The sequence below is a fragment of the Primulina tabacum genome, chromosome 2, assembly GCF_025594145.1.
Source record: "Primulina tabacum isolate GXHZ01 chromosome 2, ASM2559414v2, whole genome shotgun sequence".
In the NCBI taxonomy this organism is placed as follows: domain Eukaryota; kingdom Viridiplantae; phylum Streptophyta; class Magnoliopsida; order Lamiales; family Gesneriaceae; genus Primulina; species Primulina tabacum.
The window spans coordinates 7,478,109-7,612,863 of record NC_134551.1 but is presented as its reverse complement, the minus strand read 5'-3'; the positions used below and the strand labels follow the sequence as shown (position 1 = coordinate 7,612,863).

At 35.0% G+C, this 134,755-nt stretch overlaps 9 protein-coding genes and 2 long non-coding RNA genes across 15 annotated transcripts; 6 read left to right on the top strand and 5 right to left on the bottom strand.

Moving 5' to 3' along the window:
- The first annotated feature begins 42,797 nt into the window (after nucleotides 1–42,797).
- On the top strand, nucleotides 42,798–46,061 carry LOC142529001 (uncharacterized). The gene is made up of 5 exons (XM_075634346.1): nucleotides 42,798–43,067; nucleotides 43,159–43,219; nucleotides 44,971–45,072; nucleotides 45,330–45,672; nucleotides 45,837–46,061. The coding sequence occupies exons 1-5, from the start codon at nucleotides 42,924–42,926 to the stop codon at nucleotides 45,856–45,858; spliced, it is 672 nt and encodes a 223-aa protein (XP_075490461.1). The 5' UTR covers nucleotides 42,798–42,923; the 3' UTR covers nucleotides 45,859–46,061.
- Nucleotides 46,062–47,717: 1,656 nt separating this feature from the next.
- Nucleotides 47,718–52,694, bottom strand: LOC142528989 (putative WRKY transcription factor 32). Of its 2 annotated transcripts, none has more exons than XM_075634334.1 (5): nucleotides 52,297–52,694; nucleotides 52,050–52,102; nucleotides 50,070–50,770; nucleotides 49,815–49,973; nucleotides 47,718–48,329 (listed from the first exon to the last, which is right to left on the bottom strand). In XM_075634334.1, exons 1-5 carry the CDS (start codon nucleotides 52,571–52,573, stop codon nucleotides 47,996–47,998), a joined length of 1,524 nt encoding a protein of 507 aa, XP_075490449.1. In that variant the 5' UTR covers nucleotides 52,574–52,694; the 3' UTR covers nucleotides 47,718–47,995. The 2 variants fall into 2 exon arrangements, with proteins under 2 accessions (XP_075490449.1, XP_075490441.1); XM_075634326.1 differs by having other exon boundaries at nucleotides 47,718–48,341; nucleotides 52,297–52,692.
- A 5,632-nt stretch (nucleotides 52,695–58,326) lies between these two features.
- On the top strand, nucleotides 58,327–61,176 carry LOC142528982 (putative purine permease 5). The gene is made up of 2 exons (XM_075634314.1): nucleotides 58,327–58,593; nucleotides 59,921–61,176. Exons 1-2 carry the CDS (start codon nucleotides 58,569–58,571, stop codon nucleotides 60,967–60,969), a joined length of 1,074 nt encoding a protein of 357 aa, XP_075490429.1. The 5' UTR covers nucleotides 58,327–58,568; the 3' UTR covers nucleotides 60,970–61,176.
- An 811-nt stretch (nucleotides 61,177–61,987) lies between these two features.
- LOC142528967 (eukaryotic translation initiation factor 5A) lies at nucleotides 61,988–66,174 on the top strand. Of its 3 annotated transcripts, none has more exons than XM_075634301.1 (6): nucleotides 61,988–62,181; nucleotides 63,954–64,076; nucleotides 64,195–64,251; nucleotides 64,885–64,959; nucleotides 65,067–65,171; nucleotides 65,894–66,174. In XM_075634301.1, the coding sequence occupies exons 1-5, from the start codon at nucleotides 62,059–62,061 to the stop codon at nucleotides 65,169–65,171; spliced, it is 483 nt and encodes a 160-aa protein (XP_075490416.1). In that variant the 5' UTR covers nucleotides 61,988–62,058; the 3' UTR covers nucleotides 65,894–66,174. The 3 variants fall into 3 exon arrangements, with proteins under 3 accessions (XP_075490416.1, XP_075490406.1, XP_075490397.1); XM_075634291.1 differs by lacking the exon at nucleotides 65,894–66,174 and adding an exon at nucleotides 65,601–65,804; XM_075634282.1 differs by lacking the exon at nucleotides 65,894–66,174 and adding an exon at nucleotides 65,562–65,804.
- An 11,276-nt stretch (nucleotides 66,175–77,450) lies between these two features.
- LOC142537359 (uncharacterized) lies at nucleotides 77,451–78,310 on the top strand. Its single transcript, XR_012818530.1, has 3 exons — nucleotides 77,451–77,717; nucleotides 77,946–78,105; nucleotides 78,201–78,310. It is a non-coding gene; the product is annotated as an uncharacterized LOC142537359 (long non-coding RNA).
- An 845-nt stretch (nucleotides 78,311–79,155) lies between these two features.
- On the top strand, nucleotides 79,156–80,931 carry LOC142537438 (uncharacterized). The gene is made up of 3 exons (XM_075642955.1): nucleotides 79,156–79,300; nucleotides 79,402–80,606; nucleotides 80,854–80,931. Exons 1-3 carry the CDS (start codon nucleotides 79,156–79,158, stop codon nucleotides 80,929–80,931), a joined length of 1,428 nt encoding a protein of 475 aa, XP_075499070.1.
- Nucleotides 80,932–81,706: 775 nt separating this feature from the next.
- Nucleotides 81,707–82,659, bottom strand: LOC142537358 (uncharacterized). The gene is made up of 3 exons (XM_075642898.1): nucleotides 82,607–82,659; nucleotides 82,223–82,251; nucleotides 81,707–82,125 (listed from the first exon to the last, which is right to left on the bottom strand). Exons 2-3 carry the CDS (start codon nucleotides 82,223–82,225, stop codon nucleotides 81,757–81,759), a joined length of 372 nt encoding a protein of 123 aa, XP_075499013.1. The 5' UTR covers nucleotides 82,226–82,251; nucleotides 82,607–82,659; the 3' UTR covers nucleotides 81,707–81,756.
- Nucleotides 82,660–84,182: 1,523 nt separating this feature from the next.
- LOC142528960 (CBL-interacting serine/threonine-protein kinase 6-like) lies at nucleotides 84,183–86,052 on the top strand. Its single transcript, XM_075634270.1, has one exon. It carries the CDS (start codon nucleotides 84,473–84,475, stop codon nucleotides 85,760–85,762), a length of 1,290 nt encoding a protein of 429 aa, XP_075490385.1. The 5' UTR covers nucleotides 84,183–84,472; the 3' UTR covers nucleotides 85,763–86,052.
- A 6,092-nt stretch (nucleotides 86,053–92,144) lies between these two features.
- On the bottom strand, nucleotides 92,145–93,317 carry LOC142537357 (uncharacterized). Of its 2 annotated transcripts, XM_075642897.1 has the most exons (4): nucleotides 93,185–93,317; nucleotides 92,943–93,080; nucleotides 92,774–92,849; nucleotides 92,145–92,409 (listed from the first exon to the last, which is right to left on the bottom strand). In XM_075642897.1, exons 1-4 carry the CDS (start codon nucleotides 93,266–93,268, stop codon nucleotides 92,402–92,404), a joined length of 306 nt encoding a protein of 101 aa, XP_075499012.1. In that variant the 5' UTR covers nucleotides 93,269–93,317; the 3' UTR covers nucleotides 92,145–92,401. The 2 variants fall into 2 exon arrangements, with proteins under 2 accessions (XP_075499012.1, XP_075499011.1); XM_075642896.1 differs by lacking the exon at nucleotides 92,145–92,409 and having other exon boundaries at nucleotides 92,527–92,849.
- Nucleotides 93,318–107,725: 14,408 nt separating this feature from the next.
- LOC142528954 (uncharacterized) lies at nucleotides 107,726–116,026 on the bottom strand. Its single transcript, XR_012815808.1, has 4 exons — nucleotides 115,715–116,026; nucleotides 114,545–115,623; nucleotides 114,399–114,456; nucleotides 107,726–108,665 (listed from the first exon to the last, which is right to left on the bottom strand). It is a non-coding gene; the product is annotated as an uncharacterized LOC142528954 (long non-coding RNA).
- Nucleotides 116,027–130,912: 14,886 nt separating this feature from the next.
- On the bottom strand, nucleotides 130,913–134,248 carry LOC142528947 (bHLH transcription factor RHL1-like). Its single transcript, XM_075634250.1, has 7 exons — nucleotides 133,729–134,248; nucleotides 133,505–133,597; nucleotides 133,226–133,387; nucleotides 133,084–133,149; nucleotides 132,532–132,597; nucleotides 132,225–132,296; nucleotides 130,913–131,544 (listed from the first exon to the last, which is right to left on the bottom strand). The coding sequence occupies exons 1-7, from the start codon at nucleotides 134,161–134,163 to the stop codon at nucleotides 131,176–131,178; spliced, it is 1,263 nt and encodes a 420-aa protein (XP_075490365.1). The 5' UTR covers nucleotides 134,164–134,248; the 3' UTR covers nucleotides 130,913–131,175.
- Nucleotides 134,249–134,755: the final 507 nt, after the last annotated feature.

The following is a 134,755-nucleotide window of genomic DNA, read 5'->3' as shown; positions in this document are numbered from 1 at the left end:
TCTTCTTGCAACAGCTCTTTCTCTCAACAGTCGTCTCTTTTGAGTCCTAGTCGGTGGCCTAGGGAACTTTTTGTGTTGGGCCACTCTCCAAGACTCACTGAACTCTCCTTTAGCTGGAAGGACGTATCTGGGCTTTGCTCTCATGCTCTCAATCATTTTTCCTTTTGCGATTTCATATGCACGCCGCTCTCTGTCTTGATCAACTGATATTTTCCTGGTTTCCACCCTTCAGTGACTCAACTCTACGTATGTTTCTCCTGTCCGAGTATCTCTGGTACTGATCACGAGATGATTCCCCTTTGAACTTTTGATTCTCACGCTCTGGTCTTTCAAGGAAATGTTGGTTCCTCGGCCTAGTGGCCGCGGATTCGCCAACATCCCTGGTTAAACGCTGCTGAAATGTTCTTAGTCGATCGGTATTATACCTTCCAGTGACTTCATACAGTTGACCCTTCGGGATCCAGCATTTCTTGATTATTCGCTCTTTCACTGCTAAAGATCGGCTTCTTTTCTCATTGAGAAGATCCCTCAAATCTATCACATTCACATTGACCAAAGCTACTGAGGGGAAAATGATCATCATCCACCGCCATAGACTCCTGTTTATTAGGGAACTTCACGACTCCCTTGTTAATTCTGTCCTGCAAAATGTTCTTGAACGCCCAACAAGATTTAGCAGCATGATTGTAGGAGTTGTGGTACTGACAATACTCTCGTCCTTTCAACTCTTCTGTGGGTGCCATCCTGTGATCAGGTGGAAAAGTGATGAATTTTTCTTTTACCAATAAATAAAAAACTTCCTCGGTCTTTGACACATCAAATGTATACTGCATGTCTTTGGGGAGTTGGGAGTTGTTCTTTTTTTCAAGTTCTTCTGGCTTCTTTTTTAGCAGGGGAACTGTGCAAGAACCAGCTGATCGAATTTCTACCAATGCCACGTCTTCCACCTCCTGATAATAAGACCCCATAGCAGTTTTCTTCTTGTATGACTCTTCCTGTAAGGCCCGAAGTTTTTGATTACCGTAATCTGAAATGATTTGGTAATAATTGATATGATTATAGACAGAAAGAATTAGACTGGGAAAGGCGGAAGAAAATACGAATTATGTGCGATGGCAGAACACCTCGCGCATATGCGCGACAAGGAGCAACGCATATGCCGAGAGTGGCAGAAGATCTCGCGCATATGCGCGAGAAGTGGTCGCGCATATGCGCGAGCTGTGCATAAAGGGAGTGTCGAGTCCAGAATAGTTGGCGCATATGCGCGACATGGATGGGCGCATATGCGCGAGCATGGCAGAGAAGTTGGCGCATATGCGTCGGATGGAGACGCGCATATGCGCAAGTTGTAATGCACCGAGACAATAAGTCTCGCGCATATGCGCGGGGCTTGGGCGCGCATATGCGCGAGTCATGCAGAATGAAAAAATGCCACTTGCTATATATATATATATATATATATATATATATATATATATAAATCCTTCCTTCCTCAGCAATAAAAAGGGGAGAAACGAGGAAGAAAGGAAAAGCTCCAAGTTCCTTACGTGCGAGAATTTGAACGTTACGCAACATTCGTCCGTTCGATTTTAAATCTGAGTACAGCACCGAGTTCCTAGCGACGACAGCTACAACAGGACGTAAGTTTTATTGAATTCTGATATCGTTTGAAATTATGATATTGGGGGAATTGTGATTTGACTGGTATTATGTGTTTTGGGTAAACTGATCAGTATATAATTGAAGTCAGATCGAAGAATGGATTGTTTATGTAATTGTTATGATTTTCGGAAGTGATATGATTGAGATTGCGCAGATTTGAGGTTATGACCTGTTATTATTGAAGATTATGATTCGTATTGATATCGATTATGAGTTGTGGTATTATATCTGTGATGTTGAGGTTGACGGGGCTATCAAGACTGTATTGTTATGCCGTCGAAACATCAGTAGATTGATTTTGATCAGATTCAGTATTGATTGAGATTGTATTATGATATCGTTGATATGGATCAAATTATGTTTGATTTGAGTATTGATCAGAACATGTTTTGAATTGAGTTATACATTGATACAGTGTATTGGATAATGTCATTTCAGATTGATATGGACATGTGAAGGGCCTAAAACTCCTTTCTTGAAAATTTGCGGAAAATTAAAAATTTTCTTTTTAAAAGAACTCAAATGGCCTCATTCATAAAAATCACTGGTGAATCAAGTTCCATATTTCAAAATATTGCAGCGGAAGAAAAATAAAGTTTTGCCAACAACAACGATTTAAAAAAATTATCCAACGACTGATAAAAATTGTTTGTGGAATAAAATTAACAACTGCTGCTCTGAGGTCCTCGGGTGCCACTACTGCCGACCCAAGCTGGCTCACTGGTCCCCGCCCTCGGCCCTGGCCTCATCAGTACCTACAACAATCAAGTCTAGTGAGCCTAAAGACTCAGTATGCATAAATCGCAGGTAACGAGTAAAAATCTGAATTTAAAATATGCATGGGATAAAATATCCTGTCCTGAGGCATACTGAAAATAATCTGTACTAAGCAATTATAATACGTGCATAACTGAACTGGAAATCACTGTAAAAATATTTGCTCCTTGGAGCCTGTACTGAAATATCTGGTAAAATTTTATGTTGAGATTATGTTTTACGCCTGTGGCCACTGCACTAAGCTGAACTGATCGTTAACTGGCTACCGGGGAGGCTGAAACTGATCTGAGCTGGCCGGTCACTGGCGACCGGGTGGTACCATACTGAACTGATCGGTCACTGGCGACCGTATAAAATAACACTCCCACATAGTGAATGAACCACAAGCCATATCACATAAATCTCAAAAATAATCATTTTCTGTTTAATGCACGTAAAATAATTAACTGGCGTAATGAAAATTCCTGTAATTTTACAAACTGGATTGGATTGGATCGTTCCCAGGCTCGTTGCAACCTAACTGTGCCATGAAAAATATGCAATAGCTTAAACATGACCAACTATGCAATTTACGTTCAAAAGATGCGACTATGACGCCTAATGACTTCGCATTTAATCATGACTCAGAGCCAACCTGAACCGACACTGAACTGACGTATAGTCATGATTAAAATACGCTGAAAAATCATAAAATAATGTTCCTAAAATGATAGGGTCGAAATCTAGGTGAAATGGAGGCCAAAACACGAAACGCTCTTTCGAGAGTCAATTTGGCACATTGCACCGTAAATTCTCGTACGACCTCAAAAATGATCCAAATGACGAACGGTCAAAAACATGACCTTCCTAACTCAATGAGGCACTGTCCAGTCCAAGGCCATGGGCTAAAAGCCAACCAAGAACTCGAACGAGCCTCTGAACCGACACAGCAACTTGCTATAATTTCCAGCAGCTGCGACCTAGCTTGCATCGCGTCGTTTGCGAGACTTTTGGCCATTGGGGCTTTAACCACCGACCAAAGCCTCTCCACAATGTCCCAAGGAATGATTTGAACCATGGCTAAGGGCCCTAGGCCAGCCACAATTCGCCTCATTCCAGCAACCACCCGAAAGTTCTCACCGAGGGCCCTCATGCGTGCGTGTGTAGTGTTTATGCTATGATCGACGTCTTGCGTCGTTCCAGTGGCCATTTGATTGACCATGGCACGATCTAGACATCTAGGAGCATGATATGAACCGTGGCTAAGGGCCATAGGCCAACCAAGATCCACACCAAGCAACAAAAGAAACGAAACCATATGCTGAAAAATGGAAGGGCCGAATGGGGAAAGGGGCTGTTCTTGTTGATTATTTAAAAACCAATGAGCCATGGACCAAGCCACCAAAAGGGCGACTTAGTCACGTCTTAGACATGCTAGGCAAGTGATCCAACCATGGCTAAAGGCCCTTGGGGCAGCCAAGATCAGATCCTTCCTCCTTGACATCCAAACTGAATTTTCGAATCACATTTCTGCACTTATGGGGAACTTGCTGTCATTTCGGTTTTCCAGCAAGCATGGGGCTGGTTTGAATGGACCAACATGGTCCTAATGCATCCTACTACATGTATACAAGCTGCCTTGGGAGCCTGGAGTCGATCCAATACCTGAAACCATCAAAACTCAGAAAAACGTGAAGCTTGTCAAGGGAAGTCGAAAATTCTGCATGTGTTGTTTCAAAATGTTTGGACATGGATCTCGATTTTTGCTTGAATAAACATGATCATGTACTGAAAAATAAATGATAATATGACTTGATTGAGGTTTAGAAAGAATCTAGACATGCCTGGTTTCGTTTCGAAAGAAAACGAAAAGAAGAGACGAGACGGCGCGGAGGAGACGGAGTGGCTTGCTTCTCTACCTTTCTTGGCTCTCGATTTTTCTCCTTTTCTCCCTAGCTGTTATTCACGTTTTTTCTACTGAAAAGGGGTCTTATTTTCGGTGGAGGTGGAGGGGGAGTGATGATTATGAAGGTGAGGAGAAGGGTGCACAAAAATAGGATCATATCAAGACCAAGTCTTCCCAAATTTGAATTTTGAATTTTGAATTGCTATCAAATGATCTCTTGGGTGATTCTAGACTATAGTGGCCGATTTTATCATGCCAAACAAGGGTTAGGATAGTGGTCTAGTATTAATTAATTAAGGTGGAAAAATAGCTAAAAGAATTAGCATGCTAATCAACCAAGAATGGGTCAAAGGTGAGTTGGCAAGTCCTAGTTTGTTCTTCTAGGGGTGTGGCCGAAAATGCATGATAAATGGTAGGGGGAAAATTGATTATCTAGTAATTTAATAACCCTTAAAAGCCTTACTAATCCTTTAATTAATTTAGTGAACTAACCCCTTAATTAAGTAACTTAAATGAGCTCATTTCTTAATCACCTCCAAAATTAAAGTAAAATCCTCAACTAACTTAAATAATTCCTTAAACTTCTTTTTAACTTAAATGAACTTAATTGCTAGCTAAATTAACTTCTGGAAATATTTCTCAAATCTTAAATTCTATCTCAAAACTCCAACTCCAGTCCGGCCTCACTGAAATAACTGAAATGCTAAAAATCAAACTACTGAACTGAAATAATGAATAATTAACTTCAAATAAATGCATTTAAAATAATCATGCAATGAAGTCAATTAAATTTAAAAATCTAGAATTATGCATGGCTTATACGTCTACTGACTTACGGGTTCTACAATCCTTCCCCCCCTAAATAAATTTCGTCCTCGAAATTAGCACTCACCGAATAACTCAGGGTATCGACTTCTCATCTCCGGCTCAGACTCCCACGTAGCTTCCTCCTCTGAATGGTTGAGCCATTTGACTTTGACTCGCTTAACCAACTTGTTCCGAAGTTTCTTCTCCTGTCTGTCTAGGATCTGCACGGGTCTCTCCTCATAAGATAAGTTCGGAGTAAGCTGCAACGGCTCGAAATTCAGCACATGTGAAGGATTTGCCATATACTTCCTCAGCATGGAGACGTGAAAGACATTGTGTACTCCGGCCAGATTCGGCGGAAGAGCCACATGATAAGCTAGCGTCCCAACTCTGTCGAGGATCTCAAATGGTCCAATGAATCTCGGACTGAGCTTCCCTTTCTTGCCAAATCTCATGACACCCTTCATAGGTGCCACTTTCACGAAGACATGATCGCCCACTGCAAACTCTAACTCTCTCCTCCGCTGATCGGCATAACTCTTCTGTCGGCTCTGAGCAGTCCTCATCCTATCACGGATCTTGACTACTACATCTGCTGCCTGCTGAACAATCTCTGGACCCAACTCTGCTCTCTCTCCTACTTCATCCCAATGAACAGGAGATCTACACTTGCGGCCATACAGCGCTTCATACGGAGCCATACCTATAGACGACTGGAAACTGTTGTTATAGGTGAACTCTACCAATGGTAAGTTCGACTCCCAACTCCCAGAGAAATCAATGACGCAAGCACGGAGAAGATCCTCTAAGATCTGAATAACTCGCTCCGACTGTCCATCTGTCTGCGGATGGAAAGCTGTGCTAAACAGCAACTTCGTACCCAAAGTCGAATGCAAACTCTTCCAAAATGAGGAAGTGAATCTGGGATCTCTGTCGGATACGATAGAAACTGGAATACCATGGAGTCGGACTATCTCTCGGATATACAGCTCTGCATACTGAACCATGGTGAAAGTCGTCTTAATAGGCAAGAAGTGCGCTGATTTGGTAAGACGATCTACAATCACCCAGATAGCATTCGATCCTCTGGCTGACCTCGGCAATCCGGTCACAAAGTCCATGGTAATGTTCTCCCACTTCCACTCGGGAATAGGAAGAGGCTTGAGCAAACCTGCTGGTCTCTGATGCTCGGCCTTCACTAACTGGCAAGTCAGGCACTCGGATACAAAACGCCTGATGTCCTTCTTCATCCCTGGCCACCAATACAATAGCTGCAGATCTTTGTACATCTTCGTACTCCCAGGGTGAATGGAGTACGGGGACGTATGGGCCTCTGATAAGATGTCTGCTCGGATAGAATCACTGCTAGGAACCCATATCCTATCTCGGTATCTCACAATACCATCGCTGACTGAATACAAAACATTGCCCTTGGCTTCATCTCTCTTCTTCCACTGTGCCAACTGCTCATCTGCTGCCTGACCGCTGCGAATACGGTCAATAAGAGAGGACTGGATAGTCAAGGTAGATAAACGAGGAACTCTACCTCGAGGGTAAGTCTCAAGATCAAATCTCTGCATCTCGATCTGAAGAGGTTTCTGCATCGTCAAATGAGCCATCACTGCGACTTTCTTGCTCAAAGCATCCGCAACTACATTAGCTTTACCCGGGTGGTAGCTAATGTCACAATCGTAGTCTTTCACAAGCTCCAACCAACGCCTCTGACGCATGTTCAGCTCCTTCTGCGTAAAGAAATACTTGAGGCTCTTATGGTCGGTAAAGATCTGACACTTCTCTCCATACAGATAGTGCCTCCAAATCTTCAAAGCAAAAACTACGGCCGCTAACTCCAGATCATGGGTAGGGTAATTCTTCTCGTGAATTTTCAGCTGTCGAGAAGCATACGCTATCACTCTCCCATGCTGCATCAATACTGCACCTAAACCAAGCTTCGAAGCATCGGTATAAAGGACAAACTCACCAGATCCTGACGGTACAGCCAAAACGGGTGCTGAGATAAGAGCTTGCTTCAAAGTATCGAAGCTCTTCTGACACTCCTCGCTCCACACAAACTTCACATTTTTCTTTGTCAGTGCTGTGAGTGGAACGGCGATAGAGGAGAATCCTTGGATGAATTTCCTGTAATATCCCGCTAGCCCAAGAAAACTGCGGATCTCGGATGCATTCTGAGGCACAACCCAATCTCTGACTGCTACAACTTTCGCCGGGTCTACCTCAATGTCACTGCTAGAAACAATGTGGCCCAAGAACGCCACCTTCTCTAACCAGAATTCGCACTTACTGAACTTTGCGAATAGTTTATGTTTCTGCAATGTCTGCAACACTGTGGTCAGATGCCTGCTGTGCTCCTCCCGACTCTTGGAGTAGACGAGAATGTCATCTATGAACACTATCACAAATTGGTCGAGGTACGGCTGAAATACGCGATTCATGAGATCCATGAAGATCGCTGGCGCATTCGTCAGACCGAACGGCATCACAAGGAACTCGTAGTGACCATAACGAGTCCTGAAAGCTGTCTTCGAAACATCAGCACCTCTCACCCTCAACTGGTGATAACCCGAACGCAGATCTATCTTGGAGAAAATCGAAGCTCCCTGCAACTGGTCAAACAGATCCTCAATCCTCGGCAGTGGGTATTTATTCTTCACTGTAACCCTGTTCAACTCCCGGTAGTCAATGCAAAGCCTCATCGTGCCATCCTTCTTTTTCACAAATAAGACCGGCGCGCCCCATGGAGAAAAGCTCGGGCGAATGAACTCCTTGTTGAGAAGTTCCTGGATCTGCTTCTTAAGCTCTGCCATCTCTGTCGGTGCTAGACGATATGGCGCTTTGGATATCGGAGCCGTACCTGGCATAAGCTCAATGGAAAACTCCACCTCTCTCTCTGGTGGCATACCAGAGACGTCTTCGGGAAAAACGTCTAAGAAATCTCTGACAACCGGAACATCTGAGGCTGACTGGCTGGGTTCCTCGGGGACAGATAAAAAGGTTGCTAGAAATGCCCGACACCCTCTATGCATGAGCTTCCTAGCCTGAACATAAGGAATAATGCGCGGTAAAGGAAAGTACCTGTCCGGCTCAAATAAGAACTGCTCCATTCCAGGCGGTCGGACAAGAACGGATCTCCGCTGGAAGTCTATCAACACTCTGTTCCTCAATAGCCAGTCCATCCCTAGGATGATGTCAAATTCCGGCATCGGTAGCACAATCAGATCCGCATAAACAAGATTACCGTGCAGCTCAAGGTCTATATCTCGGATAACATTGGTAGCTGCCATCTCCTCGCCTGACGGCAACACTACTGAAAAGGCTGTATCTAGCCCAATGGTCTGGATCTTGAGAAAGTTTGCAAAGATCTCCAAAATAAACGAGTGAGTGGCCCCTGAATCTATCAAGGCCTTGGTAGCGGAACCAGATATAAAAATTCTCCCTGAAAGAGCGGAGCTCTAAGTTGAATCCCACTACAAGATCTAAACTTATAGACATGCAAAGGTCAAGGTTCCTCTAGCTTAATTTCCCCGAAATAAATCTGAGTAGAGCATGCAATCCTATAACAGTTCTAAGTTCAAAATCTAAATCCCGATTCCCAAAATGCTGAAATTCGAAGAATAACTTAAAGTTTAGAGGTACCTGTCAACAACATAGTCTCCGGGTTGGTTTCCGCGGCATGGAGAGCAAAAACTCTGCCTTGGGTAGGCAGATTCCTCTGAGGACACTGCAGCAACATGTGGTCTGGACTGCCACACTTAAAACACTTTCCTGAGCCAGCCATACATGCTCCAGGATGGCGACGTGAGCACCTGGGACAGACTGGGTGCTCCTGAGTCCTCGGGGCTGGGCGTCCCCGCTGCTGCTGCTGCTGCTGCTGCTGGCCTCTGTTCCTGGGCGGTCCATGAAAAGGCCTCTTATTCTGCTGCTGATGCTGATGAGGAGGAGGGCGGTGCGGTGCCTGGACAGGGCGCTTGCCCTGGCGATCCCTCTCGATATCCCGCAGATCCTGCTCTGCGGCTAAGGCCTTGGAGACGGCAATCTCATAAGTAGCAGGGTCAGATACCCTAACATCCCGGCGCAAGATCGGCCGTAAACCCACCAGGAAGTGCATCAGCTTGGCTTTGGCATCATTCGCTATCAGGGGCACAAAGTGACAGCCCCTCTCGAACTTACGGATGAACTCCGTAACCGACATATCCCCCTGTCTCAGGCTCATGAACTCAGTGGTCAGCCTGGTGCGAACCTCCTCAGCAAAATACTTGGAGTAGAAAACCTCCGTAAAGCGGGTCCAAGAAAGTGTAGCCAATGTCAGGGCTACCGAAGCTCCTTCCCACCATAAGCGGGCATCTCCAGTGAACAAGTAGGTGGCACATCGGACTCGGTCTGCGTCCCCCAGCTCCATAAAATCGAAGATAACCTCGAGGGATTTGATCCATCCCTCGGCAACCATGGGGTCAGATGTCCCAGAGAATTCCTTCGGGCGCATCTTCATGAATCGCTCATACACAGCCTCGGGCCCTGTCGGCCTGGCTGCGGCTGCGGCTACGGCTGCGGCATTGCCCCCCGCAAACTGTGCGAAGAACTGTGCCATCCCAGCTAACATCTGGGCACTCATGTCCGGTGGGGGCGGTGGAGGAGGTGGTAGGTCTCCCTCTGGTCTACGCTCCTCCCTGTCCTCTCGGCGAGGCTCCTCCTCTCTGTTGCGCTCTAAAATGCGTCTAGGGGGCATACTGTTCCAACATAACCCATACGTAACTAACATGCATAATTCCATAATTTATTTTAAATGAACTCTGAAATACTGAAAATCTGGAAGCATGCTGACAAAATAATTCATGCTTTAACTGAAATGCTGAACAAAATGCTGAACTGAAAAACTTACAGACCAAAGGCGTGGCTTCGTGAGCTTCTCGCGGTCAGTAGTAGTGAAACCCTATACAGAACCACCGCTCTGATACCAACTGTGAAGGGCCTAAAACTCCTTTCTTGAAAATTTGCGGAAAATTAAAAATTTTCTTTTTAAAAGAACTCAAATGGCCTCATTCATAAAAATCACTGGTGAATCAAGTTCCATATTTCAAAATATTGCAGCGGAAGAAAAATAAAGTTTTGCCAACAACAACGATTTAAAAAAATTATCCAACGACTGATAAAAATTGTTTGTGGAATAAAATTAACAACTGCTGCTCTGAGGTCCTCGGGTGCCACTACTGCCGACCCAAGCTGGCTCACTGGTCCCCGCCCTTGGCCCTGGCCTCATCAGTACCTACAACAATCAAGTCTAGTGAGCCTAAAGACTCAGCATGCATAAATCGCAGGTAACGAGTAAAAATCTGAATTTAAAATATGCATGGGATAAAATATCATGTCCTGAGGCATACTGAAAATAATCTGTACTAAGCAATTATAATACGTGCATAACTGAACTGGAAATCACTGTAAAAATATTTGCTCCTTGGAGCCTGTACTGAAATATCTGGTAAAATTTTCTGTTGAGATTATGCTTTACGCCTGTGGCCACTGCACTAAGCTGAACTGATCGGTAACTGGCTACCGGGGAGGCTGAAACTGATCTGAGCTGGCCGGTCACTGGCGACCGGGTGGTACCATACTGAACTGATCGGTCACTGGCGACCGTATAAAATAACACTCCCACATAGTGAATGAACCACAAGCCATATCGCATAAATCTCAAAAATAATCATTTTCTGTTTAATGCACGTAAAATAATTAACTGGCGTAATGAAAATTTCTGTAATTTTACAAACTGGATTGGATTGGATCGTTCCCAGGCTCGCTGCAACCTAACTGTGCCATGAAAAATATGCAATAGCTTAAACATGACCAACTATGCAATTTACGTTCAAAAGATGCGACTATGACGCCTAATGACTTCGCATTTAATCATGACTCAGAGCCAACCTGAACCGACACTGAACTGACGTATAGTCATGATTAAAATACGCTGAAAAATCATAAAATAATGTTCCTAAAATGATAGGGTCGAAATCTAGGTGAAATGGAGGCCAAAACACGAAACGCTCTTTCGAGAGTCAATTTGGCACATTGCACCGTAAATTCTCGTACGACCTCAAAAATGATCCAAATGACGAACGGTCAAAAAAATGACCTTCCTAACTCAATGAGGCACTGTCCAGTCCAAGGCCATGGGCTAAAAGCCAACCAAGAACTCGAACGAGCCTCTGAACCGACACAGCAACTTGCTGTAATTTCCAGCAGCTGCGACCTAGCTTGCATCGCGTCGTTTGCGAGACTTTTGGCCATTGGGGCTTTAACCACCGACCAAAGCCTCTCCACAACGTCCCAAGGAATGATTTGAACCATGGCTAAGGGCCCTAGGCCAGCCACAATTCGCCTCATTCCAGCAACCACCCGAAAGTTCTCACCGAGGGCCCTCATGCGTGCGTGTGTAGTGTTTATGCTATGATCGACGTCTTGCGTCGTTCCAGTGGCCATTTGATTGACCATGGCACGATCTAGACATCTAGGAGCATGATATGAACCGTGGCTAAGGGCCATAGGCCAACCAAGATCCACACCAAGCAACAAAAGAAACGAAACCATATGCTGAAAAATGGAAGGGCCGAATGGGGAAAGGGGCTGTTCTTGTTGATTATTTAAAAACCAATGAGCCATGGACCAAGCCACCAAAAGGGCGACTTAGTCACGTCTTAGACATGCTAGGTAAGTAATCCAACCATGGCTAAAGGCCCTTGGGGCAGCCAAGATCAGATCCTTCCTCCTTGACATCCAAACTGAATTTTCGAATCACATTTCTGCACTTATGGGGAACTTGCTGTCATTTCGGTTTTCCAGCAAGCATGGGGCTGGTTTGAATGGACCAACATGGTCCTAATGAATCCTACTACATGTATACAAGCTGCCTTGGGAGCCTGGAGTCGATCCAATACCTGAAACCATCAAAACTCAGAAAAACGTGAAGCTTGTCAAGGGAAGTCGAAAATTCTGCATGTGTTGTTTCAAAATGTTTGGACATGGATCTAGATTTTTGCTTGAATAAACATGATCATGTACTGAAAAATAAATGATAATATGACTTGATTGAGGTTTAGAAAGAATCTAGACATGCCTGGTTTCGTTTCGAAAGAAAACGAAAAGAAGAGACGAGACGGCGCGGAGGAGACGGAGTGGCTTGCTTCTCTACCTTTCTTGGCTCTCGATTTTTCTCCTTTTCTCCCTAGCTGTTATTCACGTTTTTTCTACTGAAAAGGGGTCTTATTTTCGGTGGAGGTGGAGGGGGAGTGATGATTATGAAGGTGAGGAGAAGGGTGCACAAAAATAGGATCATATCAAGACCAAGTCTTCCCAAATTTGAATTTTGAATTTTGAATTGCTATCAAATGATCTCTTGGGTGATTCTAGACTATAGTGGCCGATTTTATCATGCCAAACAAGGGTTAGGATAGTGGTCTAGTATTAATTAATTAAGGTGGAAAAATAGCTAAAAGAATTAGCATGCTAATCAACCAAGAATGGGTCAAAGGTGAGTTGGCAAGTCCTAGTTTGTTCTTCTAGGGGTGTGGCCGAAAATGCATGATAAATGGTAGGGGGAAAATTGATTATCTAGTAATTTAATAACCCTTAAAAGCCTTACTAATCCTTTAATTAATTTAGTGAACTAACCCCTTAATTAAGTAACTTAAATGAGCTCATTTCTTAATCACCTCCAAAATTAAAGTAAAATCCTCAACTAACTTAAATAATTCCTTAAACTTCTTTTTAACTTAAATGAACTTACTTGCTAGCTAAATTAACTTCTGGAAATATTTCTCAAATCTTAAATTCTATCTCAAAACTCCAACTCCAGTCCGGCCTCACTGAAATAACTGAAATGCTAAAAATCAAACTACTGAACTGAAATAATGAATAATTAACTTCAAATAAATGCATTTAAAATAATCATGCAATGAAGTCAATTAAATTTTAAAATCTAGAATTATGCATGGCTTATACGTCTACTGACTTACGGGTTCTACAGGACAGGTTTGAATTCGAGACTTCGACTTCGTCAGACCGAGAAAAGAAAGGTATAAATTGATGTTGATATGGGATTGCACAACTGGAGTTCGATTCGACTTGAGTTTCCCAAAATCATATACTTCATCTTATTGCATTGATTATTTGCAATTGATGTGATTGTCATTTTTGGTATATTGATTTATGCATTGAGTCATGGGCTGATACGCCTAGTCATAGAATATTGATCTCTTGACAGAGGTACCCGATAGTGATGGAATTGTCACTGGGCCATTGCACATTGTCATAGAGGTTTGGCCGATATGCCAGGGCTGATGTACCTAGTCTGTGGCTGATTCGCCAAGACACCGGACGTTTGGTTATATCGAAGTGGATAGAATTGGAGTTTCTTCTATTACTGATGTTCGATATGGAAAGAGCCAAAGTCCGTGAATAAGAACGTGCCACCACCCCGATCGGGATTGTAGATGGGTGTATGTTCTTATTCAAATCGGGATCCCTAGATTAGGATGAGTCGAGTCAGAGTCTAAGAGTCCCAGAGTGTGATTCAATGTTTGATATCGATTCATGTTCCTGATTGTGGTACATGTTCAGAGTAGGATTTTCAGTTTGATATATATTCATGTTCTGATTGCGATACATGTTATGAATATCTATTTCATGCTTTTATATCTGTTATATGATTGCATGTATACATGATTTATACTGGGAATGTAATTCTCACCGGAGTTATCCGGCTGTTGTCTTGTTTGTATGTGTGCATGACAACAGGTGGGACAGGATCAGGATCAGAAAGAGGATGAGAGATAAAAGTTAGCGTGGAGATCCGGGCCCAGAAGCAGAATAAGATCAGCACTGGATGTATTGATGTTGAACCTAGTTGAGATAGAGACATGTAGTACATGACTTGTACTTTTATATTGACATGTATATTAGATAGATTATTATTACGTTTCCGCATTTATATTTAAAAAGAAAAAAAAAATTAGTCTCACTTTTCTTAATTTTTATATTTGACAGTAATAATGATTAAGACATGAATTAGCGTCCGGGTCCCCACAGCAGGTGGTATCAGAGCAATAGGTCTAGAACTGTAGGTTCTTGAGACTGAGATTGAAGCTAGTGAACGGGGTAGAATGAGTTTTCTTTCCTTGCATGTGATTGCTAGCATGTGATTTATTATAATGTTGAATTACATTGTATATGCTATTATTGCATATGTGTTTACTGTTTTTGAATATACATGTTACCTGAATATCTGAGTTGATTTGGTAATGTGTATTATTTGAGAATGAATCAGGACCAATTCTTGATCAGAGGTAAGCTGATCAGGAAGGGACTGAGACGGATTTGTCTCATATGAATGTGAAATTATCTTTCCATCTCTTGCCAATTCATCACTGAATTTCTGGGGAGTGAGGCATACCAAGCAAACGCAGTCCCTGTGAGAGAATTTGGGAATAGGCACACCTTTAAATTGTTGAAGTTCTCTAAGTTGGTTATTTCTCCGCACTGGATGGTAAATCTGGCTATGTGTTCCACGCTGGACTGGCCATCCTCCCTAGAGAACAAGCTGATATCATGAACTTTATAATCCTTTGGATAGGAGTTATTCACGTCTATGTATTCCGGATAGGGTTTGTGGAATTCTGGGCGGTCTATCTGCCTCAAAGTCGGCCCATATAGCTCTTGAACAGCCTCTCTCACCATTTCTGGATCAACCACGTGAATGTTCCGAGCTGGGAGTGGGTGATGGTAATGATTTGCCCCCCGAGCTTGAAACCCTGCATTTAAACCAATATTCCCTCCTGGGAAGCCCCCATCTACTCCTTGATAATCCATGTGTGACATGTCTTCGTACGCTCCCGGTTGATACAGAGGATTTGTCACGTTGTACACCTGAGTAACAGGTTGCTTCGAGCTCCCCACTCCATGAACACGTGAATATGGCTGAGCTCTCCCTCCTAAGGTTTCTTCTCTTCTGTGAGGTGGTGTATACCTTCTTTCTGGCTGATTCGGGAGAGTGAACTCCGGGCGGCGATGATCGCCAGCCCTTGAGTTTCCAACTCCCTGGTCGAACTCATGGACTTGGTTGCTTCCCTGACCAGTCTCTTTGACAGTGGTATTTTGCTCCCCTCGGGTAGACTGATTCGGTTTACTCAGTAGAGTCTTCAAACAGTCAGACATTGCTTTAGATAATGCCAATGAGATTTCTTCAATTTTTATAGCAGTCAATTCTTCCATCATCCTGTTTGAAACTTGATCGTATGTAGGTAGGAATCTCCAGATCTACTTCTTCATCCTGTGTTTCAACAACATGTTGCTCGAGCTGTTGAACCTGAGTTCCCTCCTGATTAGTCAGAGACTCCCCGCTTTCCTGAGTAACGTTTTCTTTTCTTCTTGGCGGCATAGTGAGGTCCCACTGGACGTGCCAAAAATATGTTTGCATAATATTTGAGATTTGCGGGCGTGCCAGGTGCGAAGATGCACCAACTTGTGTGAAAACAATAAAATATAACTTCTAAATGTTCAAGCGACGTGAATTCTAAATTCGACCGTCAGTTATAGTCTCCTAAAACAAATGCAATGCCAAAATAAAGAAAACTATTGTGAATCGATGCAAATAAACCCCTAACATGATTTTGAATTTACAAAACTGTAGGAATTCATCAAAACTTCAAAAATATAAAAACTTGTTGCTGAAATCTAAAACGAGAAGACGTCAAATGCTAGAAATATATTGGAAAGCTTGAAAAACTATTGCTTGAAGATTGTAAATTTAGCAGAGAGCTTTTTGCAGATTTGTCTGTGTAGAGAGTTGTCTGTGTAGTCTGTTTGCCGATTGCCTTTTCTTTCCAGCAGCCATGCGGTTCTCCCACTCCCCCATGATCCACGTTCTTCCGTTTTTCATTCCACGATTTCTCTCCCTTCTCCCACGATTTTCTACCTCTTCAGCGCCTTGTGATCAATTTGAATCGATGGAAATTTGTCCGCCACGTTTGATAGGCTTACATAATTAAATTGGGCTTCACTAATTGAATAATTTTTAGCCCAAACAGATACTTTCGTGCATTTGATCCGTGGCATGGGCATGGGAAGGTGAATGATAGAGATTACTATAGATGGGGTTAAAATCTGATCAAACGAGTTTGGGGATGGGATGAGTCCGAGTCAACGGATCCAATAACGGGTCCGAAACAAGTATTAGCTTTGAGTGAACCACTCTGTGCCCGCCCAGTATGTATGTATGTATATATATATATATATATAAATGTACACTGTATATATTTATTATATATGTATATATAATATATGTTTACATATATTATTGTGGTATGTATATGTGTGTATATATATTAATAATAATTTATTTAAATTTTTTAATTAAATGTATAGCAGGTCAAGCGTCCAATGCAGGTGGGATCCATCGGGTTTTGAGACGGGAAGAGGATGAACAAGTCTAAAAAAAGAAGCGGGGTGGTCTCGAATTTGCCTCAACCGTCCCGTTGCTATCCCTAATGAATGATAAATTATTATAGACGATAAATTAATATATATGGATAACATAAGAATGTATAACTTTGATTATTTGTAGAATTTAAGTCAAACATATAATGAAACACTGGTGTAATATCTGGGTCTTTTAATTTAGTCTCAAGAAAAGTGATACGATTTTTTACTAATTTAATTTTTTTTTAATTTTAAAAGAGAGTTAGTTGTAGGCATGATATAATCAAACGGATGATTAAATATGTAATGAAATTCATATGACATAAATTTACATAATTCTGTATCTGAGAGATGTTTTTTCAACTCCAAAGATGTTGCACAAAATCGTCTATTATTAAAAGAGAGAAGAGTTTTTCGTGTGTGGAGCACAAAGAACATCCACTTCTTAAATAGACAAGAAAATGAAACAGTACTTCCACTATCTAAAGTACTATTACTAATAAAAAAAATGACACGTACATAATAACAGATAAGGTTACAAACACAATAATTCAAGCCTTATACATAGACAAATTATTACAATAGACTTTTAGTCACAGCTTCATCTGATTTATGAATTCAATAGTCCAAAAAGGTCATCTCCCTCTTCATAGGGGTCCTGAGCATCTTGCTCTTGATCTGTCATTTTCGTATCTTTAAAAATTTTATCTTTTCCTTTTGAGGAAGAGGTTGATGCTTGTGTAGGTAATGGTAATTGAGATTTCTCACCAAAGACTTCTGCATACATATTAGTAATAATATCTTTGTCCATATGTTAATTCTTTAAGGTAAGTGGCATGGGTTGAAGTATCTTTGTTTATATTCTTCATAGCTTCTTTAGCTGGTCCGATAGCTACGACTCCTTGTCGGTTAATGAGATCCTATCTATGTCGGCACTACCCTCATTTCAATTTCAATAGGTAAGATCTTGCCACACATACAATTTCCAAAAAAAAAATAGTGGATCCTATTTATGTATGGGCAAATCTTGGTCATCCATCCTATCATGGGGCAATGCCTACATGGGTAGGATGAAATAAACCCTCCTTGCCTATCATAAACATTTCCTTCAGCAAAGAAATCTTCTTTGACCCAACATTTTATTAAAATATTCTTAACATAAATCTTATTTCCAATTTTTCCTTATTTGGTAAGAGCAAATTTTATTTTTAATTTTTCCTTATTTTGGTCTTATAGTCCGTATTCTTTCGGTGTTTCAATTTTGTGACACAAATTAATTTTTACAAAATATCATATTCATTTAGATATTTACTTTAAAAATTCACATATTATTATCGTTATTCAAATAATAATTAAAAATTATAATACAATTTTATAACTCAACTCGATCTAATCGATTATTATGATAATTTATATATAGAACAATAATTATTTTACTCAACATAAATCTTTCATTAGTTTAAATAACGAAGCAACAAATCTGACAAAATGGGCGAGAATATCAACTGGGTTATTTGCATTGAAAATGGTCGATGGGACCAATCATGTTATTTCTCTTTTTTTGTAATATAATATAATATAATGTTCACATATTAGTTATGAAAAATATATTTCATTTATTGCTGATAATCACATCCAAATTCGAAATTACAATTCGATAGTATTGAGAGAATTGACTAGAATAGTCAAAACAGACAAGTTTGTGGGTTGTCTCGCTCTGTCCCGTTCCTTAAATAGATATGTTATGTTAACAATTTCATGATCGATCTAAATGGTCAGTTAGTCTGCCCTCTAAAATGGTGGATTGTGCACGGGTTGCGTGCCAACCAGCCTTAACCCGTCAATACAGGTTGACCCGTCCCACCAAATAAGCAGATTGAGTTGACAATATCTCGACACACTAAAATTTGTTCGACCCGCTAGCTTATTTTACAATTTTCACGTTCTGAGACCAGGGTTAATCGACACTGACATTGTTTAACAACTAGGGATGTAAACAATTCAAACCAAACCAAACAGTATCAAGTTTGAGCTTGGTTCGTTTTGGATTGTTTGATGCTCGAGCTCGATTCGAGCTTCTATTATCAGACTCGAGCTCAGTTTGTATTGAAATTACTAAGCTCGAAAAAAGCTCGAGCTCGGCTCGTTTCATTAATAGCTCGTTTATCATGTTTAACAAGCCTGGCTTGAGCTCGACTCGTTTTCGAGCTCGTAAAACATAGAATTGAGATCGAGTTTGAGCTTGATTTGAGTTTGTTAAAAATTAAATATATCTATTAAATAAATTTAAATCAGACATAAAAATATAAATCCATTCATAAATAACCAAAACGACAAAAAGAACAACTAAAAAAACATAAACTCATTATATTATTGAACATCCCAAAATAATACATCCAACATCCAGATAACAAATATCCGTCATATACTTGATATCATCATATAAATATCATTGCAATAATTTAACTCCTTTAATACTACATTCGTTGTGTTCCAAATAAATTTTATTTTTTAATCAATATAAATTCATTATATTCAATTTAATATAATATTTTAGGATAATAATTTTTAAAGTTACTCAACGTGTATAGGACTTGGTGATGTAAATATTTTGGGAGGAAAAAATAAGTTGATGTATTTCTGTTAATTTATTATGTTTTAAAGAACATTTTAGTATAATGATATGCAAGTAAGATAAAAAATGTAATTGTGACTGCGTAGTGTAAATTAATCTTTTTTTCAACTATGTTTTATGTTCAATTCATTTCATTAACATTAGTACTGATATTTTTATTTGTCAACTCAATAAATGAGCCAAGTTGGAGCTAACGAGCCACCTAAACGAGTCGAGCTCGAGCTTACAAGCCACCTAAACAAATCAAGCTCGAGCTCGCGAGCCTATTATCAAACATGCTTGCGATCTCACGAGCCTAATGTCCTTAGGCTTGAGCTTGGTTTGATTAAATTTTTGAGATCGAAATCGAGCTTGAGTTTGGCTTGATATGATTAACAAACGAACTCAAACGAGCTTTTTATCGAGCCGAGCTTCGAATAGCTCGCAAATGATTTGGTTCATTTACATCCCTATTTACAACCACACAATTGAAAACAACAAGTCTCGCAGTACAATATAAACAAAAAATCAGTTTGTAACTCATAATCAAACGTAAAATTGTCTTTACAACCAAAAGCATCGAAAACGATAAAAAAAACAATACGGAAGCGGTTACAACGAAAAAAAAACAAAAGCTAAAATAAATTAAATTCATCCATCACCAGATCCAAAACTAGTCCTAATTATGTTCACCTTCCTCTACTTGATCTTCAGGCTTTTCTAGGGAGAGAGAGTGAGGGATGAATGATATGATCGTAACTCAGTAAGTGGGGGCCGTTCGAGCATATACTTAACAAATTTACATGATTTTTGAATAAAAATATATCATGCATAACATGATTCATATCATCAACGTAATCATATATTGGCATAGACACTGATATTCATCTATTTTCAATGATTTATTGATATCAGTCCCTAAATTCTACTCCTCTAAGAGGACGAGGCCGTATAACAGTTACAATCACACCATATAAGGGCCATAACATATCTAACATTGAGATTATCACTCATATCCAGTTGAATCTTCATAGTACCAAAACATAAAACATACGATAATCGTATCAATAAAGGGATAGAAAATGAATTGTACCTGACCGATATTTTCAAAAAAAATAAACGAAAATGCATAAACGAAAATCATGCTTTATAAAACAAGTACACTTTACCTTAGATCTAGGTGAAAAAACGTGGAGGGGTGTCGTGCACTAAGATTTTTGAATCTTTCCTGAATCTAGACTACAGCAGCGTTTTGATACTCGGCAGAACTAGGAGAGCAAAATCTCGAAAATTCTTAGAGAGCACTAGGGAGAAATTTCGAAAATCTGGAGTAAATTTTCAGGTGTGATTTTCGAATGGGAGGGTCCTCCTATTTATAGGGGCTGAATGTTATCTTGATCATATATTATCATTGTGTTTAAACTTTTGATTCAAATTTTAAATATATGATAATTTATCATTCTTTATTCATTTTCTTGGATAATTTTGAAAATAATCCCCCGGCCAGGCCCAAAATTTTGAATTTCATTACTAATTTTCAGCATCCGCAAGATCTTTTATTTTACAGTATAAATAAATCTTTGCCCTTAAATTTCAAATTTTTCCCTATTTAGTTTCGAATTTTGTTGATAAATTATCCAAAAGAATAAGACTCTTGATTTTTTGAAGTCTTGGTAGGCAAAATTTTGAATTTCTCATGTCTGCATTTTCTTATTGTGTAAACTTTTGTCTGTCTACATAATTTCAAAATTTATATATAAATACATGAAAAATTCAATTTTTTTGTATTGCATTATCATCTTGCTTGATCTCTCTTTTATCTTGATCTATGTACATCAATATTATCTCAAATCTTATACATATCTTGTACCTTATTCCCAAATTCGAATTCATGGCTCAAAATTCACATGTTTATACATACTATCTCCTTATTTAATTCATTGGATATTGTCCTATTTATTTATCCAAAAATAAAAATATATGCACAATAACATCTTAAATTTCGAGCTTCATAGATATTGTACATACGATTTAATTATCTCACACAACTTTAGATAGACTTCATAATTTTAAATAAAATCTTGAGATAAATAAATAAAAATATATATTGAATAACCTAATACAACTTTAAATTACACAAAAAATATCACGGGTTTAAAATCCGTGGGTTTTACAACTATTCTAATATTGACTAATATTGTCCTCTTGTAGCACGTGATGCAAGCACACATATAAAAAGATATTTGCTGTTAAATGATATTTTGGCAAATTTATATAAAGAAAAACTGTATTAAATGATAAATTTTCCTTTCAAGTTTATGATTTTTTGTTAAGGAATCATTATTATCCAAGAGTTTTGATGATCGACAAAATCAAAATAGCATTTCACTGTATCAGGATATAGCTGCAAATTTTTTGTGTAACAGGAACCAGCTCAACTGCCTAGCTCAGCAAACCAGACAGCTTCTAAACCGGCTAAAACTAAAGGAGTCTAACCGTTTAAACAAAGGAAAGCGTGTCTCGCAACCGGTTAAAACAAGAGAAGCATGACCGCTTGAATTACAGATCGCTTATAACTCAACCGTTTGAAGTAAAAGGAGCTCGAAATTTGAAGGACTTCCAAACCGGCTGATTCGTAGACTTTAAATAATGTCATTAAGAAAGCTATTTATTGTTCACTTAATGAAAGACATTCTCTAATCGGTTCAGGACATTTAATGGTTTGCACCATTTCAAAGTCAGCTAGTTTCTACACCATTCCCGAGAATGATATGCATTTATATCGCTGTCCAAGAAAAGAAAAATCATTTATATCTTACAAAGTTCTGATGACAAAAACAGTTGCCATAAACGATAACTAAGTAGTAACTCCTCAAGGAACGGAACTCAAGGTCATGCTAGCAAAGAGAACATTAAATGCATTTCTGAGGAACATTTAATGCAGATGCAGCTGATAGTGACACAACATTCCATGGTTACATGTTTACGTTACTCACCCTCCTCCCGACCGTTGGAATATCAGCTTATAAAAGGAGTTGAGAGTATGCAAGAGCAGCAGAATGTTTTTGATAAAACTGTGCGATTATCACAAGCCTGCCTACTTTAAAGATCCGGAGCGCACTCAAAGCTTGCATACTTCATCGCTCATCAGCTCGCACTGAACAGAAAGATATATGATCATTCAAGGATCATCTTCGTGCTACCAAAAAACAGATTGTTTTGTTTACATCAGTAACCTTTTGGTTATTTGATTAAGTTGTGGTATCTGATGAACTGAGTGTTCTTAAAATTCAGAATTGTAAAAAAATGATCACTAAGAGTTCCAAAACATGTAGTGTAATAAATCCTGATTGTAGTGGGCTGTTGCAAAGAGTTTTTGTAAAGCCAAAGTTTTTAGTGGAATCCTTCCTGAAGAGGAAGAATAGGTGAACACATAGGAGTTTTCATCTCCGAACATCCATAAAAATCATGTGTCTTTACTTCTTGCGAGCACTTATTTTCATACTACATTTTGTTGATAAGTTTGTCAACATGCTAAAAAGCTATCATTAGAAACCTTGAATTGTTTTCATCACTTCACAGTGGTTCATATTTCTAACAGTTTGAGAAGAAATTTCAACCGTCTAAAAACAGTTGAAAACAAATCTTAAAAAAAATAATTTTAAAGAGTTTATTCACATCTCCTCTACACTCTTTCTCGATCCCAACATTTTTTATAATAATTTTTTTACATAAGAGTTATATGGTCATGTAAAAATCGAACTAGATAAAAATAAATAAGATTTTAATAGTTTAATTTTTTTAAATAATAGATAAGATAATTGTTGGTGCTCTACATATTTCTTAAAATAGATTTAAAAATCGAGAATTTTGTAATTTGTAAGGTATTCATGATAGTTCAAAAAATATATTGTGACGCAAAAATTAGCTACTTTAGACCCTTCTAAAGTGTTCATTTGTAGACGTTGAGTGTTTATATAGTTGAAATAATTATCTAATTATTATAATTGTTATTATTTTCAAATTAATTATTTTTTTATTAGGAGTGATATAATTATCTAAAAAATTAAAAATATAGATAAAGATATGATTTCGTTTTTAAATATAGATAAAAAAAATGTAATTCTAGGAAATTCATTAATAAAGGTATATAATTACGTAATAATTATAATTTTAGTGAGGTTTCACCAAATCAATTAAAAGTAAGGATGAAAATTCTCCACATGTTCGGAGTTGAGTGTGGAAAATCCGAAATGGAGACAGGGATCCCGATATTTTCTGGTTTGGAGATTTTTTTTAAATCTCGAAAATAGTTTGGTACATGTATGGGGATATTATCATCATCCCCGAATCCTGTCCGAAATAATAATAATAAAAATAATAATAATAATAATAATAATAATAATATTATTATTATTATTATTATTATTATTATTAATTTTTTGAAAATATTATATTGTTAAATAATATTGATATTAATAATATTATTATTATTATATATTAATATTAATTTTTTTGAAAATTTTAATACTATTATTATTATTATTGATATTATTATCCTTAACAATAATAATCGACCTCGCCCCCGTCCCATTAATATTTTTGAAACGGAGATAAAGATTTTGATCACACGGATTCGGGGATTCCTTGAACCTGAAAAAGCGGGGATCGAGACGAGTATGAGGCTGAGTATATAATTCAGGAACGTGGATGAGAAAGACAAATCTGTCCCCGCCACGTCTCGTCCCGTCCCGTTGTCATCCCTAATTAGAAGTTAGATATTATAGGGACATCAACTTTAATTATATATTAGTAAAAGATGCACACACGTTGCATGTTTTATTATTATTATTAATTAGATCAAATAATACTAAATGATTTTATTTTTAATTTAAAAGAATTGTTCGATTTAAAATGGAAGTTTTGTTTAGATTTTTTTTCTACGTAAAATATGGAGTGACTTAATGAAGTTTTTAGTAGAGTAAGAAGGGTAATTATGAAATTAAATATTTTGATGTCCTCTATGATAATTATTCAAGAGTTTCATACTTAATAATATAATATAAATATTAGTCATTAGCGCATGCAATGAACGTATGTACAATTTTTTCCTAAATAATTTAATTTATATTAAAATAAAAGTCATATCATAATTACATAAATTTTTGAGAGACTACAGTGCAATTTGAAAGGAATAATATTAAAAATAAATTATAATGATAATTTTTGAAAATAGTCTGGATAATAATTTAGCACTTTTTATTCAAATGAAAAGAAACTGTTCAAAACAGTTTAAATGAAGAATATGATTTACCTGAAATTTAGATTTATTGAATAAATGGACTATTCCTAAGATAGAATCTAAAATGATCTATAAGTTAGGACCATTTGAAAAAATTGGTTTTAAACAGATAGTTAAAACTACAGAATCATCAGTACCACTTCATAATAATGAAATGGTTATTAGATTGTTAAACAATAAAGATATTTTGCCTTATAGGAAAAATTATAGATTCATGCATATAGGTTTAATTCAAATTGCTTTTAGACCTTTAACTTTAGAAGGACAACCAGAAAGCTTTATAGCAGCTTTAAGAGATGGTAGAAATTTGAATTGGAAACAATCCTTTATGGGAATTATTCAATCTAGTCTGGCACATGGTCCAGTATATTTTGATGTTTATCCGAATTTATCTTTATCTTTGTCTGATATTAATATATTAGATTCTTTAACATTAAATGTTAAAACTCATGGTTATAATTATACTCCTGGTACAGAAGTTATATGTATCTGTTATCGTATTTATTATAAACCATTATTTACACTGAATCATATGTATAAAAGAATAGATAAAAAATTAAATGAAACTATTCTTATAGAAACTAATTTTAATATATTGAATATTACAACCCGTAGATCTATAAAATGGGAAGAAATTGCATTTCCAGAAAATTGGATAATTGAACAAGCTGTTCCTAGAAATCCTATAATAAATAGAGATTTACAACAAGTCATACAGAATAATGAATGATCTGTTCAAATACAGTTTAATAATGAACAAAGAAGATTATTGCCATATTCTATCTACACTAGATCAAGATATAGTCATTCTTTTATTTCACCATTAGATTATATGGTGGATATTCATCAAACTTCTAGAGCTTCTACTTCTCAAATAAGAGAAGAGGTAGAGTCTTCTGTACATGATACAGTAGAAGAATTAATTATAAATCAAAACAATATTGTTTATAAAAGTAACTTTCAAAAAGTTAGAGAAACTAATACAGTTTCAGAAATGAATTTTAGTATTTAATGGATAGCAAATCAAAAATTGATTTTACTAAAGGATCTATTGCTAGAGCAAAGATCAATGCAGAATTTTATTTACCCAAATGGGAATCTTTCAGAGATTGGTACTTTAAAAGTTTCTCTGAAGAAGAATTTGAGTATATTGTTTCAGAATTTTATAAATATTGTGAAAACCAGAATAAATTAATACATTTTGTTCCTTGGTTTTTTAAAACTGGACATATTCAAAAATATGTTTATCCTCCTCAACAATCTTTTATTATAGAAAAGAATAATAAAATTTTAAATTTTAATGTTTTTTCAAAATTATTTGACAATGATATGTTACAAATAACTGTTAAACATATTAATCAGATAATTGAAAAACAGAATTATACAAATTTGTATCTTACGATAATAGGAGAAGAGATAGTTTCTCTTAAGGATCGTATTGATAAAATTATTCTGGCTATTAATCAAATTAAACCAGATGTGCATATCCAAACAAAAGAAGAAGAAACTAATATTATTTCTATTGCTACTTTTTCTATTCAATCCCCTCCAGATATAAAGGATTTTAAATTTAAATCTTCTGTTTCTGATATAGAAAAATTATTAGAAGAAAAATTTAAAAATCTAAATTTAAATACTCTTAATGAAGAGTTTGATGAGAATCATTCTGATGAAGAAATTAATAAAATTAAATGGGCAGATAGACCTACCCAAAATAAATATTATTATAATAGACCTACTCCCATGGATGTTCTTATTGAAGAACAAGAATATATATTTGCTAATAGTTATAATAGGAAAAGTATTTATGAATGGAATATTGATGGTTTTCGTGATAAGCAAATTTATAATACTGCTCACAGAATGCTTATGTATAGTACAGTGTGTAAAATTTCAGGCAATACTGATAAAAATATTGCTAAGTTGATTATATCAGGATTTACTGGCCAACTTAAAGGTTGGTGGGATAATTATTTAAATCAATTTCAAAAAGAAGATATTATTAATTCTATAAAAATTGAGAATAATATTCAATCAGAAAATGTAGTCTATTCATTAATAATGACTATGATTGAACACTTTACTGGTAAATTCACTGATGATAGTGAAAAGATTCGTACTTTATTAAGTAATCTAAAATGTAAAACACTTACTGATTTTAGATAGTATAAAGATACATTTTTATCTCGTATATATGAGATACCAGATTGTAATAATAGTTTATGAAAAGCTAAATTTATAGATAGGTTTACCTTTTCTACTTGCTGAAAAAATTAGAAAAGTCTTAAGAAAAGATGAGATTAATATTCCATATGATAATTATACTTATGGAAATTTAATTAATACTTGTATAAAAGAGGGTTTAGCTCTCTGTAATGAATTAAAATTAAATAATCAAATTAAAAAACAAAATTTACTCAAGAAAAAACAATTAGGTAAATTTTGTGATCAATTTGGAATACACTTACCTAATAAAGATAAAAAGAAAATTAAAGAAAAAAATGAAACAATCTATAGAAAGAAAAGACATTTGTCTGATAGACAAAGAGATAAAAAGAAGAAAAGAAAAGAAATCCGTGATTTACGGAAAGAAGAAAAATACAAAAATAAATTAATAATTTGTAGAAAATGTAAAAAGCCAGGACATTATGCTAATCAATGTTGGGCTAAAAACAAAATTAATAATTTAGATATAGATGAAAATCTAAAAGAAACATTATTTAAAATAATAATGGATTCAAATAATAATTCTGACAGTGATACTGAGAATTCTTCAGAATCTTATATTTCAGATGAAATTATAGATAATGAATCAGAAATATCTGATTTAGATGAATGTAATAATTGTATACAAGGAAAATCTTGTTTAAATCATATATCATATAGAGGATAATAAAAATCAAAATGATGAATTTTATAAACTCATGTCTCAATTCAATGATTTAAATATTAATGTGTTAACTAACAATAATATTTTAGAATTCCTTAAAATGATTAAGGATCCAATATCAAAATCTACAATTATTGATCAAATGGAGAATACTGCTCCAACTAGCAATAATAATTATAATAACATTCTTGTTAAACAATAACAAGCTTATTCTATGAAAGAAGTTAAAAATCTTCTACAACAGAAATATAGTAAACAAAATCCAGTTACTATACAAGATTTAGTTAAAGAAATAGAAAATCTTAAAGAACAAGTAAAAATTTTACAACATAATAATAATAGTTTAAATTATCGTATTTCTATTATTGAAACTAATAATAATAATTCAGTTAATAATTCTGATAGTTTTGATAATCTTCAAGATATTTTTTTTCCTGATCCAAATAAAAAACATTTATCTATTTTAAGTATGATCATATCTCAAAAATGGTATACCAATATTACTTTATTAATTGAAAATTCTTATAAAAAGAATTTCATTGCTATGATTGATAGTGGTGCAGATTTAAATGTTATACTGGAAGGATTAATTCCTACTAAGTATTTTCATAAAACTATTCATTCTCTCTCTCATGCAGGAGGAGAACCTTTAGAGATAAATTATAAATTACCAAAAGTTTATATTTGCAAAGATAAAAACCGTATTCAAACCAGTTTTTTAATTAGCAAAAGATATTTCTAGCCAACTTATACTTGGTCTTCCTTTTATTTATCAAATTTATCCTTTAACTTATGTTGATGAAACAGGTATTACAGAAACTTTTCAAGGTAATCCTATTTCTTTTAAGTTCATAACTAAACTTGTTCATAGAATTCTTAATGAATTACAAGAAAAGATTGATAGGAAAACTTTTCAAATTAATTCTTTAAAAGAAGAAGTTAATATTTTAACTATAGATGATAAATTACAAAATCCTAAATTACAGGAAAAAATTAAACTTATTTATAATAAGTTCTCACTAAAAATATATAATGATCTTCCAAATGCTTTTTAGAATAGAAAAAAACATATTATCTCTCTTCCATATGAAGAGAATTTTGATGAAAAGAATATTCCAACCAGGGCTCGTCCTTGTCAAATGAATTCTGAATATTTAGAATTATGCAAAAATGAAATTCATTCTTTATTAGAAAAAAGCTTGATAAAACCTTCTCAATCTCCTTGGTCATGTACTGTTTTTTATGTTAGTAAACTTTCTGAACAGGAAAGATGTGTTCCAAGATTAGTCATAAATTATAAACCACTTAATAAGGTTTTAAAATGGATTAGGCATCCTATTCCTAATAAAAAAGATTTATTAGATAGATTAGTTCATGCTATCATAATTTCAAAATTTGAATTAAAATCAGGATTTTGGCAGATTCAAATAAAAGAATCTGACAGATATAAAACTGCTTTTAATGTTCCAATAGGACATTATGAATGGACAGTAATGTCATTTGGCCTTAAAAATGCCCATTCGGAATTTCAACAAATTATGAATGATATTTTTTATAATTACAGCAATTTTATAATTGTTTATATTGATGATATCTTAGTGTTTTCTAATGATATTGAAACACATTTTAAACATTTAGATATGTTTAAAAATATTGTTATTCAAAATGGTCTTGTTATATCAAAATCTAAAATGATTTTATTTCAAACTAATATTAGATTTCTTGGTCATATGATTGAGAAAGGAAAAATAATTCCTATACAAAGAAATATAGAATTTGGTTCAAAATTTCCACATATAATTACAGATAAAACTCAGTTACAGAGATTCTTAGGAAGTTTGAATTATATTTCTCCTTATATTAAAGATCTTACTAAAGATTCTGCTATCTTATATGATAGATTAAAGAAAAATCCTTTACCTTGGTCTGAAAGACATACAATAGCTGTTAGAAATATTAAGGAAAAAGTTAAAAATATTCCTTGTCTTATGTTTGCTAATACTCAATGGGATAAAATAGTTGAAACTGATGCTTCAGATATAGGTTTTGGAGGAATTCTAAAACAAAAAGATCCTCAAACAAAACAAGAATATCTTATTAGATTTTATTCTGGTAAATGGAATAATGCCCAGAAAAATTACTCCACAGTAGCAAAAGAAATCTTAGCTATTGTCAGATGTATTTTGAAATTTCAAGATGATTTATATAATCAAAAGTTTATTATAAAAACTGATTGTAAATATGCAAAATTTGTGTTTAATAAAGATTTTAAACATGATGTTTCTAAACAAATGTTTGCAAGATGGCAGACTCATTTAGCTCCTTTTGATTTTGAAATCAGAAAGGTGAAGATAATCACTTGCCAGATTTCTTAACTCGAGAATATTTATCTTAATGTTTTTATTTACAGATATGAATTCTCGAGGAAGAGGATAGTCCTCTTATAGAGGGCGAGGTGGCAGGGAAAAACCCCCTAATATCATTGCACAGCATGGTAAACAAAGGCTAATAGCCCAGAACTTATCCAGTTCATCAGCCAGTAATACTGAGCAAAATAATGAGTTATACAATGAGTTTCAAGAATTTTTGAAACAAAAATATAGAAATAATACAGATTCTCAATCTTCAGCATCATATGCTAATATCATTAAAGAAGATGATAATGATTCAGCTCTATATACAGAGACAAAACATCGTGAATTGATTCTTCTTATAGAAGAAAAAGATACCCAATGGGAAAAAACTCCATGGACTATCACGGAAAGATATTTAACCAATACATCATATGTATATGATTCTTACAAACAAAGAGGATTTTATGAAAATCTTCTGTTATCTACAAAAAGTGTTGATATAACTCACTTTTTCAGTAATACCCAGCAGAAAGAAAGTTATAACTTCTCAAAGTTCATTATCAAGAAGATAATATCTATTGAAGAATGGGTATATCTCCATTGGTTGAAAAAGAATTTTATTCTGAAAATCATAAAATGAGTTTTAAATTCAATTTTTGGGATTACATTGAGAGTTTTAATAAAACTATATTTTATGAAAATGAAAAAAGGAAACATACATGGTTTCTAAAGATTTGTGAAAATGTTTTTCATCATCCTATTCCAAATTGGTTCTTAATCTGGTGGAAGATATTTGGTCCATCTGCAAAGATTTTGCCAGAAGTTTTATAAAACCCATGAATACTTGGTTAAATGTTTCCTCAAGTATTAAAAAATCATTCTCTGAACACTGGATTGATAGGAAGACTTTATGTCTATTCTTCATGGAATTTGGAATTCTCTGGATCTGGAAATGACAACCAGAATTTGGATATACTGATGAAGGAATCCCTTGCATATGGCGAGCTAGTTCCACAAAATTTTGGGACAAATTATTACGTGATGATCCAGAAACTGGAAAGCCTTATGGCTATGAAACTCTTCATCAAATGGAGGAAAAAATTTTATTATATCAGACAGAATTTCACAACCAACAAGAAAAGGAAAAAAGCCTCTATGAGTCCATTCAAGATTCTTACTCAGAAATATTCTGAGATTTATTCAAAAGAAAAAATGATTGAGGTTTATATTGAAGAAATGAAAAAGGATCTTTTTCAGAATATTGGATGTTCTGATTCAAAGTCAGATAAATCTATGGCGTCTGAATCTAGCGAAAATCAATTCATACATTTAATGCAGATGCAGGATGCACAAGATCCAGAGGATGATACTCCTCAATTATCTCAAATAGATGACATCTTTGAAAATCTGAAGAAATCTTTAAAGGATAATATCAAAGATGATTAAAATCGTTGCAAGTGGAATCTCACTATTCAAAGTTGGTGGAATAATACATCATGGCATATCGTGACAAAAAGTGGGTGGCATATCACTTTTGCTTTTTGAATTTTGTAACCATGGTACTATTTGCTTTAATAAAGCATTTTATTATTTTTATTTAGATATGGAATCCGGGGTTTGATGTCCGGCTTTTCTATCTATTTATAGGTTACTTCTGTGTCTTTAGGAGGACACGGTCGAGTTTGCTCCCCTCTATTCTCTTGTAAAAAACCCTTCTGAAGTTTATCAATAAAAGTTTGCAGTTCTGATAACAACTTTGTAAGTTCTTACTGTTTTTATTTTCTGTTTTTATTCACTGTCTTAAATTTTTATATTTCATAAGATTAGCCTGAATGACAGGCTAAAGTATTCGTGCTAAATTATTACCTTACTATGACATGATCTATATTTATTTGTTCTTGAGATGAGATTGAGATAATAAAAGATTTATTTAAATTTTTGGAATTTAATGTAATATAAGAGTCTTTGGTTAGAACATAAGGTAAAAAGATGAACCAGAAAATGATAAACACAATGTTTGAGTTTAACCAGGAAAAATAAATTCATGGTGTAGCCCTTCAGCCTGCTCAGTCCGAGAAATGGCGTTTAAGGCATTTATGGGTGATTTTTATGAATTTATGATTCTATGGTATCTCAGTAAAATCATCTGTTATTTAATTTCTTTGGTATATCTTTTATAAATCCTTTTATGTTTTGTAAAAGTTCCAAATTAGAACCTTATATTCATTATTATTCTGAGATTTAAATTCTTCCTTTTCTTAGCTCAGTATGAGTTGAAAATGGTATATAGGCTGGAAACCAATAACTTCCATGTGCGCGAAAGCCATTAAGGAAAAGTTTGGTAAAACAATGCCACGTATCAGGTTCCTCACTTTGATCCCAAGAACCAATAACTTTCATTTAAACTGTTTTGAACAGTTTCTTAGACTATCATGCTTACATATAATAGTTTCTTTACAGTTTTTTACTATTGCACAATATTTGTTATGCAAATTTGATGTTGCGACAAAATTACTAATTTTTGTTCATGTCTCTAATTCATCAATATTTTATCTTAAAGTTCAAAATATATTATTGAATATGTATCTAATTTATAAATACCATATACCAATAAACTAACAGGTTGTGGTGCATGTGATGTTGTGTGACTCATGAAAAAATGAAAAGGATAAAAGTTATCGATTTGTTCAAATTAAAATTGAAGGCAAAAACTTATTAAGACGGTCTCACGGGCCGTATTTTGTGAGACGAATCTCTTATTTGGGTCATCCATGAAAAAATATTACTTTTTATACTAAGAATATTACTTTTTATTGTGAATATCGGTAGGATTGACCCGTCTCACAGATAAAAACTCGTAAGACCATCTCACAAGAGACCTACTCAAAATTGAAATGACATGCCAGAAGTTAGTTACTCAGGGTTTAACATTAATTAATAGTAGTACTGGTATACCGATGCACTTTGTACAATATTTTTTATAATTCATTTGATTTATAGTTAAATGAGAATCAAAATGTAATTATAATAAATAGTGAGAGATTACACTGCAATTTTGATAGAAAATAATTTTGATGAAATTGCCCATAATGGAAGGGAAAATATGGATATACATATTTTGGTGTACTTGACGATTTCTATCATGTCCTTAACTTTAATAAAATAGAATATGTAAATAAATAAATATTTTTACTTTTATCTAAATTTTGATTTTTAAATTGAACCATTTTTAAAATTAATTAAATTTAAAATATTCTATATATTTTTAGATAAAAAATATTTAGCATCATTTATTCTTCTCCCAACATAATCATACATACATCTAGGAAAGGAAGGATCTCTTTCCAAATCATAGGGCTTACATATTGATAAGAACGCAACGCTTAAGGTTGTCGCATCGACGTTGCATTTTCAAAAACCACTTCGATGGTTTTCTCCACTTCTCTATCAAAGTTCTCTGCTTTGAACAGGGACATAACTATACTTGGCCCGTCTTAGACTATAGCCAGCCCAAATTTTTTTACAAGGAATTATAGAGATTCGAGTCAATTCTAATTTTTTTTGGTAAATATATGTAGAGATTTAAGCACAGTCTAATTTTTTTAAAAAATATCACGATGCAAATAACTCATAAAAGTTAATATCTAGAATACATATTTAACTTTAACAGTGAATAAATGTATATTTTCGATATTTCAAATGGGGTTTGGTGCAAATAACTCATAAAAGTGATAAATTTATTTTATCAATTCTTTTATTTAATAGAATTTAAATTTGAAAGTACATTTAATATATATAAATATATATATATTAAGTTCAAACACACTCAACTTTAATTTCTTGATTCATCCTCTGGCAGTGAAGGTGTTTCATTTTTTTATTTTGGCGCTATCCATTCATAAAGTAAGTGGAACGCTTAAAACACTGTTGCTCGGGGAGGCGTACGTGTTACTTTCAGTCCAAAATTTCTCATTACGTTGCTTCCAACTTCACATCACCGTGCATATTTTCTGAGTAGTTAACTATGTCACGGTTGATATTGAATGGAAAAACCAATCTGCAAATTGTTAAATTGTGACAGAGAACATGCATATTTCGCTAATTTCCAGCAGTGCTCTTTAACAAACGGGCAAGACAGAAAAACATGTACGAGGGATGTAAGAAAAACGTGACACATATTAAAAGAAGTAGCGTGTACAAATTGAATTTGGCGACGGCCAAGAAAATTAAGTTACGTACACGAATCTTCTTTTAACATTCATGCTCCCAAAATTTCTCGTTGATGGTATGAGATGCCTATAAATAGAGACGATTGAGGTCCCTAAGCACACACACCTTCATAAGAACAATACACCATCTAAAGAGAGAGTGTAGTGCTTAGAAGGCTTCAACCGAGAGGAAAAGCAGAGAAATCAAAATTTTCAATGGCCGGAGGTAACACTCGATTTAAGCTTCCGCATATATTTTTTCATGTTCATGTATACGTAAAAAAAACATGATTTTGAGAAAAATCTCTAACATTTGGTATCAGAGCCATGATACATCTGCCTTGAAAATTTTGTTTCTGAAAGTTTACAAAATAGAAGTTTTGATATCATAAGAAATATACCTGAAATTTTCTTCGGAGAATTTCTTCACGTTGCTCTTCGGAGTTCTCGGATGAGATCTTGAAAATTGTATAAAATTTTTGAATTTGAAAATTAAAAGAGAAATTATTTTTTCGAGCAAAATATTTACGGATAAGAGCTAATGGTTTTTTCTGAAAAATGGAGGATGAAGAAGACGAAAGATTGCAAATAAATAATTGAGGCAAATGAATTCGGCAGTTAAGTGATGCGAATTATTCAGACAGTGCATTCAAATTGAATGAGACCCACACGTCTAGTCATTGTCCAAAATTTTCAATTCTTGTCCGTAAATGATTAATTAAAAAAATTAAATTAAATTAAATGTGGGACCCACGAAAATTGACAAAATTGTCAATTCTCGGTAATGTTTTTAATTATTATTATTATTATTTTAATAATAATAATTAATTAATAAATAATGATTAATGTGTTATTAGGTTATATGTTTAATTCGGTATACATATAACCTTTGGTTAAATAATTTGTACACATTAAAATAATTTGAAGTTCGATGCAATTTTCAATACATTTTAAGAAATTATTTTTGCATGTTAGATATTGTGTCAAGTATTATGGATATTTATTTGATGTGTACATGCAAATTTAATATTATATTTGTATTTATTTTTGAAATTTTTTAAATGCAAATTTTATTGAAAAATATTTTGGAAAACAATATTCACATTGTGTTCATATTAAACTATATTAAGTTGTTTATAATTTGAAATGAACATATCAAGTAAGATGTGAATATAATATTTCAGATATCCACAAATGAACAAATAATCCTCACTTTATCACTACTCTGATAAAAGAGAAAAACTGATGAGGAGCCCACATTTAATGTAAATGTGATCCTTACTTTATCACTACTCTGATTGAAGAAAAAAAAACTGATGGGGAATGTAATTGTTCATATTAAGTAAAAATGTGAATATAAAGTTATTTAATATGAAAAAATTTTGGCTTATAAAGATTCACATAAATGTGGATAATTAAGTTGAATAATAATTATAAGGTGTCGTAAGAAAACATGATCTGAGGGAGTTCTTCATAGATCGGTTTAAACTGCCTTGACTAGCCACTGGTCTCCCTGATGAACATTGCTTTGTCTAGGAGTTGGGTATTTAAAGCGCCTTAGCACTACCTATATTTCCTGGGAGCACTCTTGGAAAGTGTTGATTGCGAAATAATTATTATATAAAGCATTAATTAAAGCCAAAATTTTGTCCAGTGAACCATATAATTTTGAATAATTGAGGAATAGCCACAACATCCTTAATTATGAAAAATTATGCATTAAGTGGATTTGGATCACATAATGGACATCAATTGTAATTAATTATATAAACATAATAAAATTTACCTCACAGGGATTTTTATTATATTTATATAACTAATTAGGTTAAAATATTAAATTATATTTTTCTTAATTTACCCACAGGAGTTAAGGAAAATACATTTTGATAGTTTTATCATAAAGTTACAGAAAAATCTTATTGAATTAAAATTTTAGCCTACAGGCAAATTTTATGTCACTAGATTTTTAAAACATGAATTACATTGGTAAAACATGATATTGTCTCAAAATTTTAAGCATATTATATTTTGTGCAGTTATGCAACCTGCGACTTTTTCTGATATGAAATGTGACATTTCCGATCTAAAGGGCGATAATTATAAAATTTGGAAAGAAAGAATTCTTCTTCAATTGGGGTGGATGGATATTGATTATGCTATACGGAAAGACGAACCATCTGCTATTACTGAAAACAGCATTCCGGATGATGTTGATCTTTATGAAAAATGGGAGCGATCTAATTGACTCTGCGTAATGTTCATAAAGACAAAAATCTCTGCTGGTATGCGTGGTTCTGTCGATCAGCATAATAATGTCAGAGACTTATTGAAGGCTATTGATGAACAATTTCAGTCTTCAGATAAGGCACTAGCAAGTACCCTAATTATGGAATTCTCTTCATTAAGGCTCACCAGTGTGAGAGGTGTGCGAGAACACATCATGAAAATGCGGGACATAGCGGCTCGGCTCAAGACACTTGAAGTGGAAATGTCTGAGACTTTTCTTGTGCACTACATTCTATGCACTCTTCCACAACAATATGGACCCTTCAAAATTTCCTACAACACACATAAGGATAAATGGTCAATCAATGAATTAATGACCATGTATGTTCAAGAGGAAGGAAGGTTGTTAATGGAAACGAGTGATAATGTTTTTATGACTACACAAGGAAAGTACAAGAAGCAAGCCAAAGTCAAGGGAAAAGGGAAAGGAATAATTCCACCCCAACCTGACATCAAGAAAGAATCCAAGTGTTTCTTCTGTAAAAGGACGGGACACATTAAGAAGGATTGCAATAAATTTAAGGACTGGCTTGAAAAGAAAGGTATTCATACTTCATTTGTCTGTTATGAATCTAATATAGTTAATAATATTTATAACACATGGTGGATTGATTCTGGTTCTACAATCCATGTTACAAATACCTTGCAGGATATGCAAAACCTAAGGAAACCAATAGAAAATGAGCGGAGCATCTATTCAGGAAACAAGATATCTTCGCATGTAGAGGCTATTGGGACTTGCTGCCTAGTGTTGAATAGTGGTTATATTTTAAAATTGGAAAAGACTTTTTATGTTCCTAGTTTTTCTAGGAATTTAATTTCAGTTTCAAAACTTGTACCCCTTGATTATTCATTTCAGTTTTTGAATAAATCAATAAATTTGTTTTATAAATCAAATCTTATTGGAAATGGTACAATGGTTGATGGACTTTTCTCTATTTCTTTACAAAATAATAACACCACTATGCATGTTCAAGGAGGTATTAAAAGATGTGTTATAAATGAAGATTCCTCTATATTATGGCATCGGAGATTGGGACACATTTCCATAGAGAGAATTAAAAGATTAGTAAATGATGGAGTACTCAGTACTTTAGATTTTACTGATTTTGAGACTTGTGTGGACTGCATTAAGGGAAAGCAGACGAATAAGTCTAAAAAGGGTGCCAAGAGGAGTACGAAAATATTAGAAATCATACATTCAGATATTTGTTGTCCAGATATGGACATGCAAAGTCCGAAATACTTCATCTCTTTCATTGATGATTACTCACGATACATGTATATCTACATGCTTCATAACAAAAACGAAGCAGTTGAAGCCTTTAAGGTTTTTAAGGCTGAAGTGGAGAAGCAATGTGGAAAACATATTAAGATTGTGAGAACTGATAGAGGTGGAGAATATTACAGTAGATACACTGAGAATGGACAAGCACCTGGTCCGTTTGCGAAGTTTCTCCAAGAACATGGGATTGTTGCCCAATATACTATGCCTGGTTCTCCGGACCAAAATGGCGTAGCTGAGAGGAGAAACCGAACATTATTGGACATGGTGAGGAGCATGTTTAGTAGCACTAAACTTCCTAAATCCCTGTGGACTGAAGCTCTTAAGACAGCTGTGTATATATTAAATCGAGTTCCAACTAAGGTTGTCCCAAAGACGCCATTTGAGTTATTTAAAGGTTAGAAACCGAGTTTGCAACATATACGCGTTTGGGGTTGTCCTTCAGAAATAAGAGTTTACAACCTACATGAAAAGAAACTGGACCTAAGAACCATAAGTGGATATTTCATTGGGTATGTCAAAAAATCCAAAGGGTACAGATTCTATTGTCCATCTCACAACACTAGAATTGTGGAATCAAGAAATGCAAAATTTCTTGAGAATGATTTGATTAGTGGGAGTGATCATACAAATGACATAATTCTTGAGAATGATCACATTAATAAACAACCCTCTTATTCAAATGACAGATTGGTCGTTATTCACACCCCTCAAGACCAAATGGGTGTTAGACAACCAGTTACTGAAGTTCCACAAATCGCTGATGAAAATCCAGTAGATCAAGTTGTTAATGAAGAACAACAAGAAATTGTTGATCAACCAAACAACCTTAGGAGATCTACTAGAATAAGAAGATCAGCTATATCTAGTGATTATGTTGTGTATTTACAAGAATCGGACTTTAACATCGGAGCCGAAAATGATCCTGAAACGTTTTCACAAGCCATGAGTTGTAATGAGTCAAAACTATGGTTTAATGCTATGAAAGATGAGATGAATTCTATGGCAGTTAATGGAGTCTGGGATCTTGTTCAGTTGCCTGATGGTGTAAAAGCCATTGGATGTAAATGGGTCTTCAAAACAAAGAAAGACTCATTAGGCAACATTGAAAGGTATAAAACAAGACTCGTTGCTAAAGGATTCACTCAACAGGAAGGAATCGATTATAAGGAGACTTTTTCTCCTGTATCGAAGAAAGATTCTCTCCGTATCATTCTAGCATTAGTTGCACATTTTGACTTCGATTTACAACAAATGGATGTGAAAACAGTTTTTCTCAATGGAGAACTAGAGGAAGAGGTTTATACGAAACAACCTGAAGGATTCTTCTCTAGTAATGATGAGCAATTGGTTTGTAAGCTTAAGAAATCTATATATGGATTGAAACAAGCTTCCCGTCAATGGTATTTAAAATTTCATGATGTTATCTCTTCATTCGGATTCGTTGAGAACCTCATGGATCAATGTATATACCAGAAGGTCAGTGGGAGCAAGATTTGTTCCTTATTCTATATGTGGATAATATATTACTTGCAACCAATGATAAGGGTCTGTTACATGAGGTGAAACAATTCCTCTCTAAAAACTTTGATATGAAGGATATGGGCGATGCATCTTATGTCATTGGCATTAAGATACATAGAGACAGAATTCGAGGTATTATAGGTTTGTCTCAAGAAATCTATATCAACAAAGTTTTAGAGAGATATCGGATGAAATATTGTTCACCAAGTATAGCTCCCGTTGTGAAAGGCGATAAATTCAATTTGAGCCAATGCCCAAAGAATGATCTAGAGCGGGAACAAATGAAAAACATTCCTTATGCTTCTGCTGTCGGAAGCTTAATGTATGCTCAGGTTTGCACTAAACCTGACATTGCATTTATTGTTGGGATGTTGGGAAGATATCAGAGTAATCCAGGTTTGGATCAATGGAAAGCTGCAAAAAAAGTCATGAGGTACCTTCAAGGGACCAAAGATTATATGCTTATGTTCAGACGAACTGAGAATTTGAAAGTAATTGGCTACTCTGATTCAGACTACGCTGGCTGCATTGATTCACGGAAATCCACTTCAGGATATATTTTCATGCTAGCTGGTGGAGCTGTATCTTGGAGAAGTGCAAAGCAGACATTGACTGCTACTTCCACTATGGAAGCTGAATTCGTATCTTGTTTTGAGGCAACCTCACATGGTGTATGGTTGAAGAGTTTCATTTCAGGGCTTAGAGTTATGGATTCTATATCTAGGCCATTAAGAATATATTGTGACAATTCAGCTGCTGTTTTTATGGCTAAAAATAACAAAAGTGGTAGTCGAAGCAAGCACATCGACATTAAGTATTTAGCCATACGAGAACGTGTTAAAGATAAGAAGTTACTTATCGAACACATTAGCACTGAATTGATGATTGCAGATCCTTTGACTAAGGGCATGCCACCATTGAAATTTAAGGATCATACAGAAAGAATGAGACTTGGTTCCTTTATGTAATATTTGTTGTAAGAACAAATTAATGAAACTATGATGTGATATTTTCTCATATATGTTGTTGTGCACACATTCAGTGATTCGAGAAATATCAATAAAGTTGGACCTCGAATAAACATTGGGTTTATTCATTAAGTTATACAGATTTGAGAGACATAATGCATTGTAATACATGGAAGATAATATTCGTTTTAAGATGACCTATCGCCATGATTCATGTATTTTGTTTTCTCCTATAGTAAATGAGATATATGTGTCAAGTGGGAGAATGTAAGAAAAACGTGACACATATTAAAAGAAGTAGCGTGTACAAATTGAATTTGGCGACGGCCAAGAAAATTAAGTTACGTACACGAATCTTCTTTTAACATTCATGCTCCCAAAATTTCTCGTTGATGGTATGAGATGCCTATAAATAGAGACGATTGAGGTCCCTAAGCACACACACCTCATAAGAACAATACATCATCTAAAGAGAGCGTGTAGTGCTTAGAAGGCTTCAACCGAGAGAAAAAGCAGAGAAATCAAAATTTTCAATGGCCGAAGGTAACACTCAATTTAAGCTTCCGCATATATTTTTTCATGTTCATGTATACGTAAAAAAAACATGATTTTGAGAAAAATCTCTAACAAAGGATTCCTCTTCATTAGAACACAATGAGATATCCCGATAACAGTTTCCGTACCCATCCTTGCATTCTTCACCTAAGTCTATCCCTAAAAAATCTGAAGATATCTTTTTGTCTTTTTTCAAATAAACGAGGTAGTCCAAGATACCTACTAGTATTAAGAGAAACCGGCACTTGGAGATTTGTAGAGATTTTTTCCACTTCTTTTATGTACATTTACGCTAAAGAAAATTCCAGATTGGGCAAGGTTTATAGCTTCTCCTGATGCCCTTTCATATTCGTTCGAAATTTCTTTCAATGTCCAATGAACTGAACAAGAGAAATGAATCATCACTACAAGAAAAAAGGCCTACGACCGTTGTTGTAGGTCTTTTAAAACTGTTGTTAAAGCCCCTGTTGTTAAAGGGTGGGCTCAAAGACAACGGTTTATGAGAAACCGTCGCCTTCAAAATTAGCGACGGATTAAAAAAACCATCGCCTACAAATGTAGCGACGGAAAAAAGAAACCGTCGCTATAAGTATCGACAGTTTACTCATGCATTCCATCGCTACCCTTAGCGACGGTTGTATCATGATGTCCGTCGCTAATATTTTCGATAAAATAAAAAAAAATTACTTTTAAATAATTTAATAAATCTAAAAAAACTTACAATATTACTATGATAACATAATTTCTGATCTTAACTAACACTTAAAAATTTACCAAAATTAAAGGGAAAAAATTTACATTAAATCGAAACTAAAATCGTGTAAGAGATGAAAATTTTAAGTGTTGTGAAGTTGTAAAATCGTGTAAAAGAGGAAAATTTTAAGTGTTGTGAGGTGGGGGTAAGAAAAATGGATCGAAAGTGGTGGTATATATAGAAAATTTTGCGACGGTTTATTGGTTAAACAGTCGCTAATAGCGACGGTTAATGACAAAACAGTCGTTAATTATGGCGGTTTTTTCAAAATTTAAATATTGCGACGATTTACCTTATGACCGTCGCTATATTTAGAGACGGTAAAGCTATAACCGTCGCTAATAACAGTGACGGGTTTAGTAAAACCGTCGCTAAGTGAAAACATTCGACGGTTTTCCTTTACCCGTCGCTAACTTTAACATCGCTAAATATAGCGACGGTTTTTGAAAAAACCGTCGCTAAATATGGCAACAGCTACACAAACCGTTGTCGATTGTCCAAAAAACACGCTAATAGACAATAGTTCACATAACCGTTGTCATAAATGCTCAAAGACAACGGTTTGCATAAAAAAACGCTCTACGATAACGGTTTTAACTAAAACCGTTGTTAAAAAAAATTTTAACAACGGTTTTAGTTAAAACTGTTGTCGTATGTGTGTTGTTGATTTAAAAATTTCTTGTAGTGCATCGGAAAACAAAAAAGTGAGTGATACTAGGAGAGCGTTTTGCCACTTTAGCACCATGAATTTCTCTTCTTTCTCGGACTTATTTAGACGAGACGTCAATCGCTCGGCAAATAGAATAAAGAGATTTGGCGAAAGCGGATCACCTTGTCTAAGTTCACGTTGAGGTTTAATAAGTCCACTAATATATTGTTTGTAATCGAGGTTTAACAAGTCTACTAATTTTAATTTTTTGCAATTAATATTATCTAAAGGCAATATATCTTTATTATTTAATAATCTAATAACCATTTCATTATTATGAAGAGGTACCGATGATTCTGTAGTTTTAACTACTTGTTTGAAACCAATTCTTTCAAAGGTTCCTAGCTTATAAATCATTTTAAATTCTATCTTAGGAATAGTCCATTTATTCAATAAATCTAAATTTTCAGGTAAATCATATTATTCATTCAAACTGTTTTGAACAGTTTCTTTTATACCTAAAATATTCATTTGAATAAAAGTGCTAAATTATTAACCAGACTATTTCCATGGCTCTAATATCATCTGAGGCTTAGAATCAAAGTGAATCTGATACTTGGCGTTGTTTTAATATTATGTTATAATTTTTAAAAAATTTTTGTAATTAATATTTTAAATGAGAAATTTTTTTATTAAGATATTTGAATTGAAATATGTGGTCTTTTGAGTTTTTTTGTATTGTTGATAGATAATGAGAGGTTTTATAAAAATAAAATAAAATAAAAAAATCTGAATGAGTTCCAACTAGATGCTACTGTGGATGCCCTAAAACCCTAGTCGCAGTCAGCACACAGTCATAATTCACCGATTTTGCACAATTCACACGAAATCGCCGAGTGTTCTCCTTGAGAGGTTAGAAATGGTGGGGACGAATTTGAAAGCTGAATCAATGAAATTGATGGACAAGCGAACTGCGATGGAGGAGGAGATGAATATCATTATCCAACGCCTCTGTGCGCCGCCCAATGGCCCTGGATTATCCGGAAATCTTCTCGATTCCGAGGCAACATCACCTTCTTGGTCTTGTTTATTTTCTTCAATGGTTTTTGTGGAATATAAGTGTTCAAATAATTTTGGGGTTGTGACTTGTGCAGGGGTTCCCGAGGGCGGACATCGACATCCCCAATGTGAGAGCAGACCGTCGTCGACTTTCTGGTATTTTTACTTGTTTACCCTTTTGGTTGACGAATTTATTGTCGCCAATTATGGTGATTCTAATTATCATCTTTGCTTGGCATGTATTGAGTGCAAGATGCTGGCTGTTCCAACAATAGATATTCCACACCAAAGATATTATTTTTCTTGGTTTCCCTTCAGATTATTACTTTTGGACTCGTTTGGAACTTTGTATTTATACTTTAGTTTTAAGTCATATTGTCGGTTGCTTTCAGACTTACGATCAAGCGACTAAAATTTTAAGCAATCACTTTGCAGCACCTATAGGATTTAGATTGTTTTCTGGTGTTTGAGAGCAGAACTCTAGATAGGAGTTTACCTAATCCTCATACAGCAGCGAGTGTGGAAGATCTAGTTTCTAATTGTATAGAGTTCTACAAATCCTTATTATCATTTCTTGGTCCACAAACCCACCCTATGTAACTGTTTTTCTTTTCTATCTTGTTGACTAAATTATGAACCAAAATTGGTTGGTTTCCTGCTACGGTTGATTGGCATTCATGACAGTAGTGAGGTGAATCGATAGCTTGGATGATAGGCAAATAAAAGTAATTGGCAGGAGCGGCATCTAGTGCTGGGTGGTGATTGAAAACAAGTGTTGTCAGATTTATCAATTGTGATCTTTCATAAACAGAATTCAACTTGATACCTGCTTGAATAATGACAGTTACGACTGGGTGTCAAAGGATATCATCCTATCACGGTAGTACCCTAGTTAACTAGATTCGGTTTGGAAATGAAGCTCATTTCCCAAGGGCGGATCTAGAATTTCGACTCTTTGGGAGCCGCTTATAAAATACGGACAAAATATTAAAAGAGGAAAGACAAAAAATTTCATCGGTTATATTCAATTAAACATAAATAGTACGTTTTAGAAAGAAAATTTCTAACTAAAAGGAATTCGACGTTCCTTAAAATTTTCAAACTCTTCAATAATAACATCTATATAAATATTTTAAGCAATTTCTCTTTCAATAAATACCATCAATACATCCGAGAGAAAATCATCATCCATTTTGCTCCGAAACCTTGTTTTGACGATATTCATAGTTGAGAATGACCGTTCTATAGTTAGGGTAGAAACTGAAAGAATCACCAGACTCTGCACCTGATAGTCGAAAAGGTTTTTTATAGATGATAAATTTAATAGTAATAAAGTATTAAAAAAATTAAAAGTAAATCAATTATTAAAAAAAGAAAAAAAACCTAAGATTCGAACTTGGGTTTACACGTACGGAAACTCTTGCCTGCCATGGAGATACATGCTCTTTAATTTATTGTGGTCGGCCATTAATATCAGCTAAAAAAGTTTTAAAAATTTGGGGGGCCGTGGCCCTCGTGGGCCCTAATTTAAATCCGCCCTTGTCATTTCTCATCCTCAAGCCCTTCTGAGGACTTAAAATCTATACTTTTAGGCTGCTCCCCGTATACTCACCTTAATTGCTATTTTTATAAGTCATGGTTTTGTATACGCATTTATCATCTGTCTGACGATAAATTCATTGTGCTTATGAATTTGATTATTTGCAATCACGAGAGATGAACAGCTCATGTCCTACAAGATATGAGTCAGTATGAACGTGACTCTTTTTTAATCTGTAGAATGGTTTCGAGCCTGTAATATTATCCACCATGTTTGGAAACTCTTGAGAAGTGTTGCAGTGATGTTGTAAGTATCATAATTGGTTTTGCAAACTGAGTATTTGCATACTTTGTTTTTGTTGCTGCAGAGCTTCAAAATGATCACAAGGATATTACTGACAAAATAAACCAAAACATTCAACTTTTGCATTCTGCAAGACTTGAACAAACTGCTATTGTCAGGGATTCAGGTTAGTATCTTATCTTATAAGTAAATATATGTATGATTACTGTTTATATAAACTTTAAAGATTGAGTTGTGGCGGCTAACATAATTATATATTGTTTCCAACATCAAGTAATTGATGTGAATTTAATATTTTGCATGTCACTTCCGTGAGTATGCATGGAGAAATTGACTCAAATCATCAAACCCTATTTGATGTGACATATTCCTGGAGAAATTAACTCAAGTCATCATCTTAATGATCATAAGGTTCTGTTGCAGGTCCAACTGCACTAGATGCAAATGTCGGTACTTCTTTGTCCGTTAGCAATCCTATTGCCCGAGATGCTTTCAATGCCATTGATATGGACATAGCTGTAAGCAGACCCTTTGCAATGATTGATGAAATCACAGAGGCATCTCCCGCATCTGAAGATGGTTTACAGCTCGGAGATCAAATTGTGAAATTTGGAAATGTGGAAATAGGTGAGAACTTGTTGCAAAGGCTAGCTGCTGAAGTTCAGAAAAACCAAAGTCAAGGAATGCCCTTGGTGGTAATGAGGCAAGGAGCTCTCATTACCCTGACAGTGACACCAAGAGCATGGTCAGGTCGCGGACTTTTGGGGTATGCTATGATCTCCATTGTCTTGTTCCTCATTATATATCATCAATTGTAATTTAAGCTGGACGAATAGGCTCAGATACTTTTGGAAACATCTATTTTCATAATGATTATAATTTTTATTCTGAAAAAAAGTAATGACATTCAGATATGTCGAATATTTTCAGGTGTCATTTCAGAACCTTGTAGTGGAGTGTTTCAATTGCTAATGCCTCAGAGATTAAGGTTGATGTGCCAACAGAGGTAATTGATATCGACGGGGAGAACTTTTCTGTTCACCGTTGGAGAACTTGTGCACGTTTGAGATGAATTGTAATGGGTATATGTGAACTATATAATAAAACATCTTGGCGTTTAATCTTTATATATTATTCTGATGGTTGATTTGACAATTATTTTTCTTTTTTTTTTATTGGTCTAAGGATGTGGTGTAAAATGATTTCGGATTGTTGTTGCATACTTGCATGCCAAAGTTTCACATTAAGAAGTCGTGGGACATGAAGTACAAAAGTAGCTAGTGCTACATCGATTTGTGAAACATGAGATTCAATATTTTGAAGATGGATTCCCTCGAATTCTTGGTATTTTAATCTTTTCACTTTTAAAAGGAGAGTAAAATAGCAGCAAGTCAAATTTGTACTTGGAGCCACTATGGGGAAATATCGTTTTGGGGTGTGATATTTGTTTCAATCGAAATGTGATGTTTGAGCGGTTGTATGACTTAAAATATTGAAATTATATTGTTACTATTAGTTATAATCTTTGGTAAAACGGTAAGCGTTGGTCCTACAGATAGAATCAAAGTCAATGTTTATTACAAATGGTGCAATTATTGAGAGAAATATTATGGGGTTCAATAATTTGTTTTTGTTTGGTACAACAATTGAAACGTAGTGTTTGAGCTGTTATATGACTTAAAAGATTAACTTTTATAATCGATTATTTTTGTCAAAATGACAAATATTTGATAATATATCTCGTGTAATGATGAACATTGTTAATATATTTTAGTGAGATTCATTAAGAATAATTTCATATATTTGTCTCCTTAACTCAATTTTTAAAAAGATAATATTGGTATAAAAAGAATAGAATATAGTGTTATCCTATCATGCTATAACAAATTAATAAATAAGAACAAGTAGCTGATTGGGGGAAGGTTAAAGGGGAAAACACAGCAGGAGAATAGAAGTTATGAATAACAAATAAGCTAAGAGTTTTTTTTTTCCCATTGAAAACATTAATTCGCTTTTTCTTTGCTCTCCGCTTGTCAGTTTCGAATCCAACCATTTACCTTGTAAGATACTCAAAGTTTGATTAATATTAACATTTACCCACTCTGTAACTGAGAATTGTATGCGTTAGTCATGAAACAACTGATTTTAGGAAGTATCACGCACTAGCAAAATCCCTTAAATTCAAAGCTTGTGAAAAAATTACTTCGTTTTGTATGCCCTTCTCTATTTTTCACAATGCATCTTTCTCCGTGGGTATGGATTGATTCTTTTGTTAGGAATAAGAATTGAATTTGATTCTTAACCTTCATAAAAAGGCTAACCACATAGAAAGTCGGTTCAAATTTTATAAATAGTCATTGCATATTGCAAATCACAACTTATGTCAAACAAATCCGTCATCGACTGTAAGCATCATGCTTGACTCAATTCTACAAAATATTAAATTTATAAAACATTATATTATCCGTATATATATAATTTTATAATTCATATATTTTCTATCATTTCTCGAGCCCCAACAGTTTTTTAATCTCACCAGTTATATTTTATTTCGTCAAATACCCCTTTATCATTGACAAGTCTGCAACACTAAAAATTCCAACGTATGTTATACACGATTAACATAGACAAACAACACAACAAAACACAACACAACACAACACAACACAATGAGATGAAAGTAAGCGGTTTGCCTTTCCTCTTGCAACCCATCTGCTAGGTTTATTCTGCACCATCGGAAAGGAAAGCCATAGCGAGAAACACGCAAAATAAATTGCTGCACCAAATAGTAACATACTTTTCCAGGAAAACTTGACAGTAAAGATGCCCCAGCTCAACTTTCCATTTGATTCACTAGCTCCATTACAGTTTACAGATACAACAGAAACCAATGTCATCAAATTCTCCTATATAATCAAAACCTATAATTAATAGTTTTGCATGTAGAAATTACCACACCTAGCTGAACATCAACCTACGATAACAGAAGATGTAACAAGCTAGTAAAAAAGGGGAAAATAAGTTTCAAGTTAAATTAGAAAATGTAGAGATTAGGAAATGCTCGCCATTATCAAGATCTTCCAGTGGGATCAACTCGGCTTAATTTCAAACTCAATGCTCAAAAGGGTTTGTGCGGATTCCAATGTTTTCTCCCCACCAGGATTCATTGATTCATTGGTCAAATCGCTTTCTTTGTCCATTGACAGTTGGGTCTGACTCTGATATGGTTTCATTTTGATACTTTTTACATTGTCCATGGAATCACATGTATCATCAACTAGAGGAGCAGACTTTGAGCCATGGTGCTTTTTTGGTACTGGCATGTCGTGATCATGAACTCCCTTGTAGGTTATTACTACAGCACTAGTGTTATCCACAGCTTTTTCAATATGCTTTCGAACAGGACATCCAGCTGATGTACATCTGTAGTAGTTTCTGAAATTCATTAAAGAGTTGATTAAAACAAATACAGACCAACAGTGAACATTACAAGGACAATCCATATATGTCTGTTCAGTACCTATAAATACGGAAAAAAGAGGCTTAACAATTTCTTGCATATCAGAGAGTGGGGATTTAACTAAGAATAGCATAGGACCAAACACTTGCTGTTGTCCCCAAAATCATTGCCAGCAGCGACGACACAACCCAAATTTTTTTTATCTTACAGAAGTCTAAATGCTATGGACTGATTGTTGAGGCCACATATGCAACCGTACAGAAAATCTGAACAATTCATCCACCAGCTCAAGTGCCGTTTTGTCTTATGGACCTTGCAGTAGACCACGTAGCAGGAGTAAATACCGTTCCTCAACCACCAGAGTAGCTTATAAGTTCAAATTTTCTCACAAAGTCGAGGTAGTCCTTTCATTTGATGAACAGTAGGCCTCTCACTTTCCCATTCATGTAAGACTAACTCCAAATAGCCAGTGTTCTAAAAATCCCCGCCTAGGACCGCCTAGGCGCTGGGCGGCCAAAACCGCCCCGATTTTAGGCTAGTCGAAACTTCTAGGCGCCACCATATTAATCTGCCGCCTAGGCGGTCCGGGCGCCACCTGGCGCGAAAGCCGCCTAGGCGATTTTACAATTAAAAATCCGCCTAGGCGATTTTACAATTAAAAAGGAGCGGATGTTCTACTTGCTAGTGAAGCAACAATGGCACAAGGATGGATTGTTGATGGTGCAGATGAAGATGTTGAGACAAATGTTGAAGATGTAAGGGAACTTCACGTAGAAAAATTTGTATCGGATGAAGAGGAGGAAGAAGCCATGGATTTTGAGTTTGAATCCGATACAGAAGAAGTATTGGAAAAATATGGAGATGAACTAGAAGGGTTAGATGTTTAGGTTTAATATCAATATATTATGTTGGAAAAAATGTTGAACAAATTTAATTTTCATTGTACAACGGTTGTAGTAAAGTAGTAAACTGATGTGGAAGATTCATATATAAAAATTTATTAATATATATTTATTATTACAATTTTAAATTTTATAATAATATATATTTCATATACAAACATAATACTCATGAACAACTTAATGAATTTAAACTTTAAAAAAACCGCCTAGACAACCGCCTAGGCCCCGCCTAGGCGCTAGGCGGTAGGTAACCGCCCGCCTACCGCTTTTTAGAATACTGCCAAATACTGACCCCGAGCTAAAATGAGGTACCAATATTTTGTGCTAGCGGTGAATAACTGAAAACACTGTTTGGGATTTTAAATCGACCAGGTGATTCAAAAATCACATATGTTCAGGTGTGTGTGCATAACTCTTTGTCGAAGATAATATTCAAGTACTTTTGAGATTTTCAAGGGAGAAAAAAACAAATATGTCCAACCATTTTGTTGAAATTAGGATTTAAACAAATCAATGTTAGTATAACACTGGGATATAAAAGTGTACCTTGGATGGGGATTCCCCTTCACCATCTTCTGTCCATACTTGCGCCACCTATAGCCATCTCCTGATATCCCCATGTCACCAGCTGCGTGAACAACAAATTTACCTTTCTTTCCAGGTTTGGAAATAGGCCCCAATTCAGAAGTAGAACTTCTTTTCTGCCTGGAGATTAGTGTAAGGTAGTCAAATTCCTCTGAATAATGAGCAACATGATATTACTGCATTAAATCAAGAAAACACAGGTAATTACCAACTTACCTGTTTACACATCCGGGACCATCGACCTGCTCATCTTTAAAATTGATTTCCGTGGTCTCGTCAGAACCACTTGACTCTTGCTGCTTTGTTTCAGGTATCTGATCAATTATAAGCACAGTTTCTTTTGAAGATGTGGATGGAACTGGCTCACTAGGGCATCTTGCTGAATGGGTTGTATCGTTACTACAATCAATTGGCATAATTGGTTGGGCAGCCTTAATTTCTGTTATGCAATTTAGCTTTCGGGGAGGATCATGACTGTGGAGACTTCTGTAGACAGTCTCTATGACACTGTTAGATCGATCACAGCAGTCAATCTTTTTGGCGCAACAGTCAGAAAATGTGCATCTGTAATAGCTCCGAAACCCTTCTGGACTCTTCACTTGCTTTTGACCATATTTGCGCCAATTGTATCCATCAGAAGAGGCCTTCAGCATAGGAGGTGCAGCAAAAGGTTTTGGCTTGGGAGAGTTAATGTCCTGATCTCCAACCCGAGGATTCCTCTTGTTTTCAACTGGTACTACTTTCTGTTCTGCTGAAGATGGACTTCGAATATATGAACCAGACTGAGTAACATATATAGGTGACAGCTCCAGCTTTGATGAACCATCACACGGTCGTATCAGATGTTGTATTGGGACTTGAGCAGGTTGACCAGTAATACTTTCCAAGGGTTCCTCATGAATCGCTTTAACTTGGTCCTAAGGTAAAAAAAACAACGAGCTGAAATTCCAAAACAAAGTTGCAATGATATTAAGCAAGGTCAAAGACGGAATATGGAGATCGCCAGACTAGCAGGAAGACAAACAAAAAATAAATAAATTTCATCAATCTCATTATTCTTGTCCATTATGAAGCCAGGAGTGTTTAAGATGACAACACTTTTTGTCATGTCTGATGCTGCAGCAAAATCAAGTGCTTGAGAACAAATAGAAGCATGCAGATGACATACTAATTCACTACTCACTAGAGCAGCCTAAGGTCGGATTGATGCAATAAAAGTTAAAGAAATCATATGCAACTCCAATTTTATTTCCACTACCACAGGTGGTTTACTAGAACAGAATTAACTGTTTTCTAAACCAACACCTACAGTCCAAAACCTAACTTTAGATTAAATAACATGGCGGAAAAAGTTTAGCACCACAGTTGAACTAATTTTTCTTTTCTTTTTCTTCCGTGGGATATTGAAAACGTCGGGCATGACATAAAGGCAATGATGTTCAGCCGAGAAAAAAAGGTGAATTTGCAACTCTTGTCCGCAATTGATCTAATCACTAAAATAGCCAATAAATTCCACACAAAAATTTTGTTATTTTTAATCACAATTGCATATAACAATAAGTGACTTTACTATACGTAACAGGACATACAGATGACCAATTAATGCATCTCTTTCAACATTTTTCAGTTTAAGACCCATACAGGTAAATTCCACACATTGGAATTTACTACATTCAACGTTTGCACACATTTGCTGAAGCATATTTCTAGGTGCATAACTTGATTATTGGAATGCTTTTATCAATCTGGAGACAATACTACAGGTGGAAACGGCAATATAGAAGTGATGGCATATTTATTTCGAAAAAACAGTGGGGGAACAACTAATTTATGGTCATATGATAGAATTAAACAATATTTCCAAAGCACGTAATTTTTTATAGAAACTCAAGATCATAGAGTAGGCATTGCTAGTGAATGAATAAAATTAGTTTGCTTCCGCTTGTGCTTTACTTGACTTGAACCATATTAATTCAATCAAGATAACCATAAAATGCTGAATACTAAATCTTAAAACAATTTTAGGTTTCAAATATCAAATGAGCTCGGTACAAAAATGACAGTCAATAACCACGTAGCAAATACTGAAAACGAAAGCAATTTCTTTCACGCTCCTGCATCACAAGAATTTAGAACAATCAAGTTAAGTGCTATCACGGAGAGAAAACCATACAAAAGAAAAGGGGAAAAAATAACCTTCAACTCTTCGACTGACAGCAGAGGCTGCAGAGAATACTCCACAGGAACCTCTGCAATGTTTGAAATTGATCAAAATCACCACTTTTACTCGCTCACCCGTCGCACGCACACATGCACACACACACGACAGAACATACAAATTCCAGTCTATGATCGCACAAAATCTCACCTCAAATCGTTTGCATTCACTCAAGATTAAAAAAAAATCAGAAAAACCACACAAAAAGATGTATTTACGAAGTACCGGATAGGTTGTGAGTCGAATCACTATTTTGGGAACCCCTCTCGGACAACCGTACAGATGCTAGGGTTTCCAATTCAACAGCTTTAGATTCTCCGCTCTCACGAGAGGAATAGTTCTCAACGTTACAATCATTCCTATTATCTCCACTCTCTAGCCTCTGTTCATCTTCTTCTCCGGTTGCTTCACCTCGAATTTCTTCACCTTCGTTTATTGGATTCGAATTCTCGTTCTCCGCTGCGAGAGAAGCTTCAGAGCTCCGACGCGCCCCCTCCTCCATAGCTGGATTCTACACACAGTCAGTGTGTGAGTTCGTGCTTTTGTGACTGGGAAGCTGATAAATTACAGTTCTTTATTAGCAGAATCTCATCTCCTGTAGTAATCCGAGCTTCGAGTCAAATGACAAGTAATACCCCTCTGAAAACGGTATCTTACCGATGCTGAAGGGGATAGTTTCGAAAGCGTGGGCGTGAGTGGAGTGGCGTTAACATTTTTGGAGTGTCACTAGACAATAATTTCCTAACTTATTTAATGTAAAAAAATATAGAGAGTATATTATGTGAACCGGACATTTTATATTCCTGGTTTGGAGTTTTGTGTGGTTTATTTATGCCATTGTTGTTGACTCCGGTTGGCTGCCCATTCCATTTATGGATATATTTTATGAAAATATCTTGACATAAGTATTATTAGTAAACTTGAAATAAAATTTAAAATCCATTTTGCTTGGACAATAAATTTAATTTATATAAAATTTAGATGTGTTTAAATTTAATATAAGTTTATTTTAGAAAGATTGAAGATAACATGAGTTTTCTTTGAGAAAACAATGACACATTTAAGTTTGTACGTGATGCGTAAGTCTTTTGAGTGATCCTACATGTACATCGATATTTGTACATGAATTGTACAACACAAAAAATTCAATACAAACATTCAATTTATCAAAATCTCACTATATATTAAATACAAAATCTCGCGATATAATAGTTGTAAATATCGTTGTCACAAAAGCAAGTCAATAAATTTAGCGGCGCATCCCACATGTCATTCTTGAGTAGGGAGGGGTCTATAAAAGCTTTTGATTCTTATATGGACAAGCAAGCTCCGGTGCAAGCTTCTTCCTCTACCAATACTATCGAAGAAACATCGAACACAACTTCTAGTGCAAATTCAGATGCAAGTGCAAGTACAAAACCCACTCAAGCTGGAAAAATAGATAAATTGATCGAGGCGTTATCAAATTTAGTAAAGACAACGGAGGAGATAAAACAACAAATTGAATCTCTAAAGATCAGTGGTGATGACAACTGATGGATTGTAGTGAGCATGTTGTAGTATCTTGTAACCTTTTAATGGATTGTATCGAGCGCACAATATTATTTTGTAAACTTTTAATGGAATGTATTGACCGCACAATGATCATAGAGAATTGAATCCAATATTATTTTGTAACCTTTCAGATTAAGTTTAGTCCTTATGTTTTCAAAGGTTTATTTTTTTAACAGTTGAAAGTTTAAGCAAAAAGGATTTGTGCTGGAATCAAACCTTTTTGCTTATCTGACATAAATGTAAAGTCATGTTGAGCACCATTAATCCCAAGGTCTTCATCTAAGAGCCGGAGAAACCATGTCCAACTATCTTTTATTTCACGTACAACCAACGCATAACATATTGGGAATATGTTGTTATTCAGATCTAACCCCATAGCCACTAGCAATTGTCCACTATGTTATTCCTTTAAGAAGCATCCATCAACACCAATGACCCGGCGACATGCATCCTTAAATCCTTGCTTACACGCTGAAAAACAAACATATAATCTTTGGAACCTTGGCCCTTCTTCGTCTTCTGTCAACTTCAAAGCTACCGTGGCTCGAGAATATGATCTTTTAAGTTCAGCACAATATCTCCTTATTTGACGATATTGCTCCTATGGAGTCCTTTGCACCAGCATTAGTGTCTTTCTCTTGGCTACATAAGCTACCTTCCTCGAAATGTTTACGTTCAATGTCCTGCAAATCTCTTGCTTAAACTCATCGGTTCCCATTTTAGGATTTGTGGCAATTCTCCTGGAAAAATTCTTTGTCGACCACATTGAGTTGATGCTTTGCTAAATTCCTAAAAGTTCTTATTTGCCAACAACTGTCATTAGTCATCTTTGCAACATGAATAATCCAGCGGCAATAATCATTGTTGCACTTCGCCCAAAGACGAATATTATCATTCTTTACAAAATTCACTGACATTCCCCTTCTAATGCAGTGAGTTTGAATCGCAAATTTCGCTTCTTTCTTTGACCAAAAAATCATACCAAGCTTCAAGTCCGGGTTTTCAGATTCCCGCTTTGGATCAAACTTTGGATAATTTTTTACTTCCTCTTCATCAGAATCATGAATACTATCCAAATCAGTCATTGTCTACGCAACATCTTCTTCGTCACCATCATCATCCTCCTGCTCATGCACCAATAATTGCATATTATCTGTATTTACTCTCTCAAAAGAAATCGTATTATTTTCCTTCGTAGATTGCAATTCATGGTCAATGAATGCATCAAACAACATATCATCCATGACAACATCTTCATCGATGTCAAAAAATTCGTCGACAGCTTCAACTCCACTTTGTTCGTTTGGACCATCAATTGAATAGGCATCTAAGTGTTCTATATAAATTTCAACCTCATAGTTTGTTGGAATATTCTTTCGAACTTCCAACACATCCGAATCATTTTGTAGATATCTCTTTTTATTTATCGTATTCCCGATCTTGTGCCAAAACATAATAGCATCTTTATTTTTGAATCCAAGATCATCTGCAAACCCCCACAATTCAACAATTGCTAGCTTATCAAGATCAAAAAAGTCAAAATATTCAAAACTCCCCCCAATGTATTCATCATGTTCGCTTTTAGATTTAAACCTTCCATTGTAATGCATTTTAATAGTAACCAAATCTTGTTTTCCAAGTAAACCTACACAGAAAAATACAGAAAAAACAATATAATTCTTCACTGAAAAATTCATGATACAAAATTAAGTAAAATAAAGTGAAAATATAATAAATTACCATAATTTGGAGCAATCTCAATTGTCGAATTACTGCATTTAGCCATTACTTATCAACCTTGAGGTGACAGACGACACATAGAGAAAGTCACTGGCTGAAGACTTCCTTCAACTGGAAATCCATTTCAAGCAGTTAGCTTAAGTGTGAAAATAAAAAACACGCTATCAAGAATTACAGCCAACTTACATTTCAAGATTTAACGTTATCACGATTTCAAGAATTACAATCAACTTACATTCAATCTAATATCTCTATCAATGAATTCACACTACTTCGATTTCATGTGCAAATAAAAAAAAATTTACCAGGAGAAATGCGTACATACCTTGATGATAGAGAGAGATGGAGGAGGTTGGGGATTTCTGGGGATTTTTAGAGCGTAGAGAGTCTAGGAGTGTTTGGGGATTTGTCTTTTTATAAAGTGATTTGCAAATCATTCTATTCTGTTTAGTTTAACCTCAAACTAATGGAGAAATTAAATTGGGAAAACTTTTGAAACGTTTAGGACTAAATCGGCTCATTATATTCGTTTAGGACTAAATCGGGAACTACCCCAAACAATTGTGACTGAAACGAGAATTTAGCCTAGATTATTTTTTTAGCTTTGTAATGTATATTGAATCATTCTATGTCATTATTCGAGTTAGGAGATATAACCAAAATATTACAACTGATTATGTCAAATTGATTCCAACTTCAATTACGTCCAGCTTGATCTCGCGACCACCATCTTGCCTAGATAACATCCAAATCAATCGAGCTGGTATGAAATATGACTTGTAAAAATCTGAGTTGTCTATTCAACTGTTTTTGTTGATGGTTATTTCGATTACCGAGCTATGAGATATCATCGAGAAACTTCAGGTCGCTAGAAACTAAGTTCTGTTGGAATTATATTTTAGCGACCTATCACTTTTAAATTGACATCTACTAACTGCACACTTAATGAAATACGTAAACAATATACTAAGAAATCAATGCTTTCATAATCGGACTGGTGACCGAACCGATCTAATTTATAAAAACGGTTCAATCGGTCGAATTGTACAATCGAACCGTCAGACCAAAAAATTGTCATATTATATAAAAATAATATGATTTAATAAAAAAATATATTTTAAATTTAAAAGATATGAAATATGTATATAATTAATAACAAAATATTTATCAAACTTTAAAATCTAAACATATATACTTATGATATATATATATTTTTCAAACAAAAAATAAATCAAAATAAATTCTAATACTACTAAAATAAAAATCACCAAATAATTATATATATAACTAAAAATAAAATTTAAGAAATAAATTTTTATAAAATAATCAAATTCTAAAAAAATATTAAAAATGGTGAATCGGTTAGACGGATTTGGATCTTGACCAATACAAACGATTTGACTGTAAAAACAAAATTCTAAACTAGGTCTGAATCAGATTTGTGGCCGGTTCTCGGTCAAATCGGCCTGTCTGAATTTAAAAACAATTATAACAATCTTAATTATCATAAAAATCATTATTGTTAGTGTTTTTCATTCTAACATATTATAAACTAAAAGACAATGATACTTGATAAAGCAGAATAAATTATAAAATAATATTTTGTTTAACTCGTATTCTTTAATTTATTTGTACATACTTAATTGGAACTATAGAACTTTTTCTGGTTCTTTTTTCAAATTTTTTTAAATAAAAAATTTATATTTTACTTGGTGCATGTAAAACGTGGTCAAGGAAATACTATTTAAGTCATTTTTTATAATAATTTTTTGTACTATCACACACAATAGCAATTTTCACGTGTCAGACCAGCGCAAGGTTCTTTCCTCCGAAAAAAGAAAAGGTAAAAAAAAAAAGTGTGTCGGTGTTTGTCGACGTCACCAAATCATTTTATAATTATTATTAATTTTCAGCCAAGTAAAAATATTATTCTTTGATTCTTCACCAAATTGAAAATGTAATTGCTATACTCAAAATTAAATAAGTAGCCCGAAATCAAAGCTCAAATATTAAAGCCTATGAGGTGAAGAATTGAGAGGTTTGAGAAACTTGGTCAAACTTACGTAGAACGTTATGAGATTTGAAATATGATCAATGATCGTGGGAGATTAGCTTAACCTCTTGAAGGAATCTGGAACAAATGCGAAGATGATTATCAGAAGAAATATCTGCACAACTCAATGATCGACTCCTCAAAATCACAAAAAAAAAAAAAAATTGACAAAAACTTGTGTAAGACGGTCTCACGAGCTGTATTTTGTAAGACATATCTCTTATTTAGGTCATTCATGAAAAAATATTACTTTTCATATTAAGAGTATTACTTTTTATTGTGAATATCGGTAAGGTTGACCCGTCTCACAGATAAATAATCGTGAGACCATCTCACAAGAGACCTACTTAAAAAAATTTATGCAAATTTCATAAATCTTAGCTATTTTTCATTATTTATTTCATGTTTTATACATATTTTATTCTTATAAATATGTTTATTCTAGTTCATAAGAATAAAATTAATTTGATTATTGTTCATGAATTTTGCTTTCAATTTATTAATTTAATTTCTCAGTTTTTGTGGTTTATCGATGCGAGATTCATATCACTTATTTTTTAAAATAAAATTTCACATGTTTAGCACCATTTTGTAATCTTTACAAACAATAATCGTATCGTTTCCTTCAAGATTGCGTTTTAAAAAAAACAAAAAGAATTCCACAGATTCCATCTTCGTCCTCACTAATTGTTAAAAAAAATTAAAATATATGGAATTTGAAATTTTTATCCTTATGTTTTCTTTTGTTCCCACCTTGTAGGAGTTATCTTTCCCATGATGATTTGAAGAATCTCTTCTTGACCTCTACACACAAAGTATAAATATATGAAATTCAGTCAACTTTTGATTGATTAAAAGTAGATAATTTATTTTGCTATATTAAAAAAATGGTGTGATTAGTGGTCTTGATTCTTGATCGATGGAATCTGTCGCAGTTGAACAAATAAAGAATCTGATAATTTGACTAATATCCTTCGCTGGTTTGTATATGTTATTTTCATGTTCTTTTGTTTTCTTGGCAGAAATATTCTCGTCTTTTCAAGTGAAGGAAACCTGCATGGTCCGGCATTCAAGCACCATTTACCGGCTCAGTTTGGGGTGAAAATTGATATTTTGCTTCAATCGATTCAAGAAACGAGGTTTGGGATAGATGCAGCAGCCATTACTCATGTCTGGTTGGTCCCAGTTGAAATTACTGAATTTTTTCTGTCTGTGCTTGTTGAAAAAATGATTTCTTGGTTCAAATTCTCTTAGTTAGGAGTTCGAAAATGGGTTTTTTTTTATGTGTTTAGAATATCTAATTAAGTACTACGCAAAATTTATTCAAGTGTTTAGGGCACTCTGATGCTCGATTTGTGGGTTTTAATTTCTATTTTCTTGACGCTGGTGCTGTCGTATTCTGTGCTTTTTTTGGGACTTTTTGCTATCTTTATCATGGCCGAGCAAAATTTTGACTATCAAATTATCAGCACAGCACGTGTTCAAGCAATATTTTAGATTCGAGAGAATCAGTGGGTTTGACTGCACCACTTCATTGGGTGACTGATATAGTCTAATTGAAGTTTGATGCTATTGATTGAAATTTCATGATAAAGTCAAGAAGATGATAATGCATATGCATCTAATTTCAGTTTGCTTTTTGAGAAGGATTTTGATGCGGATCATATTGAAATCAAAATGAAGTACAAGGAACCCTATGTTTTTTTTTATTATTGTAAAAGTGGTAAATATCATCAGGCTTGTCATTGAGAAAACCTGATATAGATGGAAGAGCCTTTCAAGCTTGTACCCCTGCATAATTGTTCGAGTGACTGGTGTGGGATATATAGCAACGCCAGATCTCACGTTCTTGATTTATTGTTCTGAATTCAAAAGGGCATTAAATCATTCTTTTCCTTCTGAAATGTTGCCAATTTATATCGTGTTCTACTGGCTTTAATTTTGTTTTGAATAAATAAATCTTTCTGGTTATTGTATCATGTTATCTTATATTCGTTTGTTCACTTGGGTTGAGTTTCAATGTGATTGCTTGAAAGCCGACTGAACAAGTAAGTCGTAGCTATCATCAGATTTTGGCCACTCTGGTGTGAAATTATTCTTTAGTGAAGTGATTCGAACTCCTTTATTCCAAATTTACATTGTGGCACCTCCAAATGATTTTTCCTTCCAAGTATCAAAATACTGGTTTTCCGCAAGATTTTCTATGTTTGAAAGTATATTCCATTATTGTATTTGAAATTACGTAGCATAATAGCATTGAACTATCATGGAGTTTGTGTCAGGATTACACTTGACATTGAAGGTAAAAGGCATGCTTCATGACTTCATTCATTGGTAATTACTCGATGCATCGTGTTTCCGTTGTTGTTTCTCAAGTGTGATGTCTGCCTTTGCCGTCTTTCTCTCTCTTTGTTCTTGCTCAATGCAAGCTCATTCTGTCTGTCCTTTGTCTGTATAATGATGTCTTATGCTTCGCTTACTTTCACTGTCGTTTCCATTCAGAGGAAGAAATGGAGATCCCAATTGAAAAATCATGTAACGACGAGGTTCGTGCCTTTAGGGCCATGGCATGGGATATGTACAAAAGCAAACCAAACATGCATTGGATTCTTTTAGCTCTAAGCACTGCAGCAATGCTTGTGGCATTTCCTGCTTCTTCCCTTTTATCTCGTGTTTATTACACCGATGGTGGGAAGAGTAAATGGATAATTTCTTGGGTAGCCGTGGCTGGATGGCCAATTCCCGCATTGTTTTTAATTCCTTCATATTTTGTCTTAGGAGTATTCCCCACTCCTCTGGACTTCAAATTTACTTTATCTTACGTTGTCTTGGGTTTCTTGAGTGCTGCTGATAACCTCATGTACGCGTACGGGTACGCTTACTTGCCTGCGTCCACTGCCTCTCTTCTTGGATCAACATCCCTCATATTTTCTGCACTCTTCGGATATCTGCTTGTGAAGAACAAAATCAATTCCTCGACTATCAATGCTGTTGTTATCATTACTGCTGCAATGGTTATCATAGCACTTGATTCAGATTCGGATATATACGGTAACGTTACCAAGAGTCAGTATATAATGGGATTTATATGGAATATATTAGGATCTGCTTTGCACGGGTTGATATTCGCTCTATCAGAATTAGTGTTTATAAAATTGCTGGGGAGAAGATCCTTCCATGTCGTTCTCGAGCAGCAAGTGATGGTTTCTTTCTTTGCTTTCGTGTTCACTACAATTGGCCTCATAGTAAACAGGGATTTCCAAGCGATGGCATCTGAAGCAAGATCATTCAAAGGCGGTAGAAGCTCATATCTCTCGGTCCTTATATGGGGGGTCATTACTTTTCAGCTCGGGGTTCTTGGAGCCACTGCTGTGCTGTTCTTAGCTTCGACTGTGCTCGCTGGAGTACTCAATGCAATAAGGGTGCCTCTTACAAGCATTGCGGCTGTCATTCTTTTAAACGATCCGATGAGTGGTTTCAAGATTCTATCTTTAGTGATCACTTTCTGGGGATTTGCTTCTTACATATATGGAAATTATCCTCAAAAGTAAAGATTCATCTTGATTCTTGGCTAGTTGCTTGTTTATGTCTATCGAGTTGTCGCCCTTTAGGGTCTCGGCCTTGTTTAGAGTCAAGTTAGTGACACATTTTATATTAAAAATGTCATCTGTTTTGAGGTAGAGCTGTCAAGGAAATGTTTGTTATAATTGAATCTCGAATCTAATATGATATCAGATAAACGATTAATGTATGAAGTTTACATTGTGTATTTACTATATTACTATTTGTAAGTGTAACGATTTGATAAATTATGTAATTCATATATAAAATGGTTTATTTTTAAAAATTCAAATTACTAGTAATGAGGTCATTTTTTACAAATGTATTGATAAATAGCTTATAAAATTGTATTCGTATTAAAATTTCTTTGTTCACAATAATATGAACAAAGAATGAGATCAATGACAATATTTTAAAGTAAGAATCTTTTTCGTGGCTGTATTTATTTTAGATATTATATATAATTTAAATAAATTAAGTTTCTTTTAAGCTTCATGTGGAGAATGTTTACAAAAGATTTATAGATTATGAACATATGGGAAAAAAAATCAAAAAAATTGAAAATATGCAAAAACTTGTGTGAGATGGTCTCACATGTCGTATTTTGTGAGACAGATCTCTTATTTGGGTCATCCATAAAAAAATATTACTTTTTTATGCTAAGAATATTACTTTTTATTGTGAATGTCGGTAGTGTTGAGCCGTCTCACATATAAAGATTCGTGAGATCGTCTTACAAGAGACCTATTCTTGAAAATAACATTGTAAAATTGAAAATCAGAAATGAGTCATATTTTATAAATAAACTTTTGAATTTCTATTAAACACACAAAATGCTTTTTTAAATTTTAAAATCAAAAATAAAATTTTATAATGATTGCGAACAATCTCTTGGTATTTCGATGAATTCATTTAATTTTGTGAATAGTAAAATCTATATATATATGTTCAATAATATGTATTTTTTAGAAAAGGAAAAGTAGAAAACATTCGAATTTTTTTAAAAGAAAAATAAAATAAAATAAATCTATTTATTAAAAATATCGTCCAATATTCTTTGCTGACACGACGGAGAAGAGATGTCGGACGAGGAGCATCACTTCGAATCGAAGGCGGACGCAGGTGCCTCCAAAACTTACCCTCAGCAAGCTGGGACTATCCGCAAGAATGGCTACATAGTCATCAAATCCAGGCCTTGCAAGGTCAGATGCTCCCTTCTTCTTCAGTTTTCTGTTTTTGATGGATTGGACGCATATATTAAATGATTTTCGATTGTTTACGGATTTTATCCTAAGATTTTGAAATGGGTTTGTGTAGATTTCTGCAGATCTTTAAGGCTTCTGATAGGAAAGATATACGTTCTTCAGTTTTATTAGTTGTGATTGTGGTTAGATTTTGCGTTCCATCTGTTTTGTCTATTGTCTTATTTGAATCTATTTGTGTTTTTTATTCGTAATTTGTCAATTTATTGTTTACGTTGAATTGGCAGCTTTTTCCCACTTAGTTCTGGTGAGGCAGGCTCTTTGGATTATTTTTTCAGATTTTGTTTTCATTTGCGACTCACATATTTACCATCTCCCACAAACAGGAGAAGCAGACAATTTGTCCTTTGTCGAAAAAAGTTCGAATTTTTTGTTAAATTTTTTATTGTTTGGCCCCCAAGTACATCTGCTAATTTCTATTAGCTAAATTCCTCTGTAGCTTGTGTAGAAACTCATTTCTGCTTTGTGCTTGGCAGCCTAATATGAAAACATAATACTTTAATATCAAATCGCATGAGGATCAAGAATCCCTTTAACGTTAATTTATAAGCAGTTATACACGTGCACACAACCTCATATAGTTGTCTGATTCTTTCTTATTTAGCTTTTTACAAATCGTGTTGATGGATACTATATGGGTGGCTACCAAAACATAGTAATAAGTTATTTTTCGTCCTTATAAAGTCTTTGAAATCGTTCATTCTAGTCCAGAGATGCTCTTGTTTACTTGGATAGGGTTCTATGGACTCCTGACGTAAACGAAGGAGTGCGGTTCGTTCGAGATATTCCAACCTCTCTATCTATGTCTGATATATTTTTCTTTCAAGCATCTTATTCTTCTATTTGAACCCTCTTCTGTGTGCATGTATACTATGTCTCAATGTAGCATGAGGAATCTTCCCTTGGATTCCCATATGTATTATTTTAGGACCGATTTTTTCTTTCAAATTTACTAGATTGGAGAATTAGTACTACCTTGTCTTATCAGTCATCACACTTTTGGCTGGGGAAAGTTACCTTATGTACACTGGTGTGTTTGGTCCGTTAGCATTCATAAGTTGGAACTCCAATGACTTAAGAAAAATTTGCTGCTCACTGGCCATCATGGAATCACCTTCAATTGGAAAATGATAATGAAAAATAATTAGTTCGATAACTTCGATTGACAAATCACTCAATACATAAATGGTCTTGAAAAGTCATCACACGGAAATAGAAACCTTAAAATTAACTTGATATATTCATCCAGTGATCTAGGAAAAACATGGTGTGAGTTTTATAGATAATTATTTGAGTACAGTGTATTATGATCAGAAAAATATCATTTCATTTGTGTTGTTCATTTACATTGTTTTGTGAGATCTGGGTCCCAAAAAAACGATATACACATGGATAAAGTTAGTTTATAGGACCTTAAGTCATATACATCTGTTATAACAAAGTTTTCCAGTGATAGATGTCATCTTCTTGATTTTTACATTTGAACAGATATGTCACCTTTTGAATCTTAAGTAAATTTTACAATTTCTAGCTTATGGCCGTATAATTATGAATTGCAGCATATTGCTTGTTTTTGAATTTTTGTCATCCTTCTACATTATTTTTCTTAAAACCAGCTGGTTGATTTCCCATGAACTTGTTCTTCTGTTGGATCAGTTTTCTCAGAATACCTTGTTATTTTCATGTTACTTTTGTCCTTTGTACTTGAATAGGTTGTTGAAGTCTCCACCTCAAAAACTGGCAAGCACGGGCATGCCAAGTGCCACTTCGTGGCCATTGACATATTTAACGGGAAGAAGCTTGAAGATATTGTTCCGTCTTCTCACAACTGCGATGTAACACGCCACATTCTCTTCTTGTCAATTCATTGCCCAATTTTTTTTAAAAGCACCTGCCATTTATATTCTCTTATAAACAAGGTATGGCTAATGTTGTTTGGCAATGTTCTCATAGGTGCCTCATGTTAATCGTACTGATTATCAGCTGATTGACATATCTGAAGATGGTTTTGTAAGTTACCTTTCATTATGCAATTAGTATTTTTGTTATTAATTTTCACAGTTGAATGCTTCTTTGTTCCATAAAAACTGTAATATTTTGAAGAATTTGTTCTGATGACGTTGTCACTTTAAATAACTGTATCTGCATACAAAACAATTTGGTATTTGCTTGGTTATGGTTAAATTAATTTGTAAGATTTTGTTATAGAATGTAATATATGTTTTGTTTTATGTTCTGAAAGAGAATTTTCTCTGAGAACTTGTTCCAATGTCGTTGTTACTTTAAAAATATTTAGTGGTTCTAATAATATATGAGGCGGTTTAAAATTTTAAAATGTGATTGAGTTAAATTGTAGTAGAATTATAGAGTAGTTCTGGATAGAGATAAAAAAATTAAATTTGAAATTTTGAAGCAATGACTCGTGACTATGTTGGAGAGATAGAAAGTAGATGAAAATAAAGGCAGCGTTTGGTTTTATTTTTGGTGTTTTTGGAGTTTGTTTTCTGAAAATGTTTTTGAAGTTTAAGATTATGACATAATAGTAGTATTTTTGAAAAAGATCGAATATTTTTAAGAATTTTTCAAGCATTGCCTTTTTAGCCATGTTATGAACTTTTCCAATCGAATCTCTGTTTGCTGTAGGTCTCCCTTCTGACTGAAACTGGTAACACCAAAGATGATTTGAAACTTCCTACCGATGAAAATCTTCTTGGCCAGGTGAGCATAGTATAGTTAGTAAACTCTTTCTTTGGTTATCGACTAAACTGCAACTGCAGCACGACTTTTATGTACAAGTTTCTAATTTTTGGGTTATGTTTTTGCAGATCAAAAGTGGGTTCGAGGAAGGAAAGGACCTCGTGGTGTCTGTAATGTCGGCAATGGGAGAAGAGCAGATCTGTGCCCTGAAAGACATTGGTCCCAAGAATTAAGTATGTTGCTTGTCCTTGCAATATCTGCAAAACTCCTGAAAATACAGTTGTCATGGAATGATAAATTGTGTGTTTTATTTGGATTTCCGTTTGTGAAACCTTTTTTTAAACTAAGTCACATATTACTCTGGAGAAATTAGCTAGATTTTTGACACAATACATTTATACACAAGACCACGGCTTTTGCTAATTGTTTTTGTTATATTTATGACTCTATTCTAGCGTAGATTGCATGGTTGATTTTTTCTAACATATATTTGATAAAAGCAGTTTTACTGCGGTCAAGATGGAGATGCAATCTTTTTCGTTCATTCTTAGGTTCAAATTTTCCAGAGAAATTTGGATTTATTTTTATCTTTGAGTGAGCTGCCTCTGCATTCTCTCTGCTAGGTTTGCCCCTGCTTCATAATTCACTGTTGCTTGAGTTAGGGATTACCTGGAAGATTAGCTTTTAGTCATATTGCAGAATCAGTACATGGAACGTCTGCACGGAATGCAGGTTGCTTGCATGCACTTATTATGAACAGTATGTTCTTTGTTGCTTGGTTGTTTTACACCAGTATGGGAGGGGACTGGTCCATCAAGAAGAAACATAGAGCATTCAGAACTTTCTAATGCCCGCTAGTTCAATTTCATGGTGTGATATTCAGAAAGACTTCGCATGGAAATATCTAAAAATTTCACTTGTTTCCGTTGCTAAATTCTGTCTTCCGTATTTTTAGACATCACACAAGCCTTGGTGCCTACGTCTCTGTTATGTTGAATGTTAAAACAGATTCACGGTGACTCCTAAACCACTTTCATTTGCAAAGCTCGGTGACTCTTTGATCAAATAATATTCTAAACCCGTCGATAGAGGACATTCATGTAAACTTCAAAGGGTATACTAGTATGCAAGGAAAAACCTTCGCAGCTGTATGTATTATCTTGTTATATGTCGATTTCGGTGTCGGATGAGCCACATTGAACTACCCCGACGCCACCTACAAAGATTTTGTTTTTGGTGTAACAAGATGAAATTCCAGAAATAATCGTTGTAGATTGTCTCTAATTAACTAAAGCAACGCAATTTCCTAGTGTATAATATGGTAAAATTGATTATCTAATTTTGCAACAATTAATTCTCACGTTCCATGTTTTCCCTTTACTTGGAAAATTCTTCATTTCCCAATTGCATCGGCTGTCATCCATGTTTGAAGCCGTCCCTTTCACGATTTTTTTCCTTCTAATCAATATGACATGTTTCTTGAAATTTTTATAATATTCTAACCAAAGACCAAATTTTATGTAAGAAAAATTATTACATATTCTAACCCATTATTGTTGATATATGCTCTTTTGGTTTAAAAATAACTTGACAGTTTTTATTTTTTTTATTCCTTGAGTTACTTAACTAGAAAAATTTAATATTACCAAAATTTTACAACAAATAATTATTTTTCAAATTTCAAACTAATACAATTTTAGGTTATTAAAAATTGAAAATTCAAAAAAAAAAAAAACTAAATAATAATTGCACATCAATAATCATTAAACATTTCAACCAATTGATTATTATTCAAAAATCTGCAACAATAGACTTTTAGGATAAAAATTCAAACTCCAAAATTCATATACATCATAATACAATATTATTGCAACTCAAATAATCACAACTAAATATTCAATATAATTTTTGAGTGGTTGAATTTTTATCTCAAAGTTGCATAATTTCAGAACATACGACAATAAACAAATCAATGCACATTAATGAATTATGATTTGTGAGAGTTATTTTATTTTAAATTTTTAAACACGAGACTAAAAAAAATAAAAAGATAAAACTGATAAAAAAATTTGTTCTATTTTTAATATGGGCTGAAAAAAATTTAAAATTTAAAAATACTAACTTTTTTTAAAAAATAGATGGGGCTAGAGTGGGGTACCTACGTGAGTGTCATGTCAGGATCTCATCGGCGTCGCATAAAAAATACCAAAATTGTAGATAAAGAAAGATACCAACTAAAATTGAAAGTTAACCATCACAAATAGAAAAGCATGCAAAGTATATCAATATTAACAAAATGTAGGGTATGATCGATGGAACTACGTGGTGGGGAATACAATTCCACTAGCTAGGTTTCGACAAAACTTACGTTTGACAAAGAGACATCAACTGAAGGTTCCTGCCCGTATGATGATTTTAGCGTTGGCACTCCAGAAGAAAAAGGGAATTTCTTGCTGATTACAATTTAGACAAAGTTGTCTTCAAATAACTCAATATAAAAATGTAATTGATACCCCCGTAAAGACCCGGGTCATGGATTACCCGAGATAACAAATGGATTCCCAAATCAGAGTCATTATGAATGATGGATTCTTCTGAAGACCGAGCAGGTGCAAGCTCAGGCTCAACTCCCCGGGCCACCGGACGCCCGGGCTCTCGTACAAGCTCCCAGGAACTTTCTACCCGGGCAACCTCGATATGAGCACCGCACTCGAGTATACTGGCATAATAGGATGTGGGCGACTGTCCATCTCTGACACCAGGCCGATGGGTTGTACAAAATCAGATGAGTTGGATGTGACTAGTATGAGATTTGATATGTCAGAATATAGAGTGTGCTCAGCCGTCCTACTATAATTAGTATGTAGCACGGAGAACGAGGTCATCATTACTTCTCTTACTATAAATACCAGGTTCACCTTTTACATTTACATTCATTCATTCACACCAATATCACAACCATCACTTGGTTACATTGGTTCTTGGTTTGAATCATTCACTGACTTAAGCATCGGAGTGGCTACGCCGGACACCCCTCCGGCGTCCATTCACGTGGTTACCTTATTGAGTGCAGTAAATCCTCTCCGCTCGGGAAAGAAGCTTCTGGTTCAGATATCTACATTGCTCTTATTTCCTTTATCATTTTGATAGCAGATCCGGTGGAACACCCGACCCTGCTCACTCATTTCACCCGGATCGCATCATTAATTATTGTGGAATTAGTTATGAACTCATTTCTTTTCATTAAATTAGTGGAATCATTGGTGAAACAACTAAGGAGCCTGATCATTGGTCGGGTTTTAAAAGGAATATCTTTCACTCATTGCTTTAAATTCTTTGCAACTTTGTGATTTAACTGTGGAAATATATAATCATATACAATCTTGTTTTTCCCTTTTTTTTCCAATTATTAATTGTCATATTTCAGTTTTTCTATATACTACACTATATGAATTAATACATATTAAAAATTTTGTGTTAAATAATTTTTTTTATAAATATGTAAAGATTATTCTAAATTTTACGACTTTAAAATCATTATTTTATCATAATTTTATGATATGGGAGATGTGATTATTTAAAAATTAAAAATTATAGATAATGATTAAAAAATATTTTATTATGATACATTTGTTATAAATTAAATACAAACTAAATAAAATAGATAGTTTAATTTATTAAATAGAAATTAGTGTTTTATAATTTGAAAAGAGAGATACTTGTCAACTTTTCAAAAAAATACAATGACAACACTAAAGCTAGTTGTGTGGGATATCGTTTTCTCGCATTTAAGTTGCAATGAAAGTTTAAAATTTTTAATTTTGACATTCGAAAAATTCGTGGGGCGTCGTATGTTTTAACACATTCATAGGATGTTTAGATCTTTTTACCTTTGCGTATTTGATGATGACTCCGACAATTTCAGTTTTTAAGCAGATATAGAGCTTCTTGTAATTCTCTACGGACAGATTTTGCTATTTTGATCGCCTAATCAAGTACACGATCGGAGACTGAATTTCTCGCTTAGATCGCATTATAGAGATCTAAACGAACTTTGCGTCGAGATTGGATCTCCTGAATTCCAGAAATCCGGAGGCGATATGGCTATGGAAGTGGCTGTGAATTTTCCTTGTGAAAATAGGGCGGCTGAATTTTTGAAAAGAGAATGGGACAAAATTTTCTGTATAATCTGTGTAAAATTTGTTATTTCATATGACCTTCAATTAAATATTTATAAGCTTTAATTTCTGATCACATCAGTCCAGCTCATATGTACAATATGTATAGGCATATATGTAAAATTAAGGAACCATTATTTAATTTTTTTAATTAATTGTTAATCAATTAATTAACTAATTCTAGAGCCCTCTAAAATATTCTATGAGAATCATGTACATATAGTAGTCATCGCTACTAACATTATTATTTAATTATTACCTTTTAAATTTACTAAATAAATAAGTGTGAACTCATTATAACCTCGATCAACAATAAAACAGCGTCGATGTACCGATGGTACAAATCTTGTTCATATATAAAAATTTAAAATGTTGAAGATCAAAATTTATACTGATCAATTATTGACATCTGCCAATTTTGTGAACTCTTTTACCAAAATATGCAGATCCACTCTCCTCATTTAATTAACAATTATGATATGTATATATAAGATTTAATTTCACTTAAATATGATTTATGACTTGTTTATTAGCTAATGTTTTTTTTTATATTTTGGAAAAATATGTATTTTTGGTTTATTAAAAAACATATAATAATATCAAATTCAGTTACTCTAAGCTCCTCACAATTAATAAATAAGAGTACGTCATTTATGAACAGTCTCACGAATATTTATTCGTGAGACAGGGCAACCTTACCCATATTTACAATAAAAATAATATTTTTTAATAGGTGATCTAAATAAAATATACGTCTTACATGTGGTTTTGTGTAGAGATAATATAGATTGATAGTGTAAATAAAATTATGATAATAGATGAATAACCTTGTCCCGAGCATATTGTAAGGAAAATCAAGATATTTATTTTGCAATATATATAACTAGCTCATGTGGTTTTTTGTTGATGTTTCTGGTTGTTATTTGTCTTGTTTTATTAGCATGTGATGGCACAGGAGTATGACCCCGACACACCCCCCCTCCCCCTCCCCCTCCCCCTCCCCCTCCTTTCGCTTCTTGTGTTAGGGTTTTTTTGTTTTCTCCGGGGGAAACCTAACTTACTTGTGCAAACTTATTTATTTTTTAAATGTATTTATTCATTAAAAAAAAGTAGGATCATGGATATCAACTTTTGTATATTCAAAATAAATTATTTATTTTCTAAATTTTTTATTCAAAAATATATAATAAAGACGTTTCTGAAATTTGAACGTCATTCGAATCACTCATTCAATTAAGAAAAAAATAAAACTTTTCTCCATTCTTCTTCAAGTTTGTGTTTCTGACAATAAATCTTCATAACCTATTGATATACTATCATTTTTTTTTATCTTCCAAAGTAACAATTTGACTCTTTCTATATTCCCAAACGTAAGCAAAAATCACTGAGTTTGTATTATATTTTTAATGTAGCTGACCATTAAATAAAATCCTAGCTTAAAATGGCACTGAGGTGCTAATATAATTGTTGATTACTTTTTCGAAGTCTTCGGTTTAGATCCATATGAATGTCTGCAACTTCGAAAAAAAATAGCAAATCTGTAAATCAAATATCGATATTTTGACATTACCGATAGGTCATCGCCATTTTTCAGTCGGTGAGAAATCGCGACGAAACAGAAAATCGGTAAAATCTATGCTACGCCGGACGATTTTCATAACCCGGATGACCAGGTTGAAACACTCGCTTCGGTTAACAAAGTTGTGGTTTCGGTGGGCCATAGCCATTTCCAATTGCCGTTTGTCATTGGTCAGAAATGGGGCCCGCATCAATTGTTTTTTGGTAGGGGGTGTACGGAATGTCTGTGATATATACCTTTCAAAATTTACGTTTTTGATAAAAAGAAATAAAAATTATTTATTTTTCTCTCGTTTAATAGAGACGTTAACGTTGTAAATATCTTTCTTTCATTATTTTTTTTGTTCTTATTGCTTCTTTTTTTTTTAAAAAAAAATCCACTTTCGGTATGCAATTTGGATGTTTTTTTAAATTTTTGATCTTGATAATAAGAATTTGTATTTTTTATAACTTGCACGTGTATTTTATTTTTGTCTTTTTTTTAAAAAAAACCGGAGTCCGTCGATTTTCTTTTGAAATAATATTATAATAAAATAACGACACATTTTGAAGTTTTCGTCTAAAAATTCATGTCATCGTCTACGTCGACAAAAACATACAAAAAATGAAAAAAAAACAAAAATTACATGACTAAAAATGCAAATTCACATTTAACCAAAAATAAAAAAATATACAAGTTATGTAATTAAAAAACCAAATTCATTGTTAACATATAAAAAAAATTACAAATTATAATATCAAATATATAATCATCCCCGTCCACAAGTTTGCTTAAGAGGCGAAATCAAACACTAGGTGAAAAAAGAATTGCGTGAGACAGAGTTTGGCTTTGAAGAAATTTATTCTGACAAATTGGAGAGCTTTTCGAGCACGTAGCTTTTGTTGAAAGAAGCATATCTATTGTGAGACAGTTTCACGAATCTTTATGTGAGACGGGTCAATCCTACCGACGATATTCACAATAAATAATAATACTCTTATTATAAAAAATAATAACTTTTTCGGATGATCCAAATAAGAGATCCGTCTCACAAAATATGACTCGTGAGATCGTTTACACAAGTTTTTGCATGTGGAAAGACTCCTAAAAGTGAATCAAGTCGTAGAATTTTTTTTATGTATAGAGCTTATGTAATTGTAAAAAGTCATGTATAGACCTAATTAAAATATGATATATATTTCGTTAAAAAATAAAAATTCTATAATGCTGATGCCCCAAGTAATAATTAGTGAAGAATAATATGTTAACTAAAATGAAAAAAAATTGGTTATTGTTTGAATCAATAGTAAGTCTCTTTTAAGACAATCTCATCGATCTATATCAATGAGATGGGTCGACTCGATCTATACATATCATGAGAAGTAATACTTTTAACATAAAACATAATTTTTTCTCATAAATTGAATCGAATCGAATTGAATTGAAAATCTATATCATATATTTGACATGTGAATGTGAGACGATCTCATATAACAGACACCATGTGCGGCCCACTTAGTTGGTGGCATTTGAGTTTATATATGAGAACGCCAAACTTTGTACAATGATATATACTTTCTTAGTCTCAAGTATATTTCTATTATTATTTTTTATTTCTTTACTAATATACATTCATTATTAAATATTAACTAATTTTTTTTAAAAAAATCATATTAAAATATTCAGTAAATAAAGATAAAATAAAAATTCACTGTAAATTTCCTTTTTCAATACTTTTTATGACAATGAAACTCACAGTCGTTGTTATTCGAAGTACATTGGGTAAACCTCCGAACTAATTTAATAGCATGCAAACCAATCTAATCAGGTAAGTCGTGTTTAGCAAACCCTGTGCGACAGAGTTCTTATCCGATAAAATGTTGATATGAGGAATCGAATTTCTAACAATTGGTCAATTGTTTACGTACTCTACCAATTCAAAAATCTTCTCAAGAGTATTTTCAATAACTTTTTAAATTTATTTGAAAATAAACATAAATCTAAATATAAATACATCTCAAGTATGTATATTTATTTGTGTGTGTGTGGTAATGATTGGTACATAAATTGGGTGGTACACATCCAAATCACACGAGAATGCCTGCAAAGGTAACATGCCCCGATGCAGTAATTTGATTTTGTTGCACAGTATATCAAACCATAAAATATATTAAACTTTCGTAAAAAATTAGTGAACTAAATAGTGAAGAAAAATAGTAGAGCAAAGCTTAAAAAAAACGAACCGAGGCCTGTACGAAGTACATTGTCTTTAAAACATATTCATCCTCTTCTGTATGTGCTTCGAGGATCATCTTGGACGTCTGTTTCTCAAGATATAAAGGAAAAACCAACATTGACTTAGCACGAGGTACTACTACGGTGAACTGAAAACGTATATTCACTTTATCACCGAAATTTAACGGAGGCCAAATAGAAAGCTAACATTATAAAATGCAAGAGAAAGCTTGAAAGAGATAAGATTTTAATGTATTTGAAATGAGAAAATGAACACATTATTTATATGCCCCAAAATACACACCAAGAGTCATGCAAGATTAATTAACTCAATTAATCTTCTCATTAACTCAAGAATATGAAGAGCCAAAAGTCTTCAATTAACTCAAGAATGTGAAATTCAAAAGACACTTCTACAATAATAAGCCACAACTAACTCCAAAATGTGGAGAGTCAAAAGATATACCTACATTCATGAGACATAATTTTTATTCAAACTCTAAATTTGATTCAAATTTCCAACAATCCCCTACATGAATGAAAATTGATACAAATATTGGTGACAAAGTTTTACAGTTGAATCCTGCATAGGATAGGTAAATGTTACCCTTTGAACCTTTCCTTGTGGAATATATTTGCTTTACTAGCTGACCAGTAGACATGATGTCCTTGAACTGTTCTTCCGTTTATGTAAACTAAGATATACTTCACACGAGACTCTCCTTGATACTATTCAGTTATCATGATCGTGTTCGTTTCGGCCATGAACACACGTCTGGTTCTACGAGAGGGTCTAGAATTGAGCCTAATAATTCTTTCGAAGCGGCCCCACTTCTCTCTCACATAGGTGATTATATATTCTTCTCATCATAATCATTAAAAGTCGTACGCTTATCATCAACATTCATTGTTTCATAATAGAAATGGACTAGGGATAACCCCCACAGTGATATACCAAATCAGTGCGATTAGATTGTCCCATTGAACCTAGTTCTTGGGATATCCACTTAGTGTAGGTTGGGTTTTCCTTTGCACCAATTTATTCTATAGGCTTGAGCCTCATTCCCCTTGATGATTTCGCAACTAACTCTCTGTTTAATTCATTCGTTAGCGGATCCGCTATATTATCCTTTGACTTTACATAGTCAACATAGATAACTGCAGTTGTGAGTAGTTGTCTAATGGTATTATATCTACGATGTATATGCCTAGACTTACCATTATACAAATTATTTTGTGTCATTCCAATTGCAGATTGTCTATCACAATGTATGTATATAGACGGCACATGTTTTTCCTATCCTGGAACATCTTCTAAGAATTGATGGAGCCATTCAGTCTCTTCAACACATTTGTCGAGAGCTATAAACTCAGATTCCATCGTTGATCTCGCTATTACAGTCTGTTTAGAATATTTCCATGAAATTACTGCACCTCCTAAAGTGAATATAAATCCATTTTTAGATTTTGAGTTTTTCATATCAGATATCCAGTTAGCATCATTATATCCTTCAATAACAGTGATATATCTTTGTATGGTGCAGTCCAGGGTCAGGAGTGTAACTTAAATACCTTAGCAATCTGATAATTTCTTTCCAAGGTTCAACTCTTGGGTTACTTGGGCATCTACTCAATTTGCTTAAGCTAAGTCCGGTCTTGTACAACTCATTAAGTTCCAATGACTCGAGAATATTCTAATTGAGATATACTTTCACCTTGATTCTTTGATAGATGCTGATTGGTATCTATTGGGTTCTAGCTAATTCAAAGTCATCTTTATTGAATTTCTCAAAGTATTTTGTCAACATAATGTGACTGACTCAGGACCAGGCATTTGGATGTTCTATGAATTTTAATTCCAAGAATCACATCGGCTAAGCCCAAATATTTCATGTCAAATTTTGAGTTTAATAACTTCTTGGTGGATTTAATCTTCTTATCATTACCACAAATGATAAGTATGTCATCTACGTAAAGACATAAAATGACATATCCATTTTCAGTGTACTTTATGTATACACGTTTGTCACATTACCAAATTTAAATCAACTTTCTATCATGGCTTTATCAAATTTTTCGTGTCATTGTTTTGGTGCTTGTTTTAAGTTCATACAAAGACTTCACCAGTTTACAAACCTTATTTTCTTGCCCAGTTGCAGAAAATCCATCGGGTTGTTCTATGTAAATTTCTTCTTCTATATCTTCATTTAGAAAAGTTGTCTACGTCCATTTGGTGTACTTCCAGATTTCGCAAGGCGACAATCGCAAGTATCACACGAATATATGTTATTCTCGATACAGGAGAATATGTGTCAAAGTAATAACCTTTTCACGTTGATGATAACCTTTAATTACCAATCTGGCTTTATAATTATCTATGGTTCCATCTGATTTCATTTTCTATTAGAAAATCCATTTACAGTCTACTGGTTTGTTTCCCGGAGGAAGATTCACTAAGTCCCATGTATGGTTTTGTAAAATGGATTCCATTTCGAAATTGATAGCCTCTTTCCATAGAGGTCCCTCAGATGAACTCATTGCTTCCTTGAAGTTTTGAGATTCACTTTCCATCATGAAAATGATGAAATCCGGACCAAACGATTTCTCAGTCCTAGCTCTTTTGGTACGTCTAGGTTCAATATCTTGGTTAAGTTTATGTTCTTTTTCAATTGTCTCATATAATATTTTGGATGAACTTGGTTCTTCCTTAGAATTTCAAGGAAACATGTATTCAAAGAATGGAGCATTTCTTGATTCCATTATCGTATTCTAGTGAATATCAGGTATTTGAGATTCATGTACAAGAAAATGATACAAGCTACTGTTTTGAGCATATCCAACGTAAATGCGATCAACAATTTTGGGTCTTATCTTTACTTTCTTTAGAGTTGGTACATCTACCTTGGCAAGACATCCTACAGTTGCTAGTATTAGTAGGAATGACTTCTACCTTTCCATAACTCCTATGGACTTTTATCTTATTTCTTTCGAGGCACCTTATTTAAAAGATAATTTGCTGTTAGAATAGCTTCCCCCATATGTTCTGAGGTAAACCAGAATTTAATAACGATGCATTCATCATTTCTTTCAATGTGTGATTTTTTCTCTCTGCAATGCCATTTTGCTGAGGTGAGTAAGGTGCGGTGAGTAAGGTGCGATTCTTTCATGTTTGATGCCATGTTGAGCAGAAAACTCAGCAAATGGTGATTCATATTCACCTCAACTATAACTTCTTAGCATCTTAATTTTCTTGTTAAGTTGGTTTTCAAGTGAACAAATTTTTCAATTGCTTCATCCTTAATTTTAAGAAGATACGCATAAAAAAATTTCTTGCTATCGTCAACAAAAATGATAAAGTATTTATTTTCACCACGTGTTTGCACACCTTTTAAATCACATACATCATTGTGAATTAGATCAAGTGGTTCGCTATTTCTTTCAATTGTTCGAAAAGATTAATCTTTTTAGTTTTTCCTCAACACAAGTTTCACATTTGTGGTCTTTATCAATTTGGAATGCATGAATGCTTTTCATGTTAATTAGTCTATGAATTGTATCATAATTAACGTGTACGAGAAACTTCTTGGCCCCGTCCTCCTCGTTTTTTACTTTCTGTCAAGGGATTTTCACAGCTCTTTAGCCGTTTTCTTTTCGCAAAACACATTGTAGAGCGAATTAGTCAATCTGTTCAGTACATAGTTTCGGTACAAGAAATCAGAATAATTCTACGCCTCCACTGCACTGACAGATTCAACATCTCCCTCACCCTCTTTGAGTTTAGGAACATCCTCAAAGAGGAATCTGGCCAGGTTCAGCATCGTCAAGTAGAACATCTTATGATGCCATCTTTTGAAGTCCACACCAATGAATTTCTCAGGTTTTTCGTTGTGAGTAGCCGGCACAGTAACAACAGCAGCACGTGGGGCAAGTTGAGGCGTCACAGTGGCGTGAGGGACAACATAACCAGTTTCCCTCAACACGTTTGAGTATCTGTTTTAAGTTTTAAATATCTGATTATTTAAATGATGTGGAAAGCCATATCTGAAAGTAAGCACGTAATAAGTATATGTTTTAAGTTTGTTGCATAATATATCGAAGGATAAAGTATAGTAAAATTCCGTAAAAAACCAGTGAACTAAATGGTGAAAAAATATAGTAGAGCAAAGCTTAAAGTAAACCAAACCGAGGTTTGTACGAAATATAACGTCCTTAAAACAGATTCGTCCCCTCCTGTATATGATTCGAGGATCGTCTTGGACGTCTGTTTCCCAGGATACAACGGAACAACTAGCATTAATTCAGCACGAGGCACTACTACGACGAACTCAAAACGTAGATTCATTTTATCACCGAGATTTAACGGATGCCAAATGAAAAGCTAACAATATGATGCAAGAAGATGCTTGAAAGAGATAAGATTTTCATGTATTTGTAATGAGGAAATGAATACACTATTTATAAGCCCCAAAATGCATACCAAAAGTCATGCAAAATTAATTAACTCAATTAATCTTCTCAGTAACTCGAGAATATGAGGCTAAATTCTCGGTTCAGTCCCAATTGTTTGGGGTAGTTCCCGATGTAGCCCTAAACGAATTTAATGTGCCAATTTAGTCCCAGAAGTTGCCAAAGTTGTCCCAATCCTATTTCTCCGTTAGTTTGCTGTCAAACTAAACAAAGTAGAGTGATTTGTAAATCAAATTGAAAATTGAAAAATCCCCAAAAAACTCATCCTCACTCTACGCTCTAAAAATCCCCAACCTCCTCCATCTCTCCATCTCTCTCTGTCATCAAGTTAGCCACGCAAGGTATGTTCGCAATTTCTCATGGAAACAATTTCTTTATTTTCACGTAAATTCGAAGTTTTGTGAAACCAGTGATAGAGTTATTAGTTTGACTGTAAGTTGAATGGAATTACCGTAATTCTTGAAATTTTGATATCGTGAATTCTTAGAAATATAATAGCATTTGTATTTCTTCCCCCAATGCTTTTCTTTCCAGATTATTTTAATTGTTAAAATTTTTGATTTTCACAGTTAAGATGCTTGATGAGGATTTCTAGTCGAAGGAAGTCTTCATCCCCATCCTCACTCTCTCCTTCATCAGCCATTGACTTTCTCTATATGTCGTCACCTCAAGGTTGATAAGTAATGGCTAAACGTAGTAATTCGACAATCGAGATTACTCCAAATTATGGTAATTTATTATATTTTCACTTTATTTTACTTAATTTTGTATCATTCATTTTTCAGTGAATAATTATATTGTTTTTTCCGTCTTGTTCTCTGTAGGTTTACTTGGAAAACCAGATCTGATTAATATTAAAATGCATTACAGTGGAAGGTTTAAATCTAAAGGCGAACACGATGAATACATTGGGGGAAGTTTTGAATATTTCGACTTTTTTGATCTTGATAAGCTAGCAATGGTTAAATTGTGGGGGTTTGCAGATGATCTTGGATTCAAAAATAAAGATGCTATTATGTTTTGGCACAAGATCGGGAATACGCTAAATAAAAGGAGATATCTACAAAATGATTCACATGTGTTGGAAGTTAGAAAGAATATTCCAACAAACTATGAGGTAGAAATTTATATGAAACACTTAGATGCCTATTCAATTGATGGTCCAAAAGAACAAAGTGGAGTTGAAGCTGTAGGAGAATTTTTTGACATCGATGAAGATGTTGTCATGGATGATATGTTGTTCGATGCATTCATTGACCATGAAATTCAATTTACGAAGGGAAAGAATACGTTTTCTGTTGAGAGAGAAAATGCAGATAATCTGCAATTAGTGGTGCATGAGCTGGAGGATGATGATGGCGACGAAGAAGATGTTTGCGTAGACAATGAAGATTTGGATAGTATTCATGAGTCTGATGATGAGGAAGCAAAAAATTATCCAAAGTTTGATCCGAAGAGAGAATCTGAAAACACGGACTTGAAGCTTGGTATGATTTTTTGCTCAAAGAAAGAAGCGAAATTTGCGATTCAAACTCACTGCATTAGAAGAGGAATGACAGTGAATTTTGTAAAGAATGATAATATTCGTCTTTGGGCGAAGTGCAACAATGATGATTGCCGCTGGATTATTCATGTTGCAAAGATGACTAATGACAGTTGTTGGCAAATAAGAACTTTTGATGACAAGCATAATAAATGTTTTCGAGAATTAGCAACAAGAGCATCAACTCAACGTGGTTGGCAAAGACTTTTTCCAGGATAATTGCCGCAAATCCTAAAATGGGAACCGATGAGTTTAAGCAAGAGATTTGGAGGACATTGAATGTAAACATTTCGAGGAAGGTAGCTTATGTAGCTAAGAGAAAAGCACTAATGCTGGTGCAAGGGACTGCACAGGAGCAATATCGTCAAATAAGGAGATATTGTGCTGAACATAAAGATCAGATTCTCGAGCTACAATAGTTTTGAAGTTGACAGAAGACGAAGAAGGGCCAAGGTTCCAAAGATTATACGTTTGTTTTTCAGCGTGTAAGCAAGGATTTAAGGATGCATGTCGTCGTGTCATTGATGTTGATGTATGCTTCTTAAAAGAACAACATGGTGGACAATTGCTAGTGGCTGTGGGTTTAGATCCGAATAACAACATATTCCCAATATGTTATGCGTTGGTTGAACGTGAAACAAAAGATAGTTGGACATGGTTTCTCCGGCTCTTAGATGAAGACCTTGGGATTAGTGGTGTTCAATATGACTTTACATTTATGTCAGATAAGCAAAAAGGTTTGATTCCAGCACTTGAATCTTTATTTCCTGATGCGGAGCATAGATTTTGTGTCCGACACTTACACAGCAACATGAAACGTGCTGGATTCAAGAGTTTGGATGTTAAGATCACCTTTTGGGCTGCCGCAAAAGCGACAAGAATTGAAGAATTTCGAGTTCAAATGAATGAGATGAAAGTTATTGATGAAAATGCATATGAATGGCTTGCTAAGAAGCATGAAAATCAATGGTCTAGAGCATATTTCAGCACCTCCCCTAAATCTGACACCTTATTGAACAACATGTGTGAAACTTTTAACAGCATTATATTAGATGCCAGGGAGAAGCCAATGATAGATATGTTTGAAACACTACGGAATCTTTTCATGGCCAGATTTCAAGTTAATAGAGAGAAGGTAAAAAAATGGAAGGGTCGAATTTGTCCAAACATCAAAGATGTGTTGGCAAAGATCTATATGGAGGCTGTCAGGTATTTCCCAATGAAGTCCGATGAGATGCATTACCAGATATCAAGATCAGATGATATACGTGATCAACATTCAGTTGACCTGTCGATTGGGTCATGCAGTTGTAGGAGATATGATTTGACTGGCATTCCTTGCAAGCACGCTGTATGCACCATTTGGTGCAAAAAAGAGGATCCAGAAATGTATGTCCATTCGTATTACCTGATCGAGACCTATAAAAGATGTTATGCAATGTCCATAATGCCTACCAATGGTCCATGTTTGTGGCCTGAATGTAATTTTCCTCCTCCATTGCCTCCAATTCACAAACAGAAACTTGGAAGACCGGCGAAAATGCGAAGAAGAGAACCAGATGAACCTCCCCCTTCTTCTCGAAATAAGTTGAAAGGTGTGAAAAAGTTCAATAAGTGCAAATTATGTGGTGGATCAGGACATAATCAAAGGACTTGTAAGGGGAATGAAGACATCCAACAAGAGACCGTGACACAAAAAATAAGAAAAAAAAAACTACATGTAAACATATTTGGTTTATTTCATTGTTTTTGTGTTGTTTACGAAAATTCTTATATGTGTACCTATAAAAATACATGTGAGAAGACCACAAGAAGTTGGTGTTCATATTCAAGTAAGCTTAAGTTTAATATCATTGATAAATGTAAATTATTTGTTATGTATATTTGTATAATATTTCTTCAGTAATAGGCAATAAATGTATGTTTTTTTATAGGGTAATCGACCGGTGAATATCAACAAACCTGCTTTTGTAAAAGACGACGTCAACTTCACAACTGTCTCACAACTATGATCGCCCATGAAGTCTACCTCGTCTCAAGGATCTAGCAGGAACAAGTGATTTTGTGGCTGGGATTTGTATTTTCTTTTTTGGCGTCCATGTTTTTCGGTAGTAGTCTTACTTTCATTAACAAGTCTACCTCTGTCATTGTTACTGTTATGTTGATATGAGGAAAAGTTGGTACTTTTGTAATTGGGGTGTGGTGAAATCTTGATCCTCAACTGTTGGTGAATTTTTTTCTATTTCTGAGATTCTGGTGTTCGGCTTTTCAGTGGAACATAGGTATTGACTGCTCACTTTTATCATCTTGTTCCTCGCTTGAATGCTTTCTCTTTTTCCCAGATTTAGAGTCCAATTTTGGTTTCTAAATGCAGATAAGAGCAGCCTCCATGGTATATAAACTTTTCCCATATGGGTATTGACTGCTCACTTTTATCATACTGTATTGGTATATAAACTTTTCCCACATTGGTTGCCATGATTTGAAGGTTCAAATGCAATCCAGTAGCTTTGCTAGCCAGATAATGGGACCATAGCAGAAAACTAGAAAAAAAAATTGCATTTGCCATTCATTAACAGTATCATTATAGTTATCCAAATTCAATTGCTTTACAGGTTAATTTTGGATCATACACATGGATTCTCCTCAATCAGTGGTGTCACCGTTCAAATGGGATAAAGTCTAGCACCTCAACTGTTAAAAAAATAAACTTTTGAAAACATTGGGACCAGACTTAATCTCAATACATTCCATTAAAAGTTTACAAAATAATATTATGAACTCGATACAATCCATTAAAAGGTTACAAGATACTACAACATGCTCAACATAATCCATTAGTTGTCATCACCACTAATCTTTAGAGATTCGATTTGTTGTTTTATCTCCTCCGTTATCTTCACTAAATTTGATAGCGCCTCGTTCAATTTATCTAGTTTTCCAGCTTGAGTGGGTTTTGTACTTGCACTTGCATTTGAATTTGCGCTAGAAGTTGTGTTCGACGTTTCTTCGACAGTGTTGGTAGAGGAAGAATCTTGCACTAGAGCTTGCTTGTCCATATAAGAATCAAAAGCTTTTATAGCCCCCTCCCTACTCAAGAATGACCTGTGGGATGCGCCGCTAAATTTATTGACTTGCTTTTGTGCCTCTTCCCAAGTCTCATATACTCCGGGTTTTCGTCCAATAAAAACTACATATGTTTTACCCTATATCACAACAAAACTATAAAAACAATTCAGTATTTCACACAAGCAGACAACACAATATAATTTCACAAAAAAATTTTAAAAAAATTAAGCTCACCATTTTGATCTCACATATGTTACTTTCGGCTGCTAATAAACAACAAACAATTAGCTTACAAAAAATGATAATTCCGTGAAATATTTAACAAAAACACTTTCAAAAGCCTTTCAAAAGAAATGAAATATTTGACCAACTAATGTAAACTGGAATTGCCCATCATAAAATGGAATTGACCATCATCAACGAAAAAAAATATATAGCCCAATTTCAAGCTAATACAGATGCTATTATATTTCTAAGAATTCACGATATCAAAATTTCAAGAATTACGGTAATTCCATTCAACTTACATTCAAGCAAATAACTCTATCACTGGTTTCACAAAACTTCGAATTGACGTGAAAATAAAGAAATTGTTTCCATGAGAAATTGCGAACATACCTTGCGTGGCTAACTTGATGACAGAGAGCGATGGAGAAATGGATGAGGTTGGGGATTTTTAGAGCGTGTAGAGGGTATGGGTTTTTTGGGGATTTTTCCAATTTTCAATTTGATTTACAAATCACTCTACTCTGTTTAGTTTGACAGTAAACTAACGGAGAAATAGGATTGGGACAACTTTGGCAACTTCTGGGACTAAATCGGCACATTAAATTCGTTTAGGACTACATCGGGAACTACCCCAAACAATTGGGACTGAACCGAGAATTTAGCCAGAATATGAAGAGCCAAAAGTCTTCAATTAACTCATGAATGTGGAAAGTCAAAAGACACTTCCACACTAACGAGCCACAACAAACTCAAGAATGTGGATAGACAAAAGACACTCTCATATTCATGAGACATAATTGTTATTCAAAATCTAAATTTGATTCAAATTTCCGACCGCTTTAACCAAGGTGGAATAATAATTGGTGCCTAACCTGAAATTCATTTATTAATTAATTTCCATTTAAAAAGAATCGCACAATCAAATACTCGTCCATCATGTGATCGATGGAAGCAATAATCGAGTACGGCAACCAATTTACCATTTCAAGCAAAGCTATTCCAATTGGGAAAAAAACCTCTACCCACGTTCATATATTGGGACGTAAACGAATCCAACTGAGTTCTTAATTACGTATTCAAGCATTAAGTTAATTACTATTATCTCGAGTTTGGATTAACTTCAAACACGATTTTCTTGGTTCAAATTGTAGCAAAATTTGGAACCATGATTTTAAAAAGACTTTACAATTAAATTTCAATTGAAGTAAATAAATAAAAAAAAAAAAAACTTGCCATAGAACCATAAAGGGAAGCATATAAACCAATAATTGGAACTTTAAATTCATTATAAAATTTTCAAAGTTTCTGATCACGTACACAAATGTATTTAAATAATCAGATAGTAGGGTATAAAAAATTGTTTAATATAAAATGAAATATTATATTATATTTTAAATCTTAATTTATTTATTTATATATTAATAATAAAAATATAATGAATTTCAAATGATATTGTTATCGATGAATTTGAAATTTATTATTATTAAGATAAAATATTAGATAAATATGTAAGAAGTGAATTTGAAATATATAATTATATTTTTTTAAATAATAAAAATATATTTGAATTAAATTGATGGTCCCATTCTTGTGTTAACAAAACTACTCGTACGATATCAACAAATCGGTTTATTTCATCTTATCCATGTGGATATTGTTCCAATGATAGAATGGATGATCAAGATTTTTCCATGCATATATAAGATCTATTTTTTTTTAAATTGTATGTGTGATAAGATCTTAACCGTTGAAATGAAGTTAATGTCAGGTAGATACAATCTCGTTAACTCGACAAATCCGTGATAATGTAACTTATTAGTTAACAAAATTTCAAAATTAAAAGTCCTCAAGTCACATCTCGCCTTCAGATTTCGACAGGTGTATCGACACCTACATTCTCAGCCGTCGATTACATTGAATAATAACCCTCGAAACGTTTTATATATATATTCCTTCTTCCGCTGCGAAACAAGGAGATCGCGGACTACAAAAAAAAGGCCTGAGATTTCTTCAGTTAATCTGTGTAGGGAATGGGAAGAGATGAGAAGATCTCCGGTTACTAACCTCCAACTGAACGGCGGAAAGGCCAAGAAAGCGCTCGTTAGCGGCCGTACTTGCCACCGGAAGCACGTGGAAGACGGTTGAATCCTCCAGCACCACCGCGTTAACCTCAGCCGCTAAGCCTTGCGTCTGTTTATAATAGTTTTTACGTAATATTTTGCTAAAAAAGTTCAATTTTAGGGATCGAGCTTACCCATGGGATCTGAAGAAAAATGCGGGGTGCTGCATGGAAAGTATGAGCTGGGGCGGCTCTTGGGCCACGGCACTTTCGCGAAGGTGTACAACGCGCGGAATATAAAGACCGGGAAGAGCCTAGCCATCAAAATCGTGGGTAAAGAGAAGGTGGTTCGAGTTGGGATGATGGAGCAAGTGAAGCGTGAGATCTCTGTAATGAAAATGATGAAGCATCCGAACATAGTCGAGCTTCACGAAGTGATGTCAAGTAAGACCAAGATTTACTTCGTCATGGAATTGGTTCGTGGAGGTGAATTGTTCGAGAAGATCTCAAAGGGAAAACTTCGTGAAGAGGTGGCTCGGAACTACTTCCAGCAGTTGATTTCCGCTGTAGATTTCTGCCATAGCCGCGGCGTGTATCACCGTGATCTGAAGCCCGAGAATCTGTTGCTAGATGAAGTGGGGAATCTTAAGGTCACGGATTTCGGACTCAGCGCGTTTTCTGACCACCTCAGACAGGACGGATTGCTGCACACAACTTGCGGCACACCTGCGTATGTTTCTCCTGAGGTGATTGGTAAGAAAGGGTACGACGGTGCGAAGGCCGATATTTGGTCCTGTGGCGTCATTCTATTTGCGTTATTGGCTGGTTATTTGCCTTTCCAGAATGACAATATCATTGCCATGTACAGGAAGATTTACAGGGGAGATTTCAAATGCTCACCTTGGTTTTCGCCAGAATCCCGCAAATTTATTACGAAAATTCTGGATCCCAATCCCAGTACGAGGATAACCATAGCGAAGATCATGGACTCTTCTTGGTTCAAAAAATCAAATTTCCAGCGATTGAGTACCAAAGAAGAGCAAGAACTCACAGCAGAAGATGAGGCAAATGTTGGAATGGGGAAAGAAGCAGAGACTTTGAATGCTTTCCACATCATTTCCTTATCCGAGGGATTCGATCTTTCGCCCGTCTTCGAGGAGAAGAAAAAGGTCGAAAAAGAAGAATTGAGATTCGCCACAGCAAAACCTGCCAGCAGTGTGATTTCGAAGCTTGAGGAGGTGGCCAAGATGAAGAATTTCAGTATCAAAAAGAGCGATTCTTTTGTTAGATTGCAGGGTTTAGAATGCGGGAGAAAAGGGAAACTTGGAATAGATGCTGACTTCTTCGCCATGGCGCCGTCTTTTCTGGTGGTGGAGGTGAAAAAATCAAGTGGCGACACTCTTGAATACAATCAATTCTGCAGTAAAGAGCTGAGACCGGCGCTGAAAGACATTGCTTGGACATCAGGCAATTCGACCCTTACTTAAAGTTGGGCTTTGATGAATTTTATTATGTTATGTTTCAGAATTTCAGTGAATTTGTTGGTGCAATATATTTTGGTTACCTTCTCTAATTGTGATTCGGATATTCTGATTCACAAGTTCATGCCTTTATCATTGCTACATAAATATGAGTTCCCTTTTGGAATCATTCTTGTAATTTTCTAGAACTTGCTGAGCATGTTAGAAAGTGTGACAAATTATGTAACCCTATCGTTACAACTTGATGTGCATTTGCAAAATTCTCCCAATTAGTAATCTCAATCTCTCTTTTAGTACTTTGGTATATAGAGCCTCTCCGTTTGGTAGATGCTACTCATATGGATAGTAATACTCTCATCTATTTGCACATGATATATGTGTTTAGTGATGAATCATAGTCACTTATCCATACATATTGGTAGATGCTATTCATATACGTAATGTCCTCGTCTACATAGCACGTGAATACGTGTAATTCACTTATCCATAAATCTTGATATACGCGCAACTCATATAGATAGCGCACATGACAAGTTTGTTGAGGGATGAATCACATTCACTGATCTATATATCATGGTTGAATGAGTAACAATGATTTTTCCACTCAGCACACGTATCGTGTATTGAGTGGATAAGAACATTATCAATGTAGATAACATGAACGAAACCGAGTCTACTAGGTAGCTGAGCACTCCGTAATCATGTTCTTACATAATTTTTTTTATACAATGAAGTAAAACTATAATCCAAAAGTTTTCGAATAAAGGTTTTGAACGAGAGAGCATTTGCATGGTATAGAAAATAGATAAACTAGTGAAGCTATTCTGAGTCGTAACATCTGAGTTTGACGATTAATTCATCTGAGAGTTTCAAGGAATTTTCCTGGTAACATGATTGGTTTTGTCGTTTTTGTGGTCTTCGTCGTTAATAAATGACACAACCTTAAATCCTACGTTATGCAAAAGACAGACGTGAGATGACACCAGTTCCATAAACCATCAAGTAGAGTTAATGCGTGTGGTTACACGTAATTTCACTCGGTGAAAACTGTGCATCTCCTTTCAATGGTTTAAATGTCGACGACTATTGGTAGAGAGATAAGGGGTCGTTTTCTTTTTAGACTCCGTGAATGATAAGAAACAACAGGATAGGGACCCGGGTTTCTTGCTGCTACTAATGGGAAAATATGATGATTTCTTACAGAGTTTTTTTTTTTTTTTTTTTTGGAGAATTGTTTAACATATTTCATTCTAAATTTAAGATTTTTTATTACAATTCTCAATTATTGTAATTGAGATGGAAATTATTAAACTCATTTTGTTTAATAAATGCATAATATTTTCCATTTATTTAGTAGGTTTCTTGTGTCAACTCGATACATATTTAAATTGAAAAATAATATTTTTAACATAAAATAATATTTATCATAAATCAGATCAGATTGGAGGTCCGTCTCACATAAATTTTTGTCATATTTATATTTGATGTAAATCAACTGTTTTCTTATATAAGCATCAGCATATACTTAATAATAAAAAATATTATTAGCGAATATTAAAAAGATTAGTAGAAGGTTTCTTGAGTGGAGCTACAAGTTAGTTTTTTATTTTTTGGATATAGACTATAGAGCTACAAGTTTTTTCAATACCTCCTTATTGAGTGTAATTTTTTTTTTTTTTTTTTTTTTTTGTAGTTGAATCGGAATGACATGATAAGAAACATTAACCTCGGATACGATTCGATTGTCGATGCTTCCATCGTAGCTAGAACTATAAAAGCTCAAATATCTCATGAAATGTGTTGAGTTGATAAATTATGATTTCTTATTCAATCATGATATATGGATGAATTACCATATTTCATCTTTCATCGTATATATGTTAGGTAGATGAGAGCATTACCAATATTAACAATAGCTACCAAGCCATACATTCAGTGTCATGGGTACGTACATACACACACAATCTCACACACACATATATATTGTTCCATGCTTGTATGTATGTATATAGCAATTATTTATGTGAGAGATAATATTTTTTTTAGGATTGTTGAATTTAGATATTATTATTTTCTACAAACTATCATCTTCCTGCCGGCATCCTCGATTTTGTTGACTCTACTTCTTTATTATTTTTCTTCTCATACTATAGAAAATCAAGTTCTCTCATATGTATTGTACTCCGAAAAAGTATACAAAAATTTCTAATAGACCATCTCAAATATCAATTTTGTAAGATATATATCTCACATTATCCATATCAATGAAAAATATTAATTTTTATATCAAAAATATCATTTTTTGCTCGAAGTATAAATCGATTCGACCTTTCTCACAGATTTCCATCTCACAAGAGACCTAGAGAATCGCAACATCAAGAGTGTCGAAATAATGTTTGTTCTCATTTCATCTTTTAACATCTGAAATCAAAAGCAAGAATAACAATAAAGTATCATCGTTTGTCTATTATCTGTAACATATTGATAATCGTTTATATGTATAGTGTTTATATAAACAAATATTGTGTGTGTGTGTGTATATATATATATATATATAAATACATATATAGTTTTTTTTATGTTACTTATCCGTTGTGCCAACTTTTATATCCATCAATGAAGTGACACTCATCTATTGGATAAAATTTTTTTTTGATATGTTTAATCATATCCAATTGATGAGTGTCATCTCATTACTGGACACAGAAATTGACACAGTTGATGGACACATAACAAAATATATACTTAACATGATGGTATTTGTGAACTATTTAAGTTGCAAATTGTGGCAATGGACGATGCATATTGATTCAAGTCGTATATATATCGTTAAAATAGAAAGTAGGTTTAGTTGTAACAATATATAATTTAATAAGAAAATTCATTTAATATTGTGGCGCTTTGTGAAGGGACGATGCATATGCTTTTTACTCTCATAGTTGTTATAAAATAGGTCTCATTTGCCATAATCGAAATTTCATACATTTATTCCAACTGACAATACAATGTGTGGGGACGACATTTTTTTTTTTCCAAGCCCTCATGTTTAATGTGATATCCTTTGTTTCTCATCTTAAAAATTAAAAAATTTAAAATGAGTTTATAAATGACTTATAATGAACTTCTATAGCAACTTGAGTTAATCATTTTCGTAAAAACGATGACGAATATGAAATAGTTGCTATATGGACCCATTGTGCAGTCACGCAGGCGCGGACGCGGGCTCTGGGCGTGACGGAATGGTATCAGAGCCGGTCACCAGCAATGAACACCGTGAAATAAGTGTTATGCAAGGGAAAATGCTACGTACATGGGAGCCACCTCTTGAACCTGCGGGGCAAAATGCTACATGACGGAACCACCTCTTGAACATGTAGGAGCCACCTTTAGATTCTCGGCGCTGGTTGATCGAGAGGTCAGGCTGCGACTAGGACGTCGCATTCTGAAAAAGAGGTGATTGTGATACCCCTTGTCCCAGATATTAAAAATTAAAAGATTTAAAATGAGTTTATAATAGGCTTACAATGGACTTCTGTAGCAACCTGGGTTAATCATTTTCGTAAAAGCGAGGACGAATACAAAGTAATTGCTATAGAGGTCCATTGTGCAGTGACACGGGCGCGGACCTGGGCTCGATGTGACAGTGAAATTCATACTCAAAATTTTAATCACAAAAAAGGGTTTATCCTCTCATTTAACTAATTAATAAAATAATCATAAAAGATTGTATATACAACATTATTTTGAAGTGAGGATGACAATAAATCAGGATCAAACTTGTACTAGACCAAGAACGCAAAAATGGGTCTTGGGTAAGGTACACAAATTCAATTTTGGATCAACATACAATTACATATCTACCGAGTATGACATGGGTAAAAATATGGGTAGGATCTTATAAGACCCGTTACTTGATTATATATATATATATAAGAGCAAAAACTTGTGTGAGACGATCTCACGGGTCGTATTTTATGATACAGATCTCTTATTTGGGTAATCCATGAAAAGTATTACTTTTTATGATAAGAGCATTACTTTTTATTGTGAATATCGATAGGGTTGACCCGTCTCACAGATAAAGATTCGTGAGATTGTCTCACAAGAGACCTACCCATATATATCCTTTTAAATTTGCAAAAAGTCTCAAGCTATGCAAATGAGAAATATTTTTTAATTATACTTTAAAAGTAATATACCAAACAGTATCATTAACAAATTTTTTTTGTTTATAGTTATAGATAAAGACTAAGTGTAAAAAAATATATCAATATGTACTACAATATTTGGTGATGAGAAAGAACTTCATGAAGATTGTTTTGATTATGAACTAGATTGAGTTAATTTTGTAACAACAGCCTGAATTTGAATTACTTTACTTATTTTTTTGTTATGATTGTATTACTAAAAAAATTAAATATGTCAAAATGTAGTTTAAACATAATTTTGATGACGGATCTGACAGGTCTAACCCATTGGTGTTGACGTAGTTTATGTTCGTGCTAATATTTGAAACAGGAATAACAATAAGTCAGGCAACATATAATTTGACACTATACCGCAAATTTGATAGAAGAAAGACAACTATGTTAGAGGATTTGGAATTGTAATGTCTTCACGTTGAACTAAATTTGAACCTATTACAATGATTCAAGAGTAAGTCTCTTGTGAGACGGTATCACGAATCTTTATATGTGAGACGAGTCAGCTCTGCCGATATTTATAATAAAAAATAATACTCTTCGCAAGAAAAATAATACTTTTTCATGGATGACCCAAATAAGAGACCCGTCTCATAAAATACGATTCGTGAGACCGTCTCACACAAGTTTTTACCATGATTTAAAATACCACGAAAATACGACATTTGGCATTGGAGCAAAAGAAACAGAAAGGATAATCAAATCACGAGAAACGTAATATGTTTTCAATAATAGGTTATTTTACAGAGTACTGCAATATTAGGGGTGTCAATCGGGTGGGTTGGGTCGGGTTTCGGCTCAACCCGCGAAATTTTTTTTATTTTTTTTCAACCCGAACCCAACTCGAACCCGAAAACCCCCAACCCGAACACGAACCCGTATAACCCGACGCAACCCGTCTAACACGCCTAACCCGAATTTTATTTATTTTTTCATTAATTTTTAATTCACAAAAATAAAAAATAATAATAATATTTTAATTTAAACACATAATAACAAAATTTTCGATTTAAATTTGAAAATTTAATCGTATAAAATTAAAAGTATATTTACTAAATCAAATAAAAAATTGTTAAAAAAAATATGCAAAATAAATATTAAATGATGAAAATTTATCATATAAATATACAATAAATTTTGTTCAAGTATACAATATATAAAAATATAGGTAATATTTTTTTAAAAAAAAGTTCGCGGGTCAACCCGCTACCCAACCCGAAACCCGCCTAACGTGGCACTAACCCGAATCAACCCAACCCGAACCCAAAAAACCCCAACCCGAACCTGATTTTTTTCGTGTTGGGTCGTGTCAGATTGACGGGTCGTGTCGCATTTTGACACCCCTATGCAACATGATATCTAACATATCATCTTGGAAAAAGAATCAACAAGACAATTTACTTTCATAAAAATGTTAAACTCCCGAGGCCACATTGAGCTCAGACTAGTTCAAAGTCAAGCAAGATTGGATCTATTATTCGAGAAACTCTCTTATCACCGGTCTTCTTCATTCGCAAAACTTTACAACTTGAACTACGACATGGTGTGGTGTTAATAAATAGAGGGTTCAGATAACAACGAATCACACATATTCTCGCTTGCTAGTTTGTCACAACTATATACAAGAAATCTAAAATTCCGCTCCTGCCTAACATCCTCGTCATATCATACTATGACAATATAGAAACAACACCACAAATCATACGACCATACTCTTCATTGTAATGGTACCGTGGGCCAATTTTGATATCACTATGGCATGCCTACATATGAACGAACTGCAAGTAAAACCCGAAATAATGGTTCCACTAACAACTACTGCCAGTTATTTTTCCATTTGATAAACCAAAATCGCCAGAAAAATTTTTCAGAAGAGATTTACAAAAACTTTTTGAATCTCTCACAGACTGGGAAAATTTGGAGATCAACTTTCCCAGAAAATGCCTTAAAAAAAATTACCTTATGTATTTGATTCCAGGAAGGTCATATATTTAAAAATCACTGTTTGGAAGTTAGGTTTCAAACTTTCCATTCACAGACCAATGGGGTAATTTTGCTGATCAGCTAGTTTGTACTAAAGTAAACAGCAAGTTGGTAGAATTCTATCTGGATCGGATAGTCTAGCCATATATAAACAAAATGTGAAGCATATCCACTACATGTACATTTTAAAAAAAGAGAGCAACTTCACAAAAAGGTGACGAATAACACAATCCTACAAACATCAAATTGAAAACATAACATGAGTGAATACAAGAAATCAAACCACCCCCTCAACTGAGCATGGCGTGAATTGCGAAGAGCAATGGATTTATGCAAATCCTCAAGAACTCAGCAAATCAACACTACTTTATTTGGTCTAAGTTCAAAACAAGTTCTTTCACATCAAGTTACCAGAATAACCAACAAGTATTCACTCGTATCTTCCTCAAAGGACGGAACCTTAAACCCCTGCCAAATTCAATTCAAGCCCATGAATTTCAACCACCCTAAAAATACTAAATATTATTCTACATTCGCTCAAATTAAATTATTTTTCGAAAAAACAAACAAACAAATTCTATATCATTGATGGTTGACCATCTCCAAAACTCAAAGATCAATATCATATCATTCACTAGATATATGTATCAACAACGCGGTCTCCAACGAGAATGAAATTGCATTGGAACAACTATACAGTTTTATGTTAGCCTAACAAATTAACAAAGAACCAACAGTTCCAAATATTTATCCATGTTAAAGCTAAGAATTCGAGGAGATCAACAAGAACTAGGGGGTTTAAAAGTAGAAGGCGGTGGAAGCGACAACGGACCTCTCCTCGAATCATTATCATCCAAAAGCCTTTGAACCCTCTTCTTTGCACAGTACTGCCTATCGAAATGCTTCACCTACAAGTAAAAAACCTCAAGAAAATCAAGCCAACAATAAACCCAAAAGAAGGAAGAAGAAAGACATCAATTTTCGTATATCGGACACATCACCCAAGTGGGTCTGCATTGTTTCACATATTCCTCTCTAGTTTTCTTGCATTCAACTGGGTAAAGCAGCCCCACCGAAGCGATTTCTGTAGGTTTCTTGTTCGTTTCTTTCTCTAGGCAAGAATAGAAAGCATCACGCGCCTTCAGTACGTCGAACAAACAGCCATAATTAGCATTTCTTTTACTACACATAGAAAATTGAACACGAAATTGAACCGGGGGAACAGAGTAATCGGGAGAATTACCTTGTAGCAAGCTAGCCGAGCTTGCGAAAGAACATCAGTGTGAACTGCATCAGAGGCCTGCGATGCGTACGCTTCCAACGCCATTTTCCTTCTCGCCCACCCCGTTGTGTTAATGTGCAGAAGACGGTGAATATGTATGGGCCGGAGACGAAATTCTTAAGGCCCATTAATCATGTCGAACCATTTAGGCCCACTATAAACTTCGATCCTAAATAAATTTATGTCATAATCCACAGGATTAAGTGTTAAAAATCTTATTTAAAAATTTCGAATGAATCTATAAATTAAATCCACAGGAGACTATTTTCATATTTAATCTCATATAATAGTAATATTAATTTATTTATTAGATTGTGAATATTTGATAAAATATAGTTAAAAATTCAAATTAATCTATAAATTAAACTAACTCCTCTTATTACGACATGCGTGTATACGTTGTACAATTCTTTGGTGTAAAATATTTTTTTTTGTTACTTTTAACTTTTTATTTTTCAGAATAATTTTTTGTGTGGTAATTATATAATCATGTAATATAAAAATTCAAAACTTTGGATAAAGATAAAGATAAAGAAATATTGTAAAACTTTGAATATTTTTGAAAAATGGATTGAGAGCTTTTATAATTTCAAAGTGGCATCTTTTTTAGTTCAAAATTTTTGGTATTTGAAAATATTGAATAAAATATTTTTATGATATTGTTTTTAAATAAAAATAGACCAAATTTTATAATTTGAGAGGGATATTTTGCTAAAATTATAAGTTCTATATAAATATAATTAATTTAATGTAGTATTATTTGATTTTAATATTGTAAGATGTCTACAAGTGCTTTTGTAAATATGTTTTAGAAAAAGATTTTTAGAGTCGCTTGCCATACAATACGTATGTCTGTACTGCTATACTATCTATTATATGACAAAAATTTGTATGAGACGGTCTCACGGGCCGACTCACAAGAGACCTACTCCTATTATATATACTATAAAATTAAGGTTGAAAAGTGTCATTATAAATATTAAAATATACCAAAAATACCCCTCTAAATTTATTAAAAATGCTCCATTTTTATTTAATATACAATATTATAAAAACATATTTTATTAATTTTTAACTTATCGATAAATAAAATTATGGACTTATCAAAATCTTTTTGAACTATAAAAATATGAAGAAAAAAAAATTCATTATTTCAAAAATAAAAAAGGTATCATATTTAAATAATTATTTCAAATTTACAAGCAAGTAACACCTACATATATATTTAATTTTTTGATGTCATGATATACGCACGTTTCCTTTTTTCCTTCCCGCAATCGTAGTTGTCTTCTTTGATTTTAATTTTGGCACATTAATTGTTGCTTTCCAAATGATGCAGCCAATTACATTTATTTCACACTACTTGTCAACTAAAGAAAATTTATATATTTAAAATTGATGATTTTTCTAGAAAATATATATGGATTAAGTTCGACAAGGTCCAACTTAAGTGTTTTTCGTATTCCCCTATTATAGATTTACGATAAAAACTTATGTAAGACGGTTGATACTCCATGGATGACCCATGGATGGGCCCAACACCCTTGGCCCATCCCCAGCCCAAATGGAGGACAAGCCCACCAAGGGCCCAAGTATTCTCCTATAAATACTAGGTTTGAGCGTATGATATTCATTCACTATATTATTTTCAGCAGCACCCTTAGCTGCTCCCCCCATATATGCTCAGTCACTGACTTGAGCGTCGGAGGGGCTACGCCAGGACACCCTCCTGGCCCCCTCTTAACGGTCTTTTTCGTGATTTCAGACTCGGGACAATTTCAAAACCCTGCGTCTGTACTAGTGACACTTGCTGGGAGCGGACACTAAATTTCCCGTGAGTATCACTTGGCGCCGTCTGTGGGAATCTTTGAGTTGAGACGTAGAGATGGTAGGGAGAAGAGGGAGTGGAAGGGCCACCTCAGCATCATCGCGTCCTCGAAGGGGACCCGAACCATCTCATGCTGAGGCAAGACAGGAACAACCGCATCTTGAGACGAGACAGGAACAACCTCGTCAAGAGACAAGAACTGAGCAGCCCATTCACGAGACGAGGGTCGAGCAAACCCGTCCCAATAAGAATGTGTGGAACTTGATCCTGGAACAGCTTGTGCCAATTTATCACCCGAACTGTGGATGAGGCCATGAAAAGGAATCAAGAATCTATCTTTGTAGAGGAACATGCCGCCCGACAGGAGCGTGAGGAAAATGTTGAAGTCCACCAGAGCAGGGTTGAAGAGACGCAACCCCCTCAAAGTGGAGAGATTAGTGAGATGGGGGAGATGTGGAAGGAGATACGGAGATTGAGGGAGCAGGTAGGAAGCAAGACGCCATTACCCAAGAGAAGAAGCCCTTTTTCATTATTCATCTTGGAAGAAGGGCTTCCCCCAAATTTTCGACAATCGAACGTTGGAGAATATGGCGGACATACAGACCCCGAAGAACACTTGGGGAGATTTGAAAATGCGGCTCTGTTGCACCAATATTCGGATGGAGTTAGGTGCAGGGTGTTTCTGGGCAAGTTGGTAAGGTCAGCCCAACAATGGTTTAATACCCTGCAGCCCAACTCCATACAGTCTTTCGAAGATTTTTCTCAGCTTTCTTGCACTGATTTGCCAGCAGCAAGAGGCACCAGAAAAACTACTTGAGTTTGTTTGTAATGAAACAGCAAGAGGTCGAAACTTTGCGGGAGTTTGTCCAGCGCTTCAACAGTGCAGCGTTGGAAATACCAGCGGCTACCCCCGACATCGGGCTGAGGGGGGGGGGGGGACAGAATTCTTCAAATCGCTGGTCAAGAAACCTCCGTCGAGCTATGATGACTTGTTAGCTCGGGCGGAAAAATATGTAAACTTGGAAGACGCCCAACGGTATAGAAGGATGGAAAACCGACCCGGAGGGAGTAGGGTGGAGGGAGCTGAGAGAGGCGGTAAGAAGAGAGGTGCAGGTGAGAGGGAGGAGGACAGAACCAGAAGTAGAGGACAATTCTCATCGCATGTTCCTCTGAATAGGAGTCAGGGTAAGGTGATGGAGGTGAGGGAGTCGAGGGAGATGGGGGAGAAGTCGCAGAGGGTTGAGAGCAGTGCTCGACCTCCGTCGCAGGATAGACAAGAAGGATCCTCGTCCAGGAGTGAACTGAGATCTCGCCCATCTTCTAGGCAGGGTCGAGGCCCTCCGTGGATACATCAGAGGATCGAGAAGCCGAGGAGAGAAGGTCGAGGTCATGAAGTCCCTCGGGAGCCCGCTGAACCGAGGAGGGGAACAAATGATGATAACCACCCTACGAGAGGAATGATTCACATGATCTCGGGGGGTGCTACTGATGGGGATTCCGGGCGAGCGCGAAAGGCGCATGGCAGGAGGTTGGAGAATTTTGAAATATTTAGGGGTGCGGACTTACCCCAGGATCCTGTCATCAGTTTTGGACCAGATGACCTCCGAGGCATTGTCTCTCCTCATAACGATGCCTTGGTGGTAACGGCCACCGTTGCCAATTACGATGTGGCACGAATCTTTATTGATAATGGAAGCTCTGTTAATATCCTGTTCAAGAGCACTCTGGATCAGATGATGATGGAGGGATTTGAGTTCGAGCCAATCTCTACTCCTCTATATGGATTTTTAGGACATGCCATCCCTAGGACACCCTCCTGGCCCCCTCTTAACGGTCTTTTTCGTGATTTCAGGCTCGGGACAATTTCAAAACCCTGCGTTTGTACTAGTTACACTTGCTGGGAGCGGACCCTAAATTTCCCGTGAGTATCAACGGTTTTACGGGTCGTATTTTGTGAGACGGAAATCTTATTTGAGTCATCCATGAAAAAATATTACTTTTTATTGTGAATATCGGTAGAGTTGACCCATCTCACAGATAAAGATTCGTGAGACCGTCTCACAAGATACCTACTCTAGATTTATTATATTTGACGCTTATTTTCCATTCCAAATAACGTACAAGGAAGGTTAAACACCAAAGGTCCGTTCAACGTATGTTTTGTACAACTCTTTAAATATGCAATATTTATATTAAAACTGATATTTCCTAAAAATTAGGAAAAGTTTGAATTTAGGTTTGGTGGAGGCGACCAGGTCATTAAATTAACGAGGCTGCAGCATGAACACTGTTTGTGGGACTTCAGTTTACGCAGGTAATACGAAAGTGGAGTATCAAAGAAACCAATCCGGACTCGACAAGATTCATAATTAATTAAGGGGGCATCATTCGTCTTTCGAGATTCCAACGCCTTTTGTTTGACATTATATGCTCCGTTCCCTCTGTCATGAAAGGAACTAGGAATCAAGAAAAAGCCAAAACGATCAAGAATTTGTACCAACCGTGGTGTTTTTTTTATTTAAAATTAAAATCAGCGCATTAAACCGGTAAGGGGTTTGCGGACATACCCAAGAACCCTAATTGGCGTGGTCAGAGGTGGTTCTCAGAATGGTGCGATATTTGTGGCAAAGTGTCTCAGAATCATCTCCCGAAAAGGATTTCTTTTTTTGTTGTCTGGCAAATTCGTGCAGTCGAATCTGGCAAGAAAAATCACGGGTTCTGGAGTTTCTTGGTACTATGACAAGTAGAGATGGTTCGGACTTGACAGAAGAGAGTGAGCATTCGCTGGCAATTGTATAGATGTTTATACTTTTGACTGTGCGTGTGCTCACTTCTTTTCCGTCAATTTCCTTCTCTATTCTTTTCTTTTTCTCGTAAGGTGGAAAATATATATATACACGCGTTTACTGCCATTTTCTTGTTAATTCAATCCATCATATGTCGTATAAAAGCTGGAAAAAGTTGAGAAAAAATATAGAAATAAATTGTTGTACATTAGAACAGACTTAGCCACTTCATATTTATTACCACATACCAAAAACAGTTTTCTTTTTGGTTTTAAAAAATTATATTTTAAATAATGTTATCCCAAAATGATGGAACCCCGAAGCGTGACTTTTGATGTTGCATTGGGAGAAGGACTAGATGGTATGAAGAAGGTACGCCTGGTTACTGTTCTCGTTTTAACAGAAATAAACTTGTGGTTTTTCTAGTACTAGGGCAATCTTTTGAATTAAAAACTCCATTTTTAAGTAAATATGAAGCTTATGGCTTATCTTTTTCACGTTATCTCGAATTTTATCCTTTTTTCTGCACCTGAAAGAGACACGGTGATGTGATAAGTTGAATCCCTTCTTCTTCTTTTTTTCTTTTTTACCATGCTAGCTACTTGTGTTTGTGTTTCAAAATGCAAAAACTTTGGCTATTTTTTGTGATTTCATTCTTAAAGTTATTTGATTCTTGCGTCTCTGCAGCTGGAACTTTTATTGAATCACTGTGTTTTCATAAATGAAAGGCTCGTGTTGTTTTCTTAGGTGATATTAATTCTCAGATTCATCTGAATCTTGTATTCTAATGGCTGGAAACTGATGGAAAAAGCTGTTTCTTGTTGAAGAATGCAAAAGCATAGGTTTTTTCAAGACTTTGATTTTATTTTCAGATTTATTTTTATATTTGATTCCTAGCTGATTACATTTTTTTTTGTTTCGGAAATGCAAAAACATGGGTTTGGTTTTTGGTTTTGGGTTTGGTTTTTCCAACAGTGTTTTCATTTTCAGATTTATTTGATTTTTGTATCCTACTACCTGAAAAATTAATTTAATTAGTTGTATTTTATTTTATTTTTTAATATTTTTGTTCAGTTCTTTCTTTCGGACGAGGATTTCAGAACCATACTGATATGGGAGATTGGGAGTTCCATTATGTGAATATACGGTAATTTCTATTTGATTCTAAAATATTATTATTTTTTGTCATTTTATTTATTCAAAGATATGAGCCTTTCGCTGCTGAGTCTGATGTGATTATGCAGATGGTGATTGATGATTTGGGAGAATGCACAACTTCTATTGCAAGATCTTTAACTTCCCACGTAACTATAAATTGTTCTATTTTCTTTTGCGATTAATTTTGTTTTGGGGGAACTGAGATATGAGCATGTCTTTGCTTATGATTTTCGAGGTATTGTGTTGTAAATTTTTTGCTTGAACTTACTTTTTTTTACTTGTCGAATTCATGCTTGTTTTGCAAGTTTGAAGACTAATCGTATTCATGATCTACGGGCATGCAAAGTGTCTATGGTTATTTTGATGCGAGTTTGCAAAGTTTTAAAGAGTACGTTTCCGGATAAGAATGTATGTCATGTTTTCTTTAACTGTGAAATTGATACTGCTAAAGTTGAAAATTTTGAAGAATCGTTGAGTAGAAGGTAAATAATATTGATTATCATGGTATGGATGTGTTGTAATTGCATGACTCATCATGCGAAATCATTAAGAATTTGACTGAAAAATTAAGCGGAAGTCATATACCTGAAGTGATCATAATCTTGAATTCTTTAGAACATGTCTTAATATTCTAGCTCTATCATTATCTTTTGATATTTCTGTTTTAGCCTTTCATAGAAACAGAAATTACACTTATGTTTGTACACAGTAAAACAACCTATTAGATACATTAAATTCAGTAGCCAAAGACCCAAAACTTTAGCCGATCACTTTAATTTTGAGTTTAACTTAATAAACAACCCACAACAAAATTATTCACATATAAGCTCATATAAATAAAATTGATCCAACAAGCTTTCACTTGTGCTACATATGTAACTTTATAATTATGTTTGTGAAAATAATCTTATGAGCTCAAAAATATTGTCATTCTGAAATGTATCTATAAGCAATCCGGTTCATCAACACATCAACATAGGATCAAATCAGTCTTCACTACTCTCAAGCTAACTAGACCCATCATCAATGCTCAAATATGCCAACACAACTGAATGACATGGATTGTGAAGTTGATGTGTAACATGAAAATTTCATACAATGTGAGCATAACATGCCTATTTTCAACTGGTCTTCCCTTGACTTTGTTGAGTTCAAACTTTAAACCATAATCAGAGTGTGACTTAACTTGAAATTTATTTCTGCATAAAATAAATTTTCATAGATGTAACTGAAAATATCTAAAACTGAAAAGGATTTAAAATGACAGACTCCAATTAAAACTGAATTTCCTCAATTGACATGACATTCATACTAGCAGTGTGCTCACGAAACTGTTTGGGTGGTAGTCTCTCAGTAAGCGGATCCACAACCATGGAGTTTGTATCGATATACTCAATAGACAACTTTCCACTATGAATTCTTTCTTTAACAACAAGGAACTTGATGTCAATATGTTTTGACTTCGCCAAGCTTCTATTGTTATTGGAATATATAATTACTGATTTATCGTCACAATGTGTTCTTAATGGTCTTTCAATGCATCAACGATGTGCAGTTCCATGACAAAATTTTTCAGCCATATTCCATGATTGGATGCCTCATAACACGCTATAAACTTATCTGTCATGGTGCAAGAGGCTATAAGAGACTGTTTAACACTCTTCCAGGAAATGACACCTCCAGCGAGGAGATAGATATAGCCCGACGTAGATTTCATATTATCTTGGCATCCAGCAAAAACGGAGTCAGTATACCCAATGATCTTAAGCTGATCCATCCTCGGATATATGAGCATGTAATATTTTGTTCTCTGTAGGTATCTTAAAAATATTTTGACTACTTTCCAATGTTCCACTCTCGGATTACTTAAATATCGTCCCAACATTTCTGTCACGTACGCAATATTTGGACGTGTACAAAGTTGAGCATCGTCAGACTCTACACTGCAAATGCACAAGGAGTCTTCTCCAAATCCTTTTCTTCAAAATCATTATTGAGATGTTTGAGACTAAATTTGTCTTCTTTAGCCACTTGGGTATCTATTTGTTTACAATCTTACATCTCATATTGCTTGAGAACTTTCTCGATATAGGCTTTCTAAGATAATCCAAGAATACCTATAAAACGATTTTGATGTATCTCGATACCCAGTACAAAAGATGCATTACCAAGATATTTTATCTCAAAATTATTAACTAGAAATCTCCTGGTCTTGGTGTCATGCAACAACGTAACCAACGTAGGTGAATCTTTCAGCATCACTTGGTTTTCGTCAGTCCAGATAACCTTGCATAGACACACTGATGTGAGTTGTACTAGAATCTATCCACCATGTGTGCCTAGGCACTGAAGTGAAATTAACCCAGAACAAACCATATTAAGAAGCATATCTTTCTTAGCACGCCAAGCGTGATAATATGTGCCTTGCTTCTTTATACATCATTGACATAGAAGAAACAACTAGTACTTTGAGAATCACTAGGATTCATCTGTTGTTTCTTCAAAGGCCGTGAATCCGCAGCTTCTTATCATTTATATTTTTCCTTTATCCTTCGAGGTAGAGGCATAATGAACACTTTCTGTCTTGTCTTGCTTCAATCTTTCTTCTTCCTGAACACAGTGCGAGATAAGGTCATTCAGAGACCAAGTCTCTTTTTGACAGTTATATCTCACCCTAAACTGATTGAACTGTGGAGGAAGAGATATCAAAACTAAATGCATCAGCAAGTCCTCAGAGAGGTCAAACTTCAGTGCTTCAACCTTGAAGCATATGAGACATCTTCATAATGTATTCCGTTATGTTGCTTTTACCTCTGTACCTCATTGAAACGAGGGTTGCCAAACGTGCACCAATTTCAGATATTCATTTTTAGCAGACCTCTTTTCGAGGTCCTGAAGGTAAACCTTAGCCATAGCAATATCATTAGACATTGTACAACTGAATGTTTTTGGAATAGCCCTCTTCATGATCATCATACACATGCGATTCGATTTATCCCATCTTTTAAACTTTTTTTTTTATCAGAGATACTCTTATCTGTAATGGTGGGAGGAGAGTCAATCCTTGTCGCAAGGTCCAAATCTATCTCTCCGACAATTAATAGTAAATTCTCTTGCCTCAATTTAAAGTTCAAGTCATTTAACATAGGAATAAAATTTATGGAATGAATATTTGCATGATTCAAATTTGAATAGAGAACAAAAACAAAATATACATGCTCAACCAAACGTTTAAATAAAATAGTTAATAAATTCAAATAATGTAAACCTCATAAACATGATACCGAGCACTCTATTAATGTTTTATCTCTGGACAAAAGATTAACTTATAAGTGATATCTTGACGTAGCAGTCAAACATTGATAATAACTATTATGTCAAATAACAACCTTCCTTTCGGGTATATTTATTATTCACATGAAAAACCGAAAAATTATCAAATGTTTATCACCACAAGTGCATATGTAATTATATTAATCTTCCTTTGGGCCGATCAATATTCATATAAATCACATATACCAAAATCTTTTTGTATTTTAAAATAAAATTAATTTTCATAAAAGAGGTTATTTTGACGACATTTTATTCCAATCAATCTATTTTAAAATTAATATAACCTTATCATTATTTGAATAATTGGATATTTAATCTTAAACCGAATAAACCGTAGCCGATTTTTTTATATTGTTCACGAGCTGGGGCTCCCTGATATCGCGCCCCAGCCATCTGCACTATTCCAAAACGTCCTGGCCGTGCCTACACTTGTCTGGTAGTCTTGGGCGCGCACAAGGTCGATTTTGGTGAAATTTGTTTACTCAAATTTTATATATTTTCCTTTAAAATATATTTTTTTGAACAAAAACTAGACGGAAAATCGAAATCTTATATCAAATATTTAAAATTTTCAAGCAAAAACTAATTACCAAAATTGAAACTTTAAAAGCTTTGTTTTTAACGAAAATATTTTATAGATCTGATGCCATATAAAAAACTTTTCAAACAAAATTTCTTTTCCAGATCTAGATCCAAATAATATCTAAAACCTTAAACAAGTCTTAATGATTCAAGCATGAGCGACTCTATATGTGATCACGCGCGATTTGAGAACTATGACCCATATATAGATAATCTATATCACTATTTTCTGATATCTTTGTTTTAGAAGATCGTAAAAACAGAAATTACATTTACGTCTTTACACTTTAAAAACCATCAATTATATTTGATAAATTAAAGTCCAATAGTCAAAATTTTAACCGATCACTTTAATTTTGGGCTTAACTTAATAAACAACACACAATATAATTATTCATGTATAAGCACATATAAATAAAATTGATCCAACATGATGTACATGGTTGTCTCATTTAATTAGCTCACTAGCCAGTGTTATGATCGATGTCAAAACGTTGCTAACAATTTGCTTCACAAGCTGAAACACTTTTATAAGATGAAGGAAACTCAAGAGGTACGGCATCATTATGAGGCCTAACCTTGACATAACGTTGTCCGAGTGCTAAGCCCCAAAATTCCATCAAATTATAGATAGGAATTATCAGTCATCTATTACTTGTTTTTATATGCTACAATATCTGTTTCTTGTTGATGTGTTTCAAAAATCAAACCCGTGTAATTATGTTGAAGATCTAGTTAACTAGGAAGGATACATAATATCGTTCACTACTGATTCAACTAGCGGGCTTTTGTTTATCACCTTTCGAGAAAAATTGAAGAGAACTCGTAAACACTATCGATTTTATGTTTATATCTTGAAGATATTAAATGTCATATAATCATAGTATGAGTGGATTAGACTACAAGAGGGTCAAGTATATATGTTGATTGTCTTCCTAATTTTGCATGAATTAAGAAGTTATAGAATGAGTCCACAACTTGATAATAGCTCAGAGAAATATTCTGAGCAACCTCTTCATCTATGGTGTATTTAGAAGTGGTTGGAATCTAGAAGTTACTTTTAGAAGCTGCGGTAAGGCGTGATTTGAAAGTCATGAACGAGCTTTACGATTTGAAAGTTATGAACGAGTTTTATGTATTGGCTACGAAATTTTAAAACATATTAATGTACTTCAAATGATGATTCCAAAGAAGTCACTTATGGAGTGTCTTCTATCCTACCAATTATATGCCTAACTCGATTCGCAAAAGTTCTAGGCTCCCTCTTTTTCTTGAGGCTATGCATGCATCTGGCGATATTTAGCAAGATCTTACAGGACCTGATGGATATCCATCTCAAATTTTGGAGCCTCTAAGTGATGGCTATTAGTTCTATTTGATCATCTATCTTATGCCTGTCTGGCAGTAGTTTCAGAAACATTTATGAACTACATTAAAATTAGAAAGAACTTATAATTTATGAAGTGAAATTTCTATCATTGATAATTGATACCTAGAATTTTACTGTTCTTCCACCCTTCCTCTGATGCTCTTTTGTGCTCGAGCTATGTAATCAAAGCTTATACATTATTTAGAATTATTTTGCACTAGATAAAAAATTGTCTGAAGTGAAAATTTTAGGTTTTTCAACCAGTTTGAGTGCTCGATCAGCGGTAGACTGGGATCTGCTTGATATGCTTTGTGATGCTATTTCATTCATGCAAACATCTCTCTTGTTTGACGTTTGCTGCCCCAGACCACATAACTGTCAAAAGGTGCTTCTAGCATGGACGATTAGGAAGCAGAAGCCCCCTTTCGTGATACAGGCAATCTGGCACAACAAAGTTTCGAGCATGACACAAGCAAATACTTGTGACAAGATGAGTGATGTGGATCGTTCAGGAACTGGTCACTGAGGACTAGGTGGCCTCATTCCACTTAAGAACGCATGTTGAAACTCAAGAAACTAAATATTTTTATTTCATGAACAACTTACTTAATCCAAGATGCTTGCTATCTTGATCGAAGTTGCTCATGAAAATGTACAAGTTCCCTCTGCAGAAAGGCAAACCCTGCAGTGTGAGCTAGTTGGAGAGGATCCACTAGAAGCTGAATAATATACAAACATTTTGCTTATTTCCCAATTCCCCCTTAGAAATAAAAAATATAAAACCCACAAATTCTTGGCAACACAGTGACTGCTTGCTTCCCCCAGAAAATACATGTGATTTATCTAGGTGATTGATGAGTTACAATGGACTGATTACAATTGAAGTGCTTCATATTATTGCTCTTGCTGAAATTAGACAAATTATCTCACTCTGGAATGAGGTTCCTCTATTTACTCTCGCTAATAATCGTTGCTTCTAAAACAAACCTTGCCCTCTTTCACGTGATTTTAACGAGCTGCCTCTCAATGTTTTCCATCTCTGAGCTTATTGGAAATCTTTTTTAACAATCCAAGTGTAATCAAATGCAATCATATAATGCTCATCTTCAAAACGTTTTAGGCCTTAGCACTAGCAATAATTTTAAATGCCACAATATTTGTTACAAAATTGAATGTGCAATAGCTCCATTTATCTCTCTTTAATTTAATCATATATGTGATCCTGAAAATCAACTTATTAGACTCTGAAATATTTAGGTTGCAGAATATGATTTCTTTAGTAGTCCTCATATGAGCTAGTCTCCTGTTGTTTAGGGAAAGATAGTCTGGTACTAAACCATAATGGAATAGGAAAGAAATATAACACAGAAAGGATTGATTTGAATGGCAGTAAAGGTAGAAAATTATTAATAGTCTGAAATGTGGTAGCAAATCGCACTACCAAATTTGGCGGGCGTGATTGTTTACCAAGGGACATGTATATTCCAGTCGTAAACCTAAACCCATGTTTGTAAAAGAGACGTTGAATACGTTTCATTGCCGCCCCTCCCTCATCTCCATTTATACTGACGTTTAGGAGTTTCTTTAATTTGTTGGTAGTTACAGTGCAACATCAGGAGTGAGATGTTAAGTTTGTCAACCAACGTTTTAATGTGTAGACAGACATATGATCTGGTTCCATGTTATTCGAAAGTTACTGTGATCTCAGCAAAAAGCGATGATGCAAGGCGATGAGAGTTGCTTTGTTGTCGACAAGTAGCAGCGGTGATAGCATTGATCTACTACTGATCATATCAAATTTGTGTTTGGCTGGAAGTTTTGGTATTCTTCTACACCACAAATCGAAGTATAAATTAAAGCCACCATTTGAAGCATCGATCTTTCAAAGTTCATTGCACCATTCCAAAGATAGATTGAAGCAGTGCTGATTTAGAGATAGATGGTTATTATGTTGTATGTTACTTTTAGATTGAATATTGTGTCTTGAAATATTCTCTCATCAAAATAGATTCTTCTTGTCCTTTTTCTTTTTCTGCCGTTGCTATATCAACCTCAGCATTTCAATTTGGTCTTGTTCTGATTTTGTTTTTCTTTGATTATCACCAACTTTTTACGAGGAAGTTAATTTTTTTCGCAATTTAGTCATTTTTCAAGTGGTTGATTGATGTGATTTACTTACACTACACATACCAACGTTCATTTGCCTATATTAGTACCATCAAGGACGGAGCTACACTTCTGTGAGGGGAGCAAAAAAAAAAAAAATTCAAGAAAAATTTAAAAAAAATATAAAAGTATTATACTAAAACTGAAAATACGAGTAGGTGGGCTAATTTTTTTACAAATTTTTTTATCATTTAAAGTTTTAAATCATAAAAAATTTCCCTCAGTGAAAAGATTAAGGTATCTGCAACTCATTATACGTTGCATCACATTCTTCATTTGTGCTTCGTAAAAATCATCTTCAACATATCTGCACGCACTAAATTTTCGGAATAATTTTGTATAAATAAAATAATTTTTACTTTATAATAAAAATGTTCTTTTAATAAAAAAATAAAATCATTGGAATGAAAAAATACGAACATTTGATATTAAGTGAAAAATATAACATAGACATGACATTAAATATTTGAATTACTATGTTCTTACAAATGATCAATTAATATATTTCATAGTTCATAGTGAATGTGTATATTTTTTATTTGTTTTATAACGAACCAAAAATTCTTGAAATCTTATCGTCGTCCGTGATTTGTATTTTTTCCAACACACTAATAATTGAATTTGGTTGTCTATTAAATTTATATGTATTATAGTTAATTAATTTCAGTTCAAAGTATTAAAATTTTTATAAATAATATTTAAAAATTTCAAGAAAATTATTTTAATATTTATTTAAAATTACAAAAAATTATTATAAAATCTATTATTTAATTAAAATAATAAAATTAAACAAAATATTTTTTTAAAAAAAATTGAAAAATAAAATTGTGGTGGTGGTGGTGCTGCTATATGGCTTCACCACATGTGGAGCATCTTCTAATGGGGACCAACAATCATAACACCACATTGGTGATATTATTATGCTATGATAAATGGCATACTTGGTTTCTGTGATGTCATCGTATTTTGTGAGACAGATCTTTATTTGAGTCATTTCATAAAAAATATTACTTTTTATGTTAAGATCAATATTACTTTTTATTGTGAATATATGTAGGGTTGACCTGTCTCATAGATAAAAATTCTTGACACCGTCTCACAAGAGACCTGCGCATATATAAATGATAAAATTCATAGGTTTTAGCCAAATGATGAAAAAGTAATTTTAAAATGATAGAAACAAATAAGATTAGGCATCTACTTGGTAGAAATAATTCAAAATACCATTGATAAATCACGAAATCATAAAACATTATTATTAAATTCATTCATTTCTCGATTAAACCATTGTATGAAAAAAATTTATTTAGTAAAACTGAATAATCAAAACTCCATCAAGCACCTCAAATAAGTTTTCACCCCAAAAAGTTTCGACACCCTGCTCTTCTGGACCATGCTGTGCATCCATTCTCCCAATTTCTTCACTTCTATGACTACCACCAGCAGTCTGCCCCATCGCGAATTCCGACGAAAAACCCTCGCCGTTGTCGGTGACATCTCGAAATCAGGTGATCTACATCATTGTTATTATATGACACATGTACCAACATACAGTTTACCAACCTCATCCAAGCCGTCACTGTGCTCATAGGCCGAGAAAATAACCATATACTGTGGCTTCAAACACTTTCTTTCAAAAAGCCATTCCAGCCTCTGGTTAAAACGTAGTTTTGGCTACTACTCCAAGAGCAGTACCGAAACTTCCACAACTTCATGGACATGTCGAAAAACGTGACATCTACATCTTCAGAGATTTGAGGGAAATGCTTAATGGTGTGAGCAACTTCGTGAAAAGCTGGCGATCAGACTTATCCTGAACTTGAGCCCTCCAAAAATTCGGAAACATTGTACCATATGAGCTGTCCATGGTCATGCTGATGACTTCATCAGTGGTAGAGTGACTCTGGAACTGTTGTGTGTTTGAGTCTGCATCACAAAACTCGATGGATGTGCTTTTCTGAGCCACTAATGCAATGCAGCTTCCTCCTTGGTTTCAAAAGATACAAGCCAAATGTGTTCACCGTTAATTGGCACGTAAGTACGCACCCCATCGCCCATTCCATTGATTCACCACGCATGGTTTCAAACAGGAGGCATCGTTATTTAGTGTCGCATACTTGACTGGATACTGGTGAATGCTGCTCTCCGAGTCAGAAAGACGTGCAGGAGCGTTTGATGTAACAACCAATGAATGAAATTTGCTGTCCTTCCATGATGAATCTGGTAAAACAAACAAGTTAATAGTGCTTGAAACTGATCTTTGGAACATGTATTTTTCATTGAAGAAAATTGGTTGCTAATATTGGGAACTAGGTATTCAATCCAATACATAAAATCCTCTCAAGTCTGATGACAAAGTACTGTGTCTGCATATCGGAATTGAAAACATTAAAGATCATGCATGATTATACACGAAATATCTCTTGTTGGCTCTCTTTAGCCCTATTTCTCCTATCCCTAAGGTCGATGTTCCAATAAACATACAAACAGGACAACACACCGGTAAATAAGCATAAACAACACTTCGAAAGACAGTCACTATACCCAACATTTTTTGAGCATGCACGCATAAATAAAAATTTTAACATATAACAACTTCACTATATCCATTCTTTTATATTTCTCTAAGATTCAAATTGTTTTCATAAAAGTAAGATAAAGAAATAAGAAACACACATCACCTCCAAGACAATGACAAAATTAAGACTGAACAAAATTACAAAGGGGAATCATACTTGGAAGCAAGCATAATAATCTTCTAGTCAACACTCGTCTAAACATATTAGAAAACGGTAAAAATCAAACAATAATTTCCGAAAACAATCTAGAAAGACATATTTTCTGCTACCACTGTTTGATTTTGATCAGTTTCAAGATAAGTTTCCAAAACTTGCGCTAGAAGTTTGCATTCTGTCATCGTAAAAGACGAACTTATTTAACTGACTCGTTATGCCTATAAACGTAAAACATGACCCTAAATTCGATAAGAAAAAGGAGAAAAATACAACAGTTTCCCAGAAAGCGATTGAAGATAGTTTTATAATAACACGTAGACTCGTGTATATATGATCAAGCACACCTCCATTTACGGAATAAAATTTACTCAATCAATACTTGGTTAAGATCTGCAGAAATGTTTTTTATACAAAATCTGATTTCTGAAGATTGATTTATACAAGGATGTATAAGTGTTAAAATGTTTAAAATGTTTCACATAGTATGTATAAAACTCTTAGCTGGACCTACAAGAAACAGATGTCTAAAAGCATGCATTGTCAAAACAACATTTACTTCATTTACAGTTAGTTCAAGAAACATTTTCTTGAAATCAATCTTGATTTGAATTGAAGAGTCTAAATGATAGAGACTGTCAAAGCATTTTCATAAAGCGGAAATGTAGCTCAAGAAACATACCTGGAAAATCGAATATTTGCTTTGTTTAAAAATAGGTAAAGTGAATATTCTATCAACACAAACAAAGAAGTGAAATACGATAATAAAGTGCAAAATATATTGAGAACGGTAAAGATTCTATAAAAGTAGGGGTAATAGTAATGCAAAGGTTAACCATACTCATGAATGAATCAAATAAACACTAAAAGAGGACTTTAGAACATCCAGAAAAATTTGTGAAGCCAATTAAAACCGTGAAGCATTCGACAAAAGGATATCTTGCTTGATCTCAAACAAAAAATTAAAAGAAATAAAATTGTTCCAAATTGTAACATGATTTATCACAATGAAATATAAAATCTTCCTCGTCCTTCATACATAAACTCTTTACACACTAACCTGATTTGCTATTTATGTTCTTTATGACCCAATCTGATCCTAAAACAAGAGAAAAATAGAAAGGATTTGTCAAGATCGAATACTGAACCAAAACTTTCCCATTTATGAGTTTTACGGATACAAGGCAATGTTTTTATAGAAGACGATACGACATACCCTAAAACAAATTAAGGCGAGTCTAATTATTATTCTCGAATTCCAAATCGAACATGGTGAATTAGATTTTGTTTATTTTACAATATCGGAATGAAAAACAATAAGAATAGAGGGAGAAGGAATGACATAATAAAACCAAACAATTCACTGCCTTAAATCCAACCGACCAAAAAATCCTACGCGGTAAACCTCCATTATGTATAACAAAACATAGAAAGTAAATAGGAAAGAGGAACACATCAAAACAAGAATATGTTACTCAGATTTAGAGTCCTGAATTTTTTTCAGTTTCTATTAGTTAAATTGAAATGAGCAAACATGAAACCTTGGAATAATCGCCCACAAAATTGATATAAAATCTTTATAATGAAACCGAAAAAATTTAAAATCCAATCATCCACTGCAGTTAATAACCTATTCACTTAAAATGATGGTAAAGCGTAACTATAAAAAAAAAATTTCCTTTCAAAAAAATAAAAACTACAATAAATGAAATACAAAGAGAACCATTGAGAGTACCACATTACAGTCGATACTGTTGAATGATTTTGAGAAGAAATACCTAGTTAAAAGTTTATAATCTCCCTCGGAAAAGTATTCGTCCAGAGTAAATTTTTATCATATGTATAACACTAATGGTGAATGTTCTCCAGAAATGGTACAAATTTTGATTTAAATTATGGATAAAAACATTCCTTAGATGGAAATAAATCACTGAAAGCATCTGAAGTAAACTCAGACCTGGTGCCATTTAAACTATAAACCAAAAAGGTTGAGACGTCGAACACCAAATGAGCTAGTCGTGCTTTCACCCATGGTTGGACAACTTTTCAGGAGTAGAGAGGCTAAATTAGTAGGATCCAATATTGTGCAATATTAATCCAAATATTTTCTCTTTGATCTCTCTAGAAACACACACATAAAGAAAATACAACAAAAAAAATTTAAATTAAAAGAATTGTAAATATTTTTGGTAAATAATCGCTTCTGCGTGCATAAGCTGAACCATATTATAACAATTTGTTGGAGATTTATAAAACCCTCCCTCTATAACGACCTAAATAACTTTTCTGTTAAGTAACTTGTCCAAATTTGAGTATTGTTTAACTAAGATATCAAAGTTTTGTTTTGATGTTGTAATTTTGGTTTTTTTTTTCAGCCACGTTTCGCTAAAGTTTTGATGTGACATATGAAAATACTATGTGTCGACGGGAAATGCCAACACCGAAATTGCTTATGTGTTCGACATCACATCACCAATTGGACCAAAACAGCCGGAAGTGAAAAACTAATGCACCAAAACTAAAATTTGAATACTTAGTCGATCAAAACTCAAAATGAGAAATGCTAGTAGACAAATGAAATTATTTTCCGTATAAAAAAAATCCACAAAAATTGTCTCTCAAAGGCATAAATGATATTGACCTAAGCATCGGCATTTTTTCACCCCAAACTATTGAAAAGTAAATTCTTTTCCATTTTGTGAAAAATAAAGAACAAACGAAAACATAAACACTGCCAATCCCCCCATCCTGTGCTGCAATAACCATTTCAAAGAAGCTTCATGTAACAAAGATATGCTTGGTTACATACATTGGGAAGGCTGAATATGATGCCAATTCTAATGAGTCTCTTCACGAACTATTTTGAACTAGACTATCACTAATGAACTTGGAGATCCAATAGTAGTCATTGACTTCTGCTTGATTTTTATTTAAAATCAGGCCCTTCACATTCGTTTAATGAATATATGATCTGATATACAAATTTTTCATTTTTTAAGAAAAAATTGAATGAAAACATAGTTTGTTGATTTAGAGTTTCTTTTTGCTTTGCTACTTATCAACACAGAGGGGAAATAATTTTTCCTAGATTTAGCTACTAAGGTATTAAGGTGTGCTTAAAGAAGGATCCTTCCATGCAGATATAATTTTTTCTTTATAAAAAGATGCCACAAATGTTGAACCTACAGCATTAAGTTTACAAGTTAAAGTTTCAGTTAAACAAAAGTTTGAACAAATTATGAAGAAAATATCATATTTGGCTTGATATACAGGCAAATATATAAGTTAAAACTAACATTGTGGATGTCTTCAAAGTAAGCTAAATATGGTACATATAAATTAGCCACAATGAAACTCAAGGAACTCGACATAAGCCATGAATTTTTTTCAATAGTGGAGTTGAAAAGGTTAGTCGCCACCAACTGTTAATAAAGGAGGCAAATTCATATATCGAAGTGGCTTAAGAATAAAAAGTATATTGTTGCCTTTCTAGCACCGGGAAAAATGGGTCCTAAGAACCTATAATTTTAAGAGACATTTTTTAAGCAACCCTTGGACCAATATTGTGTGTATACACTTGCGATTAGTCACGTAGCATAAAACCGATCTGAATATTTCAGCTTCATAAGTTTTTTGTGGTAATGTTGTTTTTTGAAATCCTATTTGTGAAAGGAGTTTGTGAAAACTGCTTCATATGTTTCAATACCTAAACATGGTTACCGTTAGCATTCGTATCATTAAAGCGGAGCAAATGGTTATTATTCGCAGATTCTAAAATCATCAATTACGGAAGCAGTTATTTCACCACTTCTATAGATGGATTTATAGTAATAATGCTATCCACTACTACTTAGCTAGTCAATAAATTACCCGTGTACCTCCTCACCCCATCAATTATTTTGTAGTGTAAATTAGGTAACTACTTTGTTTTTCAAGTGAAACGTTATCGCTTATTATGCAGTGATACCTTTCTTCAGACTCGAGAACAAGAAGTTATATAGCTTAGCTAGCAACTCAGTTACATTCGGCAAGAGTAATGTTTTTGTCTAAATTATTTGATTACATTGGAATCTCAAAGGCCACTGTTCGAATCGACGAACACACATAAAAAAAAATTGTTTCGATCCTCAAAAAAGAGATGGCCCTTGCATTTAACTTGTTTTTGTTACCCCTTGTACCTTCAACTACTGATAAGGCATGGAATGATGAATTTAGACTATTGTTAACATGTAAAAGTTAAAATTAAAATTAGCTAAAATGGTCCATTTTCATAGTGCACGTAACTTTTGGAGCTCAAGCTCAGGAATCCTTTTTAGTTTGTATCACTTTATGATAATTGATGATCTTATTCTTAATTAAGAAAACAAATAAACAGTTATAATATGTATGCTAGAATCTAAAATTTAGTAAAAAATACTCCTAGTCAAGATACAACAAAATCAGTAAGACCACGATCCTTAATAAGGTAGTTTTCAGACTTTTCCTCAGAAAAACACATTAATCCAACCAATTGTGGAGGGAGAATGGTTCCAGCAATTCATCCTCAAAAATTTCATTCGATACTCGAACCATTTTCATATTAATACAAAGTATAAAAAGTACACTTCCTCCGTAATTTTTTTTATGTGCTAACATTTTAGTTTCCACACCATTAAATCCAATATTATAAGTTTATGGAAAATAGATCGGTGGTTTGGGTTCAATCGAAAGAAAGAAAAATTTCACATCAATGGAAGTCATAGTAGCATTTTTTTGCTCTTTATGATGCTATTCTAGAATTATTATTTAAGATGTAAAAATTGAAAAAAAAAATCGGGAACATATGCACAATGTTTAGCCACCTTTTAGTAAAAACTTAGTCTATCATTAAGCAAGATAATTAGCAGATCATTTCATCCATAGGGGAAACTCATTTTTAAAGTTTCTTCTTCAACCAAAACAATTAAGGCCTGACAATTAACAACAATATCCGCGTGTTTGTGTGTGTGTATATTTGCTTCAATTTTTGAGACACGAATTGAAATTTCAAAAAATCTTGTTTTTACACTGCACAATAAATAATCAGCTACAACCTCAATCAAATATCTAACACCTTTTTTATAAATTACGAAATAAACACAACACACACATAGCTATTGTTTTCAGATTATTCATGAAAGTTTAGAACATCAACTTTAAAACTGAGCTTCTGTTACAAAAAGAGTAAGAATATGAAAAGCACCTGACGAATTAAGTTTCAGTGAAGGAAGCTATGTCTATTCCCCAGCACCATATGTTATCTGCAATTCAACAAAATAATCTCAATCAAATACATGAGTAATTAAAGAAACAATTGACCAAAAAAGGGATCCTTTCCAAAGAATTAACCTGTCAATAGAAATTCTCGTGTCTGGTTAACAGTCATGAGTGTATGCATATCTTCCCAGTGAAAGAAACCGAAATCTTGCCATATTTGAGTTGCATCCACAACCATATTCTTTATCACAAAGATAATCCTTGCTCTCAAAAAAAGATATGTCACATAAAATATAGCCGAGGTAGAATAACTTTAACCCCCAAAGAAAATTCAACGAACAAATCTAAGAACAGTAGAAACAAGCTAAAAGAAACCCAAGATTTTGCTCCGGAATTGAACAGAGAGATGATAAGAAGGAAATTATGGAGATTCCAGCAGATCACTGTATTTTCTTTGGTTGCAGAATGACAGGAAAAGGGAAAATAATATTGACAAATATTATGGAGTTTTTAAGAGTATTCAATTTAACAGACAGCCCTAGAAGAAATAAACACACCGTTTTTTTTCCGTTAAATCAGAACAGTAACCAGGCGTACCTTCCCAAATCCAGGTCGTCCTTTCAAACAGCAGTATCAAAAGTCACGCCTCAACGCTCAATCCCAATAAATAGTAAAATTTTATGTTATGCGATGAGTGATTGGCTAGAGATATAATAAAAAAATCCCACCGTTTACGAAAAGGAAATTCAAACAATCACATCAAGAAACATGCCGTGAATAGTGGAAAAATGAGATCAAAGCTTTCACGAAATCTGACATGAATTTCCCCTTCTTCGCCCAAAATTTATGCAAACTTCCGTATGTCAGTGTGTGCATTGTGGATAGATAAACTTGACTGATCTTCACAATCTTTTGGAATGAAAGCCCCTGATTTCATCCTCCTTTTACCTTGGCGTTTCAGCTTCTTCCAAAGAATTAACATATAAAAAGAAAAAAGATAAAGCCTGTATGCTGTAGTGTAGGCATAATATAATGGACGGGCAGTATTATAGAGAGGGAAAATGACAGTAAGAGAAGTGAGCACACGTAAACAAAAAAGTATACTCTTTATACAATCCCCTACGTATGCTCACTCTCTTCTGTCAGTTTAATTCCATCCATTCTATATCACTTTTATTTTCTGATCAGCGGACATCATTATGTAACCAAAGCTGCACCAAAATAACAGAACCCGTTAATTTTCTTGACGAAAGATTCACAATTTACATCAGAAATCGGTAGATCTGGAGAAAGGAAAGATACCCTTTGTAGGATAGGGCATTCTGCAACTTCCAAGCCAGACGCAGAAATCGAAAAGAGCACACGGCTAGGGTTCCAGAAGAGTCCACGATGTTTACTAATATTCCAGGAAAATAAACAAATTCACGTTTCATGGCTGGGATTACTCTCTTTGCATGCTACAATAAATCTTGCAGATAATTGAGGAACTGCCTGTGGGAAGGCAAAATACTCGTGATGGGGGATCATGTCATGTGACTGCTTTCTTCTCTCACACCACTTGTTTGGGTTTTATTTATTTTCAGAATTTGGTTCATTAATCGATGCCAGAAAGACAAGACTATGGTGGGTTACTCTCTGAAGAGAAATGTTGGTTTTGTGACGTACAAAGAATTTAAATCTTAAAATTTATGGTTTTAAAGATATACTTTTATACGTCGAGGGAGAGACAAGAGTGCGAATCCTAAAACCAATAATACTCTAACCTAATTATGATTAGGCAAATATATAAATTTTTTGTGAGACGGATCTGTTTCTATGAGGCAAAAATTTGTGTAAGACAGTTTCACGGGTCATATTTTGTGAGACGGATCTTTTATTTGAATCATCCATGAAAAAATCTTACTTTTTATACTAAGAGTATTACTTTTTATTGTGAATATCAGTAGGGTTGACCGTCTTACAGATAAAGATTCGTGAGACAAGAGACCTACTCTTTTATGAGACACATAAAATCAAATATATAGTTAAAATGAAAAGTAATATTTTTATATTGAATCAGGTTGATTTAAAGATCTGTCCACAAACTCTGTAAAAAAAATAGTTATTCACCTGTAAATTCTCAAATGGAAAAAGAGAAAAAAATTTCCAAATATATTTTGGTTACATGATTTTGTGTTTGAAGTAGTCGAATAAGGAGTGACCAAAGAGATTTAAAAATAATTTGAGTCATTTGTGGTTTAGATATCATATGATACTTTTATGGAAATAATTTTTAAATTTCTATTTTTGTGTTTTTTTAAGAAAGTTGAAGACTTCTTGGCAGGGGTTGGCGTGAAGAAGTGGTCCATACACCTTAATTTTTTTTTCGTATATAGAGTAAATAAACATGATAGTGGGGAATTACTTAATGATGTTTGAAAAGCAAAGAGGAAAGGAATATCAAGGCACCATATCGAGACTTGAGATTAATAATTTTAATATATAATAAGGTTACTTGTAAAATATCGTGAAAGATATGCAAAAAGAGAGGCTAATGCACTAACACATATAGAATAAAATATTATCAAAACTCTAAAATTTTTATTCTTGTGATTAAATTTTGGTATTATAATTTTTAAGATCCCTCGGTCTCAAAAAATTAAATCTGGGATATTTAAAAAAACTCGTTTTTCTAACTTTTAATCATATTTCTCTATAATGTAGTAGACATAAAACGTACCAAAACATGCTGAAGCGGTACCGAAAATTACAGACTTATATGGCATGAGTCACGCCAGTAATTGTACAAAAATAGTCGGAAATCTAAAATTAATTAACCAAAACAAAAGTTTGTTTAACTGATAGATTAAGACGCAAAATAACACAAAAAAACCAAAGTCTGTTGAGTGTTGGTCTCACGTGCGGTAATTTGAGATAATAAATATGAAAATTAAGAATAAACTGGACACCAAGATTTATGTGAAAAACCCCTAAAAATTATTAGGTAAAAACAACGGGCAACATGAAAAGATTTCCACTATAATATTTTACGGTGTACAACTCACTCACTGTATTTCCAAAGAAAACACACATTCTCTTAATACAGGAGAACAAATATTTCACAAATATTATAGAACTAAGCACTCAAATGCTTATAAGATGAGGAAAAAACTCGAAGAAGAGATGATATGAAATGAGGGGAGAATAGAGCTCCCCGTCAGTATGAAAACGCGTATATAACGCGTTATTCGTCTGAATTTCCTTCGTCAAATTTGACAATTTCACATATGTCAATTTAATGCACCACACCCATTTGCTGACAATTAATGCACATCACCCATTTGCTGACAATAATTTTTCTACCGACATTTCTCCCACTTGGAGATTCGATTGAGAATCAACACAACTCCACACATCCTTTAAATCTTGCATTGTCTGCTGTTTACGTTTCTGCTAGGCCACTTAAGGATCTACACCACTCAAATTTGTCAATGTTCACTGGCTTGGTCAAAAAATCAGATATGTTATCTTTTGTATGGATCTTCTACATATCCACACTTCCTTCTTCTTCTTCTACTTCCTATACAAAGTGAAATTGGACTCAATGTGTTTCGTCCTGGAATGAAAGGTTGGATTCCTTACGATGTGTAAGGCACTTTGACTGTCAGAAAACAAAGGAACAATCTCTTGTTTGTGTTCGATCTCCTCCAATAATCTTTTAATCCATATTGCCTCCTTGCAAACTTGAAACCCAGCATACTGCTCCCCCTACAAGTGTAAACACATAACCAGTAGTAGATTTTCTCTTATCAGGATCACCTGCATAATCTGAATCGACATAGCCCTTGAGTATAAAATCCGATCCACCATAATATAATGCAGCATTCGAGGTACCCTTAATGTATCTAAGGATCCTCTTAACAGTTCTCCAATACTCTCGTCCAGGATTCGCCATATACCGACTAACTGCTCCCACTGCTTGAGCAATGTTTGATCTTGTACAGATCATGACGAACATCAAACTTCCCAATGCTGATGCATATGGTACTCGAGACATCTTCGTCCTCTCTACTTCACTGCCAGGACACATCTTGGAGGATAACTTGAAGTTAACAGGAAGATGGGTCGAGATTGGCTTGCTATCTTGCATGTTGAAGCGTTGCAAGACTTTCTTCAAATAATTTTTATGGGAAAGCAAAATATTTCTGTTACTTCTATCTCGGTCTTGCATCCCTAGAATCTTGTTTGCTGGTCTCAAGTCCTTCATATAAAATTCCCTAGCCAATTGTGCCTTCAATCCTTGAACCTGATCTTTGTTGGGGCCTGCTACCAACATGTCGTCCACATACAACATCAAAATAATAAAATTATCACCAGACCTCTTGAAATATGTACAAGGGTATGCACTCAGTCTGTTGTATCCAAGGCTCATGATATAGGAATCAAATCTCTTGTACCAACACCTTGGCGCCTGTTTGAGACCGTATATAGATTTTTTCAACCTGCAAACCAAGTTCTCTTTGTTTTTTTTCGCAAAACCTTCTGGTTAGAGCATATAAATTTCTTTTTCAAGATCTCCATGAAGAAATGTTGTTTTCACATCTAGCTGTTCTAGATGTAGGTCAAACACCTCACACAATGCCAACACTACTCTAACTATTGTAAGCCGAACCACAAGAGAAAATATGTCATTGAAGTCAATGTCTTCTTTCTGAGCATACCCTATTACCACCAATCTAGCACGATACCGCTCCACTTTGTTATTGTCATCATGCTTAATCTTATAGACACATATGTTACCAATGGTTTTCCTCCCTCATGGTAGTATAACAAGATCCCAAATTTTATTCTTGTCTAATGCCTCCAACTCTTCTTGCATTGCTATCATCCACAAGGATACATCCAACCTTTGAGTAGCCTCATAGAAACTCGATGGCTCACCATCATCTGATAATAGACAATATGCAATATTACCACTACAACAAAAGATAAATTTTAAGTGTTATGAAGTAGTGAGAAAAATTTTATGAAGTAGTGAGAAAAACTTTATGTGTTATGAAGTAGTGAGAAAAATTTTAAGTGTTGTGTGAAGTGGTAAAATTGTGTAAGAAAGAAAAAATTATATGTGTTGTGGAGGAAAATGGATCGAAAATGGATATATTTATAGAGAGTTTGCGCGGTATTTGGCTTAACCGTCGCTAATTTCAAATTAGCGACGGGTTTTATAAAACCGTTGCCAAATTTTACGACGGTTAAATGAAAACCGTCGCTAAATGTAGCGGCGGTTTTAAAAAATTGTGGCATGTTTTGACATGCGACGAATTTAATTTAAACTGTCGCTATTTGTAGCGACGGTTTATCTAAAAGCGTTGCAATAATTAGCGACGACTTGCCTAAAACCGTCGCTAAGTTGAAATTAACGACGGCTTTATGAGAACTGTCGCTAAATTAGCGACAGATTATCTAAATCCGTCGCTAAATATGGCAACGTTCAAAAACCACGCCAATCGACAACGGTTTTTAAAAACCGTTGTCGATTTTCCAAAAAAACACGCGAATAGACAACAGTTTAAAAAAACTGTTGTCGTTTGTCAAAAAAATACGCCAATCGACAACGGTTCTCAACCGTTGTCGATTGGCCAAAAAAACACGCCAAAAGACAACGGTTCATACCTAAAAAAACGCTGAAAGACAACGGTTTTCCCGGTTTTTGGAAAACCGTTGTCGTTGACCCCCTAAAAGACAACGGTTTTTACAAAACCGTTGTCAAAACACACCTACGACAACGGTTTTCACTAAAATCGTTGTTAAAAACTCTGCGACAACGGTTTTTCAAAAAAACCGTTGTCGTTGGGCGTTTTTCATGTAGTGTACTTTCAGTGACATAATCTGAAAAGCCAATCTGGTGGATTTCTGTCTCGAGTTGACTGACTCACATTGGAAACCTCAGACTCAACATGTTTTTGTTCTTCGTGCTCTAGTACTGCTTTACAAGGAATTTGACCTTCGTCCGTCTTATTTTCCATCTGAAATATAATAGTTTCTGAATTCAATGTGCCTTTGTCTCCCTTTACTTTATCTTCCTCGAAGATAACATCTCTGCTGATGACCACCTTGTGGACAGTAGGATCCCACAAGCGAAACCCCTTTACTCCATTAGCATAACCCAAGAAGATGCATTTTCTGGATTTCGAATCCAACTTCGATCTTTCTTGCTCATTGTATAAAACGTACACAGAACTTCCAAATATATACAAATGAGAATAATCTGTCGGTTTCTCACTCCACATCTCCATCGGAGTCTTCAGATCAATCGCCATTGAAGGAGAACGATTGATAATATAACAAGCGGTTTTGACTGTATGCTTCCGCCCAAAATGACATGTCTAGACCCGCAGTCCTCAACATGGCTCTTGTTCTGTCCAACAAGGTTCTGTTCATCCGCTCTGTCACTCCATTTTGTTGAGGTGTGTAAGCCATCGTAAACTGTCTTTTGATGCCCTCATGTTGAAAATATGCATCAAATTCGTAACTGATATATTCTCTCCATTGTCAATATTCAGACACTTGATTTTCTTTGCAGAATCAAGTTCAACCCGCGCTTTGAAATCTTTGAAGATCTGAAAAACATCCGATTTCTTCTTAATTGGATACACCCAACATCTCCTAGAAAAATCATCAATGAACGAGACAAAGTATCTCGCTCCTCCTAGGGAGACAACCAATGCTTGCCAAATATCCGAATGAATCAGCTCCAATATGCTTTTGCTCATGGCAGTAGAAGAGCCAAAATTTAATCTGTGTTGTTTACTAGTAACACAATGCTCACAAAAGGGTAGTGACACTTTTGTAAGTCCTGGCAGCAGCTTTCGTTCTAAGAGAATTTTTAACCCTCGTTCTGACATATGTCCGAGCTTTCTATGCCATAAAAATGTTAATTCTTCTCCCGAATCCATTGATGCAATAGCTAGTTCTACCTCTTTGTGTGTTTATTCCAAAAGTACATACAGATTTGCAGCAATTTTTTCTGTCTTCATAACCACAAGCGCACCCTTCACAATTTTCATGATCTCATTCTCGATACGAATTTTGCACTCGATGTCATCTAACTGCCCCAAGGACAAAAGATTTTTCGTTAGTCCCTTCACATGTCGTACGTCATGTATGATGCGAATGGTGCCATCAAACATTTTTATTTTGATAGTACCCACTCCAGTAATTTCCAAGACATGATCATTTCCCATAAATACAGATCATCCTGAGACTGGTTCATAATGATCAAACCATTCTCTCCGAGACGTCATGTGACATGTCGCTCCTGAATCCATAATCCATGTGTCACAAAATTTGTGTCCGCCTTCTGCAACTGTTGCCGCTTCGCTGAATAATATTTCACCACTGCCTGGATTATTGGCCACATTTCCTTGAGAATTCTTCTCGATACTCGTACACTCTTTCTTAAAGTGCTCTTTACCGCCACATTTAAAGCAGTAAATATTTTTCTTCTTGCTTCTCGACTTTGATCTACCTCGTCGTTGGCTCCCACCGGAGTCACGGTCCATAAATCTTCCTCTTATCATTGGTAAAGCCTATGTCTGCTTCGATGCTACCAACCTATCTTCCTTATTCTTGCGCCGGCTTTCTTCTCAGAAAATCACAGTTAAGATATCGTCGAATTTTAGAAAGCCCATAAGAATATTTTTGGTAATGTTGATGATAAGTTGATTATATGAATCTGGTAGACTTTGAAGTAGAAGCTCTGCACGTTCATTTTCCCCTATTTTATGCCCCATGGAAGTGAGTTTGGCAAATAGAGTATTTAGTGTGTTGATATGGTCGGTCATCGATGAGGATTCCGTCATCCGAAGAGTATAAAGCCTTCTCTTTAGAAAAATCATGTTGTGTAGCGACTTGACCTCGTACATCTTTGTTAGAGTATCTCAGATAACTTTTGCTGTTTTTATCTCAAAGATACTTGACAATACTTCGTCAGCTATAGCCAACTGTAGATTGGCAAAAACATTATTATTCATCTCATTCCACTTTCCATCGTTCGTAATTTCCACCGGTCTATCTTCAATAGCCGCCAATTAATTTTCCTTTCTTAAAATTGCTTGTATCTTTATTTTTCACTACATAAAATTGATCCATTGAACTTTGTTATCTCATACATGCCCGCCATTTTGTTTACAATAATTTAGTAGACTGGACAAAATAATTCCGTCTTAATAAAAAATCTAAAAAAAATTTCTGATGTGGAAAATCAGTCAAGGGTGCAACCACAGAGCATACTTAGAATTTTAAAAAATTTTAAACCAAGGCTTTGATACCACTTGTTGGTCCCACGTGCGGTAATTTGAGATAATAAATATGAAAATAAAGAATAAACTGGACACCGAGATTTTAATGGAAAACCCCTAAAAATTATTAGGGTAAAAACCACGAGCAAGATGAAAAGATTTTCACTATAATATTTTATGGTGTACAACTCACTCACTGTGTTTCCAAAGAGAACACATACTCTCTTAATACATGAGAACAAACACCTCACAAATATTATAGAACTAAGCACTCAAATGCTTATAAGATGAGAGAAAACTCGAATAAGGGATGATATGAAATGAGGGGAGTGAACTCTATTTATAGAGCTCCCTGTCAGTGTGAAAACGCGTATATAACGCGTTATTCGTCTGAATAACCTTCGTCAAATTTGACAATCTCACATATGTAAATTTAATGCATCGCGCCCATTTACTCACAATTAATGCACAACACCCATTTGCTGAAAATAATTCTTCGACCGACATTGAGTTAGTAGACTAACACCCAAAACAATACAAGTTAGTCGACCAAATAAATAAGAGGATTTGATAGAGGAATAACGATTTAAACGATAAAGATAGATGAGATTTAAAGAACACCTTGCAACTATTTGTACGAAATCACCAAGTCAATTTAAGAATCCAAAATTTTCAAAATCTTGCTTCGCTAATGATTCAGCCTCATCATTTGTTTTAGGATTTTCACTTGTATATGCAAAATTAATTAAAATATCACTTTTTTATTTTTAAAAAAAATTCCATATAGGTAGGTTTCACAATTTTGACACGATATTTTCAGGATGTGTGTGATAATAGTTTAATGTTAGCCTTCATTTGAAATTGGGCTAAGACATCTGTGTATTGGGGCTCACCTGAAATCTAACCATAGCTTCAGTTCATACAGCATTTCCCCGTACATAAATATACATGGAATTTGTTTAGCTTGTAAAGAGTTGAAATTTTTTTTTAAAAAAAAAATTGGACATTGACGGCATAAATCGGGACGAGCAAATTTAGTATATAATTGAAATTGTTATAGCCACATGTATTTTGTGTTTGAAGGAAAAATTAAATGGAATTGGAGCAGAAGATTTTATTTTAGTTTGCAAAGAGTTGAATTTTGTTTGGCAATTTCCATCGTGAAATTATCAAATTTGATGGTAATAGTGTATATTATGAATATCCTCTGCTATCGAGAACATGGATGAATTGGATGGACTGACAAAACGAAGTTAAAGTTGGGCCTAAAGTTGGGCCTAAAGTTGGGTTATCCCATGAATCCCACCCAAAAAAAAAAAAAAAAAACGAAAAACATTCATTTTTCCTTCTCCTCGGGCCTTATATTTTCTTATTTACAGAGTGTATGTCTTCTCGATGATTTATTGCTCATCCGATATAAATATTTAAATTTTGAGATAAGATTTTGAGTTCAAGATTCAATTGTGATAAACCTTTCACTCCAAAGAAATACTAACGATTCTTCTCAATCATACATGAATGTAAATATGAGTAGGGTTGACCCGTTTCGCGAATAAATATACGTGAGACCCTCTCACAAAAAAACATACTCTTATAAATTTTTAAAAAAAATTGATTTGTCCGTTATGGTATCAACTATTCTTAAAGTTTTTTTTATAGTTTTGTATGGGATAGCAAATAATATACTTGTTAATAATATCTAAATTCGCGTAACATCTGACTGGCATGTCATTTTCAGGAAAAGGACGTGCCTGCATGTATAAGTTGAAACCAACAAGAAAATTACTATATTTCCAATACATTGAAAGAAAAATAATTAACAACCAATAATTTACTAATGGCTGGCATCCCCAAGTGAAACATATTCAAATAAAAACATTTTAATAATACTTTCGTATCTAATAAAAAAATAATGGTTTTAGTCAAAAATTCCATATGGCTTGAAGTTCAAATCAATTAAATAAAATTCGTATTAAAACAATCAACTTAATTAATATCTGCTATATTATTTAAATATTTCAAATGATAAGTACGTGATATAACTATAATATTTTTAAATTTTTTTTGGAATATATTCAATCCAAAATTTTGTTATTCAATGAAAATATTAAAGCGGTGTTAAGGATAAATAAATAATCAACTAAAGTTTATATTATAAATTTTTCTATTAAATAGTAATCAACCATCCCGTAATTCCTCAAGGAATTTTTTTTTTTTTTGGGGAGAAAGGAAATTTTTAGCTTGGGTTTTCTAGTATGAAAATTGAATTATTTATTAGAAGTAGGAAGAATTACTTATTCTTAGTTGAAATTCATTGTAGTTGGTTCGTTTAAAAAAAATACTACATGAAAGGTAAAAACCACAAATAAAATATAATTGTTGTCGGCAGCTTCACTCTATTTAATAATTGATACTCATGGGAAATTTAGGGTCCAATCCCAGCCAGCGTCATTAGTCCAGACACGAGTTTCAAAATTACCCTGGGTCTGAAAATCACAAATAAGACCGTTATAAGGGGGCAAGAAGGGTGTCCTGGCGTAGCCCCTCCGACGCTCAAGTCAGAGATTGAGGATATATGGGGGAACAGCTAAGGGTGCTGCTGAAAACAATATAGTCCATCAATCAACTGAACAATCAAACCTGGTAATTATAGGAGAATACCTGGGCCCTTGGTGGGCCTGTCTTCCCTTCGGGCTACAGATGGGCCAGGGGTAGTAGGCCCATCTATGGGTATCACCAGTCTCCCCCTCCCGAGTCGAACTGAATCGCAGGTTCGAAGTTCGATTAGTTGTGCTGTCCTCGGGTTACCGGGTGCGAGTTGTGCATTATCTTCCAGCCGTTCGTCAGTCCCCAAAAATTTGGAAACAAATAAAATCGCAATCTCCTCCTGAATGATAAGATTTGGTTAGAGCTCCCCTAAAAATAGAGGTCACCTTCTCATTTCTCCCCCAAAAATTTTCCGCCGAAATTCATTCACCAGCTCTTCCCCGCCCACGCTTCACCTGCGCGTTAACCCTAGCGCAGCCTCACAACCACTCCACCGTCACTTTAGCACGCAGCCCCGGCCGCCGCCTCGCCCGAGTCATCATCTCGCCCAACAGCTCTCTCGCGCACCAGAGCCCTCCGCGCGGAACCTCGCCCCAGCCCCTTCGCCGTCACAGCTCTCGCGCACAACCTTAGCCCTCCGCACGCAGCCCCGCCGTCACCTCGCCCCAGCACCATAGCGCCACACTCGCCCATATTTGCGTGCACGCTCGCCCACCGCTTCGACAGCGCCTAGCCCTATCACCTTGCCCCAGCACCATAGCGCCACGCTCGCCCATATTTGCGCGCACGCTCGCCCACCGCTTCGACAGCGCCTAGCCCCATCACCTCGCCCCAGCACCATAGCGCCGCGCTCGCCCATACTTGCACGCAGGCTCGCCCACTGCTTCGAGCTCGCCTGTCGCGCCCGCACGCCTCGCCACCTCCTGCTCGCCCGACGCGCCACCCGCCCAGCGCTCACGCACGCTCGCCCAGCGCCGCGCACGCCCAAGAACACGCCCGCCCGCACACCTCGCCACCTCCTGCTCGCCCCCTGCCAGGCTCGCCCGCCGAGCGCACGCTCGCCCCCCTCCTGCTCGCCCAACGCGCCAAGCGCTCGTCCAGTACGTCGATCCCCATATGCCATCGTCGCCCCCATCTTCAAGGTCCTCTACTAAGCTTTTGAAGGGAAATAGTTTCCACTTTCCCGCGCCCTTGACTCTTCTGCTAAAATAGTCCTTAGCAGGAAAAATAAAGCTTCAACCTCTTCACCTTCTAACTCATCTGCTAGGTGATGCCTTAGCAGGAAAATAAAACTCTTACCTCATCATCTCATAACTCCTCTGCTAAGCCGGGCCTTTGCAGGAAAATAAAAATTCTCCACCCTCATACTCTAACTCCTCTGCTAGGCGACGCCTTAACAGGAAAATAAAAATTCTCCACCTTCACCCTCTAAGTCCTCTGCTAGGCGACGCCATAACAGGAAAATAAAATTCAACACCTCCACCCTCTAACTCTTCTGCTAGGTGATACCTTAGCAGGAAAATAAAATTCAACACCCCCACCTCTAACTCCTCTGCTAGGTGATACCTTAGCAGAAAATCAAATTTTTCTTCTACCTAACTCTGATCATCTGCTAGGCGATGCCTTAGCAGGAAAATAAAATTTTTCTCCACCCCAACTCTGCTCCTCTGCTAGGCGATGCTTTAGCAGGAAAATAAAATTTCTCTCCTACCTAACTCTGCTCCTCTGCTAGGCGATGCCTTAGCAGGAAAATAAAACTTTTCTCCACCCCAACTCTGCTCCTCTGCTAGGCGATGCCTTAGCAGGAAAATAAAATTCAACAGCTCCACCCTCTAACTCCTCTGCTAGTTGATAAGCGGAAGCTACGGCTCTAAAATATTTCAGGGATGGCCGTCCTAGAATTCCATTAAACGCTGACGGGGTATCTACCACGGTGAAGGCTATCATCTTTGTTACCGGCCGAGGATCAGTCCCAAAGGATAGGGGAAGAACAATCTGACCCAAAGGTGGGATGGCGTGTCCTGCAAACCCATACAGCGGGGTGTTACCGGCTCAAACTCAAATCCTTTCATCTTCATTTGATCCAACGTGCTCTTGAACAAGACGTTCACAGAGCTTCCATTATCAATAAATATCCTCGCCACATCATAATTAAAAATGATGGTCGTTACCATCAAGGCATCTTTATGTGGAGTCACAACGCCTCGAAGGTCTTCCGGCCCAAAGCTGATGACGGGGTCTTGTGGTAAGTCTGCACCCCTAGATATCTCAAAGTTCTCCAACCTTCTCCCATGTGCCTTCCGAGCTCACCCAGAGTCTCCATCAGTAGCACCCCCCGAGATCATATGAATCATTCCTCTCGTAGGGTGGTTATCCTCATTCATTCCCCTCCTCGGTTCCACGAGCTCTTGAGGGACATCTTGACATCGACCTTCCCCTCTCTGCTCCCCAATCCTCTGATTTATCCATGGAGGGCCTTGACCATGCCTAGGGGACGAGCGAGACCTCTGTCAACTCCTGGATGAGGATCCTTCTCGTCTATCCCGCGAAGGCAATCTAGCACTGCACTCAACCCTTTGCGACTTCTCCCACCTCCCCTCGGGCTCCCTTACTTCCATCACCTTGTCACGACTCCCATCCAGAGGAACAAAGGATGAGAATTGTCCTCTGTCCCTAGCCTTATCATCCTCCCTCTCGCCCACTTCTCTCTTCCTACTTTCTCTTTCCGCTCCCTCAACTCTACTTCCCCCAGGTCGCTGCTCCACCCTCTTATCCCGCTGGGCATCTTCAAGATTTATATATTTTTCCGCCCGAGATAACAGATCATCATAACTTGATAGAGGTTTCTTCACTAACGATTTAAAGAACTCTCCTCCTCTAAGTCCCTGGGTAAATGCACTTATCATGATGTCAGGACTGGCCGCTAGTATCTCCAACGCTGCGTTGTTGAAACGCTGGACAAACTCTCGCAAAGTTTCAGCTTCTTGTTGTTTCACCACAAACAGGCTCTAACAGTTTTTTGGGGGTGTTTTGCTGCTAGCAAATCTGTGCAAGAAAGCAGCGGAAAAATCCTCGAAAAATCATATAGAGTTGGGCTGCAAGGTGTTAAACCATTACTGGGCTGACCTCACCAACGTGCCCAAAAAAACCCTGCACCTGACCCCATCTGAATATTGGTGCAACAGAGCCGCATTCTCAAATCTCCCCAAGTGTTCTTCGGGGTCCGTATGTCGATCATATTCTCCAACGTTTGACTGTCGGAAATTTGGAGGAAGCCCCTCTTCCAAAATGGCGAGGGAAAAATGACTTCCTTTCTTGGGGGCTGCAGCTCTGTTTCCCAATTGCTGCCTCAGCATCCGTATCTCCTTCCACATCTCCTCCATCTCCGGATTCTCCTCACTTGGGTGGGGTCGCGTCTCCTCCACCCTACTCTGACTGCCCTCCACATTCTCCTCTCGCTCTTGGCGAGCGGCCTGCTCTTCTGCAAATATAGACTCTTGATTCCTCTTCATGGCCTCATCCACTGTCCGGGTGATAAATTGGCCCAACTGTTCTAGGGTCAAGTTCCCCACATTCTCATTGGGACGGGGTTGCTCTACCCTTGTCTCGTGAAGGGGCTGCTCGGTTCTTGTCTTTTGACGAGATTGTTCTTGTCTCGTCTCAAGACGCGGTTGTTCCTATTTTGTCTCAACATGAGATTGTTCGGGTCCCTTCTGAGGACGCGATGATGCTGAGGTAGCTCTTCTACTTCCTTTCTTGCCTACCATCTCTACGTTTCAACTCAAGTGTTCCCACAGACAGCGCCAAGTGATATTCATGGGAAATTTAGGGTCCAATCCCAGCAAGCGTCACTAGTCCAGACACGAGTTTCAAAATTACACTGGGTCTGAAAATCACAAATAAGACTGTTAGAAGGGGGCCAGGAGGGTGTCCTGGCGTAGCCCCTCCGACGCTCAAGTCAGAGACTGAGGATATGTGGGTGAACAGCTAAGGGTGCTGCTGAAAACAATATAGTTCATCCATCAACTGAACACTCAAACCTGGTAATTATAGGAGAATACATGGGCCCTTGGTGGGCCTGTTTTCCCTTCGGGCTACAGATGAGCCAGGGGTAGTAGGCTCATCCATGAGTATCAATAATGATAAAATATAAATATTACAGCCATCTGGTGGATAATGGATTATGAAATAAAATATCTAAAAATTAAAATGTACTCAAAGTTAAAAACGATTTTCATCCTTTGGATCAATGGGTTGTCTTTACCAATTACGAAGGGGACAACCAAGAAAATCGGTGGAAATAATGGCTAATAGAAAATTGAAATTTGGTAGATAATGTGGTATCGTTCCACTCGTGAAATGAAATAATAAAATATTTAATTATAAGTAAAAGTGGAAATAAATTTAAAATATGGATATTATAATTTTTAAATTAATAAAAAATAGGTTATAAATGTATTAACATTGGAAGATTACGCCACCCATAGGCAAGCATTTTGGGTAGTACCTCTATGAAAATTTATGATACAACATTGGTGCTATCATGCCCCCGGCCATGGCATGCATCAGCACGATTATACAATGGGTTGTTATAGCTACAACTTCGTTACATCCTCACTATACAAAAAATAGTTAATCTTAGTTGTTATATAAGTCCAATGTAGATTATTATAAGCTATTTTTTACTTTGATTTTATCTCATGTGAGACAAGAGTATTACAATCACCTATATTACAGAGCACGACAAAATCGTCGCGGTCCGCCCTACGATCCATCAGTGTCGAGAATCTAGAGATGACTCGTAGAGATTCAAGAGGTGGCTCCCGCGATGTAGCATTTTGCCTCGCACGTTCAAGAGATGTCTCCTATCCACGTAGCATTTTTGACTCTGCATAACACTTATTTTCAAATGTTCCTGATTGCAACTGTATCTGATACTATTTTTTCACGTACCATATCCAGAACCGCGCATGCATGATGGCATAATGTGCCATTGTAATACCCTTGTCCCACAAAATAAAATAAAAGCTTAAAATGTATTATAATGAGCTACAATGAACTTTTATAACAACTTGTATAAACAATTTTCATTAAGTGAGGACGTATACACAGTAGTTTCTAAAATAGCCTATTATCACGGGGTCGAATATGTTACAAATATCTCACACCGAAAATGAAAACCAATAAAAGTCACCTTATAAATCCAAGAAGGTTACACCATCTAATTGGAAAACTTTTTGGGACGGTACCCTCTTAGGTTTATAATATAAGACGAAGATTAGTTGAAACATGAATGTGGAGTGTTATCCCTTCGCACAAAACGATGTTTAAAAATCTTTAGTAATGTTAAAATGGTGAATGGATAATTTCATATCTATATGTTATCAGAAGCAGTTATTTGCATGAAATGAATTAATGTTTTTAAAAGAATTAAATTTAGATGTTAATCCTCCCCATGTTGGTTACTGTTTCCTAAGGGACTCTCAAGGCTTCTTGATCTTTGCAATGCATGACAAGACTATTGCAATGTACCCTCCTGAAACGCCCGAGCTTTAGGAATAGGAGAAGCCCTCGGCTGGTTAAAAGGGTGGCAAGTACAAAATACGATAGCGACACCCCCAAACACGAATATGTCAAGATTTGGATTAAATATAGAAGATTGCAAGAGCTTGGATTTTACAAATAGAGAAACAAATTGGGCAGTCTCCATGATTAACTAATATTTTATTTTTTATTATCAAAGGATGCTTAGAACATTATATAAAATAGGTTGGAATTTCTTATTTTGTTGGACTCGACTTCTCTTGAAAGTTCAAAGAGTTCAAAAGTAACATAATCCCAACGATATTTCCTTTTCCTTTTTTTTTTCTTCCTCTTTTCTTCAAAGAAAAATAGTTAAAAAATAGAAAGGAAACAAAACAGTGAGAACTCTCCCACTCACGGCTTGGAAACAGAATTGGCGTCTTTGAGGGAGGTTTCTCCGCCGCCGTTAGCAGCAATGGTTGCGGATTGTACGGTCAAAGCCGACACACTAGGGGAAGTGGGGCCAGCAGCCTCGCCGTTGAGTAGTTGGTTGTTGTTGGAGGCGGAGGCTAAGGGGTGGTGGCTCCTGGTGTGACACGTGGAGGTGGAGATGGCGGTGGCGAGTGAGATGGGCATGAGGCATAGACCCTTTCCTTGAAGATACTGCATGGCGGAACCCATGTCTTCCTCCATCAGCTTCGCCACCTGGTGCTCCGTCACCATCATGCCGTCGTTGTTGTTCGATGATGACGCCGTTTTTGTTCCGTTACCATTCCTTCCTCCCTGTACAAAATATCAAAATCAATTCCCACCAAATCTAAACTCCTATTTAATTAATAATAATAATTGCATCTCATATTATTATCAACACGTATCTACTAAAAAATCTGATTTGATGTTCATTGTTGTTCGGTGAATACAGCTAATTTACAAAAAAAACAAAAAACAAAATCATGGGAAGTATATGAATTACATCATGAATTTGATAAATAGATCAAAATTTATTTTATTTTTTTGAATAACAAATACACACAAAATATACACAAGTGGAGTGTTTTATCAGAAAAAAGGTGCACGCGTGATGATGCTTTAATTTATTAAGAGGGACAGCCAAGGTCATATAAATATAAGTAAATATTTTTTATAACAAAATAAATAGAAATCTTAGTTTCATGTCACTCCAAAACTTACGTGAGACAATCTCACGGGTCGTATTTTGTGAGACAAATATCTTATTTGGGCCATCAACGAAAAAATATTACCTTTTATGCTACAAGCATTACTTTTATTGTGAATATCGGAAGAGTTGATCCGTCTAACAGATAAAGATTCGTGAGACATTCTCACAAAAAACTCAATCTCCCTGGTAATCCCACTCTCCCTCATAGTAATCCCCAACTTTCCAATATTACAGACATTAAGACAACCTTCCAAAAAAAAAAAAAACAAGAGAATAACAACACCTCGGAGGACATATCGGCGACTAGGGGGTTAGCAGCAGCACCAGCACCACCCAATCTGCTCATGCTCAGAACCTGACCCACAGAGAAGAAGAAAATATTAACCAAGAGGAAGAATTTTACAACATGTTATAATTAATGCAGAATACATAAAGTTATACTAATAATAAACCCCCATCTTTACAAAGTTATTAAATATTTTATCGCCCATTACAACAATTCGTCAACTAGAGAATCAGTGCAAGTATTTTAATCGAAATACATTAATTAAACCAGAAGCATTTCTTTACTGAGATGGGAGAGAGAGTACTTTGACTTGGAGCTGTAGGAATTTGACATAGTCGATGATCTCATCTAGCATCGAGGCTTTGTCTGTCTGTCATTCAATGTCGGGCAACTAATTAATAATCTCATAATATAATAATCCCACCCGATTTTAAGATAACCCGATTTAATAATCATGAGTGGATTATGAATAATTCATGCCACCCAAAATTTTTAAGGATGTGCACAGCATGTGAATGGAATTGATTAGTAAATAATGAGATTCTACCAACACTCTGATTATTAATTAACATAAAAAAAGTTCAAGTATTAGAGAAGACTTTGTACTAAACTAGGCATGGATCAGAACTCAATCAACAAGATTAAACAAAAATCAAGACATCGTTTGGGTAGTAAGAAGTGACGATAAATCGAAAGATAACGATAAAAAGATGACGAAGAGAATAAGAATTTTTTTAAATCACTTTAGTCAAAAACTCTTGGTAAAAAGACACCAAAACTTGGATTGATACCAAACTTAAATATTTTTTTTATACAATAATTGTAATTAAAATAATAAAGTGAAAAAGGAAATTACCTTGTTAGCATTAGGTACAAGCTCCTGCAATGACTTCATCCTCTCCGCGATTCTCTCTCTCCGTAACTGCCCACGATTGAATTTCAAACTTCCCCACACAAAAAAATGGCAACAAATTTGTACTATACTGTACATGACTTACTCTTTCGGCGATACTGTGGGGGTCAGTAGCCTGTCCTCGCCTTGCCCTCACCCTCTGCTTCGGCTGTCCTGCGGTCCCACCACCGCTCGTACCGCTCGCCGCCGGCTGATTCATCTCCGGCGCCGATGCTCCACCGAATTTATGGGATTGCAATGCTCCACCCTTTTAAAAATTTAATTAATGTTTAAATGAGAATCGCGACCAGAAAGTAGTGAGAATATTTTCATGCGAATGAATGAATGGATGTAACAAAAATATCATTAATTTTGGGGGAAGAACCTGGGAATGGAGGAGATGTTGAGGCTGATTTGAAGAATGCCCGATTGATCCGGTGAAGCCATTGAATAGAGATTTGATTGAGGCATCTTGATCCTGTATTTATTTAGCAACAATTAAGCATTACGCTGATTTCAGTAAATGAAATTAAGCGCACAAATCATAGCAGTTTTTTTTTAAAATATTTGAAAAGAATTATTATTATTGACAAAAAAAAAATGGCTTACAGGGTTAGCAGATTTGTAGCAGGAACCGTCAACGACGTCATCTTGATCAGCATGAGGGATATGGAGAAACTCAATATCGGCAGCGGACGGGGAACTGAGGTCATTGACGGCGAGGCCTCGGGAGAGCAATAACTGCTGCTGAAGCATCAAAGCCTTGGCAGCGCCGTTGCTTATCTGCTGATGCCTGAGCTTCGAAGCCAACAGCGCCGTGGACTGCTCCTCCATGTGACATGGGGGCGGCGCGTGGTCTTCAGGCCATGGGAAGGAAGAGGCAGATGAAGGCACGGAAGAGAACATTTGGTCGAGAAAATCATCGTGGGACGAGGTTGGGTCGAAGTGGGAAGACGTTGACATCTGGGAATTGTGGATTTCTCGAAGAGATACGAGTGGGTTCAGATTGTTCATTTCCGGCAGTTCTCTGCTAGTGGGTTGCATTGAGAAATCACAGAAACGAACGAGAGGAGAATCATGTTAGGGGTTTGGGAAAAATTGGAATGTTTATGGAGAATGAGGTGTCGCCATCTACTCCAAAGCTGCAATATATAACAGAAACACGGCCTTTTCGACTGTTCACAATAAAATAATACAAAAATCGTAATAGAAGAATTGTATCACACAAATCTTTTATTTAAATTATTTATAAAAAATATTTTTTTATTATAAATATGAATAAAATTAATTCGTCTCGAAATAATGATATAAATCATTTCACAATAAACATATTCGTCAAAAAAATGTAGTTACTATTCTTCAGGATTAATAATTTATTAATTAATTATTTATAATCTATTGTTCTTTATTTCATTTAAAAAAAATAAAAATAGATGTTAAGTCCAAAGCCCTGAAGAGTGAGTGTGAAACACGTCGTGTTGATGTCAAATTTTAAACTTTTCAGGTTTGAAAAAAATTATTATGAGTTTAAGCCTAAAACGTTGTTTTCAAATTTTTCTATAATATTTTAAATCAAACAATAAATAAAAATATATAATAATAATAAATTTAGGATTACGTCAAAAATTTCAAGTTT

What these genes read in the sequence shown, in the direction of transcription:
- LOC142529001 (XM_075634346.1), top strand. Translation starts at nt 42,924, where the DNA reads ATGGTGGGGACGAATTTGAAAGCTGAATCAATGAAATTGATGGACAAG. An exon ending in GAAATCTTCTCGATTCCGAG is followed by an intron (nt 43,068 to 43,158) that starts GCAACATCACCT and finishes TGACTTGTGCAG; the next exon opens with GGGTTCCCGAGGGCGGACAT. An exon ending in TGCTATTGTCAGGGATTCAG is followed by an intron (nt 45,073 to 45,329) that starts GTTAGTATCTTA and finishes GTTCTGTTGCAG; the next exon opens with GTCCAACTGCACTAGATGCA.
- LOC142528989 (XM_075634326.1), bottom strand. Translation starts at nt 52,573, where the DNA reads ATGGAGGAGGGGGCGCGTCGGAGCTCTGAAGCTTCTCTCGCAGCGGAG. An exon ending in TTCGACTCACAACCTATCCG is followed by an intron (nt 52,103 to 52,296) that starts GTACTTCGTAAA and finishes CAAACATTGCAG; the next exon opens with AGGTTCCTGTGGAGTATTCT. An exon ending in TGTCAGTCGAAGAGTTGAAG is followed by an intron (nt 50,771 to 52,049) that starts GTTATTTTTTCC and finishes TTTTTACCTTAG; the next exon opens with GACCAAGTTAAAGCGATTCA.
- LOC142528982 (XM_075634314.1), top strand. Translation starts at nt 58,569, where the DNA reads ATGCAGCAGCCATTACTCATGTCTG. An exon ending in GCAGCCATTACTCATGTCTG is followed by an intron (nt 58,594 to 59,920) that starts GTTGGTCCCAGT and finishes GTTTCCATTCAG; the next exon opens with AGGAAGAAATGGAGATCCCA.
- LOC142528967 (XM_075634301.1), top strand. Translation starts at nt 62,059, where the DNA reads ATGTCGGACGAGGAGCATCACTTCGAATCGAAGGCGGACGCAGGTGCC. An exon ending in ACATATCTGAAGATGGTTTT is followed by an intron (nt 64,252 to 64,884) that starts GTAAGTTACCTT and finishes TGTTTGCTGTAG; the next exon opens with GTCTCCCTTCTGACTGAAAC. An exon ending in ATGAAAATCTTCTTGGCCAG is followed by an intron (nt 64,960 to 65,066) that starts GTGAGCATAGTA and finishes ATGTTTTTGCAG; the next exon opens with ATCAAAAGTGGGTTCGAGGA.
- LOC142537438 (XM_075642955.1), top strand. Translation starts at nt 79,156, where the DNA reads ATGGGAACCGATGAGTTTAAGCAAGAGATTTGGAGGACATTGAATGTA. An exon ending in TCGTCAAATAAGGAGATATT is followed by an intron (nt 79,301 to 79,401) that starts GTGCTGAACATA and finishes TTTGTTTTTCAG; the next exon opens with CGTGTAAGCAAGGATTTAAG. An exon ending in AAGACATCCAACAAGAGACC is followed by an intron (nt 80,607 to 80,853) that starts GTGACACAAAAA and finishes GTTTTTTTATAG; the next exon opens with GGTAATCGACCGGTGAATAT.
- LOC142528960 (XM_075634270.1), top strand. Translation starts at nt 84,473, where the DNA reads ATGGGATCTGAAGAAAAATGCGGGGTGCTGCATGGAAAGTATGAGCTG.
- LOC142537357 (XM_075642896.1), bottom strand. Translation starts at nt 93,268, where the DNA reads ATGGCGTTGGAAGCGTACGCATCGCAGGCCTCTGATGCAGTTCACACT. An exon ending in CTCGGCTAGCTTGCTACAAG is followed by an intron (nt 93,081 to 93,184) that starts GTAATTCTCCCG and finishes GACGTACTGAAG; the next exon opens with GCGCGTGATGCTTTCTATTC. An exon ending in AACAATGCAGACCCACTTGG is followed by an intron (nt 92,850 to 92,942) that starts GTGATGTGTCCG and finishes TTTTACTTGTAG; the next exon opens with GTGAAGCATTTCGATAGGCA.
- LOC142528947 (XM_075634250.1), bottom strand. Translation starts at nt 134,163, where the DNA reads ATGCAACCCACTAGCAGAGAACTGCCGGAAATGAACAATCTGAACCCA. An exon ending in GCTACAAATCTGCTAACCCT is followed by an intron (nt 133,598 to 133,728) that starts GTAAGCCATTTT and finishes AAATAAATACAG; the next exon opens with GATCAAGATGCCTCAATCAA. An exon ending in TCGCCGATATGTCCTCCGAG is followed by an intron (nt 131,545 to 132,224) that starts GTGTTGTTATTC and finishes TATTTTGTACAG; the next exon opens with GGAGGAAGGAATGGTAACGG.